The sequence below is a fragment of the Corvus cornix genome, chromosome 2, assembly GCF_000738735.6.
Source record: "Corvus cornix cornix isolate S_Up_H32 chromosome 2, ASM73873v5, whole genome shotgun sequence".
Classification (NCBI taxonomy): Eukaryota; Metazoa; Chordata; class Aves; order Passeriformes; family Corvidae; genus Corvus; species Corvus cornix.
Genome location: NC_046333.1, coordinates 24,412,697 through 24,556,875, shown reverse-complemented (window position 1 = coordinate 24,556,875; position 144,179 = coordinate 24,412,697). Strand labels below are relative to the sequence as shown.

At 39.9% G+C, this 144,179-nt stretch overlaps 2 protein-coding genes and 2 long non-coding RNA genes across 13 annotated transcripts in view; 2 read left to right on the top strand and 2 right to left on the bottom strand.

The window, feature by feature from the left end:
* Nucleotides 1–23,589, bottom strand: part of LOC104689256 (solute carrier family 12 member 7) — a 69,014-nt gene extending 45,425 nt beyond the window's left edge. For 2 of the 3 annotated variants that reach the window (XM_039548317.1, XM_039548318.1), the window contains exons 1-6: nucleotides 23,333–23,589; nucleotides 10,929–11,023; nucleotides 8,358–8,480; nucleotides 4,190–4,336; nucleotides 3,404–3,458; nucleotides 327–457 (exon numbers count right to left, since the gene is read on the bottom strand). In XM_039548317.1, the coding sequence (XP_039404251.1) occupies nucleotides 327–457; nucleotides 3,404–3,458; nucleotides 4,190–4,336; nucleotides 8,358–8,480; nucleotides 10,929–11,023; nucleotides 23,333–23,438 (657 nt within the window). In that variant the 5' untranslated portion in view covers nucleotides 23,439–23,589. Of the gene's footprint in view, nucleotides 1–326; nucleotides 458–3,403; nucleotides 3,459–4,189; nucleotides 4,337–8,357; nucleotides 8,481–10,928; nucleotides 11,024–18,873; nucleotides 18,987–23,332 lie in introns of those variants that run through there. The other variant, XM_039548319.1, reaches the window with a different exon arrangement.
* Nucleotides 19,049–25,118, top strand: LOC109144538. The gene is made up of 2 exons (XR_005601384.1): nucleotides 19,049–19,225; nucleotides 22,632–25,118. It is a non-coding gene; the product is annotated as an uncharacterized LOC109144538 (long non-coding RNA).
* Nucleotides 25,119–45,200: 20,082 nt separating this feature from the next.
* On the bottom strand, nucleotides 45,201–132,192 carry NFX1 (nuclear transcription factor, X-box binding 1). Of its 8 annotated transcripts, XM_010398615.4 has the most exons (24): nucleotides 132,086–132,192; nucleotides 121,499–122,548; nucleotides 117,532–117,693; nucleotides 95,299–95,376; nucleotides 92,977–93,082; nucleotides 89,436–89,507; nucleotides 87,599–87,738; nucleotides 86,546–86,645; nucleotides 86,190–86,407; nucleotides 85,330–85,427; nucleotides 83,916–83,946; nucleotides 82,682–82,764; nucleotides 82,033–82,141; nucleotides 76,730–76,849; nucleotides 75,953–76,032; nucleotides 75,388–75,618; nucleotides 75,031–75,104; nucleotides 72,344–72,445; nucleotides 70,053–70,094; nucleotides 69,573–69,671; nucleotides 64,530–64,596; nucleotides 57,515–57,660; nucleotides 50,536–50,637; nucleotides 45,201–49,039 (listed from the first exon to the last, which is right to left on the bottom strand). In XM_010398615.4, exons 1-24 carry the CDS (start codon nucleotides 132,108–132,110, stop codon nucleotides 48,964–48,966), a joined length of 3,411 nt encoding a protein of 1,136 aa, XP_010396917.2. In that variant the 5' UTR covers nucleotides 132,111–132,192; the 3' UTR covers nucleotides 45,201–48,963. The 8 variants fall into 8 exon arrangements, 7 of the variants coding, with proteins under 7 accessions (XP_010396917.2, XP_019141182.2, XP_019141183.2 ...); XM_019285637.3 differs by lacking the exon at nucleotides 50,536–50,637; XR_002045332.3 differs by lacking the exon at nucleotides 57,515–57,660 and having other exon boundaries at nucleotides 48,951–49,039.
* Nucleotides 48,963–57,535, top strand: LOC120411891. The gene is made up of 2 exons (XR_005604463.1): nucleotides 48,963–49,924; nucleotides 50,370–57,535. It is a non-coding gene; the product is annotated as an uncharacterized LOC120411891 (long non-coding RNA).
* Nucleotides 132,193–144,179: the final 11,987 nt, after the last annotated feature.

The following is a 144,179-nucleotide window of genomic DNA, read 5'->3' as shown; positions in this document are numbered from 1 at the left end:
GCAGCAGTGAGTTACCCCAGTAATGCTTGCCTGATCTAGGCTTGCAGACTCTCATTTGGAAAAAGAAGATTTATGCTTGGTTCCTAAATTAAGTAGAATAAATATACATCAAATAGCCTTTAATTTATTTTTGTATTACTGATAAGAATTTAACTTTCTCAAATAGTCACAAGTAGAGTAAGAATAAATATCAACATCCTGAAAATGTACTATCAAAACATTAACAATCACCAGACTAGAATGCATTTTAGACCATTTAGAACATTCATCAGCAATATTCCAAAACAGCTCAAATACATTTAGTCTTAAGAGAAACTAGTACTTACCAATAAAATTTCAATGGTACCAAGAATGTACATTGCTCCTGCAAAGGTTGTGCCCAAGTAGAAACAAAGTCCCACTGCACCACCAAACTCTGGCCCTAAAGATCTTGAAATCATGTAGTAAGAGCCTCCAGCTGTGAATTTAACAAAAAAAAAAAACAACAACACACAAAACACTTCCAGGCCTTCAGATTAAGGATGGCAATAAAGAACAAAAATCTGAATAATTCAATCAACATAATCACGATAACCACTGCATGTGCCTCCATTGACATGCTCATGCCAAGACTGTAGTCAATGTCTATACTAACTAGGCAGTTAGAATGTATGTTTCAAAATTAATATCCCCACGTGTGTTTTCTATGGAACAGAAAATGAAGACCAAAGAAAGAAAAAGAAAAATTCCACAAGCTAAACAAAAACAAATTAGAAAAGGATATACAGGTATAAATAGATGTGAATGAATTTTTAGCTTCTAACCTCAAGCTATTCCCCATCAAACACTAAATTTCCAAAATAATTGCTTTATGAGACAAGGACAAAATAGAATATTTTCTACTGATATACACTCTTTATTTCATCTGTATATGAAACCATTGCCACTTTCACTACAGATCACATTTTTTTAGTACTATTTAAAAGTGTTAGGTAGGGATTGCTTTTTCTTGTCCACTTATATGCTATTTACTTTGACCCTGAGTTTTTCAATTCTTCTCACTCTTACTTCCCATACATATGCATCATCTTTCTTTAAGCCATAAACTACATCACCACCAATACCCTACTTCCATTGCTCTATTTGCCTTTTAATAAGGCTCTAAGCGTCAAGAACTTCATCTCTTTTTTTAGAATGCCACCCAACTCCCTCGAGGCAAACTCTTCTCTCTGGTTCCCTCTCCATCTACTCTTAAATTCATATTTGTCCCACTTGTGACAACTGAGAAAGAAGGAGACAGAGAAAGGAAGGGTTTGATTTTAAATAAACATACATCAATGTGCAGTGTCTGAAGCTGTTTTTCATAGAATCATTAAGGTTGGAAAAGACCTCCAAGATCATTAAGTACTATCATTAACCTAACACTACCAGGTCCATCACTATACCCTGTCCCTAAGCACCACATCTACTTGTTTTTTGAACACTTCCAAGGATGGCAATTCCACTATTCGCCTGGGCAGCCTGTTCCACAGGCTTCAATGTTTTCAATATGAATGAATGAGAAATTAACAAAGATATTATGATGCATCACCAATTCTTTTGCTGAATATAATGCTGTTGCATATAAAGGCAAAAGAAAGGATCCTGCTGCTCAGGTCTCCTTTGCATCCTAGGTTCTTATCTGTGCTTTCAGCCTTCTCCATATATGCCAGCACAAGCATCATTTCTCTAAGAAACTGGCACCACCAACAAAACAATGAAAATTAAGACCTCTCTCGTGTAAGAACTGCAGGCTTCAAAGTCTGTGACAGATGTTAAACAAAACCTTTACAATGAACTTTAAAAATATGAGGGCGAAAAAGAGCAGAACATTTTAGTTATCTGCACACTGATTTGAATAAAATCAATAATTGATTGAATAACTCAACTTTATAATAAACTAGAAGTATTTAAAACAAAATTATCTATTGTATTTTTATTTAATATATGGTACTGTATCCATGAAATACAATTATAATACAATTATTCTATATCCTACACAAATTGTATCTTTTACTTTTGCCCAACAACTTCAGTAACAGCTCTGAAAACCCTTGTTAGAGTGAAAGCTCCTCTGGACTCAGGCCCAGAGGGAAGCCAAAGCACAGGGGTTGAATTAAAACCTTTGAATAAGCTGAGATACATGAAGTCACACTAAAGTGAAATAGAAATACAGATTTTTAACTTTTAGTAGAAATATATGCTAAGTGCCTTAAACATTAAAAAGCTGTAGCGGAGACCTTAAACATAGTTCTTGCTGCAGCAGTGTTACCTTTTCACAGAATTCTTTAGACAAAATATAGATAGAATTATACTGTTCACATTTTTTAGAATGTTCACATAAACAATAAGAACTGATAGAAACTGTATATGTAAATCTGTGTAATACCTATGTAACACTTGTGTAAGACTTACGGTTGTTAGAATTAGACCAGGATAGGTTAAGAAAAGAAAAACTAGAATCGTGTGTTAATCTTACTGGTCAATTAAAAAATATAATCCACACTTCTGTAACAAAAAAATATATGGAGCATATAGAGCATATAGAAGAAGAAGAAGCTGGTTTTACCTGCTGTTGCTGCTTGGCCTTATCATATAACCCCCTTCGAACTCTGCCTTCAAGAAAGCTATGAGACTATGAAATAAAGAACTTACCAGAACAGCAGCCTCCTCTGCTCTCTTACCCTGGTCCGAGAAGGAAGGGTACCCTGTCAAAAGCTCAACAACCCTTACTAAGCTGCAGAAGCTCTGCAAGTGAGGAACTATTTTAAGTTCATTAGGTAAACTGTTCAGAGTTCATACCCATGCCTGAACACGAGAACTATCATGTAAAGTGTTGAGAAACTGAAAAGGGTAAGAGCTTCAAGAGCTAACTGATTTTGCATCTAAAAATAAAATCCTCTTAATTTATGAAGCCGAATCAATTTATCGATCTATCCTGAAAATTTAAGGAGATGGGCAGAACCTAGAATGCTTATATAGAAAAATATTTCTACCATCAGACCAGTTACTACTCTTGCAGAAAACAAGATAACTAACTCCAGTGTTTAGATAGAATGTAGGCAAATTCAGGAGAGAAAAAAGTACTAGCCGTATTTGTAAAGAAATTTTGTGTGAAGACCAGTCTCCACTAATTCAAATTATAACATCTTATCTTTCATTAAAACAGGATCAAATGATTGATGACAAAGATGTGCTGCAGAATATAACCCCCAGAAGCACAGATAGAAGATTGCATCTCACATTAAAAAGTTATTTATAAAATCAATTAAAAGAAAATATGCATTTGACGCAAAATCATTACTTCTGATATTTGAGAATCTTGTCCCAGATTTAAACTTCCATCATTTGACAATTTGCCATTTAAGATAAAATTCTTCATTACCTGGAACTACACCATTTGTTGCTATAGCACTCATTGAAATTGCAGTTAGCATAGTCTGTGGAAAGATGAAATAGAGGAAATTTAAAATACAGAGTTCTGGAAGTTTTTTTTTAAAGACTGGGCAAAACAGTAATCAAATGAAACTAGATTTTTTTTTTTTTTAAACTAAGATGTTTAATTTGGGATATCCATGCAACTCAAGTACTCAACTTTTCAGCGGAAGATTTCGTTTACTTAGATATTTGACACAGTCTTTAAAAAGAACTGGAAGAGTACAAACCATTGAATACACTTAAAACAGTATTTTCATTATTCCAATTAAAAAGTAGCGAAAACTGATTGTAACATTGTTATGATGACATCTAGTAGTGGTCTCACATTCTAAAATATTACTTTATGGACCTAATGCTCTGGTTTGATTTGTAGTTTATTATTCAGTTTGTTCTGAAGTAGTAAAATGGAGAACGGTTCAGATCTCAAAGTAAATAATGAAACATTTGCTAAAGGCCAACTTAATAAAACTCATATAATACTTCAAACAAAAGCTTACTTTGATCAACTCAAAAGAATCTCCATACAGGTTAGACTGATATGTAACAGTCACTGCTTAAATATACAACCCATCTCTCTCAATTTAACCATATTGGTTAAATATCAGTACAATTTAACCAATATGATTAAATATGGTTACTTTACCCTGATACTGATATAGTAGAAGGTATCAGTACTCTTGCAACAGAGGATTTGGCCAAGAGTTTAAAAAAAAGTAAAATATGGTTAACTTACACAAGCACAACAGATGAACACAATGATGAAAGACTGAAGAACTCCAGCTGTTCCCACAATCCATGTTAAACGCAGGAAAAGGATGACTCCCAAGATGTTTTGCAAACAGGGAAGATACACACCAATAAAAGTGCCCATTTGTGGACCCTGGAAACAAAGTGAGAACATCAATTCCTTTGTACTAAAAAATTTAAACCCATAAGAACTTTATGGCACAAACCCTTATCACAAATGCTCCATGAACAAATGCCAAGTGAAACTGAATGGTAGCTTCAGAGTGTCCAGCTTCACAAATATTCACATGCTATTTATGCAGAAAAATTCCTGAAAAGAGAGAAAACTATTTGTGATAGTGAACTCTCTTGTTCCACAGGAATTAGGATGAAAACTTGATAGGGATAGGGCAGTCCTTTATCTGTTGATTATAACACTTTACAAACTTTCTTCTGAAATACCAGTTACAGGGTAAAGTTACATGTTGAAGATAAGCTACTGCCATAATCAAAATATCATCTATAGTCTGCAAAATTGCCACACAGCTGGCACAAGAAGTTATATTCAAAAGTATTTTCAATTTTTAAAAACGACAGACAAGGTATTAAGACAGAGCAAGAAGTAATGCAGTGTAGAAACAAAAATGCTGCTAGCAAGGATTTTCTTGCTATTTTCTAAGTCCATGAGAGATTTCTCTCTCTCACAGGAGAGGTAGCAGGGTATGTAAACAACCAAGCCACCTGCAACCTTGAAAAGTCTTGTTTATGGTATAGTAGGAAAATATTTTGACAATGGATGTTTTAGGATTTTAGCCAGTCACCCCAAGGGGTGGCTGATCCTTTGTCCAATTAGACAGACTATGAAGAAAAAAGTCTATAAAAGAGTTTGTAAAATAAATAAATAAATCAATCTTGCTGCACAATTCCTGCCTGCTGGATCTTCTCTCCTCCTCCTCCCTATGGCTGCGGGACACAGTGATATACCCTAGGGCCCAGGCCTGCGGTAATAATGCAGAGCTGACTACAATTTCTTTTTTCAAAAGTTGTAAAACCTGCCACAACATAGTATATGTGTACCTTTTATTTGCTAGTGATCATCATAGGTGAAGACACACACAAAAGAATTCAGGCTTCATCACTAAAGTTTTGGTCTTCAGCATTTATGAAGAGAAATCAGGCTTTGAAATACTCTAGTTAGAATCAACAGTTATACACAGTAGCTTTCCAGATACACAAGGTGGTCTTAAATCACAGCTAGGGCTGTGAAAAATGGCAATCAATTTAAATAAATAAGCAAGCATTGATGCTTTAGAAGTTATCAAAATTATTAAGAAAATACTAAGTTTCCAAGTACTTATAAGGAATCATAGAATGTCATTTGGACTATGTTTTTTTATTTTTAGCATCTTGGGCAATACCCATGTGCAACATCAACACTACTGTCTCAATCACACCATTAAAAATGCTGCTCTGACAGGCTGCTACTTAACTACCACAATTTCAGAAAAGAAATTAAGACACTATCTTGGTTTTGAAAGACAGGTGTCTGCTAAGGAAGGCAGAAGCCTCCCTTGAAGCGGCAGATGTAACCCCTTTCCCTCCGAGTTATTAGAATTTTGAAATCAAGGGCCTTTAGGCAAAGATGTGGGAAAATAGGAATAACAGTTCTTTACTATTATATATATAACCAGTCAAACAAAACAACAATAATTATGGCAGTAACAGCAAACAATCACAAACCCAGTCCCAGCCTTCTCGGCTGTCAGGCCCTTTCCCCTCGGGTGCAGTTCCGCTCGCAGCCGGCAGGGGCGCTGGCGGCTCCCGGTGAGCAGGGCAGGTGCGATGGTTCCCCCGCGGCTGCAGGGGGCGCTCCGGAGCGAGCTCGGGGAGCACGCGGCACCGGTGGTCTGGGATCCCGGGAAAGGATGGAACAAGGGCTTCACAAACCGCTGGACAGCTGGCCCCGGTGTCCGGCTGGACTCTCAGTAACAGCAGGCTGGAGCGGCAGGGACGAGCACAAATCCCAGAGGCCAGACGAGATGTATCCAAATGGGGAACCCCCCGGAGGTCAGTCAGGCAGGTCGACGGCTACAGCGTAGCGAAAGCTCAAAGCAGCCGCGGGGCAGGGCGGCCACAGCCCGGCCTCCAGCAGGGCAGGGAAAGCGGCTTTGGGATCCCGGCGTTGTTTCCAGCAGAAAAGAAAAACGGGCGAAGAAAAAGAACCAGCAGCTCCTTTCTCTGCAGCTTCTCTCTCCGAACGCCAAGAGCGAACTGACCCCACACCCAGGTGAAACAAAGGAGTACCCAGGCCCACCCCACCCCCAATGGGCAGCTCTTTTGTCTTTCTTAAGTACAGCCTGTTACAGCGGGGATTACTGCAACACGCATATATCAAACCAGGAGTCTCATGGAAAGCGAAGTATATATGGACAGATTCGTGGTAGATGTTTCAGAGATGTTTATTTCTCCAGCCGCATGGCTGGGGCTCAGCTCAGGAACTCCCCAGTCACAGGACCCGAGGGTCCTTGGCCACACCGGGGAACACAAACCAACCAATGGGAAATGAGGCTGACCAGGGGCAGGGAAACCCCATGTCTCCCCCCCAGGGCCCCTCTCCCAGGGCTCCATGGCAGGGGGAGGGACCCCAACAACAGCCATTTGTCCCCTAGCAACATGCATATGGGAAAAAATTCCTTTAACAGGAAAAAAACTAGGACTAAACTAAAACCCCAACAGACACGTACATAAAAATCGTGTTATCAAGCCACCACATGGCGCACAAACAAGATTAAGTGCAAGTGAGGACACAGTGTTTATTTGGATAGTCAGCTCCAGAGGGAGTAATATGGTGCTGCATTGAAAAAAACCTCTACACAGCAGCTGAATGGACAACAGGGATCACACTAAGGAAAGTGTGAGTAGATCAGTGTTAGTTTTCCCATGTCTGAAGTTTACCTTCAGATGAGATGAAACAAATATAGATCAAGCACAACTAGACAAACAGAAAGAAAGCACACTCATGAACAAATGCAGGATAAGCAAAAAGTTAAACAAACAGCTGGACTTTATTCCTGACTCTTGCCCACTGTCCTGGTACCAACTTCCACTCAAAATCTCCCTTCCAGTCAAATGAGTCGCCCTTCTTAGCTTATTTTCATCTCTGTCTCTTCTGCTCTGTGCTCATTTTCCTTTCACTCCTTCTCATGTGCTTCTCCTCTTTTCTTCATAGCTCAGCATATAAATTCAGTAGCAGCACCCCTTCTCCTACAAAAAGAGAGATGACTCCCAGCACTGTCCCTTTCCCAACCTCTACCTTAATTATCTTAGTTTCAGTCACCATGCAGCTCATCATCCCTCCTTGCCTACAAGTTCTTATACTCTATCAGGTCACATGTTTTGATCCAAGCTTTCTCCTTCCAAAACAGTCCTTGCTCTCAGAGGGATCAATCTAACATGCCACATACAGATTCCAACTGTTGCATACATTCCATTTCTACAGAGGCAGAGACACACACTTTGGGTATCCAGCAGACAGACAACCCTTGATGAATTCAGTTCACTTCTAGCAAGTGTGTTTAGCAATGTGTCAAACAGAATATATGCCTTCCCCTCCCCCAAGTATAGTATTTTTGATGTTTGCAACAAAATGTTTTCTTGGAACGCATCCACTAAGTTTTAAAAATACTTACTCTGACACACAAAACCAAGACAGTTACTCAAAAAAACTACTACCATGTTAAGAGATACAAATATGCTTATAGATTTAAGAGTGACCTGCTTCATCTCAAATTTGCCTTAACATAACTACCTAAAAACCTAGGCAGTTAAAATATATTAATAAACCTGCAAAAAGTCCTATTGTATGCTCACTAGAGGTAGGTAACAGGTACTGATGCTCAAACAAGTTCACAAGGAAGAAGAAACTGGGTATAATCCATATTTCAGATCCTAGATTAGCACATGTTTTTCCTAGGGGTTCTACAGCAAAGTCTTGCTAAAATATGCTAACAAGAACATCAAGTTAACACAAGTCCTTCTGCAAATGCTTCAGTTCTAAACATGGTATTACAAATCTTACTCCTGTTTTTAGGTATCCACATATTCTATTTTCAGGTTGAAAAATGCTCCTCTTTGTAGTTAGCTTTGTCTCGATAAATTATTAGAAGTCTAAATACCTTGACTTCCTTTCGTTTGCTGTCTTCATCTGCTTCATGTTCCACCACTCCTTGAGTCAGATTGGTGTAGTTTGCTAGTTTATTCAGAAGAGACGACACCATGGGGTTACTATCCATTTCTTCCTGTTGGATTTTGAAGAACACTGCATTTATTAAATAGATTTTTTTTAAAGTCATCATTTTATGATACTACTTCAAACACATACTCAGCAGGTCAGCCCTGATTCAGCCAAATAAAAAAATTAGCATGACAAAATACCACTCAGCTTTCAACCAACAGGAGAGTTCTATTCTTTCTAGAAGTTTAACACTACATGGCTGTGTTGCACTATTTCTTTCATATTTTTACACTATCTTACAATATGCAGCTCGAATATAAGGAAAACCTAGAGAAGGACCACTGTTAATTTTAAAAATATATTTTTATCACAATACAGTCTTTAGCAATTGTACTGGTAGGGCTGAGTCATTAGGGTGTTTTTCCAGCATCTTGCTTGTGTTTAAAGAGTGACTTCAAATGATTTCTCAAGCACCAAAATACTTAAGGATCTCTCTAAAGTCTACCACTGCAGGCTTACATATTTTATCTTACACCAGGCATACTACTTCCAAAGTGTTAATGTGTTGAAAATACCCACACATATGCATATCACGTTATTGCACATATGTAATACCACCTGACACAGAAGTCAGCCCATCTTTCTTTAGCCAATTATCTGCCACGAAACAAAAACATGCTAAAACAAATAACAAAATCCAGAAGAATATACAACACAAGAATCCCAAGAAAAATGGATCCAAGGGAATTCAATTAAATACACAAAAACTGAACACTGGAAAGAAGACGAGATCGGGTTTTTGGGGGAGGTCCAAGTGCTGGAGAGCTAGCCAGAGTAACGACACATACACCACTACGATTTGAGCATCGTTCTCTCCTTTATTGTTTACCTATACAAGCTTATATCTACTTTTGCAAAGATTCACACCCAGTCCCTCTAGACGGCCTCTAATCCGTGGGAGAGCGAACCAGTGTATTGCCAGGGGCTTTCAGGGCTGCCTGCAGCCAGGTGCTTTCCAGGGTTGCCTGCAGCCAGGGGCCAGTTCAGGGGTTTTTCTTCAGCAACCCTGGGTTGTCCAATCTTTCCAGGGGTATCATATGCCCCTGTTCCGCAACGAATCCCTCTACAATTGGGGTGACAAGCACAGACAAGAAGTATCTCTGCCTGGGAGATTAGGTAATGATAACAATCATAATAGTCAAACTTCTTTTTAACAATTTATACAACAACTCCAACATCTGAAAACATCAGAAAAACAAGATTGTAGGAAACTTACTCTGAAACATACATAGTATGAAAAAAGATTCACGACAACATCACCATTGGTGATGAAGTCACTAGAAGGCTTTCAACATGATACTGTTAACAGCACTGTCTATAACTTGAGATATGTAAAAGTAATGGTTTTATATCAGCTGAGGATTTAAGGTAGGTCATGATTCAAAATAACAGATTTGGGACAAAAAGCAGCTACGGCCAAGTTATCATCACTAAGGAAAACAGCAACTAATTTGAACCACATAAAGTTTTGGGAATGGCTTTATGGAATAGAGCCTGAAGGAGAGAAATTCAGTGACAAAACTTAAATATTGTTCCTGTCAAAAAATACTAAGATATTGCATACATGATAAAAAGACAATTAATTATGGACATTACTTTGATCCTTAGCACAATTTTCTCTAAGACAGCGAAAAATAGTACATATACATTTTTTGGTTCATGCACAAAATGAACTGAAAGATCATGTCCTCTGCGCAAAGACATTTGAAAGGAAGAAGAGAGAAGCATAAGAGAACAAGAAAATATTTACAAGAATGCAACAGCAAGGTGGCTAAACAATATTGGAAGGACCTTGCTTTTGTTAACAGCAAGCATCAGAGCCAGGCCAGTTGATGCTGCTAGAGCAGAACAACTAAGGTTTTTACTAGAAATACTACTTAATTGCAAAAGTGGCCCTTAAATGTACTAAATTAATATACTTTTTCACTAATTGATTATAATCATTCAGTCGATTATAGAGGTATGAAACGTCCATTATAAAGCAGATGTTTACATTAGAAATTGCTATGGTATGCTCTATACTATAATTGGACAGTACAACTAAGTCATGGCTTATAAGTTTGTTTTATAGCTTTGCTGCTTTACGAGAAATCTGTGATTCCCCTGTTGAACAAAATCTTTTGCTAATCCTTTAAAAACTGAATACTGCTTTCTTAAAACAAATAGATTTAACTTCCAGCAACTTCCTCTAACAATGTCTAGATTCTAGCCCAAAAAAATTAAATGCAAGAATTATTTTGTCTTATTATTTCTTCCCATTAATGCACACCAGTATTTACTGTTCTTGCCTATATATCATTCAAATCCACTGAAATGGAATGTTAGCAGGAACCAAACTATGAAAAAGTTATTAAAACTCATTTTCCCCCCACTAAATTTCAAGACAGAAAGCAAGCAGGTGCTTGCGCATCTCCATGAAAGGTAAAATATGTTTTTGGAGTATTTAACTCACCTCAAAGAGAGCCATATTCTTTCCTTCATACACATTTCCTCTGTCAAATTCTGCTCTGTTAATAAATGGACTACTTTCCCTGGCAGTCCCATCCCCTAGTGGAAAAGTAACAGAATTAAAAACAAGAGAAAGATAAAATGAAATGATACATTATACCATAAAAGGAATAGTCAGAAGACTCTGGTTTAAGAAATGGTTCTAAAAAACACCATAGGTGGCTGCAAAACCCACTCTTCATCTCAGACATGCAGATGTTAAACATTTAAGGAAATTAAGTTTATTTTAACAGTCTAATCTTTGTATAGCATTCTATCTCTTAACTCTTACTTATTATTCTCTAACACACACACTGATTTCTCCCCTACCCTTTCTAGTTTACCTAAAAACACTTGATAATTGCAATAAACTTCACATAAATGTTCTGGATATACACTAAAATAACCCCCCAGCCTGGCTTTTCATTACTTTACTAACTCCCTCAAAAAATCTCCAGTAGTTGAGGCAGGAATTTATGAAAAACAATGCAAAAGGAATTATTTTGTAAAGGTTGTGGGGACCCTTCCATGACATGTTTTACTTAATCTATTCCTTATTGAAATATAAACTTCGTTAACCTGTAGCTCTACTGATCTGCTCTGGCAGTCCTCTCAAAAAATACAGCATTACTTTCACTGCCTTCCAGCCCACAAACTACATAAACTATTACATGCTGATACTGTCACAATATTGGCATTTCCAAATAATCTCAAGTCCTTGCCTGTGCCACTTTGCCTGTCTGTCTTTTTGCTCTTATATTCACAAATAACAGCAATAGCACCTACCACAGTTTCTTCACTACAGAATTAAAGAACAATTGAAGAACAAGTTGTACTCTTTTTCCCTGTCTCCTCCCTCTGCCCCTACAGGACATTTCTCTCCACATGAAGTCCCAGAAGAAAGCTCTGGCAAACGTGTACACTAGTCTCAGCACAACATATTACCTTGGTTGTAAACCAGACAGAAATAGATCTCAGTCCCTCAAAAAGAAGAGGCACTGTGGATTTCCCACCACTGATTTCCTACCACTCTCTACAGTATCACTAACTTGTTGGTATCATGACATAGAAACCACATACTGTCATAAGAGACACAGAAGATAGCAATTGTCCATTAGGACTCTAAAATTAGTTCCCTAGTCCAGAGAAGAAATGGTGATGAATTCACCTGTACAATATACCTCCTTCTATCCATATCCTCCAACTTTCATTTTTCTGTTTCTCTACAGGTTATATTTAGTCTCCCACTGCTTCAAGTCCTACAGCCTGGTTAGGTGCCCCTCGTCCAACAACGGTTAATGCAAGGCCAGCAGAAGGAGCATTGTGAACGCAAAAGAATCTCCCTCATGAACTAGCACCTTGAAATTTTTCACAGTATATGGAACATGCTGGTTTAGCACAAGATTATCTGAGAAATTGACATTTATCCTTTAATGGGCTCCATTGTATTTAGAGAAAGGTTCAGTTAGCTTTTTTACAGACAACAAAAAGCAACTCCATCCTAAAACAAATACATCCTGATTCCTCTTTTCATTTTGCTAAAGCATGTCAGCACTAGGACTTCTTGCTTAAGACATTGCATTTCCTTTCCAAGATTTTTGGAACATTGTTTTTCTTTTATCTCCATTCCTTGAAATCACCCCATTGTTTTTGGTGAAGCTTTATAAACCATTCATTAAAAGGTCCATTCCCAAGTTAAAATAAAACTAAGGTTGTTCTATGTCAGTCTTGCTGAGGTCACACTTCTATCGACTTTCTCACCAACTGACAGCTGGTACCTGTAATGATTAACTAAATATTAGTATTCCTCTCAGGGTACTTCCAATCCCTTCAGAAAGGATAACTCTTCGAAAAGTGAGCAGGGAAATTTCAATTATTGTTTTGCACTCATACAGAATGTAGTGTCACTGGAGTTACTCCTTCAGTGGGTATCACCAGACTAATCAAAACACCAAAAGGGTAGCAAAAAAAATAACGTGAATCAGTATTCATAATTCTGACATTAAATACTATGGTTTTGTCTAACCAGTTCTGGACATAAAAATCAGTATCTCAGCACTACACAATATTTTAAATTGTAGGTAGAAGAACAGTGAAGCTGTCCTTTATATGTTCATATTTCTAAACAAAGAGTTACTTGGCTTTGCTCCAATAGGAAAAAGCTCAGAGCACAATATCTCTAAGAAACGTGTCTTGTTAAATGCACCTAACAGTCATCAAATGGAAAAATGCAGAACTTAGGATCTGAAGAATAGGAAACCTTTTTCAGTGTTTCCAACCAATATTCTGCCTATTTCAAAGCTTTCTAACAATAGTCTTCAAAACAGTCTGGTAGTGACAGACTGCAAAAAAGTCCTGTTTCTCTAATACAGCTCTCTTTTTGTATTTGTGGATATTTGGCACAGCATTTTGATAGGTATTGCTGATCATGTCAAATATTATTTTAGCTTCACTTGAAAAAGAATCAATGCTGAAAAAGTGACCACAAAAGCAAACTGAGAAGTACTCTGTCATCTGCAGTTTGTTGACTAATTCTACAATTGTCATAAAATCATTAGAATCACAGAATCATAAAAGCATTAAGGTTGGAAAAGAGCTCTACGATCAGGTTCAAATTTTGACTGAACACTACCATGCCAACATAACCACAGCACTAAGTGCCACATTCAGTCATTTCTTGAACACCCCCAGGGATGGTGGCTCTACCACCTCCCTGGGCAGTCCATTCCAATGTTTAACCACCTTTTCAGTACAAAAATTCTTCCTGATGTCCAACCTGAGCCTCCCTGGGTGCAGCTTGGGCCATTTCCTCTAGCCATATTGCTAGTTGCCTGGGAGAAGAGGCCAACCTCCACCTTGCTACAACTCCTTTCAGGTAGTTAGAGAGTGATACGGTATCCCCAGAGCCTCCTTTTCTTTATGCTGAACAAGCCCAGCTCCCTCAGCCACTTCTCATCAGACTTGTGCTCCAGACCCTTCACCAATTTCATTGCTCTTCTCTGGACACACTCTGCAACTCAACGTCTTTCTTGAAGAGAGGGGCCAAAAAGTGGACACAAAACTCAAGGTATGGCCTTAACAGTGCCAAGTACAGAGCAACAATCACTTCCCTAGTCCTGCTAGCCACACTATTTTCAATACAGGGCAGGATGCCATTGGCCTTCTTGTCCACCTGGGCACACTGCTGGCCCATATACATCCAGCTGCTGGTCCTGCACTCCAAGGTCCTATTTTGATGGGCCACTGTCAAGTAACTCTTCTCCCAGCCGGTAGAGTTGCATGGGGTTGTTGTGCATGACATGGTGCTTTGCCTTATTGAGCCTCATACGTGTGCTACAGTGGCTAACCTCCAGTTGTCTGGAACCTCCCCAGTTTATCAGGACTAACAATAATGATAGAGAATGGCTTAGCAAGCTCATCCGCCAGCTCACACAGTACACTCTGGTGGGTCCCATCCAGCCCCATAAACTTGTGAGTGTCTAAGTGGCTCAACAGATCACTGACTACTTTTTTCTAGATTACAGGGGGTCAGTTCTGCTCCCCGTCTCTCTCTACCAGCTCAGGGGGCTGGTTCTCGTGAGGAAAACCAATCTTTCTGTTGAAGACTGAGGCAAAGAAGGCACCTCAGACTTCCTCATCCTTGGTTACAATGTTTCCCTTCACATCCAATAAAGGATAGGTTTTCCTTGGTCCTCTTTGTTGTTAATATATTTATAAAAACACCTATGAACACCTTTGAGTTTTCATCACTGCTGTCAAAAAAAATCACCTTTATTTCAAATTTAAAAACACCACCTTTTGAAGTATGCTTATTGAATATGTTTAGATATTCAGTGAGCCTTATAAACATGTAAATCAAATTGACATGTATTATATCATTCAGGAGAAAGAACTAGTTTCAGGATCTCAACACACAGACAACATCCATGGTGAAGTTAACCAAACAAACTATCTCAATCTTTAGCTTGTCCCTTCTTCAAAAGAAGATTCAACAGAAGCGAAATTATTTGCTAGAAAACCAGAACTAACAGGATTAACACTTTTCACAAATGCTGTAAATCTTGCCCCTCATGCATCAGGTGGACAATAGAAAAAGCTATTTCAGTTACTGAGGTAACATGGAACACAAAAGGAATAAGTACTTCATTTCACTAGTAAGTCTCAAGCCATCTACAGTTTATCTTAACCTGATTCCCTTGAATTCTATGAGGAAGCTTTAAAACGGTCAAATCATAGAATAATTTAGGTTGGAAAAGAACCATTGAGTCAAACTACTCACCTAACACTGCCAAATTCACCACTAAACAATGTCCCTAAGCACCACACCTACACATATTTTAAACACCACCAGGGATGGTGACTCAGCCACTTCCTTGGGCAGCCTGTTCCAATGCCTGACAAAAAAATCACCTTTCCCTTAGGTTTCTTTGAAGTTCTGCATTTCTTCTGAAAACCAGTGTCTGCAACTAAAGCATTCCAAAAATCTATACTTCCTGTTGCTTGATTTCTGAAAGTAACTCAATTTATGAGGATTTATAGGCAAAAATCTTAAATCTAGACTAGTATCTAATTTTGGACCACAAGAAAGACAAAATAACAACAACAACAAAAAACTTCTTTGGGTTTGGTTATGGTATACTTCATCTGTCTTCTGGCACACAAAAAAAATTTGTTGGTTGATGTCATACTCCATGTCACCCAGTATAAGTCATCAAAGCCTAAGCTTTAAAAATTATGTTTCTACCCCATACCTGCTTTAAAAATTATTATTACTATTTTTAATCTGATACAGAATGTTCATATAACCTAGCACAACTCTGTGCTTATTGCTGGACCAGTAGACAAACTAAAGCCCTAACTAATGTACCTTTCCTAAAAGCCTGTGTGGTGTTTGCTGTGTTGATGGGACAAGCAAAAAGCCCTACTCTTGATTTCTACAGATACTCAAGCACTGTGGTGGGTAGTTATATCTGCATGGAAATTAGCTGCAACAATGACATTTTCTTTTGCAGACAAGACATACAGCTGCAGGAAGAGAAGGTAGGAGATCTGTCTCAAGGTAATAGTCAGTGTGTTCATGCAGATCATCACAATGTGCACACTCCCATACTCTCTAGTCCCCCAAACCCACACAAATTACCACAAACCATCCCAGAGCTGTGCTGGTCTTAAATTTGCTGACAATGTCATCCTTATTAACACTTCCACACACCAAACAAAACTTAGGTAAAAATTTTTGCGTATCACAATTCAGTGTTGGTCACAGAGGCAAAAGACAGCAATGTGTCCAAATTCATATTCTTCAGAAGTTTCAGAGTAGTGATCCTAAAAAACATCGACAGGTAGATTACTTTTAAGGTATGTTAATAGTTCAAAATTTCTAAGCTGATCCAAACTGGCACATTTTATATAGTGCAAAACAGAACTCAACAGTATAGGTTAAACATGCAGAAGCCACCTTTGCCAAAGAGGTGGCCCTCTCATTTGGGGGTTGGACTAGATGATCTCCAGGTGTCCATTCAAGCCCTAACAACTTTGCAATTCCCCTCTTATACTTACTACTCACCCATCTGCATCCCCATATCACACTGTTCCTCCCACGAATTGAACTATTTATTATAAATGCTTATGCTGTCACCAGAGACAATCAGCATAGGAATGAGCAATTCCTCGAAGAGAAACAACTTCCTTAGCATTCATGACAATAGCACTAAATTCCCACATCTGCTTCCTTCCCCACCCCTGAATCACAAGTAGTAGAGTGTGAAAAAAAAATGTTATAGGTGTCTTGCCATAGAGAAAGTGGCAGAGGAAGGCTAGAGGTAGACAAGGAAACGATCATTTAAGTGATCCTAAATTTCCTCTATGATGTCTGTTCAAGAGATTAAGGACAAAAATATTTGACTATCTAATCTGATTTCCCATCTTTCCGCAGGCTGCAGAATTTCATTTGAGCATTAAGCTCTATAACTCTGAAAAAAGAATAAGCGGTGTATCTCTTGATGTTTCCAGAACTGAAATAAGAATAAAAATCCTATTAATTTATATAAAGATTAAGGTTTTTTTAATACTGTAAAAATCTCAGATTGTTCTGTATTTCTATTTAAATTTGGCTCTTTCAAACTTCTAGCAATAACATCCTAGTAACAGCTTCCAAGTGTAACCACTCATAGTATTTTCTCTCTGTGAAGGTAACTATACTCATTCAAGCGATCTCAACCTTTCTATTGAAAAACCAAAAAAGTTAAGTTCCTAAAACTTTTTTCTAACTTTTAAATTATTTTTGTGGAAACATTCTGTACAGGTTTTAAGTGACACAAAACAAAAAAAATTCAAACTTTAAAAATCAAAAACAGCCTTCTAACACCAGTCTCAGTCAAAGCTATTTACAGAAGTATAATCGTCACCTCTCCACTCCAAGGATAAGGTTAGCCTTCTTTACCACAGCATTAAACCAAGCTCATGCTATTCTATTCCAGTCTGACCCCTAAATCCTTTCCAGATTCACTGCTTTCTCACTGTCCCACACTATGTCTGCCATCATTATTCATATTCAAGTATATGCTCCTAATGCTCCTATTTACTTTTGTATTCAAACACATTTTGTCCAAAAAAGCAAGCACCTTTTTCTCCTGACATGAGGTAAGAGTCTAACATCTATCTGAAAAACAAAAGTAGGTTGCTTTCTTATGATGAAAGAATACAGGTGTTGTTCAAAGGAGTGAGAATTATCTAAAACTTTTGAACCACATGACTTCAAATAAGATAGCTCAGCTATGACAATGTATAACTGTTCTCCAAACACGTACTTGTGGAAAACTAGAAATGCTTTGATTCCCACTAGAAATTGTTAATTTTATATGCTGTTATCTAAAGCAGAACTGCAGTTGGAGAATAATCCTTCACAGAAAAGTCCTAACTTTTCATCGTTTGCAAAGGGCAACTCTTAATCACAGTCCGTGTACTGGCTCTGGTTAACAACATACAGGTGAAACATAACAATTTAAAATAAAAACTACGGTAGCATTTTCATTCAGATAGTATTTGGTCACATTAAGAAGAAACCACTGCAAACTGAGAATATGAAAATAAGATTCTGCGCAAGAGACAGCAAACACTTAATGTTAATGTAACAAAACTTTTTAAGGTAAAAGTACATAAAGTTTAAAAGTCAGTAAAACTGATGTATATGAGTGTCACATCCAAGAAAGCTGCCTGTGGCAAAACCTTTAATTCCATCTTCTCTATCCTGTATATTTACATCCTGTATGTTCAAGTTTTTGATTGGCAGGCAACTGAAGAGAAGTCATAGAATCTTAAAAATTAAATGCCTTAACACTTCCAATCTAAATCCACATATTGAAGCACTCCTTAGAGCTCTAAAATATAGTCAAGTTTTTAAAAGCCACTACCTTGCTATAAATTCAAATATGGAAAAGGCATCAATAAACTTGTTTGAACATATCTTACCTCATTTTTTCTGCCACATGGGTTTAAGAATTCAGTGCAACCTAACTCAAAGTTTCACGTTATTGCGCTCTTTTTAGTAATTAAATGTCTAAATGTAAAATATATTTATTATATCACAAAATTCTTGCAGTATTTTTATTAATGATTAGCACAATTTATATGTTATCTTGATATGCAGAACAAAGTGTATTTAAGCCCCTTGTAAATAAACTCCTTTACATAATGGATAATTCTAATACTACATACATCACCTAAGTTATTAACATAACTAAATTTTAGCTTTTCTTTACTTAGGCTACTATTATAATCAAGCATAACTTCTAATGAAAACACTGCAAAAGCTCTTTATAAAGTCTTTATAATATGGCTGGAAGTATGGGAACCTGATATTTCAGTAAGAGAGATATTAGAACCACAGTATTGTCTTTAAAGAGACTCACTTAGATTTGGCCCGTTTTCTTCATAATGTTGTTCACTCATGGTTAAGGAAAATTAAGTCAGTTCCTCTGCTGATTCTTCACCCATCAAGAATTGAAACAGGAAACTGACAGTTCCTTCCTCTCAGCTTAGTGTAAGACCTCAAATCCTGTCTCTTACTAGCATTGGATTAATCCTGAAACTAGTCATGAAGGTTTCAGGCAGCATGAAGCATGCAGATGACACAAATTACATGATAGTCACAGAATTCTCTGAAGAGAATTAAGCTGAAGGATTTTTGTCAGCAATAAACACCCTCCTTAGTGAAATGGGAAGGATCAAGTCACTGAAATACCCCCACATCTTCATCTAATAGTAAGTACATTTAAAGTTTTATTTCTATCAAATAAATTCACTTTAAAATATCTCCACTAAACAGATCAGCAGAGATTAGCAACAAGTAGTATTAACCTATTCCAAAGGCCTATGTACTATTAAAAAACCCTCTTTTATGCACCAAGTACATATTAGTACTTAAGCAAGTTAGTTTTTAAACATTGATTTTATGTAGAAATAGTTGTCATTTATTCTACTTAAGGTGTAGCAGATAAACACTTTAAAATACAATCCTAGTAACTCTGTAAGCTCTTTTTAAAAATAAATATTTTTCAATTATAAAGGGTTCTCTTTAAGATTGGCAGCACAATTTGTTCATTCTCTTTCAAATTAAATGTCACTGTTTTCCAGTTTATGCATTCATTTATTACACATTCTATACCAGCCTTAAACAACTTCATACAAAGTGTTTCAATTCTGTTAAGTGGATGTTAGTAGTAGGACCAGACTAGTTCCTGTGATCAAATATTTGAATGACATCCAAAATCTGCCTTTCGCTGATCATAACATCTATGTTGCAAGCATGGTCAGCTGTGGAAAGGCTATAAAGGTTGAAGGGTTGACTGAAAATATACTAGACATCTCAGTGAGATTAACCTATCTTCCTCCATTGCACATATATATATACACACACACATACGTGTGTCGACTATTCCCTGGTTTTCCAATAAATAACATTTTACAGAAATTCACAGCATCCATGCCTCATTAGTTATATGATTACTTCTTCGTAGATGATCAGGTTTGTCATTGCTATTCCTTGTATTTGAGGGTCTTCAAATTTAAAAGATTTTGCAGGAGTTAGTTCTCACATTAGTTCCTAAATAAGAATCTGCTGTGGCAAGATAAATAATACTATGGGATGCTAAAAATACTAGTATGCCTTGAAACACCTGATACACACAGCTGCTAAGGAACAGAAAGCTGATCAACTTTACAAAGTTTTGACAGGTCTATCTAGACAGCCTCTACAAATATGTGTGAAGAAAACAAAATACCCAACAAAAATCAAACCCAGAATTTCTTATAAAACTTCATACATTGCTGCCTACAGACTCACATTTCCTTCTCTTCTTCAACCATTTACTGACTACCCTTTCTTTGTAGTATATTATAAACACATTAAAAGACACAGGCACATATGCTTTCTGCTACTTTGTGAATATTTGAGTCAGCAGGCTGCACCCTTAACTATGTTGTTCACTTGAAGTACTAGTTTCCATTCTGCCTCCTTATTCTTCTGAAGTACTACTGTGACTAGTGCTATAATCCCATAGCAATTCACAAATGTCTTCCACTCCTTCACATACATGAAAGTATCATATAATCAGAAAATACAAAGCTATGGAATTTCATATTATGAAGGAGTGCAGATCATAGAGTAAGAACATCCCAGGCTACTCCGTTACCACACAGATGATTATCAGGTAAGAATGTGTGAAAGGGGATAAATGCACAAAACTGTGCATTAATTGATAAGTGCTTTGCTAATAAGAATCAAAACTGTTGATCTAATGACAAGACAGCATACAGCTGATTCCCTCCAAAAAACAGCATTGAGTTTGATACGCCAGGTTTGTCAGGTTTTTGTGTGTTTGGTAGGTTGGGTTTTTTTTTTTTTTTAAAAAAAAGGTACTAGTGTAGTCAAGGAAGAACTACTTGTTTTTTAAGACAGACAATCCAATCAAAACCGATTAACATGCTAGATTTCTAAACAGCTGGAACAAAATAACATGCTGACCTATATAGGCTGAGTCAAATGGGAAATTCCCATTCTCCTCTTTTTTATTTTCCTCTTTGCTCTCAGCTTTACCCACCACTCACCTTGACACAACCCTAGCCACTCTCACTTTTTGCAGCCCTCATTTACCTCAACTCAAAAACATGGGAAGCATGATTTTTACCTCTGCAGCAGTTTAGTTTATTCACAGTTTAGCATGCTGAACCAGGCCAGTGAAACGTCTGATGGTGAAATGCAGGAAAAAGGAAGCAAACCCAATGACCCAGAGGAGGACAGGGAAAGAAATTATTTACTTCTTAGCCTTTTTCTCAAGGCTGGAGAAGTGAGAAGGGCAAATAACCCTTCTCTGAGCAGCAGGCTTTTAGATGGGCTTAACTACAGCAGCTTTTAGCTGTACTAGTATTTCAGAATTCTTTAGTTTTCAGAAGAATAACTCAAGAACAATTATTTGATTACACAGCATTAACCTAACAATTCCATACAATACCCAAAGCAACAGTAAGTAGAACATCTTTCACTTCCCAAAAGTCTCTGTCAAGTATAGCATTTAATCTCTTCCTGAAGTCAGAGCTCTTCGCCTATAATTTACATACAAATTAATGCCTTCCCTTTTCAGTGTTTTCCTCTCTACTTCCAATTTTACAGACACACGGGAAGAGTCATACATAAATTCATCCACTTGATTGATAAACCACTATGAAAACAGCAGTTCCACTCTTCCTCTCATCTTGCCAGGATTTAAAAGTGTTCCAAGCCTTTCAGATGCTTTATATATACATATAGTCTAACAAATCCTGTCTAACTATGCCTGTATGTATATTCAGTATTTTGAGATTCCATCTGAGTAAACACCATACACCATGCCTCTCTGACTAGCTCTTCTACCAAAAGAAAATTTGTCCAGATTAATGCTGTACTACAGTCATCCATCCAGTACAAGAAACAAACTGTTGCCACAGTTTATATTGTTTTTGTTTTTCTATTTCATTTAGTTTAGAAAAAGAAGAGGCAGTTATTAAAACACTCATCATTAAATATACTAAGAGAACGGCAACTATATGTAGTATATATCTTTTATGAGTAAGTAAGGTTTAAGAGGAGAAAGCTTTGGAAGAAAATGACCCAACTTTGTCAGCTTGGTGTTTTACTATATTAGCTTCCTAAAATAATGTAAACACATTTAGTTTATCAAGTATCTGTTTTTATCTCTTTACATTTACATCCCACATCACACGGTATTAGCCTTTTTTATCTGTCATCTGTACCACAAAAATAAGATGACATTAAGAACTGCCTTTTACAAACCCCCATCTATTCACCTGTGATCATCTAACAAAGTTAACCCCTCCCCCACACCTTTACAGAAGTATCCATTCTAACAGTGTCCAAATGTGCAAGATATGAACTAGCTCGCATAGCGCTAGCAGTGATTCACACACCATACTTGGTATTGCTGCTACAACACGCTTCAGAAAAAGGAAGTGTTAAGAGCCACAAGAATTACTGATTTCCCAGCAGAGTCTTGGCATCCAAGTGAAAAATCACTCATTTCCCCAGCAACGCTGGTAGAGAAATACTAGTGCCTGAGCAGACCCTTACTCAGGATGCCCGAGCTCCACCTCAGACTTGATTCTACTCCCCCAGGAGGCTTCAGGAGCGAGGCCTAGCAAGAAACAAGGCTCCGAACGCGACAGCATCTCGTAGCAAACACCTACTTAACCCTAGACACGGTCTCTGATGCAAAAGCACATGGCTGTACAAACACCTGGAGCAAGGCAGGTAAAACTGTACTCTTCTCTACAGTCTGAATCTTTCCTCCTAGCCCTCTCTTTAGTGAACTCCAACAGCAACTACCTTTTAAGAGAGCCTAATGGCTGGACTTGATGATCTGATCCTAAAGGTCTCTACGTCTTTTCCGTCTGTTAAACCGCCGTGGGCGGCGCTGCTCCCGCCCGCTCCCCGTCGCAGGCGGGAGGCTGACTGACCGTCCCACACCGCCCCCAGGCAGGCGCCGCGCCCGACCGCGGGGTGCTCCGCTCCCCCGGCCGGAGCCGCCCATGAGTACTTCCTCCTTTCGGCCAGCGGCGCTGGCTAAAGGAAACAAAGAGAAACAAGCTCTCAACCACCCCAGGCGCCAGACTTTTGCCCTCTCCCGAAGCACACTTCTCCACCTGGACAGGTAGCCCCGTCATCGCCCGCTGCAGAGAGGCGATGGGGCCCCTCCACAGGAGTCAGGGGCTCTCCGGCGGCCGGCCGGCCCGCCACATGCGGCAGACCCGCTCCTCCGCACACAAAGAGCCGACGCTCTTCAGGCGTTGACCCCCGGCGCTTCCCCACTCTCTCACCGGTGCCCCGGTCCCTCTCGTCGCCTTCATCTTCCTCCTCTCGCTGCTGCCCATCCCGCTCCCCGCCCTGCGCCTCCACCGGCACCACCGTGAAGCTCGTCGGCATGGTGCAGACGGCCCCAGACCCGCTGGCGCCTCCTCCTAGGGCAGCGGGCAGGGTGAGCCGGGCGCTGCCGCCTCCCTCACGTGAGAGCCATTTCCTCACGCAGCGGGGGGGCGGTGGCCGGCACCGCGCCACCTCCCCCTCAGCGCCTGACTGATGGCGCTGCGGCCGTAGCTCCGAAGGGAGGGGCTCGGGCAGGGGCCCGGGCCCTGGGGCATCCTCTCTTTCTCAAACCTTGCCTTACAGTTATCCTTACAGCGCTAAGACCACCAGGCTGCTGCTCCTCTGATCCCGCCAGACAGAAACTGCCTTCCAAAGGAAACTAGAGCCAGGCTGTAGGACCTTAATCCTCCGGATCACTGAACAGATGATAGCATCCAGAACGCCCAAGCAGGAGATTTATGATCACCTTTTGGACAAGTGGAGGAGAAAGTCCACTGCACACCTTTGGACTACCAGAAGATTAAGATGGCTCCCAGAAATCTGCTCTCCTGTGCAGCAGACATGGTTTGCAGTGGACAAGTCAAGGTCCTGTGATTCAGGCTGGAGTCACCATTTAAACTCTGACTGGAAGTGAAGCAGATTCAAAGAGTCAGTGGATGAGTAGTGTATCAAATTACATATTAATGATGTAGCACTAGTGATGAGATACAGCTCTTGTTTACCTCCAACTTCTATCTCAAAGGAAGTTGTAGCATCTCCACTCCAAAAGTAGAGAAAACAGATTTAGAAGGCAAGGGCATTTTTCTTGTCTCCTGCTCTCCTATCTTCTCAACCAAAGTGCTAGAATAAAGCAGAAATGCTATTCATGTCAGTCTGTATCTGTGTCTTTTGGAAGAGGACTCTGGTTGTTTTGTGGGTCCCATACTTCATTGGGATGGAAGATGTCTATGTAACACTACAGTCTGTCCCACAGCATAGAGGCCTTTAGAGAAGGGGGTGGGGAAAGTGATTCTGGCCACCAAAGGTGGCAGTGAGATGGCAGATGTGGAGATGGTGGGGCAGGAAGAAAAGGACAGGGAGAGATGCATGGTAACATTTTGATACTTGGTAAATGGGCTTCCCATTCAAACCATGGTGTCACTGCGGTAACGAGAATAGTGGCTTGCATGAAAAAGAAGTTTCTTCATCCTCCCTCACCCTTCTTCCAAGCTTAAGAAAGCAACTGGAATGGTTTCTTTGCTAATGATAGCAGATCTCCAATGTTAATGATGTTATCTGCAGAGTTAAGGATGTTTTGGGGCACTTTTAAAGTTCATTTTGTTATGGTACATACTATTATCAAAATTAATAGTGTGAAGGAATCAGATACAATGATAAATTAGAATAGTAAATGTAATTTTGAAATATATACACAAAATAATAATTTCTTCTTCAAAACAAGAACTGATTTTTGTCCAGGACAGAGCTAATTTTTTAATGGTGACTGTGAGGGAGCGGAGCATTGAACTATGTGTGCCTGTCTAGGTTGTTATTCTATCCCTTCACTGTCATCACTGGGGCAAAAACAAGGGATTCTTGTCTGGAGGGTCTGTCCACCACTAGTTTTCATTGTCCTAGGTTTAGTGAGCATATTTGCATGTAAATCACTCTTTCTTTGTACATTTTTGTTATTAGTATTGCTCCTGTTACTCTTCATTTTCTTATCTCCTTGCTGTTTCCAGTAAATTGCTCTTACCTCAACATGCAATCTCTGCCTTTTGTATCTCCCACCGAAGAGGGAGGGGAGCAGCTTGTGGTTTTCTTTCTAATGGGACTACTAAATTTGGAATACCATTCCTAAACCATGACAATAGCATTGTCTTGGTTTTGGACACAAAACTTCAGGAGGAAACACTCCAGAATAAGTGTCTCCTCCTAAGGGAAAAGGGCCTCTCTTTTTCCTCCACCAATAAGACAAGTGGGTCACAGCAAGCGAGAGTGGAAAAAAACCCAAACTGTTTATTAACACCAAACAAAACAAGGTAGAACAGGGAAAAAACCCTCAAAACACAACAAATTCCCAGAGAGGGAACAAACATGTGGGCTCGGACCAGCCGGGGGTACCCCGCGGGCCTGCTGGGGCCGCCCCCGCAGGCTCCCCGGACCGGCGAGGAGGGAAGGGAGGCAGTGAGGCAAGCGGAAGGAAAGGGAAAAAAGAACAAGAAAAAAACCCCAACAGAACGTTTCCCCAGCTAGCTCGAACACAAAGGAAAACAAAAAGCAGCACAGTGCTCCCGGCGCACTCCCTCCCGAGCCCTTGGGCCGAACCGTTCAACTGGCCCCTTGGTCCGTGGCTCTGGGCCCGTCCCCGGGTCCATCTTAAAGGCACAGCGGCCTTGGGCATTGAGCGGACGGTTAAGGAATAAAGCGGCTTCATAACGTCACCCCAGGACAAGCATGCAGTGTATTAAGTATGGGATCATACATGAGCATTGAGAAGAAAATTTTCAATAGCTGATCATTTTTAAAGGAACATCCACCTGGTGCCTTGACAAGTCTATTGAAGGAAACTCATGTACCGTAAAAATGAAAACTCTGTCATACTGCATGCACAAAAGGTTGAGTGGAGAGAAATAGGACTGCAGCCTTCATTTTACTCCAACCTGATACAATTATTTTTTTGTTTAAAATAGCTAAGAGCCAAAGAAAGAGTTTTGGGCTAAACCATTTTTTAATGATCAGAGGCAGCACTTCCTCTTCCAGCTCTCTTCTGTTTCCTCTGTCATAACCATGGAGAACCATCTGATGAAAAATAGGCACAGTTCAGTGGAGCAAATAGGGTAAATTCATATGGGCTTGTGGGTTGTCCCCCATTACAGGGACAACCTGTAAGGTGACAGCTGTGGGTTTTGAACCTCTATAAAAGTTATTGCACAATGAGGACCTTTGACTGGGAAAAGTAACTCACTTCTTACATTTATTTGTCATTTCCTTTGAAATAGCATGAGATAAGTAGTGTTGGGCTATATGCAAGATCTACCAACAGACTACTCTGATGGTATGCTTCTTGGAATAAGAAATAAAGAAGAGCAAAGTAGAATAAGATTAAGACATTATATAAATGTGTCTAAAAAGCACAATGATGAAATCATAACATTATGTGAGTGTTTTGTTAAAAAAAAAAAATTGGGAAAAGCTTTCAGTTTGTGACATTCCCTGAAAACACAGAGCTCTGCACCATCACCATCCTTCTCTTTGGAAAGATAAGAACGCAGCAGGACAGCACCAATTCAAACAGATATATCCAGATGGACCTTTAGAAGTCACTCCTCTTGTTGACAAAAAATGGATTTTGATGAATATTCTATAGTACCCCCCTAAAAATAAACTAAAAACTGGAACACATGAGGATCTGTGTAAAGAAACTAGTTCATATACCAAGAATAGTAAAAGGATAAAATTAATGCTAACAATAAGGTTGTGATTTAAAACAAGGTGTCTGTCTAACTAAGTTAATGATGTCTCTAAGACACCAATACCTTAAAAACTTGTACTATCTTTGATCTTATTAAGATATTAGAAGTAAATCACTAGAAAGAAAAGAAAATGCCTTCAATGTCACAGAAAAAAGTAAAGTTAGAAATAGCAAAGAAGGAAAGAAGAAGGTCTAACAGTCTGTGACTGACAAAAATCACTAATATTACACTTTTTCAAGTCATCAGGACTAATGCAGTTTATGCATGTGAAACTGAAAATAAACTAGCCACTGACTTCTTGGACTCAGGAATGTTGCATTTTTAGAAACCTCAAAATCTTTAGAAATCTTGAAAAACGGAAAATTCCAAGAAAGGGAATGACTGTCCTTGTTAATATTGAGTTATCAATACTTAAAAAGAAGAAAGAGTGGCTCAGGAAAGTTGAACTAACTGGCTTAATGATAATTTTGTTTTGAGGAAAGATTATCATGATCCGTATATTTTGGGGGACAAGATAATGTGTCTGAACAGTTAAAGTCCACATGAAAAATAGCCAAGGCATTTGGTTTGGTACCAATGGAAAATTGGTTGGAAATTTCTATGGAATTAACTGCATATACTTCCCATATATTTCAAAACTGCTTTCAGGAAGATCTCAAGCTGTTAGCAGAAGCAGAAAGAAAATAAAGCATAAGACAGGGAAGATTAGGATTTTCTCAGATGCTTTTTTCATCAGCCATTTAGATTTTCTAGTTAAGTCTGTGGGTCACAATGATTGCAGTAAGTAATGGCAGAAAACATTTGTAATCTGAATTGAAAAGATAAAGGCTTTATAATGCAGTCATAAATACATCTGAGGATCAGGACTACAAGGAAATTTCATCTTGGGAAGAAGTAATTCCAAAAAGGATACAGTGTAACCCAAATTGAGACTGACACCTTTTCAATTTGACCTTTGCCTGTTCTTCCTAACTGTTCAGGAATTTGTGTCTTTTATTGTGACTAAAATGCAAGCCATCCGCACTGTGCTTTTTATTTGCTGTCTAACAAGCATTTTTCAGAGTCCCGTGCACCATGCCAAGTGGTACTGTTCTGACTTAGTTTGTTACCTACTTGTGCCTCCTCAATGAGAGAAGAAGGGCATCATAACCTCCCATTACCTGATTCCTTACAGTCTCTTATTTCTGTCATCTAGAACACAAGTTCATCTTAGCACATTGCAACGGACTTTGTGAGAGCTAGAGAGTGTTAATTGCCCAAGTGTTCATGCCTAGAGCATTTCTGCAGAGATGCTGCAATGCCTTTTCATATCTATGGTGATCAAGACACCTGAAGCTAAGTATCAGATTGCATGTCTGTCTTGCATTCAGAGCACATGGAAATAGAATTCTATGAAAACCTGATTAAATTAGTCATTGCCAACACAGTCAATTCAAGTAGTGAACTGTTACTTTTTAGGCAGGTTGAACAAGACCATAGTGGTGTATTCACACTGTTTTGTGAATATGGAATACCCAGCAGCAGCTCCAGAAACGCTGGATAATCTCTCCATTATTAAAGAAATTGGTTCAGTCTTCCAGGGTTAGAGCATGCTGATAGAAGAACACAAACTGGTACGAAGGTAGAATGCTACTGAAAAATAACATCAAGCAGCATGGTTGACTCCTCATATAAATAATAAACACATTGATAAGAGGACACTCTGGAGGATCCTTTGCTGGGTTATTTAGGAAGTTGTATCTGCTACAGTATGAAGCATGTTAGGATACCATCACAAAACCACCCGTGTATATATAATTATTGAACAATATTTGCAAAACTAGTGGCAAGTATTTTTACTTATAAAAGGCTCGGAACACAACTGGATTCAACAACTATTTCTCCATTCAGCAGATATACAAATCTTTGCTAACCGAAGGCTGGGGAAACTAGGGGTGTCACATATATTTACAATGCCAGCATGTTTACTGAGTAATGATACACCACAGCAGGTGCTGATATCACAACACGGGTTTCTAACAAGATTGAGATTTGCTTTTAAATCCTTTACTGAGTCACTTTTCATTAAATGCACATACTTGATGGTACTTGAGTTGCTAACAGAGCAATGCTGTTGGCTCATGGGCAGGCTTTGCATGACAATTTTATCTTTCACAGTATATTCCTGTGGCTTCTGTAAAAAGAGTGAAACTCAAGAGTTGTATTGGTTTGCTAAAGCAAAAAAGGTCATGGCTGAACTTTGTAGAAATCTTCAGACTGAGTTGGGCCTGTCATAAGTTTACATGGTGATAGTTTATGGTGGTTTTTAGTCCATGAGGTTGGGCAGACCCCCAAGGTGCTGTGACAGATAGCTGCATTTCTTAAATTTGTGGCCTCAGTTGACTCTGTGAAAACCTGCATATTGTCTATTTTGTTGTAAAGATGAGATGGATAAACAACAAAGCAAAGAGGTGTATACATGGACCTTTCTGACACTGACACCTGGAATAGGCATTCTGCCTTTCTAGACACTAACTTACAGTGGTTGACAGAGGAAGTTTCCAAAGTGCAAGGTAGCAGGCAGACAAGCTGACAAACTCCCCAAAAGGTAACGGATAAAGGTTGTCCCAAGGACCGGTACCAAAAATCAATGATTAGAAGTTACAGAAAAAATAGATGCAAAGAAACCATATTATGTATTTTAACTCCAGGAATGCCATATGATGTTAATTGTCCAGCAGGATTTTTGAAAGGGCCACAGTAGGCAAATTTCTTTCGCAACTTCAGATTGATTTGTTCCAACCAGCAGAGCTGAATTTCCTCTATTTGAAGAGTGAACTTATGTGATTTAGTATCTTCATTTATGAAGAAACTTAGCAAAGAAAGCTATTGTTTCTATCCTTCTCCATCTCAGAGATATCTAAAACTTGTTCTCAAAGACCCTAAATGTACTAATAGGCCAAAGTTGCGCTGACCAGCCTCACCTGAGACACTTCTAACTTCACATTCTCTGTCCCTGGATCAAGGGACTCCCTTTAAATTCAGGCCTCGGCCTTCTGTCCCTATGTGATCTATGGCATAGATGTACTTGCCTTAAGTTCTATCACAGCTCTGCTTCACCATGAACTTTGTTATCCAGAGCCTGGCCTGCTTGTCTCACTTGGGCACTGTGGAACCAGTGGCTGGAGAATCTCCTATTGTACTAGCTTTTGTTATTGTGGTTTGGCTTCTCTCCCAAAGGGAGCAGACAGGCCTGAATGTTCCTTGATGTTCTTCTGAACGAGGTCCTGAATACCTTAGTCTACCCTTGAAGTTCGCCCGTAGTGTAAGAGCCTGCACTAAATGACCTCCAAAGGTTCTTCAAACACTTCTTTCTGATTTTGTAAAAATGCAACCACTATCCCACATCAACTAGGTACAACAGAATTTGCTTTTTAACAGAGCAGAAAAATAGAAGGAAACTAGAAAGCTTGGTAAAATATCTGTTGCCTCCAGTCTCTACTTCTGCTCTCTCTTGAGTACTTTTGCCTCACCGGGTCAGTATTGTGTGCTATGGGGACATCATGAAACCTAGGTTCTGTAGTCTGCCATGCAATACAGGAAACACTAACAGAATATTAATAAAAACCGGTTCCATCTTTCCTGGTGATAAAACAGAATGAGAGTCATCTCTCACTATGAAAAAGGCTAAGCCTGTGTTATGGTGCCTATAACAGCACTGCTTAGAACTCTGTGAGCCCTAATTTCTGTTCTTTCTTGTTGCATTGTTCAACATCACCTGCAGAATTAACTTTTCCATCCTTTCCCTCTCTGTCCACTTGACGTACTGTTTCACGTACTCCTTGAGCTCAGAGGTTATTGTGTGGAAAAGATGCCAAAACTGTGGAGATGCACCCTTAGAGTATGCATAGTCGATTTTTCTGACTTGCAGAGTCTGTGCCAGCTGGAGCAAGTTTTATTAGTTACAGAAGTGGTGAAATAAACCACTTTTATGGTGCAAACCTCTCTACAGGCTGAAGCAGGAAATAAATAAGTTTGCTTACGCCAGCATGACTTTCACATACACCTGTTCCTCTGTTGGTGAACCACGACTCTGAGGGAGGGAAAACATCATTAAAGTATTTAAAACAATTTTATCTCTTAAAGCTGTTCTCTGACAAAATGAATACCCTCTCCATCCTCTCAATGGCATCTGCTAGCAGACACAGTTGAGCTGACTTGCAACATAAACACTTTGGTTAATCATTGCCAAGACTAAAATGAATTGTGAAACTAGTTTCATAATTCCAAATAAGTGAGGAGAACATAGAATCATAATAGGAAAATGTAAAGAGTTCCTTAAAGAACAGTACTTTGTCAAATGAGTGGCAGGTATAAAAAACACTAAGATGATACAATAGAAGTTAATATTATTTTTGCTTTAATATGACTTTGCTTTAACTGTGTTTTATTATTCTGCTGAACAGAGAGTACTTGGCAGAAAAAACCCCTGCATAATCCAATTACATTGCTTTTCTTCCAAAGGGAAATTATGCTCAACTCAATGCTAGGAGCCCCTCTGCCCAGTGAGAGTCCTCATCACTGAGCAGCAACATGGTATGGATCCCTGATATTCACTCCTTGGGAGAGTGAGTTCTCTGCTGGACCGTATTACATTTTCAGTAGAAAGGGTGGGGAGTAGTTTCTTGCATGCTCATTAAGGATATTATTTTGGGACACAACAAATAGCACAGTTGAATCCCTTTAGGCAATAAATACTTAGAATCTTCCCAGAGTACTCCAAATAGCATGTTATTATGCTAAAACTAGGCGCTTCACCTTCTGTTTTTAATTAACTGACTAGTGACTGTTAAATGGCATATTCTTTAATACGTCTGCCGAATGAGGACCCTCAGAGGACATGGGCAAAATTAGGACCTTCTTTGCTTTGTCTGAAGTGAAGTGAGTCTACACAAACAAGCTGATTCTGACCAATTATTTCTCAATAAAGAGACCAAATATCTTTTTTATATCAGGGAAACTAGCCAACATAATGATCTTGCAAACCAACAGAAAACTGCTAATCTTTCTGTAAACAATAATAGCTACAGTTAAAGTTTCAAATTTGAATATTGACTAAAATTATGATACAGCTTGTCATGCTGAAATACTAACTAGCATAACTTTATTCTCTTTGTGGAACCGTGTTCAACTAAATAAGTGTAAAAACTCGTATCTATATTAGATTTACAGTTTATTAAAAATCATAATTTTCACAATATTTGGGAATACGTAATCTCTGTGCATTTTTTTTTTCAGTCAGTGCCTCAGCGTCTCCATACTGTTGTATACTATCACCCAGTGGAATACAGTTGGACAATATCTCTCAGAATAGCCTGAGGAAGTAAAGCATGCTTAAATAGCATCTTTCCAACTAAGAACCAAGGGAAATTTTCCACCCAGGTTTGAAGCAGAGAAGCAACTGGTGCTGAAATGGCATCTTTTGGTGACCAAAGAGCATAGGAACAAGCACCAGGCTTTAGAAGAGATTTAAAAAAAAATTTTACTGTAGTTCAGTGACACACACTATCGTGGTGGATCTCAGGAGAACAGGTTAGGTTGTGCCTGCTACGTGGACTTTGATCACACTTATCTAGAGACTGTGTGCTGCAAGCTAACTGACTAAGAAATGCTAATTGATTTTAGAAAAACTGTCTACATCTCTACAACAACTTCTTCTTGCAGCTTTTCTTTAGAGATAAGCTCTCAACATCAGCTAGTTCTGCCTTATAGGAATAAAGCTTATGCTGTAATGGAAAGGAAAGTCCTAATTTGAGTTGTAGCATCCTTAAAAACATTACACTTTGAGCTGTCTAAGTGGAAATTTGGAAAACTGTATGAAAAGGCTGTGGGCTGAGAAAAGCCTTGTAACTCTTCAGGAAATATGACCTGGTTTGAAGACAAGAAAATGGCTCCAGTCAAGGAAATTATGTGTAATTTTGAACTAGGATGTGCTAACTTTCATCACTCTGCTACATAAAAAACCCCATATATGTGGAGAGAAAAGATGTCCTAAGTTCTATAAAAGATGTCCTATACATTCTGTTGCCTGTAAGAATACATTTTTCCTTTAAATAGTAAGGGCTTAAATATATAAAATTACTGCTACTGTAGACTTATTTACCTGATATATAATATATATAATATATATATAATGTATATAATTTATAATTTATAAAGTGTGTGTATACTGTGTAAAGTGTGTATATACACACCCTGATATATGAATCTAGTTATAATTCTTGTAGGATTTGAATAAGGAGACTGTAATACCTCTTTAGTCAGAGATGATTGTTCATCTTGTCAAACCCAGGGAAACAGGTGACAGCAAGTCATATCAGAGAAAGGAGTAAAAAATTGCACAATTAGCTCAGAAACCACTGCAAGATCCCACTTTAAACACAAACACTGTGAAGAAGACATAGTCTTACAATGGGATAAAAGAGCATAGGTGAAATAAACTGTCCGCAAGAAAGATTACACAGAATTAGACTGGGAGGAACCAATTATCATAATTATATAGCACATATTTAGGCTTGAATGGACAGAAATGAGTGACTTTCTCTCTAGCTGAGAGACTGGCAAACCTGGAAAAGCCAGGAAATGGATGCAGCATTGAACCTAGTGAGGGCAGGGAAGAAACAGAGAAGAGTTGCAGGGTTACACCTATGCCTTTCCTCTGGTATTCCTGAAATGCGCAGATTCCACGATTCTTTTGGTGACACTGTTGCAAGACCACTGTCTACATATTTTACACTGTTCAATTAGTGTAATATTAGCAGTAATAATAGAAATCTAGGAGGGTAGTCCCCCTAATCTTAAAAACATACCCTAACCCCCTAACCTTAAAAACACTAGCAAGTTAGAACATGCAGGAGGACTATGCCCCAGTCTTAAAAGGCCGCCAAGAAATCCCCAAGCAAGCTCTGCCCCATGCAAAGAGGATACTCCTATGAGTCTGATCAGGAGACCCTGTGTACCCTGATGCAAGCTGCCAGGATGACCATGGCAGCTCCTGGGGCAGCAAGATACAGGCCACACTGCACACTAAAATGGAAAAACAGAACAAAAATGCCTACTTTGGGAATATGTATAGGTGGGGACCATGGGCACTTTGGTGCTGGCTAAGAAGTTTGCAAGTTTCTTAGCAGACTAGAAGCTGGGCTAGAGAGGGGCAGAGGCAGAGCAGACAGCATCCTACTGTGGTCCTGCTGCTAACTCCATTGCAAAAGTATCATTTGGAACATATATGCCACTTCTCTTCATACACTTTGTATCATCAAAACCATAGCACTTTCCTGCCCCTAGTTTCTTTTAACATGGGTGTGAAAGCACATGTCTTATGTGCTGCTTTAGCTGGGATAGACAACTTTTTTCAGTGTCTGGTATGGGACTATGTTTTAGATTTATGCTGAATTCAGTGATGATATTTTTGTTATTGCTAAGCAGTGCTTACACAGAGCCAAGACCTTTTCTGCTTTTCATACTGCCATGCTGGCAAGGAAGTTGGAAGTGCATGGGAAACTGGGAGGAGACACAGCCAGGACAGGTGACTCAAACTGACCAAAGGGATACTCCAGACCACATGGCATCATGATTTTTATATAAAGTAGGGGGAGAAGGAGGAGAGGGGGATGTTTAGAGTGATGATATTTGTCTTCCCAAGTAGCTATTATGCATCATGGGGCCCTGCTCTCCTGGAGATGGCTGAACATCTGCCTGCCCTTGGAAAGCAGTGAATTAATCCCTTGTTTTGTTTTGCTTGCGTACGTGGCTATTGCTTTCTCTATTAAACTGTCTTTATCTCAACCCATGAGTTTTCTAGCTTTTACCTGTCCCATTCTCTCCCTGATCCCACTGGTAGGGGAGTGAGTGAACAGCTGTGTGAGGCTTGGTTGCTGGCTGGGGTTGAACCATAACAGTCCTTTTGGGCACCCAATGTGGGGCAAAAAGGGTTCAAGATAATGACAGATTTGACTGGGATGTGCTAAATTGAATTCATAGCTATTAGTGCTGTTTAGCTAGTAATCAGCAGACTCCTGTGCTTGCCATCTGGCTCCCTTGCATGACTTTATATTAGTCTAGTGCTCATAGTGGTTGTTTTTTGCTTTTGCTGCTTGCTGTATTGCTGTACTGCTTGTCACCTCCCTGTACTCTGCCTGGGAACATTTTGATAACAGCCCTGGTGATGTGCCTGGGCTAGAAGATGGCCAGTGTGTTGCTGCTGTTTCTGTGCTGTGGTACTGGTCAAAATTCCAGTGTGAATTTGAGCTGAATGGACTATGGCATGAAATGATGGAGCAGAGACCCACCTGCAGCCCATGGAGGACCCTATGCTGGAGCAGGTGAATGCCTGAAGAAGGCTGTACCCCATGAGATGCTGTGATTGAAGCAGGTTTGCTGGCAAGACTTGTGACCTTATGAGGGGTCCCACTGGAGCAGTTAGCAAAGAACTGGAGCCCATGGAAAGGACCCACACTGGAGAAGTTCGAGGACTGTCTCCCATGGGTGTGGCCCCACACCGGAGCAGGGGCAGCAGAGAGTCCCTCACAGCCCATGATGGAGACCATGGTGAAGCAGCTGTCTCCTGCAGCCCATACACACTGTGATGTGGACTACACTAAAAGTGGACTCTGGCGGGAACCCTCTGTTGTTAGCCAGGCAGGGGACAAGGGAAGGAGTTAATTGCAATGTTAGACACTATAACCTGGCCCAAAAGGACTAGGGATGGAGATTGTAATGGATATACCTTTAAATTGTTGTAAACTATGTTTTGAATTGTGTGGTACAGGAATTAGTACAGTAGAAACCACCTGAGCCAATGGAGGAGAAGCCTTACAGGAAGCGTGACTTTACCTGAGCTGGCTTTGGTGCCCAGTAACAAGCAGCAAGAAATAGAGCCCAATGTAATGGACTAAATGAATTCAACAGACATTTTGAACACATTTTATAGACATTTTGCAGGGGTTGTCTATAGACTAAGGGAACAATATCTGTGTATTATATCAAAGAATGGGAAGGGGAAGGTGGTTAATGAGGTTGTATGGAATAGTGTGGGACCTGAATATGATGTAAATGGTTCTAAATAAGGGGTGGAAGTCCCATTTTTCTGCATACACTCTATGTCGTCAAAAACAGCACTTCCCTGCCCCTTGTTTCTTTTGACATGGGGATGAAGCACAGGTTTTGTTTAGATTACAGATCCATCCATGACATGTTTCACTTTTTTAGCCTTTTTATCTTTGATGTTTTCCACGCAAACTTTGCATTTCTCATGAAAAAATCATAGCCAAATTAACAGTTTGTTTTTTAATAGCCAGGGCCTTGTGTTTCTGCAAACATTCCTAGACATCAGTCTGCAGCTTGGGCAAGTTAGTTTCACATTCACATTAACTGCAGAGTCATGTGATAAGCAGAGCTGGCAATATGTCTTTATAGACAGTTACCACCGGTAATACAAATAGAGCACCAACATTTTCTGCTCTAAGTAAGTTTCTGATATCCCTAACCCTGTGATAATTTTGATCTTGTGAAAGGAGGAAGGAGGTCTTGGGATATCTATGGTGATTGTTTGGCTTAAAAATACCCCAACACTTTTCCCCCTGTGATATAACATGCAGAGGGTCTTCAGGCAAGGAGATCTCAATCAATATGACAATCCTATGCACAGATGACCCCAATCTGTGAGGCAGTTCTTTTGCACCCATTAACATATGTACATCTGATCCCTCACTTCTGTAAGTCCTGTGAGACTCTCAGCAAAACAAGATTATTGTTACCATTATTTAGCTCAATTAAACAGTACCTCTTTTTGTCTATGGTTAAAATGGCAGGTGAACTACAGTTCTGTGTCCTATACTTCCAACTGCTTTTACAGTGATGATAGCCAAGAGGAAAATCTGATCAAAACCACAACTCATTAACTCTGTAGGAGAGGTACTGATGCAGTCTAAAATTCTCTCTGCTTTCATATTGCTTAAATTAGTAGCGGAAGAATATGGAACATTGTACATGTTGACAGCTTCAAGATGAAGCTGAACATAATCACCATGTTTGAACAGCTGGCATGAGTGGTTAAAACATTTCATATAACTCCAATAATGATACCTAAATGACAGCCTAAATGTACAAATCTGTATTCTTCTACATATTGCCTAGCTCCATACACCTGGATGTATCATAAACATTGCTGCACATCCTCCATAGATGCCTCCTGCTCTACCTCCTCTGGTACATTTGGGTGTAAAAGTAACACTGAGCTTTTAAATACCCCATCAGAACTAGTGTGTGCTGTATGTGGCCTCTCCTGGTAGGCATAGTCATTGTGAATTTGTTCACAATGGGTATAGCCCCCTGTTCTATAAGACGAGCACAGTATCCAGGGTGTTCCTTCCAGGAACTCCTTTCCTGTAAGGACACATGTCCACTGCCCAGCAGACTCAGAAAAGCAGTTTACACTTGTGGGACTTGCAGTTGCCATTAACGCTCTCTTGAAAGATGCAGATTTTTTTAGCCTTAACTAATGAGCAAGTCTTTGTTGTAACAGAGTTATATATTTTGGTGGGCCAAAAGTATTTGCAACACCAGCATTTTTATGCCTTCTACCTTGCCTGCTAGTCCTCCACACCCAGTAACAACCATGGTCTTCAGCTCTGCAAAAACCCCACTATTTTTTTGGCATCCTTGGTTTTTCAGTCATAACCGTGGTCTCAATACCATGTGTCTGTAGTCTGCAACCCAGAGCCTTGGTTTTGCTGCTTCCACAGTAATTATGCTGTGATAATTAGTAATTATGGTCTAATAGTACAGTATTTATTTAATTCTTAGTCTTCTGTTTTTCATTTTAAACATAAAAAAAATCACAAGCTTCCAGCACAAGTATTATCAGTCCTACAAGTTGTCATCTCCCCCACAGCTGTGTGTAAAGGGTGCTTTCCCACAACCAACACTCTCAGAATGAAACTTGAAATTCAGTTCATGGCCCTGGCTCATGTGGTCTTTTATGAAAAGCCCTTCGGGCTCAGACTGCCCACTCATGTCTCATAAGGACTTCTGTAAAACATATAGCTCTCCTTCTGTGACAGTGGGGCTTTTTAGCCCCAAGATGACCACTGTTGTAGCATATACTACACATAGGGTTACTACCCATGGCAGCAAAATGAAAGAATTTAGTAGGATTGCTAATTGAGTGCAAATGTCATTCCAGTAATAAGAGTGAGGAATTCGTCCTGGGGTTCCCCTCCCTGTGTATTCAAACAATACTACTTGTCTTCTTTTCTGTTGCCCTGTAAATATCAGAAGTCCAGCCACAATTCTACTGTGCTGCACAACAAATAGAAAGTCATTAGGACAATCCACAACATGAGCAGTCTTTTGAATTTGTTAATACTAGCATTGGGCTCATCTGCATTGAAAACTGCACAAGCTGTTGAGCAACCACTGTGCCTGGCCTTAGAACTTAAATCTCAATAGATTAAAATCACATGGGGTTTATCAATAGTAGTCAAAATACTAAGTTACTTTCTTTTGTAAGCAATGTTCTATAACCACAGGGATGTATGAATGAAGATATTAAGTGAAAGGAACAGTATCTCACAGAGCATAACAGAGGATCCATCCTGTCATCTCTGGCTGCTCTAAAAGAATAGAAAAATTTATATCTACAGTGAGATGACAAGTGATAATCAACCAGAATTCACTGGTCTCCCTAATACTCATTGGTCTTAAGCATGAACAAAATTTTCCCACTAAATGACGATTTTTTTTCCCTGTTTCTTGATAGGTTGTAACTCCACGCTATTACCTGACACATTGTCCACCTTAAAACAGGAAGCCTTCTGGTACTTGACCCAAGAAGCACTTTGTGCTTCTCCTGGGCTAATCTGTCAGAACTCAGAGCCCAATGCAAAATGAACTTCTAAAATCCCCTGAATTGTCAGTGTATTGCATTCCCATCCACTCCTCTGTGATTTAGCTTACACTTTAAAGCAGGCCAGACTGTGGTTGAGTGTCCACCTTACATTTGGCAAGGGAGGGAGGTTTCACCAATAGTGCCTCATCAGAGTGTAACAAACATCATGTAAAGAGTCTGGAGGAACAGATCATCCCAATCTCTCCCCTCTCCCCACTGCCTACCATGCAAAACTTCTTCACCTTTGGTGCAATCATGAACTTCAAGCATAACTCACCTATATTTCTCCATTCATTGAAGTCATCAGTCATTAGCTCATGCTTGCCTAAATCTCTCATTCTTATTTCAAGCAATTGTGTCCCTCCATGTGCCACCAGAATGTCTGCCCACACTTGCCAAATGCCTAGGTCAGCTTAATCTGTTTTTGAAATGTATTGTTGGTGATTGTCTTGGCTGCAGTACGCTCAGGAATACTATTGCCTATGCATCCCCTTCCTCACTTTGTCCTGCTCTCTTCTCATCATCGTGAAACTATTTCTTCCCAGAAACAGAGCAAAGCCTGATTTTCTGTCCTTTTAGCAGAAAACACCAGAGCAACATTTCCTGCATTCCATGTCACTACCTTCTCTGAATACCTCGTGACCTCCTGGGCTGCAGGAATGACAATGCCTTTGTTCCTGAGAACATATGCTACCCTCCCTGCTTGCTTTCTCCCTTATCCAAAACTGCTTTTTCCTGGCCATCTTATACCCTTAGACCCATCTTGGGGAAGCCAAGCTCAACAGTACCATGCATATGATTCCAGAGCAGATTTCAGTGTCATTCATATACAGTTTACTACCTTCATATCTACAAGCATAAAGAAATCAATCATTACCATACCCTTCCAGTGTTCTCCATCTTTTTTGGTAATCTGTATGACAAAAGACTGCCAGGTATAATACAATCTTCCAGGAACTCTGAAATTAAAACCACCAGTCATGACCTGAGTCCATGTATTTTTCTCTCTCCTGCCCAATCTGTTTTCTTAAAACTACTCCTGGAACAGAGTCATATGGGCCCATACTCCCACTCTGCACCTGCAATGGCTGAACTTCCCACCTAGTAACAATCAGGGAGTCTAATACCTAGAGCAAGTAAAGAACATTACTAACATTACTGGTGGACTGAATTTGAACTGAACAACCAAAGAGGAATCACTAACTGATTAGAGCCAGTGCGCTATGGAATAATTCCAAAATTGCACTCTTCAGTTGTAACAGTAGTAGAAAAAAGGGAAAGTCTTAGCTCTAAATGTGCATAGTTGCAAAGTAGTTTTTATTGATAGTAATTTCTTTCATGTAATTATATTTTCAATTTATAGACCTGGATATTGTTTTGAAAAATATTTTACAGGGTAGCAGTTTTTAGTTTATATTAATGTGAAGAGGAACACATCTGTCACTACACTATTTTGCAAATCCTTTTGCTTCTGAAAACAAGCCTTTTTATAACTTCTTGATATAAGATGTCCAATTCAATAGAATAAACTGACCTTGCTTCAGTGAGTTTTTGATGCCAGAAACTGTTTGGCCATTAAAAGCATGTCCTCATTAAGGAATTAAATATCAGGTAACACTTAAATAATGCTTTATTAATTTCAGAATACCAAGAGCTCTCTCTTCAAGACAATGTGTTTATAAATTATTTCCATTTTATACATTCTTTGATGCAAAAGAAATGTTATGAAGCACTAAAATAATTTTTTCATTCACTTAGAATGAATAAATGTTAAAATTTGCTCTTAGTGTTATCCCCAAAATTAATATTTGAATTTAACTATAACATTCTGAATTTGCAAACATTGTAGTAACTGAAAAATTACAGCCTTATCAAAACAGAGTTACAACTTTGCATATACAGCTTATAAGGTCCTAGGAAAACACGAACATTTGATTTTCCTTCATTCACTCCTTTCTGTTCTACCAGAAGATATTTTACCCATAAATGTGTAAATACTACTGAATGGTAAACATTAGAAGAGTACAAAAGCTGTATCAGAATAAACAACAACAGAAGATTAGGAGATACCAAATTTGGAACAAAACAACCATCAAGGAGCTATTAGCATTGAACACTTCAGTGTGACTGCAGAATTACCTCTTTTATCAGTTAACAAATCATGACCTTTTTGAAAAAGACAAAAGGTAGCACAGATATTAGCATATTAATAGAATATAGCCAATAATTTCTGGAGACTGTATGCTACATTCGAAAAGGTGAATAAAAAGACTAAGATGATAAAGAGAATCAACAGCTTGTTTAAAAGGGAACTCAGGGAGATCAAGACAACCCAGCAAAGACATGGAGAGAACTTTATTAATGCATCTGTACACACACCTTTGGCAGCTAACACTGTATGTAGAAAAAGAACTGCTAAAGCTCAAGGAAAAAACTGAGTCAAAAGCATAGCTTGTTTAAGTTGGCCATGAATTTTAGGATCATATTTGTTGGAAGAGACTTCATGGAGGTGATGTAGTCCAATTTCCTGCTCCAAACATGTCCAGTTAAAGAAGGTTGTTCAGGATCTCATATAATTGAGTTCTTAATGTCTTCACAGAAGTCAATTCTGTAATATATCTGAGTAAACTCATCCTGTATTTTACCACCTTCCCTTTAAAAGTGTGTATCAACTCAAAATTTCTCATGTTTCAACTTCTATTTCCTCTCACCCTTTCACCATACACTCTGGCTCTCTCTTCTCCATACATCCCATTAGGTATTTATGGACATCAGTAAGATGTCAGTATTCTCCCTTCTGAGGCTGAACAAATCCAGCGCCTTCAACCTCTCCATTATGTCACATCATGTACTCCTGCCTCCTGACAAACTTGATGTTTGACTTGTTTCAGCCAAGGTCTTCCTTGTACTGGGGAGCCTGCAGCTGGACCCAGTGTTACACAAGTCATCTCACAAATGCTGAATAGAGAGCAGTGATTTCCTTCGACCTGCTGTGTTTGTGCTTAATAATCCAGGGCAGAGAATATGGCTGGTTTTGCCACAAGGGTGCACTGCACTTACTCACAGTTAGCTCACTGTCTATCAGGATCCCCAGGCACCCAGGTCTTCTTGCATAAAGCTGCTATGTAAGACAACCTGTCTATGCTCCAGCCTGTACAGTTGCATCAGGTTATTTCATTCCACGTGCATGGCCTTGTATACATTTAGGCTGAAGACTAAAATAATTTCCCATGGCCAGGACTTGAAAAAGCTAGGAAAACCATGGAATAAAAAATTAACTTCATATGAGGCTTTATAAATTCTTAGTAAGTACATTACTCAGTAAGTGACTGTCAGCTGACAGCCAAGACATACACTCCTTAAATGACTAATGAAGTTATCAAAAATACACCTTATATAAAAACTAATGAATTATTTAATTGATACTTCAATCCAATACCTGTTTAATCACTGCCGACTACAATAGAATATAATTAAAATTGCAGAAGACTTTGCTTGAAGCTGCTGAACTGTCTTTCCTAAGCAATCACACTTAACTAGAAACTTTGGCACCTATTTATTTGATGCCAACATACTGAATTTAAACATCAGCCTGAGTCAGTAGTTATTGCAGTGACTGAAGATATTAATTAACACTTCCTGAAACAGTGTTTCTTAATAAGAGGTATCTAACTTACTGGGTAACCAGTAAATTCTGAAAATTCCTTGAATTCCTTGTTAAAAAAAAAATGGGCTGTCTAGGTGCCTTAAATGGAGAGAATGTACTTTCCTGACTGTACTGTTTGATAGGTGACTATCCAACATCCAACAGTTTTCACCACAGCTTTTACTTCCTGGAACTTAGATATATAAGTAACTCTTGTCAAGATCCAGTTACTAAAGTTCTTAGAAATGCCTCCGCCCAAATAAAGGTGCCAATGCCAGTGACAATAGTATGGGTTTTATTTGATAGCAAATATGAGAGAGACAGAAAGAAAGAAATTGAAAATAGGTGGGGGGGACAGAAAGAGTGGCAGGGACAGAATAAGGAAAATATCACCACTCCGTGGATCCCAGTGATGTTCCGTTGATCCTCTCCAGCCGGTCTTCTTGGTGGTGAAGGTTCCCCCAAAAAGCATAGAATCCGATGGGTTTATATACGTTCAGGCTAGGTAGGAAAACCCAGGCACCTCCCTGGGAGGGGGAAGTTTGCCATCGTCTCTTACAACAGACTCTGGGTTTATTGCATCATGTGCAGTCCTGTGGTGCAAGGATTCAGGAATTACTCTGGTGGGGGCACTTCGGGGGATCTTTGATGGATTAAGGCACCCCCTCAGCTGCTGCTCACATGAATGTCCCGTGGATGTGGCCTTCCCAGGGTTGGGGGTTCCACAGCCAGTTTGTGTAAAGGAGGATGGTTTCACTGCCCCTGAGCAGAGGTTATGACACACCGAAACTTCCTCACCCCACCCCGTTTGGGGGGAAAATCTGTGCAAACTGGCTCCCAGCAAATGGGTCTGTGGACTACAGCATCCCCCACCCCAAAGCAAGCCAGAGATGATTCTTAGCACAGCTGCTGGGTTTGGCTCACATTCTTTTCCTTGTTTACTTGTTTGTTTCAGGTGATTGAAGAATGGGTTTTCCCTTTATCTAATCTCAGCAGTTTGACTTTCAGTCCGAAGTTCTAGTCAGGCATCCTTTGGGGAGGGGAGGGGGGTGGTCTTCTTTATACAGTTTTTGCTATAATGGGCAAAACTCTTTTATATCAATGTTTGAGGCATGAACTAGTTCAGTCTCTGATAACACTCCCTAGTAAAACATGTTGGCTTACTCTACCAAACACATTTTGAAAGACAGCCTTTTGACTAGCATATAAAAAGTGTTCTATTAAGATAAATTTTTCTCTATGCTGATGTTTTTAGTTTAGTTTCTTACATCTCCTTATAAATTAAGTCCTCTAGCTCTCTGAGTAGAATACATTTTCTACACTTTAAGGGAATAAATGTGAATGTAGCAAGACGATTGGATACTGGAGTAAGCACACATTAGATCCATTAGAAAATCGAACCATTTACTAGGGGATAGATTCTGAACATTCCACAGAAAGTGAAGTTGGGAAGGCCAAGCATAGCAGAACTTGACATAACAGCCACATTTTGCTCCTACTTCCTTTTACTGAAAAGAACTCCAAAGAAGGCAACAGTAGTTCATAATGGCACCTAAAATGTTAAGAGGATTGCCTGAAATACCAGAAAGGTGATATACTTTGATCTGTGCTCTTAAAAAGATTCTTTCAGGGGTAAAAATAATTTTCTGCTGTGGAGGAGACATGCATTTTCCATGGAAGCTTTAAATTAGACACCCTGACTTAAAAACATAATAAAAATACAGTGCTTGAAACAGCACCTCAATGGATAATACCAAGAGATTCCCAGGATCCTTCTGGGACCTTGCTTCTTGCAGGACAGTATCAACACGGTCTCTCCATCTGCTCAAGACACTGCACTACCTCCTTCAAAAATCTTGAGATGACAAAGACTAAGAAACCTGGTCTAAAGCTCAGGGAGCATCCAAAATACAGCCTCTCTATATATACCCTTTCTAATGGCTCTAATATTCTGGTTTATGGTTAAGTAACAAGTATATAGACATAAAAATTTGCACATCAACCATCTTAGGAATTCAGCATTTTAGTAAAGGATGAGGACAGCATTTGTTAAATATGATAGCTTCTGCTGGGAATTCACTATCTACAAAGGCTAAAATACTTGAAACCCAACATTTGAACAATAGTATCCATCTAAGCCTATTTCCAAACATGGAAAAGGGTTCAGAAAACAAAACTGATTGTCTCTTCCGCTGCCATTTGCACACACTGATAAGGAAGACTTATTTGGTCTCCCCCTAGTCCATGACAGACCTAACTGAAGTGCAAGTGTTTTTTTTCAGGCAAAGATTTCTAGGTAACACATTTTCCAATGCTTGTATACCCGCAACATGCCATCCTCATCTTCCAAAAATACATGAAATGGACGTCCAAACTTAGAGACAGTTGACATAGCAAGATAAAAGGTTTTCACCTGTCTTTCAAGATTCTTCAATCTCAGATCACTTTCTGAATTTCTATGAGCCATCTTGCACTTCATCTGAAATACCAGGTCAGGCTTTTGCTGAAAATGCATGACCAGGTTTAAAAGTTTCAGGAGCAGGCAGTTCAAATTATTTCAAACTTCTGATTTTCAGACTGCTTGTTCTTTGAATCTTCCCATCACTTACTGAACTGTGATGGCAAAATTTTTACATCATCTCTCCACCCCCCATTTATCATCCTGAATTTGTTGTATCTAAAGCCCACAGGGACTTTAAAGTTACATTAGTCCTCACTTCCCTTCCCCCCATCTGCCTTACAGTCACCGTTACAACTGAATGGTGAACAAACAACAATAAAGGGACCATAAGTTAAAATCATACATTTTATTGCCAAGTAGCATTTAGGCTGACATAATAAAGGGTTTTTCATATAACCAAAATGTACATTTCTATCCAGAATCATCTCTCCTGTAGTTCTGAATTCCGAGAAGGCAGCATACTCTCCATTTCCTGGGGAGTCCTCTTTACGTGCTTCATTCTCCACACAGCATTCATTTAAAAATCACTTCAGATCCAGGAAATCACACATTTTATATAAAAATTTGAGGGAAAAGTCTTCCCAAATGTCCATTTAAATTTTTACTCTTGTTTCTCTGTGATGTCTCAGTCTTCCAACCCTTGAACACCAAGATGAAGTTTGCAAACAATTCCAAAGCACTGAACTTTAAATTAAGATTTATTTTGGGTTTATAAAGAAAGTAATTTTACATCAGTAACTTGAAAAAATCAAGTTAAATATGAATTTTTCAACAAATAACAAGCGTTGTAGAAAAATTTTATTTTGCTCATTTCATTATGAAGCAGATACTGTAAAAACTGCCACAGAAACAGTGATATTGAAGTCTACTTATGCATCTTATACAATTTTAGGTTAAACCCAAATACTGAATATTCAGAGCACGTTAAATATGTTAAACTATACAGAAAGGCAACAGCACAGCCCAAATGCCAAACTACCTGCCTATTTTAAACACAGTTTTAAAAGCACTTCATGAAGTTGCATGGATTCCAACTGGTATCACATAACTTATTTCAGAAGATGCTTACTGAAAGGTAAATATATTTACAGGAAATTATTATTCTTAGGGCTGTGGAAAATTGCTAGCATATCAAAGCTGAAGTCATAGTTACAGTGATGTCAAAATTATTTTTGTCACTGACTTCACGGATGCAAAGATTTCTTTTACCTACTTATTTTTCTATTAGATAAAAGGTGTAAAGGCCAGCTCAGATTTAAAAAATAGCTATTTGAAAAGTATTTCCACGAAGCACACGTGCAATATGAAGCTAAGTTATCACATATATCAAAACTCCAGCCTTATGACTATACCATATGAAAGTCAAAGATTGCAGCAAAAGCAAACAAAAACAGAGAGACCAGCACCACTGTTAGCCTTACTGAATTCTTTCTTAAGGCTATGTAGCTGAGTTCCAGGGGAAAATTACTTTCATGGCAAACATATGGTATCATATTTTTAACCAAATTATTAAAATGCATTTAAAAAAAAGATTCAGTACTTACGAATTTCTTCGTAACTACAGGTATGCTCCAATAGCCATGATTTAGAGATGTGTAACATACAGATCTATAAAAATGTTTTAACATTCATGTGGTTAAGAGGCAAGTGATAAGAAGTAGGACTTCTCAGTATGAACAGATTCAGTAATAATTATTAATCTTAGCCTGAGAAACTGAGATTACCCCCATTTTCTTATTACAAGCAGTGGCAACTTGACTGCTGAAGTGCGTCACACCAAAGCTCTCATTTTTATGTTAATGCCATAATCTGATAAGAATTCCACTAAACAGAGCTGAAAATAATGCTATGAAAACCTTTTAGGTTTTAAATTTCAAATCAGAGGTGCAAATGTGATGGTTTTGGCTATATTCATGTGAAACTGTGAAAAGTTAGTAGGCTGCACCTTTATTCCATTTCTTATCAACTAAACCACTTTGGTTTTCTGTAATGTTAGGTCTACCTATAGTAAACCAACTGTGTGTGCTCCAGCATACAAGCACCTGACTCAGTTCACTGGACATGTGTTGCCAGCTCCTGTCTGGAACCTACCTTTGCAACGTAACTATGTACATTCTTCCTAGAGGTCTTACAAGCTTGAAATCAGTGCTATATTAACATAGCTCTGAGTTTCAAAACCAGAAATAGCCTTTTTTTGGCCACATTGAGTCAGCATTTGTCTGCAAGCACTGGTACAGATACAGTCCTCACAAGGAAGGGATTGAGGAAATACATTCCTGGAAAGGTGCTAAGTAACTTATTTCTTCAGCTGAGCTTAGCAGTACACCTTGTAGAATTAAACCATAATTTGCTTAAGAAATTAAGGGCAATGTAAGACATACTGATTTATTTTTCATTTCTGTTCACAAAGTCTTAGACAAAAAAGTAAAACAAATTAAAATCACTACATACAAATTAAAAGCCTGAACACTCTTGAAGGTACCTGTTTTACCTGAAACACTTCAAATGTTTAGTAACATTTAAGACTGCATCTTTTAAAATGTGAAATAATAAACTCCTATAAAAATATACAATAATAGCATGCATTTTATTTTCAAAACATTTGGGGGGACAGATATGGTCTGTGAGTTTTCTACTTGTTCCATGTTTCATGAGCTGCTCAATTGAAATGTAGCCATGGAATGCTTCATAGTTAAGGCTCAGGGTCATATGATAACTCTAAGTGAATCTAAGCATGAGTAAATGCCTTCCGTTTTTTGGCAATGAATCTCACACTACAACATAGTGAGCCCCTTTTTAGCATCAGCCTCTGATGCTGTACAGGGGACTCACCTCTAGTGCTACATTGTTGCAGCCTCAAGCAACAAGAACCAGAGTACCTCAGTGTCAGAGTTCCCAAAGCTATTAATACAAAAAACCTTCTCCTCAGGAGAACAGGTATTACTCAAATTCAGAGCTGTACCACCTCTTCTGATCAGACCTACAATCTCCTCTCCCAGAGAGCTACTCAGCTATCTTAAATCAAGATCTGGAAACAATTCACCATCATGAGACCACTCTGGTGTCTTTCAGTGTTTAAACTGCCCTCCCATTTTGCTAATGGTATTTCCCATAAAACAAAGATCTTCCATTGCCAAATAGTTCAGGCAGATGGTCTTATAACTGTTACAAGTATTATTCCAAATACATAACATACTTAAACCAAACTTCACGCATTTATCTTAAGCTTGCACAGTACAGAAAAAAAAAATAAACCGCAATAAAACCATGCACAGAACACCAAAATAATATGTAATGTCTGATTTTGTTCAAGGTCTTGAATAAAAACATAGTAGTAGTAGTAATCTCATGTTGTGGAGTTGGTTTTGTTGTTGTTTGCTTTGGGTTTTTTTCTTTGTTTTTGCTTGTTTTTCTTTTCTTTTTGTAACATACCAAATTTGAGATAAATTAGAGTAAGTCTCAATTCCCCACCTTCCCCAAATACTGGTTCTTCAGATTCCAAAGCAAGTCTCTGCTCTTAATAGGCATTTATGTATATATTCACACATAAATTTTATATTTCTTTCCATGTAGAAGTATAACTCAAATTCTCAAATTTACCACATTAAACCAAAAATGAATTAATAAAACATGAAAATACTTAAGAATATCCCAACCAGTGTTTTTATCATGTATTATTTCTAGTCCATTTTAACTTGCGTGATATATGTCAAAATAAATATTTGAGATTTATTGTTGTTCTTAATATTCCAAAAATATATTTGTTTACCACCAGTTCTCTTGCTTCAAAGTCATCAATGAAAATCTACATTATTCTGACAGCACATTAGATACAAAATTGCACCAAACCCAGATTTAAAAAGCTGTACCACTATTAGGTATTATGCAGTTACATAAACTGTTGAAATGCTTAACTTTTTAAACTAGCTTATCAATCTAACTTTAGATGTCAAATTATGAATATATTGAACAACTGATCATTTGACAGATAATCAAAAAGCACCTCACACAATAACTTAGCATTTTCACCTCTAAGCTTCTGTATCATAATCTATGTGATTCTGATTCATCTGAATGATTCACCATCAATCACTTCAGTCCTGGACATCAAAGTAGTCAATTACTGGCTCTTCCTTTAATGGTTTGGATAAACCACTGTTTCCACTACTCCTGAAATTATAAAAATATTAGATATTACTCACATGCATGTAAAACAAGATACAAAGTAAACTGAATCACAAACTCCTGTAATGTCTCAATGTGCACATACACACTGCATCGGTCAATAGCATGCACTTCTAAATTAAGTTTTAGTTGGAGTACCTTAATGCTCCAGAAAGCCTTTGTTAACTGAATTTTGACAAAAACATATGCTTGATTAAATTAATGTACATCGACATGTGTCTGAATCGACAGAATTTGTTTTGGGGTTTTACTAGAAAATGTAGTTTACCAGTAATATTTATTAAAAAAATGATACTGTACTGAAGATTAAATGTCCAAAATGCCCTCTTAAAAGAAACAGCAAAAGAAATACTGTTGAACTGAGCTGATGATAAATCCACTTGATTTCAAAAGCAAGAGTAACAAAAAAAATATGGTAATAGCAAATTCAAACACTAAAGATTTTTTTCAGTAAGACAGTATGAGATCTTTCACAAGGTTTTGTAGAATTAAGAACTTCTAAAGAAACTTTACTTCTAGAAATGAAAAATAAATGGCTAAAGTCCTTTATTTAATTTTGCTACATAACTCCTTGTCATTAATCAGGGTCACTGAAGACAGCAATCCCACAGAAGTGGAAATGAAGAGTAACAACCTGTTTAAAACTGACATTGAATTACACCTTAAGCAATCCTTTTGGAAATGTATTTTGCTCTAGATGCTTAGCTCTGAAACGATTTAAATTTTCTCAGAACAGCCTACTTTGTATTCCAGCAGCATCTACCAACAGTAGCTACTGCAACATTAAGCAGTCCCCTTCTGTAAAAGGTACTTGAACATGACTTCAGATGCTAATCTGGGAAAAACTTGGGAAGAAAACACTTTTGAAAGGTAAACCTGAAAAAATAATAAGCCATCCATTAAAAAAAAAAAAAAAATCATAACTATGAGATAACTACAGGTATGTGAAGCTGGCAGGTCATAAAATGTAAAGACTGTCCTTTTAGGACTATTGACCAAGATATCTTATATATCCCACCTTCAGTAATACTCACTATCTGATAAAAATGGTAGTTCACTTTTAATCAACTGTGTAGTCATATCCACACAAAAAAATACATTTAGTATCTGTCCAAATAAATAATTTTCTGCCAGTAAGACACTACTCTGGGTTAAAGGTAAAAAAAAAAAGGAATCCCCAAACCTCCAAAACAGCACTCTCTTCCCAATCATGTAATATTTATTAAAAAATAATTTTAAAACCCCATAATATTTGTTATACTACTACCCCTATAACACACAGTCAATCCTATGTTTTTGTATCACTTAATTTCAGGCTTGCTTCTGTGGAAAGAACATCTCAGTGCATGCTGCAAGCTCCAAAGCTGTGTGTGGGTTAAGAAAAAAGAAGAAACGATGTATAAAATTGAAGCTTAGGAACATGTTCCTTGGGGAACTCAGAACAAAACTGAAGAATATGGTTTTAAATCCAAATTCCTTACTTATCTGTTTGTTTGTAATGAGGAAGAGGAGGTGCAGGCCTGCTCTGCATTTCTTTATCTAGCACAGAAGTTAAGGTATTGCTTGGACAAACCGATTTCCCTCTAAAGAAATAAAAGAAAGGTTACTTAATTCAATAGGAAATCATATTCATTAAGAAGTTGGGAATGAGTAATATTTGTAAGTAGCAGTTTTGGTGTCAGAGTTCATACTTGCATTCTTAAATCATCTATTCAAATACTTAATTTTCCAACCATGGAGACCAACACTGCAAAAAATACATTTTCATTACAAAGAAGATATCCAGTATTCTAAATGTCTCTTCACTTCTGTCTATAAAAGATGCAGAAGCAGCTCACTAGATTTGAGCATTGGTACCCAAACTCCTTTTCTGCATGTCAGGTCCACAAATCCTTTCTACTATGAAGTGCATTAAATGATCAACTGTTAAAATACCAAAACCGGAATACTTATACTCAAGGGCAACATATCTGTTCTTTTAAAGAACAAGATATAAATCAGAAGGAACAACTTAATAGCTTAACTCAGCAGCATGAGAACACGGTTCACTGAATCTCTACAACATATTACCTAAAGTTTTGGAAGCACCTTCTCAAACTCTGGCAGTAAATCATGTTAAACTTGTTGATCACAGCACCCTGCTAAGCAGCACTCTCCCAAACAACAACTGCCTCTTCCTTGTAAGCAATTCCAGGTGAATCAGATCAGAAAAAAAACATTATGCATTAGAGTGGGGAAATTAAAAAATCAGCTTCTGTCCTCCACACTAATTACAATCTATTATGTGATTGCCACCACACAATGAAGCATCACACTTGTGCCTGTCCCATCTGAAGTGTAAGGGTCACCCCATGGCTATAGTCACAGGGCAGTATGTTCTCCAGTATAGGAGAACAGTGTACTTTAGCATGTATACTTATATGTTCTAAGCTTTGAATCACACTCAACTTCAGTTGGCAGTCTATGCCCAAAGGCTGCAATGGCTGGAGAAAGAGGAAGGATATATTAAAAAAAAAAAAAAAAAAGTCTGAAACAAACAACCCCCAACACCCAGGAAAAAAATGTCCTAGAAAGATTGTTCCAAAAAGGCATCTAACTAAAAAAACCAATCCAAATCATTACCAAACACACTGTATCTCTAATAGATTGTGGAGATGTCTTAAAATTTCCTCTAAATTCATGAGCTACTTTCAAGAACGAGTTTGTCCTATTTCACTTGGATGATTTAACTGCAAGACTGAAAGAGCTTTCCCATTAACAGTTTCTTTTTCATCTTATCTGGGAGCAGATAAGATGAATAAATTAAAATTCTTAAACCTCATCAAGGTCAATTTCTTACCCTTCCTGCACCTTCTTCTAAACCCATGCTACTGACATTTTCAGACCAAACTACTTCTTGTACACTAATCAAACTGCATTCCTGAATGGTTTTTATCGGGTATTAGCAAAAAGTTCTTCACTGAGAGAACTGCCAAGCATTGGAACAGGCTGCCCAGGGAAGTGGCTGTCACCATCCCTGGAGGTATTTAAAAGATGTGTAGATATGGTGTTTGGGGACTTGGTTTAAGGGCAGACTTGGTAGTACAATTGGACTCAATGATCTTAAGGGTCTTTTCCCAACCTACATGATTCTATGTCAAGTACTAAATAATATTTCCTCCTTAATTACTTTATTTATGCATTTCTAAATAAACTCCTCTAGATCACGAGATTCTCTGTGTTTGCTAATTAAATTTCTACTCAATGAATACCAACACATGCATCTTGTTTCTTTCAAAATTACACACTGAATAGCAGAAATGCTGCAAAGCAATGTGTTGTGCATTGTTATAATTCCAGAAATGTGCACATGTTGAGTTCCATGCTTTGTCACATTCTTGGTAATTCATACTTTCTCCCCATTTCCCTGAGAGCTTTAAGCAGTTGAAATCTCACAACAGTACACAGATGAACGCCAGTTCTATTTCAGAGCTTACAAAAATTATGTATTTGTCTTATTTCCATCATATTTATCTTTTTTATTTTATAATGTCTTGTTTCTATGAGTTTGTATTTAAGGGCAAATTTTTGTGATATTGTGGCAACACAGATGAAAAACTCCACAACACTTTCAAGGTAAGTCAAAAGTCCACTAAAATATTACGTGATGATCCCTGAGCTCCTTTCAGTATTGTTTTAAACTGAGTACTGACAGTCTATTCAAATGAACTACAAAATCTTACAAACATAGGTCACCAATTTAAAAAGCACCCCCATCTCCCCAACAGTGAAAGTTTTCATTATCTGGAAAAGAAGTTACTTGCCAATGACCGTAATTTTTTCAAGGTTATATTATGTTTACATGTACACTCTAACAACAAGTATATTACAGTCCTATCAGTTGAGAACAGCTAATTTTCCTCTCTTGTCTAAAATGGTTAAGAAGTCCTTTAGCTCTAAGCCTGCCATATAAAGCCAAATGCTCCCACTGCCATTTCACTTACATCTCAATGGTAGAGTTCTAACTGGAAAAAGACAACAGTGGTAGATGGGAGGGTATTCTGTTGTCCTCTTTCATTTTTATCAACTGTGATGCGCAAAAACATGGAAAGCAAATTGCCTGGAGGTAATTAAGCAAAAAAAAGAAAGGCTAGAAAGGCCTTCAACAACTAAAGTGTCTGTCCTTACTCTAGAACATCAGACTAAATCTTGCTTGTACAGTAAAAAAAGAAGAAAATAAATGAGAGCTCTGAAATGTCAGAAACACAACACTTCGAAGAATACATGTGCACTGATTTCTACTAATTAGCTAAAAAAAAAGAAATCTTACTGAAAAAAGAGAATGGTCCTGCATTTCAAGAATGTAAATCAGCAGTTCTGCTCTAAAGTTAAATGTTCCCAGGATGTAGAGGGTTAATCTAGCATACCTTTAAAAATTAGGAGGGATCAAAGCCTTGTGAACAATTAGAGATGATCCTGGAACAAAATCTACTTTGGTTACATCAAGGCCTAGACCTGTTATAGCTTTGAGAAAATTTAGCATTCCTCAAAAAAAAGCAGAAGAGATAAACAGCAAATTGGTATGTCATGAAACCACAGGAGATTTAGAGACAAAAATCTATAAACTTACATTCCAGCAAAATGAACACCACTTTCTGTATACCTTGGTGGCACACTGATTGGTTAAAGAGGAAAAAAAGAGATGAAACAGCCCACATTTAGTCCATGTGGAAAAACCCCAAACAATTGAATTCAACTAAAGAGATGTACAATGGGGGGAAAAAAAAAACTTTGATTAATTAATTACTGGAAATAAGAAAGAAAGCAGACCCTACCTATCCAGCCATGGTTATCTATCATCAGTTGTAAAAGAACTGTTGATATGAACACAAAAAGCTCTGCAAGTATTTTGGACATTTTGATATGAAAGTTGCTATTCTTCGTTTCATTAACTTAGTCTCAAAGTAAGGAAAAAAAAAGCCAAGTGCCTGCCTCAAGCAAAAAAGTTGAGATGACACATTTTTAACAGCAGTACAGGGAGAAGCTTGAACATAAATTATCTGCTGATTTTAAGGCAGTGCTAGTGCTGACAGGATGGCCTGTTGTATAAAACCGGAATGTGGAAATCATGACTCAATTTATCTTCTTCAAGACTGCAAGCTCAATTTTTGTAACTATAGGATGGGTCAGCATTGATCTGTTTTGGTATGAAATACTACAAAATTCCTTGTCCACTACTCTGTCCAGACTAATTCCATGTAGTCTTGCAATAATGTGCCATCATATTTCAGACAGAGCAGATTTTTGTGAAAAATGTCTCCAAAAACTGATAACAGTTGAGGTGGAATAATGAAGCAAATGGCTCTTAAATAATCCCCATATTGTTTAAACTTCATATAGTCTATGCCTAAGCTTTCCAGAAGCAACATACACTATTCTCAGGGCAAACAATGTCAATGTTTAAGAAAAAAACAATAAGAAAAAGATGCAGCTTTTTTTCTGAAGCAGGACTGCTGTTAAAACCACCTTGGCTGGTGACCTTATAGCATTATTTGTACTTAAATTGCTTTAACATTCTTAGAAGTTGCAGATGTCGAGAGGCATTGCCTTACAATAGGCCTTCGTGATTGCAAAAGGGGGTACAGAGAAAGTTAGCTTTTGCCTCATGGCAGAAGATGAAATTCTTAGACAGTGAAGGGTGGAAAAAAAGCTCTTAAATAAACAAGAGTACCTTCATGTAGTCATCATAATTTCTGTCAAATTGAATCTGAATTTATTTTAGATACCAGAAAGGCTGCAGAGATAGTTAAGTAAAATGAATTTGTACCTAGAGTTCAAGTACTGAAACATGCCCAGAAAAACTTAAAGAAGTCAAAGGATAATGTTATTTCCCCAGAACATATACTTTCCTCTCAACCCTGCCACTGGGATGTGCAGTTTTTTCTTTCTGCGATGCAACTATAATGATAAGGGTGTTCCATGTGGTTACAGGGGTTTTAATTTCTTTAGGTCTTTGATCCTGCTGATCTTGTATAACCTACATCTATGTAACCATTTCTGAGCCATTTCCAGACTGACCTCATCGAAAGGAAATAAAACCCTGGGTAAAAAAAAAAAAAAACAAAGGACATGTCAATGAGACTGTGGCAGCATGTGGCTTTCTCACTGAGAACCATGCAGGACCTTGTCACCTTCTTGAGAAGTCCCCTTGTTAATGAGGAGAAACTGACCCTAATGTTCTTCCTGGAAGTAACAGGAAGAGGATGGGTCTTACAGGGATGACTGCCCTCAAAATCACTTCCAGGATGTCTCAAGTCCATACAAGCTGCTTACACAGTGGTCACTACATAAAAACAAGCAGACACCCCTTTAACAGGCTCTGGAATCCAGAGTTATTTAGAGAAGGAGAAAAGTTTTACTCATCTGAGTAAAAAACTTCAAAAAACCATTGACAGGTTCAGCGAAACACAAGTGTCTACTTGGAAAGGAAGCTTTACTCTTTTCATCATAACAGTCTGGACATTATCCATTACCTCTGAACATAGTTCAGAAAGAATCTGGTACTGCAACTGTTGAAAAGATGGTGACTGCAAAGATGACCAACAGGTAAGCACAGAGAAAAGCACTTACAAGGATTCACTACGGGTCTTACACTTCAAATGACACCAGAACTGTAATTCAGATCAAGGTTAACAGTCAAAACTGGGAATGATCTCTGTGGTTATATATGGGTAATGCCGTACATGAGTGACTCTAATGCAGCTAATATGATCAACTTTTACTGATGGTGATGGAGGCAGAGGCTGAGAGCAAAGCAGGTTTATGAAGTGTGCCCCTAGATCTCTGGAAGAGGACGAAGCCTGGTTGAAAGAAGCTTTCTTAGCAATGGGACTTTCTCACTCTTCTAACCTACCTGTAATAGCGATGCTACCATTTGAATGAGACAATGGTGGAGTGTGAAGAGAAGGAATGGTCTTCTTGTCTGAATGATTTTCATTTATTTATACATGGAGGAGCCCATGATAGAAATCCGAAGGCATTGCTGAGACAGAATGAAACAAAACCATTTTGACTTTCTGGTGATTACAAGCTCTGGGAGTTGAAGAAGCCATTGTGAAATACACAAAAATATCATTCTGCAACTTGAGCTATTCCTCATCTGAGGCTACAATGTTTTTTATATCTTGAAGAAGTGGCAGATAAAAAGAAAATTAAAAGAAGTTCTGGATGAATCCATTAATTTAAGAAATATTGGTGTGCGCTGAAGAATAGTCTCAGTACACCACTCAAGTGTCTTTTAAGAGCGGCAGTGATGAAAAAGAAGCATGTGCATTCTGCACAGTATGCTATTCCCTGAAGAACACAAGGAGCAAGAGTAGAAGCAAGTGTGCAATCTCTCCTAAAACCATAGAGGAAGGCCTCCCATTCTCAAGTTGCAGGACTTGCCTTTGCTTTTGAAGCATAATCATCTGCCCTGCTCCTTTTATTCTCTTCACTAATTTCTCATCCTGCCCCCTAATTTCTTTCTTTTTTTTTAAAATAAGCTTTTTCAAATATGAACACTTTGTTCATCTTCCTTTACTTGAAACAAAAAGTATCATAAGTTGTAAGATCAAAGTAATGTTCCATCTCTCTTGGAAGAAATCAAGATTGTAGCTAAGCTACCAACTGATGAACAAGTTAAGGAGTAGCTCATGGCACTCTAATAGCATGGAAGATGACAGATTTCTTACAACTGCAGTCAATATTTACAGTTTAAAACAATTGGTTGTCAAATAATCACAATTTGACAGCACAAAACTAAATATGCTGCTGAGTAAGGAGCACGGTCAATGAAGCCCTGATACCTGAAGCCTTCCCATACTATGTCTCTAGTGCAGTCAGCTTGCTTTTCCCCTAGCTATATTCCCTTCATTTTCTTCTCTACTATAACTGCCTTTTCTGAGTGTTCTCCAAAAATTTTCATTTTTGCTACGAAATCTCTTCAATTTGCAGTAATTCCAGCTCCCTCTTTGTCCATTAACTGAAGAGGGAGTATACACTGTGACAGCTTCAGATAGATGGAGAAATATGTTACAATAACCATATTTTTTCAAAGGTAGTGTAAATTTAAAGTATGATTTCTCAAACCAGTAATTAGTTTTCATAAAATTTTATTATGTATTTTATTTCTGATACCTCTATCAAATTTAGCTGATGACAAAAAGTTACTGCTATGATGAACGGAAAACAATCTTGCAAAATATTTTCTTAGCTTTTTTTATTTCTAATTGTGTTTTCTTCTCTGAAGATTTACTTAAGTAGTGGAAATGAACCCATGAAACTATCAATTCAAAAACTGCTTTAAAAAAAAATTTCTACTGGAAATTGCTGCATTTTGCAAATTGCATTGTAAATAAACTCATTCTGCTAAGTGATAAAAAACCATCCAATTATTTAAACTATACTGTAAAGATTTGAAAACAACAATAAATTACATACTTCACTGCAGTGATAACAACATTGCGCTTTGGTTCGTTGTCATAGCTCACACTTTCAATGCCATAAACCTGAGCTAATTCATGGATGATTCTGCGGTGATCTCTGTTCATTGGTGGGTAACAATGACTCTTCTTTGTATGCTTGCCCTGAATTCAACAGAAGAGGTTAAGAAAGAAGAAAAAAAAAAGGTGAAGTTTTCCTTTAGAGGAGCCAAGGGGAAGAAAACAGCAAAAAAAAGTGTTTCTACCTCTAAAATTTTGCTGCTATGACAAAATCAATACCACAAATTGCTAAGACCTCAGTATTGACAGAAAGCTCATCTGAAAATATTAATTTAATTTCCCAAACTTAAATTGTATGTTCTCTATTGTGTCCAGCACCTCAAAGTATACACACATCCACATAGGGATATCTTTTAAGTTGGAAATACAAATCCTGATTACATTCATTCTATTTAGATCCCAAAAAACAAAACAAAATTATTTTTATCTGAATTTGTATCTTTCAAAATGATCTGCCAAGTTCACATCAGATCTAATTTTATTTTGCAGACTGGCTTCACAATGTACATATTGCAGATAGCTACAAAGATGTCAAATTTATCAATCACTTCCCTCTACCAAAGAAGCTATTTATCTGCAAGTTCCTCATGTAATGGCATCAGTAGATTCTTTATTCAATAAAACCCCAAAGTTCTAGTTTTAATCAGTTAACGAGACTGGTAATGTTGATTCAACACTGATTATTAAATCAACAGTAAAAGAACAAACAAAAAATCAAGGCCCTATGAGCCCATATCCTTAATGGGTTGGATCAATTTTTGACAACAAATGCATATAAGGATGAGTCACTCAGTGCTTTGGTCTGCTTTCACAGATTCAGGACACTGCTTCAGATTTTGCCTTCATTATCACCAGTGAAGTCTTCTAGGTTTCTGGGTCAACAGAAAAGATTCAAAGGGAAAAACTAACTACCTGTAGTAGAATAAGTTCGAGTCAGGGACTTCTGGAGAAATCCCAACCTACAGAACTTCCTAGGACTGTAAGGCAGTGCATTTAAGGTCACTGAGAGACCAGGATGATATCCCACTTCTCCATCACCTCTGAAAGATTGTAAGAATGGGGTAGGAACCCAATGACTAGAGAAAGGTAATTGTTGCAACTATATACAAACAAACAAAAAGAACCCAAGAACTATTGGCTGATTAGCTAAAATTCAAATCTGTTTTTAGGTACATGGAGGAGAAAAATACCTGGGAACAATCAGTGTGGATCTACAAAAGGTCAGCCACCAAAATTAATGTAAAAACCACATGTCACCAGAGGTACGTTGCAGCTATCCTGAAAATAGTGCGTTAGTATCTATCTCCTCCTAGATTATAAAATTGCTAAGTTACAAATAGAAACTGGACCAGAAACTGTGGTCAACCATTTCTGGAAGTCTTCAGGATAATCACATGCTGACAGAATATTATCTTTTCTTTGCAATTAACAGTAATAAACCTCCCAGCTATTACAACACTTCCAGCATAGACAAAAGAATTTGAAGAACTCTACAGATTCTGTACCTATTTATGATGACTAGTATGCTTGGTTTAAAAAAGCGGTGATGGTTCCATGCTCTGAAAAACATCACAATTCTTGTCCCTATGAAGGCAGAGCTGGATATACATGTTCTCTGTCTTTTCTGCTTACATATATCAACCATGAAAACTCTGCTGTGCTAGACAGAGTATATATTGATTAGTGTAGGCCAGAGATGTTTATGAGGCAAGGAAAGTCATATACAACAGAGAGAGTTGAATCATGTTAATGTTAAAACTTTTAAGTATCAAAATCCTTTTTATTACTCATTTCTCCAGTTAAACTGAAGTGGGCATCTCCAAAGGGACAATGCAAAAAAATAAAAAAGTAGATGTAAAATGAGTAAGCCTAAGTAACAGTAATCAGTATCAAAGACATAGTACTGATGCAGGCAGAGCTACATGAATGCTTGATAGATTAGCATGCAAAATACTTTTAATACAAGTAAAGTTTCACATCTAGAAACAAAGAAAACAAGACACATATTTAGTCAGAGAGTATTTAGGAATCATAATAAACAACCAAACACAGAGTCAAGCATAAAGAGGACTTGAGGATTATGGCAGAAGAACAACTAAAACCAGTCTCTGCATAACGCCATGTCACACATATTAATTCAAACTTTAGCTACATAAACCTGTGGGTTGCAAGATGAAACACGACTCTCACAAGAGAGAAAAGAAAGCATCTGAGACTTCAACAGAAATAGAAAGAAAAGTTATGCAAGAAAAACTGAGTACAAGTGCAAATTAACTTTATAGTGCATGGGAAATATTCCCTTTTACACCATACATACCACAATTTTGAAGGAAAGGAGAGTCGGAGCATGGCCTCCACACATGCTGTCACTTCTAGCTTCAGGACAGGCTAGGAGGACACATGGAACTACAGGCTGGTCAGCTTCACCTCAATCCCTGGGAAACCTCCTCCCTTTTGAAATCTAACTTGATTTTGGGGAGCTTTCTGGGAGCTTCTCATACCTTTATGGAATAGCAATTCCCTACAGCCTGATGGGTAGGATGGTACAGAACTGATCCTTGAGATACTGAACCATCATGTGACCCTACATGGTTCATCCTAATCATGATAAAAGCTGGGTACACTGGGTAATTCTCCCCTTAGGTCAGACAAGGAAATGACTGAGATGTGGTTTCTTTTCATATTTTCCTTCTCTTCTCCAATGCAGATGCTCCTTAACAGACACCATTTCTCTGCTTTGTACAATCACTATTCAACAAATGGTTTGCACTGGGAAGTAAAGCACTGGAGATGTTCTTGAGCTCTCTGGTATTCTTGTTCTGGCATGTTTGATGTCACTAATCGCAAATGTAAGACCTGTGGTTGCCTCTTTTTAAAAGTAATTACATATCTTGGTTTGATATTAGTATAAGCATATATTTGGTATATGCAATTATATATAGAAAGACATATGTGTACATACTTGTATATATAAGTATGTATGATAAAGGTAATGTATAAAGGAATATGCAAAATAGGATAACCACAGGTAACACAACACTAGGCGAATTATTCTTCGGTAAAACAAACAGATAACAAACAATTATTCTACGCACCTGCTTCCAAGTGTCTGAGGTTGGAGGGACCTGAGTATAATTAGCATAATCTGCACCCCAATGAACAAGAAATTGAGCACAGGGGCAAGAGACAAATGAACTAGGAACTCCTGTTAATACTGAAACAGGAAATACACAGGAGACTGAAGCAGTGTCAGGCCACTTGAAATGAACATAAATAAGTTGTAAGAGTAAGTAGAAATGAGACAACGAAGGCCAAGGCCCATCTGGAATTACATCTGGCCAAGGATGTCACAGACAGAAAGAAAGGCTTCAAATACATCAATAACAAAAGGAAAAGTAAGGATAATGTGGGCCTATTACCAAACAGAGGGGGGAACCTAGTAAGAGAGGACACAGAGAAGATGGAGTATGTGAACATCTTTGCATCAGTCTCACTGACAAACCCTCAAGAATCTCTGACTCAGGAAACCAGGGTAAAAGAATGTTGGAAGGAAGTTTCTGTTGGTCTAGGACTGGGGTTAGAGAACACCTAGGCAAACTTGATATCTGAAGTCCATGGGCTCTGATGGGATGCATCCCTGAGTGCTGAGAGAGCTGGTGGACATTACAGCGAGGCTCCTTACAATCATCTTTGAAAGGTCATGGCGGTTAGGAGAGGTGCACAAAAACTTAAAGCAAACATCACCCCAGTCTTTCTTAAAGGGCAAGAAGGACTCTGAGGAACTACGGGCCAGCCAGTCTGTCATGGTTTGACACTGGCTAAATGCCAGGTACCCATGAAAGTCACTCACTTACCCTCCCCTGCTACAGCTGGGTAGAGGAGTGAAAATTTAACAAAGGCTCATGAGCTGAGATAAGGACTGGGAGAAAGCACTCCAAGGGCAAACCAGGCTCGACTTAGAAAGTCAATTTATTACTAACAAAATCAGAGCAGGATAATGAGAAGGCTTTTTTCCCCAACCGCTCCCTCCTTCCCACTGACAGCATAGGGAGTAGGGGTTTTGGTCAGTTCATCACCCAAGCTCTTCTTCCACTTGGCTCAGGAAGAGAAGTCATTCACCTGTGAGACTGTGGAGTCCCTTCCCACAGGAGACAGTTCTCCACGAACTCCGCATGGTCCCAATCTCACAAGCAGCGGTCCTCCCAAAACTGCTGCAATGTGAATTCCTCCCACAGGCAAACAGTCCTCCCAAAACTGAGGCGTTGGTCACTCTTCCACAGGTTGCAGTCCTCCAAGGACAGGCTGCTCCACCTTGGATGCAGGGGCCCCCTCTCTCCACCAGGTCTCCCACAGGACCACAGCCTCTTCCAGGCATCCACCTGCTCTGGTGTGGGCACCTCCCCCATGGGCTGTGGATGGATCTCTGCATCCCCTATGGAACTCCATGGGCTGCAGGGCTGCCTACTTCATCATGGTCATCACCATGGCCTGTAGAGGAATCTCAGCTCTGGTGCCTGGATCCTGCCCCTCCTTCTCCACTGACCTTGGTGTCCCCATGTTGTTTCCCTCACATACTCTCACCTCCTCCTCTTCTCCAGCTGGAATTAAAACAGCGCCACCACCTTTGTTTTGATTTCTTCTTAAATATGTTATCACAGAGGCATTAGTATCATTTCCAATTGGTCCAGCTTTGGCCAGTGGCATGTCCCTCTTCAGAGCCATCAGGGACTGGCTCTGCCAGACATGGTGGAAGATTCTTGCAGCTTCTCACAGAAGCCACCTCTGTGGCCCCCCCACCACCAAAAACCAGGCGTTGCAAAACCAATGCACAGTCTCACAGTCTCTGGAGAGGTGATGGGGAATGGTTCACCCTCAAGGTCATCGTGGGATGACAAGAAGGTGATCAGGATTAGTCAGTATGGATTCACCAAAGGAAAATCATGCTTAACCAATCTAACTGTATGATAAAACAACTGTCTATCCCCTGGCTAGATAAGGCAAGAGCACTGAATATTGTCTACCTGGCTTTTAGGAAGATTTTTGACACTGTGTCCTGTGACATCCTCATAGTTTAACTCAGGAAGTGCCATGTGGATGAGTGGACAGTGAGATGTTTTGAGAACTGTCTGAACAGCAGATCTCAGAGGGTTGTGATCAGTGGCAGAGAGTCGAGTTGGAGGCCTGTAACTAGCGGTGTTGCCCAGTGATCAGTACTGGCTCTAATATTGTTCTAACTTACACATCAGTGACTTGGATAAAAGGGCAGATGCCTCCCCAGCAAATTCACTGACGACCCAAAGCTGTGAGGCGTGGCCAACATCCCAGAGCAGTGCGCAGCCCTTCAGAAGGATCTCAACAGGCTGGAGGGATGGACAGAGAGTTTTCAGAAATTCTTTAAGGGCAAGTACAGAGACCTGCACTCAGGGAGGAAGAACCTCATGCACCAGTATAGGCTGGTGGAAAGCAGATCTTCAGACAAGGATCTGGAGATGCTGATAGGCAGCAAGCTGTCCATGAGACAGCATTGTGCCCTTGTGGCACAAAGCCAATGACATGGTGCACTAGGAAGAGTGTGATCAGGAGCTCATGAGAGGTGATCCTGCCCCTCTACTCAGCCCTCATGAGGCCTTACCTGGAATGCTGGAATGTCCAGTACCGGGCTCCTCAGTACAAGAGAGAAATGGAGGTCCTGAAGCAAGTCCAGCAGAGGGCTACAAAGATGATAGGGGACTGGACCATCTCATGAGGATAGGCTGAGAGAGTTGGGCCTATTGTACCTCAAGATGAGATGACAGATAAGATTCTATTTATTATTAGGTTTTTTTGTCAATAAGTATCTGAAGATGGAGTGTCAGGAGGATGGAGCCAGGCTCTTAATAGTGCCAACCAACGGGAAAAGAGGCATCAGGCAGAAACTGATGCACAGGAAGTTCCACATGAATATGAGAAAGAACTTCTTTACTGTGCAGGTGACTGAGCACTGAAACAGATTGTCCAGAGAGGTTGTGGAGTCTCCCTCACTGGAGATACTACAGAACTGTCTGGATGCAATCCCATGCAATATGCTCTAGGATGACCCTTCTTGAGCTGGGAGGTTGGACTGGGTGACCCAACTGGGTCCCTTCCAACTTTACCTGTTCTTTAGTAACTAGACACAGATTGACTTATTTTCAGTCTTTCATTCTAATGATGAAAACAACGGGCAAGAACACTAGACAGATGGACAATCACCAACATTGTTTAAGAAACATCCTCCATAATTTTTTTAAGGAATAAAGTTAAATAACTGTCCTTAGGGCCTAGGGGGATCAAAATTATGCTTTCTACAGTAGATTAGGTCCTTCTTGAGCTAAAGGCAACTGAGAATAGTATAGTTTACATGGTCCTTTGAACCACATATACTGGGTCTTTCATGGAGCAGCAGCAAGCTAACCTGAAGGTGGTATCACTGAAAAACATATGATTATGTCTGTGGTATCAGCCTCTCTAAGTATACTGGAGTCTCTCAAACACTGTGACTGAATCCAGGTTTTTTTATAGAAGGAGGACAACCTCATACACTGGCAAATATAGGAAGGTATAAAAAAATTCGTGAGCAAGTTCCACTGCAGGGATAAGAAGTACCCAGGCTTTCCTCCTCAAAATCTGAATGTTTAAACATCATCTTTGACAATATTTTATTAATGGAGAACCAAAAATTGATGATCATCCATTGGTGCATTAACGCCCAGCACTGCTTTAATCCTTAAGCAAGGTTTGGCACCAAAGTGATCCTGAACTACTAGGTCTCCTAAAAATTTTGTTCTTTTTACAATTAAACTGTGCATTATATTAGAGCGCAAACAGATCTGGTGTCAACTCATAACTATGAGTATTAATAAAGTTCAGTAATATCAAACTCCCCCCAAACGAAACCAATTCTAAGAATCTATACAGAGTATCTGAATACTGACCTTATTCACAGCTTCCACAAGCATTCTCATTTCCTTCTCAATGTCACTGACAAATTTTATATCCTTCCTGCAAAAACAGCATTCTAGGTGAACAGGGCAAGAGAGCGTACAAAGATATAGTATCTTCATATTTTGTAGTATTTTTCAACAAGAACAAAAGTAAAGAACACAACTGACGGAAGCAGAAGCTTCATTCACATTAAAAGACTGTTAGAATGTCATCACTATTACAAAAATAATTATTTCCCCTTCAATAACTGGAACCCAGAATAAAATGCTGTGACATGGCTCTACTGTCTGACAATCCAATTCTACATTTTCAAATGAATAATGTAGATGTTAAAGTTGCCATTTTGGTGTTTTTAAGTTACTTGTCATTAATTTACTTAATTACAATATATGATGAGACACAAAAATGGGAACAGGGTAAACAGAGTGGAGCTCTTTTCCAAGACAGAGGAAAAGTTCACTGATTTTGGTCTTCAGCTTGCCTAGCACAACAAACTATTAAGAATGCATGAAGCAGCATAAGGCTACTTGCAAGCAAACAAAACATTCTTGATGTGAGATACTAAGAATTTGTTTGAAGTATTTTTTTGTAACTAGCTTCATCACAGTACTTCAAGTCTTTCACTTATGGGCAAACTTTGTGCTCTGTTCTTAAATAAGCAGGTAAACCAGCTTTAAAAGGAAGGCTGCTATTTTTTAGGCTACCATCCCCATGGGGAAAAAAGGCTACCTGAAGATTTCATATCTCAAAGCTGGTAAGTAGTAAATAATTCTTCAAAAACCAGGCACTATTCCATATCAACACAGTACCACTTTGTGAATGATGTCAGAATTTAGCCAGTCAAGAAGTGCCTGCCAAAGCAAGCACAACTATCTCTGGCAGATGACCTACCAAAGTTCTGGATGCTGAAGTGAATGTATCATCAAAAGACCAAGGGGTCTCAAACAAATGTGCAAAACAACAACATTGAATAGCTCAGCTACCAACATCACTTGATCAGATAAAATGGACTTAGCCCATCACTGGTAAACCTTCAAGGTCTAGCAACAGTACATGGACACTGCATGTAGCTATGAGAATTCCTGGGTCTTCAGTAGAGTTTAACACTGGGAGAATTGGAAAAAGGACATGAACTGGTAGAGCTAAAAAGAAAGGGGCCTCCAGACACCTACAGTGTGAAATACAGAGTCAGCTCATGTAGTATGAGGCTTTGGAAAGAATATTGCAGAAATAATTTCAAGTTCAAAAAAACCCCAATCCACAAACAAAAAAAACCCCAATCCAACAACAAAAAACCCAACCAAAACCACCAACACCTTCAGGATTTAGAGGGTTAGAAAGCATGAACTACACAGAATACCAACCATGAACACCCAAATTTCAAGGTGAAGTGATCATGGCAGTTAAGAAAAAAATGTATCAACTACCCAGTGAGAGGGTCCACAAGGATCTGATGTATAATATTTAAAAGCGTACTAAGGAACCAGCTAACACACTGAGGGATACATAAAAATAAAAAAGCCCCTCAGGAGCCTATAAAACCACAGATATTCATAGTGCATACAGTGGGGTCTTGCACAGCCAGTGACAAAACAAGAACATTATTTTCTGTGTAGCTCCAGGTGGGTAGATACATCAGATATTCTCTCTTACTCTAGTAGTCTTAATTCATCAAATAACAGCCTCAACATCATCCATGTCCAGTTGGACACTGATACTTGTGCCAGTCTATTCCCCAACTTCATGTCAACAGATCAACCTGAGCATTTGTTTACTCTATGTGTATATATTTCTGGAGCTTCTTAAAAGGTCAGTGCTGAGGTGTCCAGCCAGTGGATCTGTACCCCCTGATCTGTGCTCAGTTGGTAGTCATCTCCATACTACAAGATGGATACCCCTTGGCAGCAGAGTATCTCCTCATGTAAAGCTATATGGTGGAGAGACTTCTTTTGACTCCTTATCAGATCCTGACAAACACATCAGCAAGATCAGCATGCATCAGCACTTCCATGCTATTCCTGGTGCCCCCTTCTCCTGTCACTGTCCTACAAAGGAGACATATTATCTTGGCATGCTTACACTCGCTCATCTTCCTCCTGTTACCTGGAGTTGCACTGCATTTTGGGAGCTTCAGGGTTCTGTCATTAAAGACTACACCTCAAAATCCTCAGGAGTTCTTACAGCTTTCTCAAGTTTTCTTCATTTTTACGTATGCATTTCTTTCAGCTCTTGACAATATATCAGCTACACAGACCAATTAATTGCCTAAAGAAGATAACATGGCATTCTAGTAATGACTTTGGCAGCTGCTGCCTTCTTGAGGCAGTGACTCTGAATGCACAGGGAGGCAACTGTTGAGTTTTTCAATCATTCTAAGATCCTGTATGTAACTTATGCTCTGCAGAAAGCCACAAGCCCTGAACTCCTGCATTAGTGGAATGATGCACTCAAGCAAGAATAAATTAATCTGTCAGAAATTATTCAGAATGTTGAACCATCTGAAAACCATACTGTAACAGATACTGATGCCATGATGATTTTTTCCTTTTTTTATATATACCTTTTATATACCCTTTTACATAGCTTTTACGTATCCCCAGTGCTTTTAGCATGCATACTTGTTGTAGAGGAATTCCTTGTGGAACGGGTACATATGATACCCCAGGAGAGCTTGGGCACCCCAGGGCTGTTGCAGAAGGGGCCTCAGGCTTGCAAGGCACCTGCTAGCCGGCAGCCTTGAACAGCCTTGGGAAAAGGTATACACTGGTCAGCTCCCCCACTGCTTAGAGGCTTTCTCATGGGAAAGGGGCGTGAACTTTGAAAAGTATAACTTGGTGTAAGTAAACATAAAACGGGAGTATGATGCTCAAATCGTATCAGCGTTCATGTCGTGACTCTGGCTGGTTCCCCTGCACCCGGGACAAACCCCCCCTCCCCCCCCCACTAAAACTTGTAATTCCTTAAGTCTGATAACAGCTTAGACCCAATATTCCATTAAGCCAGGAGACCAAACATCCTGGAGGCCTTGCAGTTGGAGGCCAGAAAGCCCTATGCCATCCTGAGAAACCAAGGTCTTCCCTAGAACATCCTGTAAACTAAGATAGGTCCATCCGGGGGGGATTCCTCAGGATGGGGGGTTCATTTGAGCCTCTCACTGGGTAATCTTTGATAGATCAGCTAATTTGCAAGGCCTATAAATTGTATACGCAATCTATCATGTGTGTGCATTTTGGCGTGTTCCACCTGGACGAAGTGGTGCACCTTAACGATCCTTAAATAAATACCGAAGTTAAAAACCCCTTTTCCCTTAAACCATGTTTGGTTCTTAATTTTAAGACCAGGGTAAGGCAACAACACAATTTCTGGATCCTGCCATCATAATGGAAAGACAAATCTTCTGCTAGACTACTGAGATAAAAGATCATCAGGAGTAGTCAAGGAAGTAAATTCATAAAGCCATAGATTCACAAATTGCAGACTGCTGCTCCTGTGAAGAGTTACTATACATTACTATAAGGAGAAACTCATTTATCTTTAAAACTAGATAAATGAAATCCAGTAATTCAATGCACAAAGTAATTGACTTGAGGACTAACAAAAACTTCTGCTTTAGCTATGAATCAGTAAGAATAGCACTGGTGTATTAGTTTATTGTAAATTACCAGTGTAAAGTGGCTACAAAGGAAACACAATTAAAATCACTGCAAGAATGAGGAGGAGTGTGGAAGCATTAAGGCTACTTTTTAAGGTCTCTGTTTGACCATCGGCAATATAGTGCATAACCATGGTCAGTTCTGTTCATGAAAGATGAACACTGCACTATGGGTAGTGGCTGGCAGAAAGACAAGATAGAATTGTAATCCAAAAAACCACAGTAGACTACACACACAATGCAAAATTTTCACTTATTGTACTGAAAATGTGTGCGGTGTTTTCTGAAAAAGGTAAAGGAAAACATACTCTATACACAACTAAGATAATAGTCCTTATAAAATAGCACTTCTAAGCGCAAATACTAATAAAAAAACCAGAAAACATTCAGCTCCTATTTTACAGTAGCCTCATCAGTTGGAAGCAAAGAAGATGTAACTTTTAAATTCTGAGTGGTTGCTTATGTAAAATTTTCACTTATCTCAACATATCAACAAATTAAATAAAGGATTTTCAAGCAGCAAACATCCTTACAAAACCATGATATTTATGCAGCATTAGAGTACTGGAGCAAGAACAAAACATATTAAGCTGTTCTAAAAAACTTAGACCTGGTAAAAACCAACATCATGCCTACAAACTCATACAGGAGTAAAAACTCTTAGATGACATATAATCTAAACATCTTTTTAAAAATTTGTCTGATCCCTCCCTGTCATTCCAGATTGCGAAGTATTTATTGATGTGATGATTTTGGTATTACCTTGATTTCACATTGTCTCATTTTAGGGTGCCTCAGTCTAGCAATGCTCTATGCAGTCACACTGGCATAGGCTTTGCTCTGCATCCAATGTTTTATTAATTCCATTTCTTTATTTTTAAAATAAAAGCAGTAAGGCAAAAAAGTAAATGAGACTGGTGGAAAGAACAGCAGTCTATGAGAGCATATTTCATTATTTTGCCATCATTTTTGGCTTTGTTTTGAAATATTTATAAGGAGCACTGAGGTGAAAGCTGATTCTGTGTAAAAGCAGTAGAGATGTGAGAAGTACAGGTACTGATTCAAAGTTAGAATGGTGTAAAATGATGTTCCCATTCTAAATCTGGTCCTTTTCTGGTTACAGAAAAAAGCAATCTGTCAGGCACTTTTTACTTTTCATTATATATACTTTATATACTTTATATATACTTTTCATTATATTATACTTTTCGTTTACATACCATTTTGGAGGTCTTCAGAAGTGCACATCAATTCCTTTGCCTCCTTGGCCATCTACTGCCAAGGCAGTTATTTTTAGAAGAGTAAATAGAACTGTTCTGCATTTCCCATCTTGCTCTCAACACTGTTGACTTATGACACCTGCCATCATTAGAACACATACCTTGCATCTTCTTTTAAAAGGTCACTGTACTTTGGTCCAGAAGAACGGATATTAAAAGGATCAGAATTATCATCTATTTCAAGAGCTTCAGCAAGGCGCCTAAATTTGATGGTAGGAGGAAAAAACCCCAAAATATAAACAAAAACATAAGCAAACAACAAAAAAAACCCCCAACCCCATATAAATCCCAACCTTCCATACATGTCATCAAAGAATAAAGTTACAGGTTACTAATACAAATAAATAGCTTGCAAAAGATATGGTCTGCACATTTCAAACTACTCATTTAGAACTAGAATATTCTAGCAAGATTTCTGATCACTCAATATAGATCTTCGTAACAGGAATCATCTCCACACTTATCTGTTCTCTAGGTCATGCAGAAAATAATTTCTTATCCACATGGCATTAACTTTCCAAATCTAGACTACTTCCGTTAAAAAAAAAAAATTAAAAAAAGCAAGCAAGTTAATTGCCCACCTGTTCCTCTGAAGAGCTAAGCATTCCTCATCGCACTGCAACCTGAATTGTGAAAGAAAAATACAATTGGAATCACTGCTGCTACTCATACTTTTCAAGGTGTAGCTTGCTGGTGTCATATTATCAAGTCTAAAGAAGTAACAAGAGTGTGTGCGAATAGTTTATTGTATTAGAACAAATAGTAGAGCTAAAAATAAAGAAGCAACAAAGATCTTTGAGCAGCCAATCCCTTCTCCTGGTCTTGAACAGGAATAGCAATTACCAAAGTCGTACAGGAACTGAGGAAAAAAGCTTCTGAACTAGATGTTTATTGGCAAATTTTATCATTTGAGAGAAGAATGAAGTTGATAGGAGCACTGAAGGGATGCTAGGAGGACTGGGAATCAGCAATGGAAGATGTCACTTACTCGTATGAATCAGAAAAAATTAACAGTCAGGGAAAAGAGGAAAGTTAGACATATATATGGAGGATTGTGATGAACCATAAACATCAGTATTTCCACTGAATTCCTAATTTCTAGCGTCAGCAGAGTTATGAATTTCAGTTTTCTGTCTTGTCTTTGAAAGGTATTTCATAATTTTATTTTGAGGGATTAAAATGTTGAGAAGAATCAGGAGTTCCCCAGAATTTCAGTGGCAGTTACAAACTTCTTCGCGTTAGACTGCTTAAGTTAATTAATTCTCTTTATAATAGTTACTTACATTAAAAAAAAGAAATTCTACAGGGGAAACAGGTTCAAACTGGTTTATTCAGTGGCATGTATTATCTTTGGAGACAAATAGTTCCAAGATCCAGAACTTCTGATGACTTTCTTGAAGGAGACAGAAGAAAATGAACATACTTGCACTCTTAAGATCGACCTGGTACTGTTTAAAGTCATTTGCTTGAAGAATTATTTTCTCCTCCTCTAAAAGAGGAACGTAGCCAATTTAGAGAAGCTACTCTAGGTCTGATCAAATTTGTCACAAGAAAAATCCCAAGCCCTAATAAGAAATCTAAGCTAAAGTATAAAATGTCTACAGACAGGACAAGAGAGTGAAACAAAAAGAAAATCCCTGCAGCTTGCAGAAAACATTCTTTTATTGTAAATGAATGAAGTAGATTTGTACACTACTTTGAAAACACAGGAGTTTGACAATAAACTAGAAATTTTAGACTAAACATTCTATGTACCACTGTCTCTTTTCCCCCTGCCCCAGTATTCGGTAGACAAAAAGAGAGAAGGCAGAATACTTCCTCTGACAGTCCTTGAATAAAGGCTACCTACCACAGTTTAGATATCATATTAGGAAAGACTTGTACAAAGAAAAGTCATCTCCACTAATTTCAACTGTTCAAAGAAAGGACAGTGTCTGTCCACACAGAAAGGGATGTGTTAGTGACTACAACACAGTAGCAAAATTTCTTGAAGTATGCTGGCACTAGCTTTTGATACAGAAGTCATGAAGCAACTATATGGGAAATGTCACTATTTTGACTTTACACAATATAAAGGAACATCAGATTTTAACATAAGTAATAGACATACTCTGAAATAATAAAATTCAATATAAAAAAGAAGACATGGTAATAGAAATAAACTAAAACCAGAGATCAGGAACTCTAAGGGCAAAGATTTCAGTAAGTTTTCTGACAGAAGGATGTTGGAGAAAATTGACAAGTCCATAAAGAAATGACACCAAAAGTAAAAGGACAAGCTTATTTCAATCCTGAGGAACATCACAAAAAGAAAATCACCTATCTTATGCCACAAAATTAAAATCAGGTTTGTGGTGCCAACCAGGATCAGAACACCAAAGCAGCAATCAAACTGAAATGCAAACGTAAAAAATTCTAAAAAGGGTAATACAAAAATATTGTAAATAGTAAGATGATGACTAGGAGAAAATATAGCATATCAATAATCCAGAAAGGAACACTTGATGGTGAAACAGAAGATAATAGCTATTGTCCTGTCTAGAACTGAAAAAAAATCCAGAGGAACTCCAACAAGTTGGCTGAGTAGAAAAAAACTCTGAAACCACAGTTGTATTGTTCCACACTTAATTATAATAACAACCAGACAATGAGAGAGAACTCATCCTACATGAAAGCAAAACCACAAACCACCACGGAACTGCAAAATACTTTTTTAGCAGTTTTGCTGAAGTAGTCAGGCTGCATAGGAAGACTGTAAGTCTTCCTAGTACTACAGCTGACTTTTTTATCACCATATTATGTATTATGCATGTCACCTGTGCTTCAGGTACACACAAGGGCTTCAAATACTTTACTACATATATCTCCTTACCTGGCCTGCTTCATTTCTTTTTTCGTAATAAGCCTACTGATTTCCACTGAATCCCCAAGCTGTAGATCTGTTAACTTAGTTGCTATAGATATAGCAGCTATTCTGAAAAAGAAGAGCATTAGACTTCATTTGAGGCAACACATAAACTTCTGAAAAGGTATATAAGGGTGCAGATTTAGAAGTAAGACAGACCGATCATTTTCTCATCAGATTACAGAATGGAACTCGAGTTCTACATCACTGAGTTTTAAGAGTCTAATCTAGTTATATAAATCAAGAGTTTATTCTCATCTCCCTCAGCTAAGAGTAACACTAACAAATGGACATGCTTCTTATGCAAGTTGAAATTATGCAAGCCAAATACTTTTTCTCCTCACTTGCTTAATATACAAACTACAGCTGACAAAACAGCTTTAACTATCCTTTTATCTTATTCTTCCTTAACTCTGTGCAACTAAAATCTGTAAAGTGAATTTATAAAGTACTTAGAAATTTGCTTACAAAATACAGTTAACACAATCCACAAGGAAAGGACAAAATGCCTACTGAGATCATTACTATTTTCTTCATAAAGATTCTTCCTAATTCCCTTCAATAACAAGTCTTTCCGGTCTCCTTTGCTTGCTAAGATTTGTGTAACTAAAACACACAGGAATTTTTCAGGGAAATATCCCACAAACTCCTAAAAATGAAATATTGTATCCTCTTGAACTATCTTTTTCTGTTACATGCAGATAAAACGATACGTTTTGTTCTATATGTTTATCTCTGTATGTTTTGCATCACATTCAAAGAACCTACCACCTATCAGGAAGAAGACTAATCATATTACATAAAACAAAGAAATCACTGAGAGGCACCATCATATTTATCAGGTGATGCCAAAGTCTAGGTAATGGGACATGAGATGATAGCACATCATCATTTGCACCATATGTACAGATATGGCAGTAGATAAAGCACATATATTTCCTGTTCCCTTGGGCATTCTTTCTCCAACATTCACTGACAAAGCCCAAAGCTGTTTCATCATTTCTCTAACCTTTCTGAGAAAACCTGGATACTTGATTAATTTGCTGACCTTTATTTTGTTGCTTTTTTTAAATATGGTTTTTGTTGCTGTTGTTTTGGTGTGGTGATAGGTAGGAAAAAAAGCCAAACTTATATCCACAAAATCAGAATATCTTAATCTTTCAGGTACCTGAACTGCTGGAGTTTTCAAACTTAGCTGGCACTAAATGCTGGTTCTGTTACTATCACAAGGCAAGAGTAATTTGTCTGCACATATGAACACATTTTAACTGATACAAACACTTGGTTTAAACAGAACAGTTTCTTTCCCTTCCTCTTGATTTGGGCTCTGATTAGAGAAATAAATATGTATGTATTCACCTTACGCGTGCAAGAACACTCATTGGCTTCAAAGAACCATTTTCCTTGAATGAATATTATTGCAGTGCCTGAGCTATAAAACAGCAGAGAAGTAACAGCCTTCAAAAATCTGGACTTGTAACTGGAGTATTCAAAAATCTGGACTATGTTATCTTTTGAACTTATAATTAATGACAAGCATTTCTCAATTGAAACTGGTATTTCAGAGTTGAGTCAGTCTTCTGATTTGCATTCACAGTGATGAAAATATCAAAATACCAAACTTCTGTGCATGTATCTTGCATTCATCTTAGTATTGACTACAGCTGTTCATAATTGTTTCTAATTAGCACATTTTTCTCCTTGTTTTCATTAGGTAATATTAAGTACCTAAGCTAAGCTATCTTCTGTCAGAACTTGAATACGGACAGCATACAGCAGAAACAAAACAGCATACCCTAAGTTGGACTAGGATAAAAAAAAAGGCCCACAGATACCAGTTCCAAATAAAACCATCATTAAGTAGCTTTCTTTGAACAGCTGGAAGAATCTCTGACTTTTGTTAGTCACCTCACAACTAGGATACAAAGCAGAACTCTCCAGATTAACTTTTTTCACTCCCTTTCAATCATAGTCACAGAATAAGATTTTTTTAAATGATTATTATTACTGTTTTGTTATATTAATTTCAGAAGTTCCAAAGCCCCACTTTTCTTCTTTTCCTTGTCCATTCCTTGCTCTCTTGCATATGAGAAAGAGAAGTAAGTCTAGAAATAGGGTCTGGAGACTATTGCAATAGAGTTGGGTAGGGCTCAGTTTGCATATTAAACCCCAAGATTTAGATGCCAAAGCTCTCCTGCCTAAATTTATCTATTTCAGAATTACTTTAAATCACTCCTTAGCATCCACCATCTCTACTGACTAGGTTCCAACACACATGATTGGAAACTCAGAGAGCAAGTCACACATGGACTGCAATCAAATACATTCAGGAGCCTGCATCTGGACTTGACAAATTCATCTGTACCTAATTGCTCAGTGTGAGTAGAATAGAGGCCCACATACAGGAGAGTCAAGCTTTGACACACCACCATAGTTAGATTAACAACAGAAAAAAGAGAAATGTGTTCTAATGCAGCATGGCTGGTATGAAAGCTCAAGGAAGTACCAAAAAACCCCCCAAAACCACCGTATGTCAAAGTACGAAAAACATGAAAAAGCTTGTGAACTAAATATATTTAGTCAAGTCTGCAATTTAATCAAACTGCGAAGCAGTAAGTCCAGTAAGGAATTGAAAAAATTATTACTGTACCAACCTTTGATATGTATTGGATGCTTCTGAGCAAATCATACTCTCCTTTCTTCTTCCACATTCACATTGAAGATCAACCTGCCATATTGCACAAGTGAACAGCTTTTTAAAAGTTTTGTCTTTTTATGGCCATGGAGGGGTGTGAAGGATATAAATTTATTAATTTTAAAAGTCCCATTTTAGTGGAATAATGGCTAACTAAAACTGATGAATAGTTTTATTTTTAAAAAATCCGTATTTTAAGTTTACAGAAAAAATGTCATGCTATCAATATACAAACATGTCACAACTGTTACTGGCTGATAATTAAACCATACAATTCACCTGTGACTTTGCAGTGAATTTTCTTTGGGTATCTAACCTTTGCACAGCAGGATATTGACGGGCAGGGTGAAGAAGGATGACATGGAGCCATACATGGATGATTACAATATAGCCTTGGAATAATACATGGCTGTTTACACTCTTCATCTATAAGACATTCTCCTTTATGACAGATTCGTTTACATTTGTGCATTCCACATTTTAACATTTGATTGCAGCGAAGTCCACAGGAAATGTCAGTGAGATGACAAGGAATATTACTTCGTAGCTGAAAGAGGAAAGGAAAAAGATGACAACTAACAGTAAAAATTATCAATGGAAGTCTCAAAGTGCTTTTACTGTTCACACCTTCATTTGGCACTGCCCACATAAGCATCTTAATACTAAAAGGTCTTAGGTCAAAGAATGAGTTTTGCTTTATACTATAGCCCAATACAGCAGTTGGTTTGAATGCATTTGGAATAAAAGATTTACTTCTCCAATTTAATCACATTAAACTCCAACTCCAGTAAAATATTCCATTCCAAAGAAGCCACAAAAATCTAAGCCTACAGTCCTAAAAAACTGTTTAGTATTCAAAAATATTAATTCTCCAGACTTACTTCATGCTTGCCCATACACCATTTCTGAGTGAGATAGGTACAGGGGGGACATTTCTCCTCACTGTGACATGAATGGTACACTGCAGTCACAGAAATATAAAAGTCGTAACAGTTTTATTAGCATACTTCAGTTGAATGCCTTAAAGGAGACAGTAAAGACTATTAAACATGAGTTTACATTTCAAAACTACACAATTTATGGGAAGGATGATGCTTCACACAAGAATAATATATTCTTAAAAAATTATGATGCCAAGTGTTTAGGTGAATATTCTCTATAATTTCTAAATTAAATAGCACGTAATTTTCTAACTTGTGAGTAGGGTTATACACTCAGGCAAAATTTGTCAGAAACTGTTGGACCCACGCTATTTATTTTGTGATCAGCCAGTGTAATTCCAAGGAACATAGAAACTAACTGTTCACTAGTTTATCCTACTGTTTCAATAGAGCACTTGATCTTTGGAATACAGCATTTAATGTGTTGTGACTATTAATAACAGTAAGAAAAAACGCCAGTGCTTTTTACCAGTGAGAAGTACCACTAGTAGTACTCATTGCAAGTTTTTAGCTGGTTGGCTTTTTAGTGTAGACCCTTGGAAATCTATTTTCAAATAGACATATGCATACTTTTCTACATTTTGATTAGAAGAACCCCAAATTAAAATAAAAAGAACAAAAACAACCACACAACAAAACCAACCAACCAAAAAACCCGAACAAACAACAATAACAAAACGCCAAAAAACCCACTCAAAATGCAATGGCTTAACTCACCTGGATGATCACAGTCATGTGGCCTGGTGCATGTCTTTTTACACTCTGGTGGCTGAGTGCCACAGGGAACAGGGGGGTAAATCACAGATTCACCACAATAACAAGTTAACTCATCAAAACCTGAAAAAAAAAGTCAAATATATCCTAGTGGCTGCATGTATTTGCATGCTTCCTCTATGAGAAATCTTTACACAACATGCAAATGTTTTACTTCAGCTTTGTTTTTTTTATATTAAGCACTAATATTTGAAATTAGTGAATTTATTAGCTTTCATGGCTCCTACAAGAAAACTAGACTCTGATGACTTCATTAGGAATTATGCTTTGCTTTTAGAGTGGTTCTTTCACATCAACATTTTGAACCAGAGCCAGCAAAATGCTCATACCAAGTTGAAAGCTTTGCTGTTCTACCTTTGATTTAAAAAAGGAGAGGTTGAATTCCCTTCCAGAAGGCCCATCACTGAAATTTTGTGTTCCAAACTTCCCGACATCACTTTTTCAGACCAGTGTTTAGATTCTGTCATTTTGCCAAGCCCTGAATATAGTACCATAAAGATTCCAAAGAAAATTATCAAAAGACAGCAAGTCTTTTTTATGGTATTTAGTATAACATGGATCCTCATAAGCATCTTAGGAACCTGTCCAAATACTTCAAATCCAACTTTGTATGTTTTGGAAGTTCTGTCTTAGGCAGTACCCATTTTATTCTGAGTGCTTTTTTTATCTTCTGTGTTTGGGAAACAAGTTTTAAACTCTTAAAAGATCCAAATCTCAGTGATAAACAAAGTAATAGAACTACTGACATACACCACCCCAATGAAAACTGCACAAAAAATAATATAATTCACTGCTTTTTTTCAGACTATAAAGAAACTGGCAGACTGATTGCAATGCAAACTACAGTTCGAACAGATAAATGTTTAGAAAAACAGAACACTAAGAAAACATTTGACATCGTATAGAAAGAGATCTGAGAACAAAAAGAGAATATGATTGGTCTATAAAAGAATAAAGAGGTAGTGGATCAGGGAGAACAACAGCAAATGGTGGAGGAGGTAAGAGAATAAAGGGGCAACAAAAATACAAACCAACAATTCTAACCTGAAGGGAAGATGAGTGTTAAGGAAACTTCTGAATTCATCAAGTTCTCTAACTCAGGAATCACCGGATTCTTCCTTCCTCGTCTACCAAAGCAAAACCTGTTGAACTCTAAACACCCAAATGTTCCTACTGTCCCACTTCTACAGATATTGATGGCTGCTAGATCAATATGCAGGTCCAGGCTAGAGCAAGACTCAACACACATTCCAGAGAGACGAGACACACAATAAATACATGGCAATAAGATGACCAGATAACAGAGTAACACAAAGCCAGCTGAGTAACAACATTCATGTAAAGAGGAATACCAATAGCTAAGTCCTCTTCTTTCTCTTAAGCTCATCAGGACAGAAGCTTATTAGTGAAGACACACACACACACAAGACACACACACACACCCACACACGTATACACAATTCACTCCAAATTCACACGCGCACCACATTCACGAATCTGAAATACTAGCAAAGGCTCTGTCTAATATCCATGCCTGGACAGACTCCTTTCCCAGTCACTGGCTGAAAACCTTGGGTATTTCCAGAGGCAGATCTCCTCCTACTAGCTATTTAATCCAGCTTTGAAGCAAGCTTGTTAGAAAACTGCGCGCAAACTCTCATCTTTCCATCTGCTGGCACCCAGATCAAGGGGTCCCTATAATTTACGATCCCATTCTCCAGCTGCTCACACATAGGATACATCAACCTGGTCTCTCAGTTGCTAGCATAAAGACTATGGGCTCTCATGATATGCAGCCAAGCTTCCAGCTGCTGGCACTCAAGAACTCTAACACACTGAACAGAGAATGGGACTACGTGGAAAGATATTAAAACTTAACTATGACAGGATAGACAGTGGACACGAAGTGCACAGATCTCTATCACAAAAGTTGACCAACAGCTTCATTTGTCCAAATGGCGTCTTTTTATTTTTTATCTTCACTCGTTTGTCCATGCATCCACCTTGATTCCTCCCAAATAACCTAACAAAGTATTTTTTTCCCCATTAAAGTCACTTGAACTGGCTGGATGCCCTGCACTCACCAAAGCTGCTCTATCACTCCTTTCCACAGACAGAGGAAAGAAAATATAACGAACAGTTCATGACTTGAGTTAAGGACCAGGAGAGGTCACTCATCAAATATAATCACAGGCAAAACAGACTCAACTTGGGGATACTAACTGAATTTATTTCTAATAAAATCAGGGCAGGATTTTGAGAAGTAAAATAAATCTTAAAAACACCTTTCCCCCACCCTTCCCTCTTTCCCAGGTTCTACCTCCTGCCCACCAGCAGCGCAGGGGTCAGGGAATGGGGCAGTTGATCACACATTGTTCTGGCATTTGATCAGACATTCCTGTTGCTGCTCAGGGAGAAGAGTCCTTCCCTGCTCCAAAGCTGGGTCCTCCCATGGGGAGCTCTCCATTAATTTCTCCAACATGAGTCAGTCCCACATGCAACAGTTCTCCACAAACTGCTCCAGTGTGGGTCACTGTTCCATAGGGTGCTGTCCTTCAGGCAAAGCCTGCTCCAATGCGGTCCCCCCAGAGAGTCACAGGTTCTATCAGGGAACCTGCTCTAGTGCAAGGTCCTCTCTCCACAGGTCTGCAGGTCCCTCCCAGGAGCCTGCTCCAGCACAGGACTCCCACCAGTTCACAGCCTCTTTCAGGCATCCACCTGCTCCAGCATGGGGTTCCTCTGTAGGCTGCAGGTAGATCTCTGTATCCCTGTTGACCTCCATGGGGTGCAGGGGCACAGCTGCTTCACCATGGTCTTCCCCAATAGTTGCTATGCTTCAGTACTTGAGCACCTTCTCCCCCTCCTTTTTCATTGATCTTAAGTGTCTGCATAGTTGCCTCCTCTTCTCTCCGGCTGCAATTATATCTGTTCAATAACCTTTCTTACTGTTTAAATATGTTATCACGTATTTAAGATGTTACTGTCATTCCTTATTGGCTTGGCCTTGGCCAGTGGTGGATTCATCTTGGAACCAGCCGGCATTGACTCTGCTGTATATAGGGGAAGCTTCTAGCAGCTTCTCACAGAAGCCAATCCTGCAGTCCCTTGCTTCCAAAACCTGGATGCAAACCCACTACACCCACTGGTCCCAAGTTCAGCTACATCTGTACCCAAATCTGCTATTTCTGCTATCATTAGTGTGGTTATACCAGCATCACACAACTACCAGAGTTCTGTTGGCCTTGAGAAATTCCGCCCCCTAAAAGATTCCCTGTACCTCCCATCTCCAATTACTTGTGAAGCTCAGACATCTCTCACCCTTATGGGTGAGGAATAGATGTGAAATTTCCTATTCGAAACTTTTTTCAGCTTTTCAATGTTTTTGCTGTGTTCAGAAACTTCTCAAGTCTGGTTATTTTTTATGATCTGTTTCATCAGTTAAATCTCAGGCCAGATCCTACTCATTTGCCCATGTATTTTGAAGTACAGCAGTTAGTAAAAAGAATTGCAATTTTTGTCTAAGGAGACTAAATTACAACAAATTCCAGCAAATAAGAATGCTAGGGAGAACAAAATGTTATGGGTTAGAAGGAAGAAGCAGAAAGCAAAAGTAGAAAAGATTCAGAATGTCCATGGACTTTCTGTGGAAAGGAAGCATGGGAAAGAGTAGGGCTTTATTGTCCCTCACTACAGGTCTTGAAACAACCTATAATACTCTATGCTTCAAAGCTACAAATCTTCCTTAGTCCAACAAGACGAAAGACCAGGCACCAAGGTCTCTGGAAGACCTGAATGTTAGACAGCCACACTAGTTGCTTTATATTGATGAGAAGTTATAGGTGAAGAATATTATAATGAGAAGTCCCTTACTTGCACTAATCAGGATAATGGGGACAGAGTGCAGAAACGTCTGATCCAAAGGGCAGCAATACAGTATCTGAAAACTTTTTTTTTTAAATGCACTGTCTCTAATGCTGACATTTTTTATTTTCCCCAAGAGATGTATTCCTGTCTTGAAGTAGATGGGGTATGCATAAAGAGACCCTGGCACAGAAAGGGACCACACTTATCAGCACTGAGGAAATACACTGGAAAAGTAAAGTACCTGGGAAGCACACAGAGGTGTAGATGCACTCCAGTATTATATCTTGATGTCAGTCCTCACCATTCCTAGCAAAAACAGTAGTGGAGATGAAAGCAGGGGCAAGAAATCCAATCTAATGAGTAGGGAAATGACTTACAGCTGACCATGCCATGGCATTTGATACCATGGCTAATATAAGCCAACTGCAAAGTGCTGGCTAGACAGCTGAATCAGAGTCAAGAATGGCCTTCTGAGTGCTGAGAAGGACTCACATCAACTACAGGGTCAGAATCATATAGAATCCTACAATGCATGCATCTGAAATCTCAACTAGCAGCATCCAGAGAAAGCGAGACATCTTTAAAGACACTGCTTAATTGATTTATCTCTGGACAGATTCAGAATTGGAAACTTCATGGACACAGAGATTTAAGCTAAACTACCATAATAATCTAGTTCCTGAAGTAGGTAGCTGCTTTTTCTGTATTCAGAAAAATTTCAGCAGGGAACATTAACCACTAGATTGTATCACATTCAACAATGGAGGCAATCCTTAGGTCTCCTTTAATCTGAGAGTGAAATACAATCCTCAAAAATATTGCAGCAATGTGGAGAATTTTAATTACCTTAATTATTAAACCCATGGAATTCAGTGAAGAAAAACAACTGCTCAGAAAAATCTCTGCATTCTGACTCAACTAGACCAGAAGTTACTACCAGGACCCCTGAGACATTAAGATGACTATTTTGCTTTGTAAAGAGAAATGTTCGGACAGACAAATATTTATTTTTCTAATGAGAGGTACAGTCAACATGCACATCATACTCATAGGCTATTAAGACAGACTACAATGCTGTTTCAAGTACAGTGAGCTTAAGAGGCTCCAGCACCTTCTCTTTTCCAGGATGTTTCCATGAAAAGTTGGTCTCCATAAAGTGGAGGTCTTTGACTATATCCATGTGCATACAATATAGGAGAGACACATGTACTACTGCAGCTAAGACACTTTGAGCTGTAAACAGTATCCTTACAATCTACACCACCTTGTCTTTCTCCTTTTCACCAATGTGAAATAGATCACATTAACTGGTCAGAGTCAGACAGAGATATAAATGTATTTCTATAATAAATAACAATTAAGTACTTTTGCACATAACTCACTTGTTTGCCAGCATGTTTGACAACTGCCCCGATGGCAGGGTTCTTCACATCTATGAAGCCCACAGTTGAGTTTACGACCACAAACCAAAGAACACTTATGTTCTGTGTCCTAAGAGAAGGCAAAAAAAGAAAAAGCAGAATTGAACTATAAACGCTATTGGTTATTTTTTTCTCTTTGAGGTCACAATCTACTTCTAATAATAGACTGACAAAACTGTATAGTGCAAACAACAGCTTAGGCCAGATCTATACAGTTTTTCCATCACTGTATGGATACACAATTTTTAAAGCAGATTCTGTTAAGACTTCTGTTACAGACACAGCTACATAGTTTATGCTTCTTCTGTTAAGTAATATGCTTTCCCTCTCCATTCTCCCTGGAATCACTGCATTGACAAAAAGCACCTTTACACTGATTGAACTGCATTTAGGCTGAAACGCAGTTTTACATTTATAATGACAACTACAAAACAAAACTTGCAAAATAAATGCACACACACAAACTTTTTGAGCATGACCAATACTGCAAATAGAGAATGAAGATGCACAAAAATGGAAAGATACAAAAGAAAAAAAGACCGTTAACATCACAACCAAAATCAAACACACATCACATCAAACAATTTTAAAAAACCACATGTACACTTACCACACAGCAAACTTCATTACACTTGTGTCGTCCACATGATCTTTTCTTGTTGCACCGCTTGTCACACATGAATGTAATAGCAGCTATTAAAAACATAAAAAAAAAAGCGTCCCAAAAGTCCTAACTTTTAGGTCTTTGCTTATGCTCAGAACAAAAGCTGCAATCACAGTATTACGCTAAGGCTGTTGCAGGGCATGGTCTAGGAGAGACTAACACAGGGTAAGCCAGCAAGCAAACTTAAATTACTTGTTTGCCCTCACTAATTCCCCATGTGGGCACTTGCCTTTCTTTAAAGAAACCCTTGTTCAAAAGGATTTTGGAAAGCAGAATACATGAAGCAAGTTTATTTTCACACAATAGAACAAAGAAAACAGGATATTCTGATACACTGGAGTACCACAAACATCCAATTTAAGACTGCTTGAACTGGTGGGGCAGTAAAAGTCAGCTAAAAACAACTATTGCTGTATGCTCATAAAACTACTGCTAACAAAGAACATCCTTATTACCATACACAGCTAACAAAAGGAATCACTTCTGGACTCCATTAAGAGCAAAGTCTTCATAGACAAAAGCTCAAATTAGGAAATATGCATATTACTTCCTTATATATCTTGTAAATAAACACCTCAGTATGATAGGGGTCAATCAAGTAAAGGTTTCACTGAGGGGAATTTTGAGATGTTACATCCAGAATACCAAGAAGCATCAAACGGGAACTCTGCCAAGGTCAGATGCAATGACCAGCTGCAAAGATCAGCACCATACAATGTGAAGCAGAATCAAAGCTTGTATTTCCCCAGAAACACAGGCAAGAGCAGATTAAAACCATTACACTGAATCTGAGCTGTGCAAGTTGACCAAAGTTATATAGGATGATGGGGGGAGCAGGAGGGGGAGGACAACCTTTTGAATATGGCAGGTGGCATAAGAAACTGTTCAAAATAAAACAGACATTGTCTGAAATCTTTCAGATCAAATATGAAGAAGTCTTTCCTTACACAGAAGATGAATGAAAACTAAAGATGTTTATTTCAAACCTTTTCCCAAACATAGCAGCATGACCAGCACCATGAATGAGCAGCAGAAATAACCAATTTGGCATGGAAGTATGGATAAAAGATGCAGTACAGATCAGCTGTTTGCCAACTTTGTCAATCAAACCCCAAATTACTACGAGCTGTGTATAGTTTTAAAAACAGTTTTACATTATATATGTATCATAACCTTGTACCTTTATTTCTGAGAAGAGCACATGGGATTTCCTAGGAAGCAAACAGGGAGCCATTAGATTAAAATAGATGAAACAACTGAAACATACTTATCTAGAAAACACTTGGTCACATGAAAGAAGCATACTCAGTTTCCATGTGTATAACACATCTGTATTCAAAAGTGAAATAAAAACTGGAAAAAAATATCCTCAAATCTTTTAACACAACCTTTGTTCCTCAAAGATTCAATAAAAATTTTTTAAAAATGTAGTTTTGTATTCTCCACTGTAAACTGTCACTGTAAACGGAGAGAATCAGGCTTGTCCCAAGAAACCAGAAATTTGCATAATGGAAACCAATAGAGCTTTCCCAGAGGATACTGACAAGAGTGCATAAATTTGCGCTTTGACCAACTGTCAAAATTGCAAGTCTGACAGAAGAATGGAAGAAAAGAATAAAGAAGAAGCCAAATGTTATGCTATACAAAGTTATACCTAAAGACCTCAATATGAAAATAAAATGTGATGGATGAAAATAATATTATTGACATTTTAACCCTTCACCACACCTTTATATTCTAAGCTGACATTTCTGACTATCACATTTTTCATGACTGATTTAAGTTATCGGTGTAGTTCACTCTTTTTTAAGAAGCATCTTTCAGGTGTGTGAGAAACTTCATGAACTAAACCCAAAACCTCACTACTTTATTTCAGGACTCAAAATGCAATGTAAAGCCTTCTACCCCATAACTACTTTCAGCAAACTTGTAGGAGAAAACTGTTCCAACTTCTAGTAAACTCTCAGTCATTTCTATGCACCTACAGACTCATACACTCAGAAGCCATCTCTACTTGCAGATGATATATAACAGGTCAGAAAAATATAACTGTGATAGTAGCCAAAAATTTCAAAGCTATGATTACAGAAAGTAGCATAGTTCAAAAATATAATAATTACTAAATAACAATAGCTGATATAATATAAAAATATAATAATTACTAAATAACAAAACATTATATAAATGTACAAAGAATGGAAATCAGTAACAACATAGTCTCTATGAAAACTTCTACAGGAGTCTACAAGCTATTGCTATGAAGTTTTCATTAGGCTGCCTTTCTTCTCTCAGTTTACTCTTGGCAAACTACCATTCCTTGTGCTATATAAATACTCCAGAGTAATACAGGATTTTGCAGACCATTTACACTAATAGAACTCAGTGCAAGCTCTGCCATAGTACTTTTAAAATTGCTTTCATAGTAAATAGCATGTTACCACTTCACAGTATAATCTAGTTACCATCAATCAGTTAGTATACAATGTGGCTCTTGCAACTGAGGAGCACAGCACTTCTTATGCTTCTTCAGCTCCTTTTTCTCCACAGCTTTAAAAAGCAGTAAGGATTACCTGTTTCCATGGTTACACACTCACCTTTTTTTTGAAGCCACACCTACAATAAATGTTTGATGTGTGAGAACATGGTCTACAGTCTCCTTCATGGCAAAGGCTTTCACATGTATGAATGAACTCTAGCAAAATGAAAATACAAATATTAAGAATAAAAAAAGTCTATGACCTGGAACTTCATATTTATCAGGAACATCACTGGTCAAAGATACTAAGCTTATGTGCAGTTTTATTTCCCGATTTTTATTCCTCATTTCATTATTATGAACAAACAGCCAGACTGCACAACCTGCAGTGGTTTTTACACTCATTTTGGTTAAAACTCAAAATAGCTAATAAAATATTTATTTCTTGAAATTAAACATTTAAAGACCATGGTTTTTTGTTTTGTTTTTAAAACTATTGATATTGAAGGGTTAATCTAAGAACAAGGACTGTGCCTGTGTACTTTTAACAAAAGGAACAGGGTGGGCAGGATCTGCTTACCGAGCAGGGACAGAAGGAAGATAAAGGGACTTTGGAGGCAGGGGGGAGGGGGGGGGAGGGTAGTACATTTGGCTTAGGAATGCAACCACAGCCAAAATAAGACCATAAAAAGCCTGAGCCAGGAGGAGGGTTTTATGGTAATGAGCAATTATAATATGTACGAGATTTCTGCAAATTGTGATGCAGATGTATGTAATTAAGGTATGTAAGAAACGCACTTGCAGAGAATCAGAATGCACGCTAGGTGGAGCTATCCCCCCGCATCTGGCGCCGCAATAAAGACTGCCTGCTTCTCAATGCTACGTTGATGTAAAGGAGTTCTATTCACCTGACTTCCGGTGAATTTCAGTGACACTATGAGATACTTCAAATACTCTGATACAGAAATTTCTAATTACCATAGCTACCACAGGAAAGAGGTTTGCCACATGTTTTTCCGCATGATGGGATAGGATCTGTGCAAATTTTACGTTCAACACATCCTAGTTCGAGTAACTTGCTGAGAGGAGTCTGACCACAGGGACAACGATATACAACTTGTGGAAGTCGTGGACAGAGCTGGCAAGGCTGAGGATGGCATACTTGCTTACAGTTGTGCCTCCCACAATTTAATTTTCTGGAAAAAAATGTAGAAGAAACAAAAGAGAAAACAAGAAAAAAATTAAAAGGGGAATTATCCCAAGAGTACTACAATAAATCATTGTGAATAGAACGACCTTTTTCTTTTTAAAAGCGTAAGTTATAGTGACCTTACTTGCCACATATATTCTGACATGAGAAACTCCCAAAACCGTCAGAGAATTCTTCCTTTGATCCACACAATACTTCTTTAAAGTTGCTTCCACAGTAACACACTGAAAGAAAGCAATATCCCATAGAAAACAACACAAGAGAGTATCAGTGACAAAACACCTCCAGCAAATATAAAAAGATAAAAAGTGAAAAGTTTTAAAGTCAATTTTTAGAAGAATAAAGAAGTTGCTCCTCTTTAGATTTACTTTATCAATGAAGGGTTTTTGTCCTACGTAAGTTGGAATTCCAGCATTTCTTTTGATAAAGCAGTACTATGTGCACAAAAAGTTTATTTATTAAAGCAGTATATATAAGTTAATTATTACCTTAAAAGTTGAGAAAATTAACTTGCCGTTTTCTGTATAAACTGTTCTATAAAATTATTTATATACTGGCATACATAGTTAATTTAATTTCCATTCAAGATCAAATTTAGAAAATTTTAACAGAAATCAAGAGAAGCTTGCTGTAATGTGTTTTCCTACACCTTTTTCTATTCTTCTTCCATGTACTGTCTAATTAATTCTTATAATTATAGTAGGATCAGTGTAGTATACTATGATCAGTAGGATCAGAGGACAATTCAGGTAAGAAAGGATTAGTTAGTCCAAGCCCTTACCTAAAAGCAATGAGATCAGACCACATTACTCAGTGTTTTATTCAGTTGGGTCTTGAAAACCCCCAAGAAAAGATGTTTTCCTTACAGCTAGTTACAAGGAATTTAAGCCCACTGTCTTTCATCCTTCACATATGCACAGCCTATCTCTGCCTTCTTAAACTACCTATTAGCTACTGAAATGCCACTACTCAGCCTTCTCAAGCTAATGAAGTCCAGTATCACCAGCCTGTCCTAATAAGGCACATGCTCCAACAGCCTAATCATCATGGCAGGATTCCAACGATAGATTTTGGTTGTGTTAAGTAAAAACTGGCACTTGCCTCTTGGTACTGGTTTTTTTCACCCTCTTGTTTTAATTGTATAGCGTGGATACCCGTAAAGCATTTCAGTACTTACCTTGTTGTACTGTTAACTGGCAAGGTGAACATTTTCCTGCATGGCACACTTGAGTACAGCTGTGCTTTCCACAGTTTAAAGTATTTCCACATACATTAGAACAATGAATTTTTGTTGATTGGCCACAGCGAACTGAATGACTGCAGAGAAATGACACCATAGCCTGTCAGCTACCTTGACATCTACACAGTATTTAATAAAAAGGGAAATACATTTTCAGTAAAATGCCAAAGTCTTCAAAAGGCACCATAATTTATTAATGAAAGTCTTCAGGAAATAACACTAGTTTTTCCCTTGCTTCCCCTCTTCCACCTCACTAAAGTAAAACACCTATCACAGCAGTTAGTCTACAGAATTTTTCCTGGGGTGAAAATAGGGGAAAACAACCCAAGGTGACACTAAAACTTGGAACCTGATGTATAAACTCATGTATGCATTGTCAGAGAAGCAGATATTTCTAATCCAGACATCTTTCTGAAGACTTAAACAACCCTAAATCCATTGAGCACAATGAAGATAGGGATATGGGCCTTAACAGTGGGTCAGTAGTCTATGAAAATAACTGAGTTTTTAATTAAATTGTCAAAAAATGGGACAAAATCAATTCTCCTATTTTTTCAACTCTGGATGGCTCATACAATGGCTGTAAAAGGTCTATTTGAAATAGTAATTTTAAAACATCCTAACATCAGTGATGCCATGCCATATACCCTGGATGCTTATACAGTACATATGAAATAATGCTATTTTGAAGCAAGTTTTAAGTATCAAGTGTAGTATCACAAAAACCAGTAATCTGGTGAAGTAGGTAACATCTGGAAAAAATAACAAAACGAAGTTTTGCATCTATTAAACTTTTAAATGAAAGAAGGAGTCAGAAAAACAACAACAAAACAAACAAAACCCAAACAAAAAAACAACCCCCCAAAACAATAAAGAGGTGATATTACTACGGAAGATATAATTCAGTAATATACAACCAATCCGTTTTTCTGCTGAAGACAAAGTGCTTTTACCTACAAATACTGCCACAGAAATTGCAGTACCTTCTTCTGAAAAATTGTGTACTACTACATTCAAACTGACAAATAATTGTGAAAGTCTGAAAAATCTTTTTTCCAGAGCAAGAATGCTAACACTGAAATTGGTTTATGTTTGTTTTGGTTCTGTAAACAAGCTTAGGCAAACAATTTATTACACAGAATCAGTTCTAGGTAAATAGAAAAAGGGATTCTAAAGATTCAGGCCAACTGATTATAAGAGATCACACATAGTATAGGTAGTACCCCATATTGCTATTGGCAATGACACTATATGCACCAAACATGCAAGGAAGAGACAGCCTTCAAGTCTGGAATACACTACAGACTTCTCTGTACAGTTTCTGAGAAAAGCATGTGTTATTTTTGAAATTATTTCTGGAATTAAGTAATTCAAGACCTCATTCTACTCAGACAGAAAAGATGTGAACCTTTTTCTAGTACTTTTTCTGAGTCTTCTAGCAAATAAAATGAATAAATAGTAGTACAGGATTTAAAAATCGAACCAGTTCACAGACTGCTCAGACAATTCAGCTACATGTATCATAAACTGACAAGTCTTTGTTTGTTATTTTGACTTTCTTTCTTGATAAATTGAAAGTAACTGCATTTTTTCAAAATATAGAATTCTCCAAATTATTTTAACCACAAATAAAAGTTAATGCTCAGATTGAACTTTGTTCAGCATATTTTGAATAAACTGCAAGAAAGAAAAAAATTAATATATAAAATTTTAAACTGTTCTTTTGTTTGTTTATAATAACTAAAATTTGTTTGCATAGTGGAAGCACTCTCACCTTGTTTGTCCACATTCACAAGTTTTTGTCACAAAGGCTGGGCACGAAGGGCAAGGTCCTGGGTGGCACAGACTTAAAAGTAAGTCAAAAAAGCAAAGTTAAATTTAGCTTTATTACACTCCCAGAGACACAATCCAGCATAACCCAACCCTAAGTGCATTATCAGAACATTATACAGGACTCCTACACTCACTCCTGCAGGGTATGAAAGCAGTCTTAACACAAGAAAAAATTATTTGACTATGACAGTTGTATCAGTCTCAAAGATCACTAATGTTGAAGGAAAAACTGTACTCCTGCTGCTGTCAAATTAACTGTACTATTAACAAATCAACTATGCTACTGACACATTTGATATTTTGCATTTCACCATTTCACCAGCAAACATGCATCAACTCAACTGTGCTCATCATTGATAATAACCAAAACAATCATCTTATGTCCAAACTATTAATGTGTTTATTTCCTTGGTGATCTTAAACACATTAAAGATAAAACCTTCTCTGTTAATTTCTTCCTTTGAGCTGGTGGTTTTATCTTTGAACTCAGCACTTCTAGTGCCACCAGTAAGAGGTGTTGCTCCTCTTCCTGTAAGGTAACACATGGGAGACACAGCAAGTCTGCCTCCATTTTTTTCCTTACCATCAAGAGAAGTTTCCTGTGAGTGTCATCAATTCCAGTCCATTACATGATTACCAGATCTTACCTCCTACTTCAAGAAACACGAGATATTCCCTATCTGCATGTAAGACCTTAGTTGGGTACAGACAAGCCCAGGTTTGTGAAATTATACTTAACTATTTTGTCTGCACTCTTGCTCAGCCAGCTCCCAGTTCCTTTCATTTGTAAAAACAGCAGCTCTCATTTGGAGCAATTATTATTGGCCAGGACTGACCAGCATAGACATCCTAGCCAAAGAAAAAGAAAAAACCCAGAAACACCAGAAAAGCCCATAAACACAGACTACCCAGTTACATGGTAACTACTAAATTCCTCAAGGACAGTAACTACAAGTACTGATTAGTACACCAGTTACAACAGTCATACGCTATATAGTTGAGTCATGCCTCAGTTCGTCAACAGTGGTCTGTCTTCCTTTCTTCCTCTACTGCTCCTCCCAGCTGACAATAAGGCCTAATCTATCACTCAACCTATGCCAGCTCTAACAGTAAAGCCAAGCAATTGCACAATAAATGAATTCAAAACAATGAAAAACCCCCCATCACATAAAGCAAATCCAAAAAACAAATTACCAAAACCACTACAACCCTCCATCTTTTGATAGGTCAGTTTTATGACACAGTGAAGAGCTGGAAAAGCACCAGAGCAGGCACAAAGAAATGGAGGGAAAAAAGCAGAACTGGATGTGTACACAGGAAAGCAGGAAGAAAGCAAAACTACGGAATTAATTAAAACTGTATTGTGGAACTTCAGACAATGAGAATTAACATGCTTTCTGCAACATACAAGATAACCAATCTTACAAGAAAACCTCTTGTAAAAGGACTGCACTATATATTTCACTATCTTGACTTTAATTCTCACGGATCCATGCAGGATTCTAAAGGCTGGATGCCAACTTCTAAACCTAGCAATCAGATTAAAGTAGATATAAATTCAAAATACTATGATCTAGGTCATAATTTGGAAAAGTGAGAAGGCCCACCATCTTCAGATGTTTTGTCATGTTAAGTTTTTTACCTGGTCTATTATTTCGCTCAACACTCTCATATTCAAGCAATGTTAAGGTTTCTTCCATAACCCCATTCCTGGCACACTTTCTGATGATACTGTATCACACAACAGCAATTTATACTGATCACAAATATTTTAAAGTTGTAAATAACGGTAATAGTAGACTAGAGTCTTATAGCAAGATGCCTTTTGTTAGACCAGCATCACACAATTAATTTTCAGACTTCTCAAAGTTTTGACAATGTGTGTTTCTGAGACAGTTTTCTGACCTCTTGTTAATATGAACAGAAAAATTGTAGTAATGCAAAAACTAATGCTTTGAAATCAAACTTCTGACTTTAGAACTAAGTATTCTCTACGCATCCCTATCTATACACGTGCTAAAATCTCTGGTACAATTTAGTTTAGGCAGAAGCTACAGTATGGCTACAGTTCTAGGATATACTTGATCCATACTGAAATTCAAATTTCATTCAGCACAGAGACACACACAGAAGTTTGCAGTCAGGAAGTTCTCAAAGTGGTTAAGAAGTCTGCTTATTTCTGATTGGGCAAAAAATATGTCCATGAACATATGCCTCCCAAGATGAAGGCCTGCAGCTGGTCTCCAAGAGAATCAGAGTTCTGTTCAGGGTATCAGCTACATCAAGTATAGTCTGAAAAGTTGATCTGATCTAGCATCATTCTATAAATTAAGAAAACACCTATGACACTTATATGAAATATAATACAAATCTTTGTGCATAAATACATAATACATAAATATAAATCAGATCTAGTATAGAAAAGAAATCTAATACAACATTTTCATGTATGGGAAAGAAGTATTAAAGAATTATTCTGACATTCAGTAAAATGTTACAATATATTTGAAATTATTAAATAAAAAGTTCAGAGTAAAGTTCTAGTAAAGTTCCGAGCTTTAGCAAATCTTGGAATAAGTGCCAGATGACAATATATTTGTTGGAATGACTGAAGTTTTTGACTGTGTACCAAGAACAGAAACAACTGCTTCTATTAAAAATTTCCAAAACCAGAAACATGAACAGATATTAAGGACCAACTTCTATACATGGAAACTGAAGCTATGTAACAAAATATAAGTTACGTTTCTGACTAGCAAGCATATTTATACATTGAAAAAGATGATATAATGGTGTTAATCTTAGCAATGCTACTACACTACTAAAAAAAATCTAATGTAAAACATCCAAAATTGGAAACAGAGGTGCTCTCCTTTGCCTCTCTTCACTGAATTATACCAATAAATGTTAGCAAAACAAATCTGAATTATATATACTGATTAAAATCTCCATGAGGGATTCTGGATAAACTATCTGATGGTCTCAACAAATAAAGAAATGCAAATACCCTTTTACCCTCAATAGTTTACAAGCGAAAAAAAAGAAAAAGAAACAAAGGAAAGAAGTCGTCTTTCAGTTTAACCAAGTACCACTGATCTCAAATTAAGATACTCACACATTATTACATGAATAGCAGCACCTAAAACATCTGGTGGACCATTGAACTTGTTCAGAGTTACTTTCAGACACTATTATTTCTCTACTTCAGTGAAAATTCTTGAAACCCAGTCAGACAGCTGGTTCAGTTCCTAAAATATGACAGAAATATTGCTACAACTCCTGCAGACCTCCTGTTCATGCTCTCATATGAACTCACTTTACACATACAAACACAAATAGCCTCCATTTCCTTCAACTCAACTATAAACCTCTATAGGTTCTAAATCTCTAAGCATATCCTGGAGTCAAAAAAATAAGCAAATACAGTCTTTAGAAATTTTCTCTAAATCGTTTCAATGCTTATATGATAGACATTTACTTACATGTTACAAAGATGCGGGCAGTCCAAACACTGCCTCTTCTTTCCACAAAGTTCCCCACAGCTATGTGGGATTTCATTTCTGTTCCATTCAGGATTATGCACCTTACCTAAACCACGTCAAAGACAAAAAGATATTTATTGAGTACCTGACTGCATTTGTGAAAAATATCATACCAAAGAGAAAAAGTGGTATTTTAAATACTGGCAAGTAGTCTTCTTTGACAAAAAAAGTTACACAAATGTTTACATTTTTCTGTACTGATATATACTCAACTTCTTTAAAAGAATGTACCATTGGAAGACCAAGCTCCAGAAGAGTCTTTCCTTCTGTACTCTCAATCAGCAGACATGCAGGTAGCTGATACTTTACATTAAATTAAACTGATAAAATACATGAAAACTAAAAGCCCCCTATAGTTGGTCAGGCTGCACAGTACCTAAGAAAACTGAAGGGTGAAACTCCCTTGCTGTCTCAACGCAGCAGAGAGAAAAAAAAAGGAGAAAGTAAAAAGATACGACTTCCAGAAAGTAAGATCTACCTGGTATGGTAATGGGGAATAGGGAATTAAATGAGTGGGCAAATTATGAAAGTCACTTCTATAAAAAGAAGCAGACTCTACACTAATCTAAATATTAAAAGTTGATGAACTTTCATGAATGAAGCAGAAGTCTTAAACAAGAGGTATGTTAGCTTCAAGTATTCTGTATTTCAGATAAGTACTAAACCATATTCTAACTAATCTGAGATGCTACCATCAAATCTCACAGCTCTAAGTGCATGAGATGATCATCAGGGTTAAGGTTAGCTGCCATCATTAACACTCTCTTGGCAAGCGAGGAATTAAATTAACAGTCAAGCAACTGAGCCAGTGTTACAAATTTGAGTTGTGACAATCAAAAGCAGCAAGAAAATACATTTTTGGTGACATAATTACATAATTTTAACTCCTCAATATACCTATGTATATTCTACAAGTATTAAGTTAGGAAAATATGAATAAATGCTACAGATCGCATTTATTCACCTGAGTTTCAATTAAACTAATTGAATACCCAGGAAAGTCCCAAAAATCAGAAGCTTCAGAAGAAAAATAAGCTCAGAATTTCCTCATGAAAGTGTGAAAAAAAAATCACACTTAACCAAATTCAGTACATAATTAGCACCTTGCATCAAATATAAGATAGCTTTGCATAAGCAACTGATGATGTCCAAATTAAGTATCATTAATGTAAAATTATCTACAGAAGATTAAACTCTTATGTTACTCCATGGTGCTCCGCAAGTAATAATTCCGCAGACAATTTAAGGTTCTTACCATAGATCTCCTAAACCATGAAACGGTCTTTAGGCTCAGGAGAATTTCTTTCTGTTTAACAGAGAGATGTCTTGTCTTAAAAAGTCTAATTTTCATTTGGTCTAATTTACATTCATGGTCAGTTCATTCTAACGGAATTATTATCCCTGTACTCATAAGATTTCACAACTGTCATACAAAAACTCTGCCTTAACTGCATTGCACTGTTTCTAACTGATTCACTGACACATTTAGGTAAAATGATAAAACTCTCCTATTTTAGCAAATCTATCTCTTTTATGGCAAGTTTACTGACAAAGTTTCTGTCTCAACTTCAGAACATTCTATTTTCTAGAAAATGAGGTGAAAGTTTCCAGTGACTCTGATTTAAACAATACAGATTACAGAAGTGTAGATTCCAAACAAAACTTATTGACACCTATGCAATTAAGTAAAATAATTAATATCTCCTTTTTGTTTTATATTTATGGCTTGGTGAATGCTGTACTCATGCCATTTACCTTTTTTATTAAACACTTATCTACATAGAAGTCTGAAAAGCCTGAATATTATTTCCTATTTAAGCTCTATGTGTCCCTGAACAACATAAATCACAAAATTGCTGTATCAATTTAAAGGTTTAGGCAGCTGTATCCTTAAGTTGTATATTACTTTGGTGTATCTTGCCACAAAGAAAAGACATAACACATGCAGGTTATTCCATTCCTTCTACAGAAAGAAAGCTTTCAAGATACCAGCCAAAATCTATCATTATTTCATAAAAGTCACTATTTTTACATAATGATATGAAAATATTACCATGTGGGACTTAGTATTTCTTTCTTTTTATTTTTCAAGTGGCATATGTGTGATTCTCTGTGCAGCCACCTTCCAGTGTCAATAGAATTTTAAAAAAATGGAGTTCCAGGTATGTAAGCAAACAAGCACCAATATTGAAATTCATATTAACAAAATAGAATCATAGTGACAAAACTGTTTTTCTTTGCAAAAGCAAGTGAGAAACTCACCACAGAAACAAGTGTAAGTTTTAGGAACTTGCACAGAAGCATTCTGACAAGCTGGACATCTCCAACCGCTATTGCCATCTGTAGATAAAAAAAATATTAAAAAGACTTGAAATAAATAAAAGACCTAATCTGCAAGCCTAGAATAAATTCTTCTGCTCTGTTTCTTACCACAGCTGCAAATAAATTAAGTTTTCTACTTACTCAGAGGCAGTGAAAAAACAGGTTAATAAAAATACATTTTATACAGTATCAACATCAACACAGCCATGGTATTTCATTTGAAAAGGCTCCAACTTTTTATTGAAGCAAAGCCAAATGTTAAAATTCCAATTTTCTATTATCATATGCCCTGTTATAAGACATACAGCTAGAGTATAGACAGTCTGCACCATATCTAAACTGAGAAAAAAGTGTTAAGAGAGGGAAATTGGTGAGGAAAACATAATTACCTCACACAAAAGCACCACCTGTACTTTCCTTTTCACTATCCTCTCCTGAGTTTATGTGTTTTGTAGAAGACCAATTTAGTGTTGCCTCACATCCAGAATAAACCAGTGTTATATAAACCAGAATAATCTAATTTATTTATTTAAAGTTGATAATACCTAGATATCAGGACATTATTCTTCAAGTTGTTATTTTATTATATAGTAGTTCTCTTGTTTCTGTGTTTCAGGAGGGTCCTGGTTAGCAGTAAAGGAAGAACAGTAAAGTGTAAGAAAAGTGACATTAATGAACATTTTTCCCCAATTCAGTACACATCTTGCTATTAAGAGTATGAGTCTGAGAGCACTACTGAACACAAAAGGGGTCATAGAGAAGAGATATATATTTTTATATTGATATATAGATATTAAAAAAAAAAACCTGATTAACACTTTCTCTCAATCAATTCAGTGCTGGTAAATTAATAAAACTGTGATTTTAGAACTATTCTTCACTATTAAGAAATCTGACCAAGATTCATGATAATTTCATGTTATGAAAGCAGAAGGGATTGCAAACAGGAAACTATACCTATGACAAGACAATTGCAGTGCAATGACAGGCACACCTCAGTTCACCTTCAATTGGGTTGAACACTTCTTATGTTAACCATCATAATGCACAATTAAAATTATTTTCACAAACTGAAATGACCCAAATTACAGACTGTCTTGACAGTTTAGAAATGCAAACCTAATGCATGTCTATTCTTTTCAGTATTTAATGCCTATTCATACCCCTGTGTTGGTTTAACAGCCTGGTTTTTGGTGGGGGCAGAAGCTGCTTGAAGCTTCTACTATGTCCAGCACAGAGCCAATTGCTGAAGGCTCTGACAATGGGCAAGTTGCTAGCCCAATTAGAGAAGTTGGCAACGGCTCTCTGACGACATATTTAAGAAAGAAAAAAACCCCCAAAAACGCAGGAAGCTCTTCTTCTTCCTCCCCTCCAAAGGGTGGAGAAGCGGCTGCCGGGGCCCTTCCCGGTACGGCGGTTGGGGCCGCGTCACCGGGGGGTCATCCCGGCAACACGAGCAGCCATGCAGCCAAGACCATGTGGCCAGGATCAGTGCCAGGAGCACCCATGTGGCCAGGGGCGGGGTCGCGGCCAAAACTGCACGGCCAGGGCGGCACGGCCGCTGCCATCTCAGCATAGCTTGCAATGAACTTTACTTGCTTAGCCACTTGTAACCAGCCATGCTGTGGACAGAAGAGCAGGGGCAGCAGCAACTTTTCATTTTTTGGTGCCCCCCACGAGGAGAGGTGCTGAGTGGAGCTGGTGGCCAGCATGGCCCGCGTGGTGCCGGCGGGGACCATGTGGCCAGCAGCAAGGGGCATGGCAAGCAGTTCCCCGATACGAAGCCCAGACAGGATCAACCTTTCAGCGTTGTAGAACTCTGTAAAAACTTTTCAATTGACAGAACTTGAGAATGGACGCCAATTCTCTCCCGAGTCAGAGAAAAGGCAAAGGTGAGGAGAACAACATGGGGACACTAAGGTCAGTGCAAAAGAAGGAGGGAGAAGTGCTTCAGGCGTTGGAACTGAGATTCTTCTGCAAGCCGTGGTGAGGACTATGATACAACAAATTGCTTCCCTGTAATTCATGAAGTGCATGGGGGGATGCAGAGATCCACTTGCAGCCCATGAGGAACAGTGCCCGCGCTGGAGCACGTGGATGCTGAAAAGCTGTAATCTAGTGAGGAACTCGAAGAGAGAGAGAAGACCCTTTCTTCCAGAGACAGAGAGAGCCCTTGCTTCCGAACTAGAACAGCTTCTCCTTAAAAGACTAAACCCCATGAACTAAAACGACTCATGATGTTCAGTTTTGGGACGGCTGCACCATTCAATGGAGGGACTCATGTTACAGCAGGTCGGGCAGGGCTGCTATTCCTGAAAATTAAGACCATGCTAGAAAATTTGCAGAGAACTGTCTCCCGTGGGAAGGATCCCATGGCACAGCAGAAGAAAGAAACTCTTTTCCCTAAGCATACTGAGGACAGATTTCTAGGAAGTGAACAACTGACCAAAAACCTCAAGTTTTGTCTCCTTGCGCAGTCAGAGGGAAAGAGGGAGGGGCTGGGAAGAAAGTAAGTGTTCTAAAGGTTTATTTTAGCTCTCATTACCTTTTTTACTTTTAATTTGGTTAATAATAAATCTTCTTTATACTGTTTAAGTTGTGAACCAGTTTTGCCTTAGAGTGTTTTTCCCCTAATCCTTACCTCAGCCATGAGGCCTTCATTTTTTCCCCTCCCCTGCTTAGCTATAGCAGAGGAAAATGAGTGAATAGCTTTTCATGGGTGCCTGGCTTCTAGTCAGTGTCAAACCCCAACAAGCCCTCTTTATCCCAGCTCATATTACTGTGCCACCAAGACTGCTGCAGAGATCTCTACTATTATGGGCTGAGCAGCTGTAGGACAGTGGCACAAGGCATATACTTCCCCATTTATGGTCAAGACCAATCTGTATTTCCTAAGACTTTTTTTGTTTTGACTGCTAGAAACTGAAGGATCTCAGAAGAAGCATCTCAGAGAGAAGTATTGAAAGCTACAGGCAAAAACTGGCAGCAGACGACTAAAAGGCGTATTTGCTGACAAAACTGGAAACACCTTATGTGGCTCCTCCTAAAGCCAGCATACTAAATACTACGGGATTCCTGGCGGGATTACAGTATAGTACAGTACATTATACTTAAGTACTGCATTAACAATTTCTTTCATTCTTATTCCATGTTATGTTTTCAAAAGCTGTGAAGATAAGTCTACCCTGAAAGCTTCAGGAGGCCAGCAGAAGACCTCTCCTATCAACAACTCCCCTGGAGCTGGATGCCTAGTCCTCTACAAGAAGCAGTTTCTCTAGAGTATAGTGAAGGTCCCCATAAAATAGGAACCTCCTGCAAGACACATTTTCTTCTTCATCATCACTGATTATCTTTGCTTTAATATATGTTCACCCCCAAGGGATAAGCATGGTCGCCTTCCTCCAAAATTAGAAGCAATAGATGTTTTATTCCAGGATTCAGGTGCAATTACAGTAGCATAGAATGATAGTAGAATGACGCCTGACATTTGTAAGAAGTGGTCCTGTAAGCACTCCTTACAAATCCTGATTACTAAAGAAAGTGAGAATGAGGATGATCCTACAGAAAGAACAATCCACTTTCATGAGTCTTCTCATGAACAGGAGTGAAGTAGGCAGAATTCCAAAGACACCAAAAGGACAGTCATCTAAGCAGAATCAACACACCTCATTACCTTTTACTAGAGATTGTTTTCGCAATTGCTATCCTCTCCTTCCTTCTTGGATAAAAAGATTCCTTACTTGAAACTATTTTTCAAAATTTTTGGTAATTTCTATTCTGACCACTGAAACTCAGACGTTTAGAAGTGCTGTTTTAGAGGCCAGCATTTGACTGGTACAGATCACTAGCCCACTTGGAAGTGGAGACCAAGGGCAGAATAGAAAGAGACAGTTGTAATAACTCAAATATCTCCAATCCTTCCAGTCAAAAGGGAAATACCAGTAAAACTATCTTCTCTACAAAGAAGGGACAAAATTACTTAAATTTTTGTTCTATCAATTTAAGGGCACAAGTTAAACACCACTTAACCACCAGTTTTTAAAAGAAGTAAAAAAAGGAAGGGGGCAAGCGACAACAATTTCCCCTTTATAAGCAAAGATCTTGTGTGCAGTGTAGGTATTTTTGTCAGATTGACCTTAGGTATGTGATACCTTAAGGTCACATTCCTTCAAGACATAGTTCAAAATTTTAGTAAAATGCTTTCTTCCTTATAAGAAAGAATCTTTCCACAAGATGGCAAAGTGATGCCCAGCATAGCTCCTCCTCCTGACCAGGACATCTTCAAGATACAATAAAAATCCATGCTCTAGTTCTGAGTGCTGCAGACAACCTACAATTGTAGAAATAATGATGGGAAAAATGTGTGTTAATGTCTTCACAAACGACTCGATCTCAAAGAATGGGTGTGGGGGTCTTCACTAATGATATAAGAAATGGGTATTAACTTCTTCACATGTGACTCAATCTGAAAGGACCAATCATGTTCTGGAAGAATGGGTGTGGGGATCATTACAAACACCAAGCCGCCCAAGTTTGTTGCAGAGCCAAACACAGCTTGAACTTCTGAATTTTGGGAAAAAACGCACAGGCTTAATAGACTTACGAATGTTAGCTTCTCCACCCAGGATGGGCTTACAGCTAGTTTTAATGGTCATACAATGCGTAATGGGAGTGCAGGGGAGGATACATGTTCAAGGGGGAATATTTAGTAGGCAGTTTGGGAGGTCTGTACCTTCCTAGTCCCTCAACCAAACGGGGAATGGAGGAGGGCAACATGCAGCTGGGAGTTTAAAAGGAGGCTGCATCCTCTAAAAACTCAAGAGATCCCATGGGGTATGGCCTAGTGGACTCTCTCCCTTCATTCGAATAAATTTGCAGGACTCCGTCTTTATGGACACTGGCTTTTCACAGCGTGATTTTCTGCACAGTAGGGAGTCAAGTGAAGCACCCACTGGCTCACTGCAGCTGTCCACTGTGAAGGGGCTTTGGTCCAGCTGAGAAACTCTCTGGTGCTGAGAGTATGACTGCTAGAGGGTCTCATGAATGGGAGGACTGGGACGGTTCCTTAACACACCACAAAGCAAGCAGACCAAGAAGAGAGCAATGCCTTATGACTCCCCAGAGATAATCAGGAGACTTCTTCACTTGCCTTGGCCAAACCAGCTGTCATTTTTCACATGACTCCAATGGGTTTTTGAAATGCACTTCGCCTTTGTTCTCGACAGAAGAGTGGTGGGAAGTTGGAAACAGACTGTGGCTGTCCACAATTGAGGGTGGAAAGGAAGGTAAAGAAGTAAAAGCGCTGGGATTAACGTGGAGAGCTGTGACTAATACTCTCACAGAAATGAAAGCAGAGAGGAAGGTGGCCACGGCAGCCATGGAAACCCTGGGGGGTGGCAGCTCCGGGAAGGAAAGAGGTGAGGGTCTCATGGAGCAGCAGCCAGAGGCCAGGGCAGAGTCCAGGGTTGCGCAATTCTTTGGGCTGACTGCGGGTTGACCGGTGAAGGGAACAACAGCACCCGTACGCTCACTGTGGGAGCTGCTGGACGCGACGGGGAAGGAAGTTACCCCTCAGAAGTCTGAGGGAGAAATGGTCGCAAAGGCGAAAGTTCAGGCTCCCGACTCTGGGGGCGGGGCGTAGACGAGCATACGGGAAGCGAGCGGTCCTATCTCCCGGCCAAAAACGGCAGCACGCCACCCCCCTCTGCTGGACAGCGGATCATTGTCTGACTGCGAAGCAGCCTCTGAGACTTTGTCACCCACAGAGCCAGACCCAGCCAGGGCTGCCGGGGGTCAGCCCCAAGAGGAAGAGAAGCACCAAGAGATGATGCATGAATTAATGAAGAAGCTCGCTGAATTGTCTACACGTCAGGACGCGCTGGAGTCTAAGGTCTGCGAAACCACACCATCAGCACTGTGGTGTCCCGTGGACCCACCGGTCAAGACAGCCACCAGAACTCCTCTGTTCCCGTCGGGACAACCGGGCGCAGTGCCTACAGCCTCTCCCTTCCCGCAAGAGGAGGTGCAGCCATCGCCTCCATCAGCCCCGACAGTGAGGACTGATCCATTGCGAAGGAGATGGAATGGAGATGTCCATAACGCAATTATTGAAGGAGATTATTGAAGGGCTAGCCTGCCCTGTACTGATACAGGGGGACACCGCAAGGTGGGAACTCCATGACTGGAAGATCTTGCAGCAAGCAAAGCAAACGGTCACCATGCACGGCTTACGGTCCGAAGCTACACGGAGCATCCTGCAGTTTATATTTACAGCAGATGTCCTGTGTCCGAATGATTGCATCAGCATCGCACAATTGTTGTTAACCCCTTCACAGTTCCTGCTCTGGGAGCAAATGTGGAAGTGGCTAGTACAAGAGGAAGCTAGTAAACACCAAGGTGATACACAAGACCCACTGTACGCGATCCAAGCTGACACGCTAACTGGGAGTGGGGCTTTTGGAGAGACGGTGATGCAACTGACCATGCCCATAATAATTCATCAGTTGTCACAGACTCTTGCCCACAAAGCCTCGTGGTCAGTACCCGAAAAGAAGAAGTCTCCTCCATACGCAGCAGTCCGACAGGGGCTGTCGGAGCCATATGGTCAGTTCATTGACCGTCTGTCAGCAGCCTTGAAGGACGCAACTGAGCTCTCTGAAGAGCTCCAAGAGCAAATGTTCCGGACCCTTGCCTTTGAAAATGCTAATAGGCAAACTAAGACAATTCTTGCCACACTGCCCCAGGGAGCAGGAGTAGACGAGATGCTCGTGCGTGCTAGCCATGCGGAGCAGTCGTCTCAAACAGCTGCCTTTACCGCAATGCTGCAGAATGTCCCGCAAAAACAGGGACAAGTCATCGCCGCAGCACTGACCGGAGGGGAGGAAAGAAAAAAGGGGGCAAAGGCCGCTGGCCCACCTCCTGGTCCCCAGACAGGCAGAGTAGCCTGTTTCTGATGCGGTGAAGAGGGGCACCTGAGGCGCACTTGCTGGAAAACAGTGTGGTGCCACAACTGCAATTCCAGCACCCATGCCACCATAGCATGCCACCGTGTGGGAAATGGCCAGTGCAGCACGGTGGGGCCATGCGTCAGGACACAAGTGAGCGCCCCAAAGATCCACGAGTCGAGTGCAACCCCGGTGGTTTCCTTCAACAGAACCAGCCAGCCACCCGAGGGAGCCTCGGCGTGGACGTGGCAACCTCAATAGAAGTCACGCTGACGGACCGCCAGGTCACCCTGATCCCAACCACAGCCAAGGCCCCCCCGTCATCAGACAGCCCTTGTTTGGGTGGCCTACTCGTGGGGCGGTCATCAACCAGCCGGCAGGGAGTAGTGGTGCTCCCTGGAGTTATCGACGCCGACTACACTGGTGAAATTAAGATCATGGCCTACGTGCTGCAACCACCCATGACTATCCCGCAGGGCAGTCGCATTGCCCAAATCGTCCCCATTCCCCTAATGACCAACGGGGGAACCAGCAACAACAGTGTCTGTGGAGACCACACTTTTGGGTCCTCTGGGTTCGACATGTTTTGGACAATGAACCTGACCCACAGATCTCAGCGGGAAGTGATCCTGTGAAGGGGGGCAGAGCCATCAAAATACAGCTCCTTTTCAACACAGGGGCCAACGTTACCATAATTAACCAGGCGATATGGCCACCTGGTTGGGGACTGGAAAAACCAGCAGCCACGCTGGTAGAGGTGGGGGGAACACAAATCCCCCAAGTAAGTGCAAACCCAATTACCCTAGAGTTTGAGGACAATCAAACCATTGTGCGTCGCCCCTATGTTATGAAGCTGCCTCAGACCCTGCAAGGCCTGATTGGACATGACATCCTTGTGCAGCTAGGCCTCGTGCTCACCACAGACCAGCATTTATGCTGACAGCCATTGCCGATCAGCCACCCATACGGGCTCTCACCTGGTTAACAGATGATCCTGTCTGGGTTGAGCAGTGGCCGGTAACGGACAAAAGGCTGAAGATAGTAGAACAGCTTGTTACAGAACAGCTAGCGGCAGGACACATCAAGCCTTTGGTTAGCCCATAGAACCCCCCCATCTTTGTGATCCCAAAGAAGTCAGGAAAATGGCGCCTCCTTCATGACCTTCGACAAGTGAATGCGTGCATTCAAACTATGGGGGCACTGCAACCTGGGCTACCGGCTCCTACAGTGATTCCAGCGGGATGGCAAATCACTGTAATTGACTTAAAAGACTGCTTTTTCACAATCCCACTGCATCCAAAGGACACAGAACATTTTGCCTTTACAGTGCCCACAAAGAATTGCAGTGAGCCTACTAAGCGCTACGAGTGGGTTGTCCTACCCCAGGGGATGAAAAATTCCCCCACGCTGTGTCAGCTATATGTTGACTGGGCACTATGTCCATTCGACGATGCTACGCAGAAGCACTCATCTACCAGTACATGGATGACATCCTGATAGCTACTGCTAAAGAGTTCCCAGATAAAGAGATGCAATGGGTCAGAGAGCAACTGCATGAGATGGATTAGAGATCACCTCCCAGAAGATCCAGCGGACTGCACCATGGAAGTATCTGGGCTGGCTCTTATCAGAATCGCAAATTAGGCCCCAAAAGATCGAGCTAAACACAGAAATCTCCACGCTCCATGATGCACAACGGCTGCTAGGAGATCTGCTAGGAGATCTGCAATGGGTCTGCGGAGTCGCGGGAATCACGAACGCCGACCTTGCCCCCTTCCTGCCATGGCTGCACAGGACGAACGCTGCGGAACCTCGAGAATGCTCCCTGGACCAAGCAGCAGCTCTTGCCAAGGTCGCAGATAAGCTGCAGCACGCATGGGTGTCACGCAGAGAAGAAGGAGTCCCACTTGCCATCCTCATCACTCTGATCAGCACAGCAGGTTCACATGCCATCATCCACCAATGGCAAAAGAAAAAGGGGGTGGACATCTGGATTCTCAAATGGATCTTCCCGCCGACTCAGCCACACTTCAGACTGCAGTCCAGGGTAGAGATGGTAGCGCTTTTAATCCGCAAGAGTCGCAACCGACTGGTGGAGTTGGACAGCAGGGAGGCAGAGGACATCAGTATACCGGTCTGGACAGGGGACCTGGAGTGGATGCTATGCCATGTGGAGGCACTGCAAGAAGCTCTGCTCGGATTCACCAGTGTGGTCCATAACAAGCGCCCACAGGGAAGGCTGGCACAGCTGCTGGGGTGCTATGAGTGGCTGGACCGCCCGCTGAATGTAGAACGACTGGTACTAGGGTGCACAGTGTTCATGGATGTGGGGAGGAAGACAAAGCAGGCCGCCTGTGTGTGGAAAGAGAACAACCACTGGACGACTCATGTCATAGCAGGAGAACCGGCCGACAGCCTGCAAAACACTTGAACTGCATGCCATGATATGGGCCTTACAACAGTGGTTGAAGGAACTGGTGAATGTAGTCAGCGATTCCCTGTATGTCGTTGGAGTAGCCCAACGGATTCATGATGCAGAAATCTGGCATACTAACAATGAACATTTGGGCAGACTGCTTATCACATTGAAGCATACCCTGTGACAACGGACACACCCCTACTGTATCCTGCACATTCAGAGCCACCAGTGGAACATCAGGTTGGGAGAGGGCAATGCCCGTGCAGACGAGGCGGTGACCTGTGCCCCCATAGTGCATCTCCCGCCTGCGAGCATTTTTGAGCAAGCCAGATGTAGCCATGATTTGTTCCACCAAAACGCAAAATCCCTGCAGAGACAGTTTAGGATCCTGCTGATAGAAGCGAAAGGCATAGTGCGGGCTTGTCCCCGCTGTAGCCATCACGGCCCGGGGTTGGGTGTGGGAGTTAACCCCAAGGGTTTGAAAATGGATGTCACTCACATCCCTGAGTTCAGCCTACAGCGCTATGTCCATGTAACAATTGACACTTTTTCACACTTCCTGTGGGCTACTGCTCAGACAGGAGAGAAGGCATTGCACGTGGAGTGGCATCTGCTCTCTTGCTTTGCAGTAATGGGGGTACCCAAAAAGATCAAAACAGACAATGGGCCAGTAAAACCAGGTTGCCTAGCCAGATTTATGCAGCAGTGGGGGGTAGAACATATCATGGGGATCCCACACTCACCCACCGGTCAGGCAGTGGTAGAGAGAGCCCATCATACACTAAAAGAATATCTGGGCCGACAGAAGGGGGAAGAGATGGAACCAAGTAAACAGCTAAGCAATGTGCTGTTTACATTGAACTTCCTCTCTCTGGCCAGGGATAGGGAGGAGCCTCCAGTGGCAATCCATCATCAGACGGTTTGTAAGGGAATCAAGAAAGCTCTTCCAGGAATAAGTGTTTTGTACCGTAACCCTCGAATGGGTGCGTGGGAAGGTCCCAGCCCAGTGCTATTTAATGGCCAAGGATATATGTGTGTTTCCTCCCCAGAGGGACCGCTGTGGGTGCCCAGCAAGTGGTGCCGTGCTACGCATGCAGGACCCCAAAGCGGGAAGGCACAGTCAGCGTCGGCTCCTGAGGAAAGTAATGCCACTACTACAACAGCTGGAACTCTGGGACCCCTGTCCCGAGAAGCCTTGGGAGAGGCTGCAGACGTGGCTGAGTGAGGGGGCTGAGAACTTGCCAGGTCCACCACTCTCTGTGTGGGGGAAATAGCGAGACCCTGTGACGAATGTAGCGGCTGCCCTGGGTGGTTGCTAGTGACTTGCGGTGGTTGTCAGCGGACCCTCTGGATACACAAGCTAACGTTAGAAAGCAGGTGGTAAACATGCCCACCTTGTGCGGACTGTGATCGAAGGCAGAACCAAGAAGGGGAGTTGCGTAAATTCTTGGGTATAGCACCAGACACAGAGGTAGAGTGGGGAATTGTTTTTGACTGTCTTGAGACAAGGGCATTGGTGGACATCTTCGATCGGCTGTCTGCCCATTTAGACTGAGTGAAGGCAGTACGGAGTGTGGCAGTGTTAGGGCGAGAGTGTAGCACACAGATTCATGTCCCATGGCAGCATGTGGTGGCCCCCAAATGCTGGGAAGCGACAAAGCAGTGCTGGGCCCGCAAACATTCTGAGAGGTTTGCTTCTCGTAAGCATCCTAACCGGGTCCCACACAATGTTGCCAACAATCCAAAAGAGACAAAACATGTGGGTCACCCTAGCTAATTTAACGGGGCAAGACTCTGTGTCTGAGCCTGGCCATGCCAGGGGACCCATTTCGCACCTGCTTAATTGGGGTCCCATATTTTAACCCGCAAGCCTTCCGAGGGATGCTAGACAACAGCTCACTGATAGGCAATGCCACAGGCAATGGCAATTGTTCAGGGCTGATCAGACTCAAGCCTGCGCAGCAGCGTGCCTGCTAGCAAGCTGCATTCTTGAAAAGCATCAATGTCACTATGGGGACACCAGAAGAGTTAGATCTACTGGGTTCCACAAACCAAACTGGGGATGGTTACATGACATTCGAGCTGCCCACTACCAGTCAATTAAATGTTAAATAGGCGCCTTTGGGCCACTGTTGACCCTCTTGCAGACTGGTTTCTGAGAAATTACGAGTCCGAAGCAATTTACTACCAAATCAACCTCATGGGTCAAGCCCCGAAACACCTCCCCAGTGGTACATTCTTAATATGTGAGGACCGCGCGTGGAATGGGGTTCCCGCCAGCCCACATGGGGACTGTGCTACTTAGGGAAACTCACCTTGTTCCATCCAAACCTGCATCAACTCTTAAATATCACCCACCGCACTGAAACCAGGGTGCGGCATTCAGTCCATGAGCTCAAATGTGAAAGGACTGAAGAGCCCGTCTTTTGGAGTCATAGTAGAATTTGGCTAGCATCTATGTTTTTATCTGGTGCTTCAACAGCTAGGGTGCACGCAACATTACACAAACTTACTTGCTGGGCGAGGGATGAACTAAACATAACTTCGCAGATTCTTGATGAGCTAAGTGCAGATGTTACTCCTGTTAGGCATGCAGTATTACAAAAGCAGGCAGCCACTGATTTTCTACTATTAGCCCACGGCCACGGCTGTGAAGATTTCCAAGGTATGTGCTGCATGAATTTTTCTGACCACTCTGTCTCAATTCACAAGCACCTCTCTGACCTCCAGAGGGGCCTGCACAACCTTCAGGAGACAGACGACCTGTCCTGGGTTGCAGTGTATTCTATTACCATCCTCATGAGCTGTTGAAATCAGGTGGGGCAGTGTTTCCTTGCCTCCTCCCCCCAGACTATCTTGCTGTTAATGGCCCATCATTGTCCTGCCGCATGACTCAGAGATAACTCCCTCCGGACTATCTTCTGTTAATGAGCCTAATCAACACTTGGCCTCATGACTCATCACCCCATTGTGAGATGCTCCACCCAGAGGGAGGAACCAAGCATCCCATTGTGGATATAATCTGAAACTCTGAACACCAGAGACAACCTCTTTTCCACTGGATTTCCAGAGGACAGGAGCTACACAGCCACCACTAGACTTTCTGAGGAAGAGCAGACACCTTTACTACAGGATCACTGCTTCAGAGGACTGCAGCCACCATTCTACCAGACTGCTACCACCACCCTGCCTAACAGGGACTCAGGTTGCATCTTGACTCTGTCAGTTTGAACCAGTGTTTTCTTTCAGTTTTTTTTTCCTTTTCTTTAATTTTCCATTAAATTGTTATTCTGACTTGGTGTCTCCCACTGGTTTGTTTTCAAAATAGTACACGACCCTACTGGAGATTGGCTTAAGGGTCTGGGTATCACCGGATGGCTGCGTACCTTGGTAGTAGAAGGCTGCTGATTGCTATTTGTAGTTATAATAGGCTTAACAGTATTTGGGTACATTTTTTCTTGCCTTAAAGTGGGGCTGCGAAAGATCATCGACCAGGCCTGGGTTGCCCAAAAAGAAAATGGGGGATGTGTAGAGGGATTCCTTGTGGAACAGGGGCATACGATACCACTGGAAAAATTGGACAACCCAGGGTTGCTGAGGAAAAACCCCTGAACTGGCCCCTGGCTGCAGGCAAGCCTGGAAAACACCTGGCTGCAGGTAAGCCTGGAAAGTCCTTGGCAAAGTTATACACTGGTTGGCTCCCCCGTGGATTAGGGGCCGTCTAGAGGGACTGGGCGTGAATCTTTGCAAAGTAGATATAAGCTTGTATAGTTAAACAATAAAGGGGAGAACGATGCTCAAATCGTATTGGTGCATGGGTCGTTACTCTGGCTAGCTCTTCACACTCGAGTCCCCAAACCCATTCTACCGAATCCGTCACTTCAACCCAGTGCACCCCTCCTCCCTCAGAATCTGGGCAGTGAGTCAAAGCCACTTCTCCCTCAAGGTCCGGCCAATGAGCCACAACAGATTCTTCCTCAAAACCAGGGAAACTAGACCCTCTGTTTCTTGTCAGTGGGCAAAGAAACGGAGCATAGGTATACCTGAGAATGCTCACTAAAAATAAAACAGGAGATATAACGATCACAGCTATTACAAGTCCTAAACGGGCACCTGTAACTTTTCTGATTGACACTGGGGCACAAATTTCTGCTCTGACAAAGAAAGATGCCCAGAGGTGTGGAATTGTTCCAACAAAGAACCGATATTGTGTTTTAAGTGCCTTGGGCACAACAGAATCTATGAATGTGGCCTTAGTCAAGCTCCCTTTGCCTGGAGAGGAAAACCAACTCTCTATCGATGGGGTGATTGGAGATATTCCAACCAATTTATTAGGGATGAATGCCCTTGCTAGGAGGCAGTGGGAGGACTCAGAGGGTCTTCTGTGCTCTTTTGGCACACCACATTTTAACATCAGACTGCTCCAAGCTGCAGCCTCCCTACCATTCAGCAAAGTAACTAATGTGAAACAATACCTCCTTCCCCTGGGTGCCAAAGAGGGTACCAAGCCAGTGATACAGGAGCTACGACAACAAGGAGTAACACTTAATACCCGTTCTCCTTTCAATTCTCCGGTGTGGCCAGTGCGAAATCCTAATGGGAAGTGGAGGCTGACAATAGATTTTCGTAGGCTAAATGCTAACACAGACCCTCTTACAGCAGCAGTCCCAAATCTAGCAGAATTAATAACATCGATTCAAGAAAAGGCTCATTCAATCATGGCAACTATAGATGTCAAAGACATGTTTTTTATGATATCTTTACAGCCAGAAGATATGGACCATTTTGCTTTCACATGGGAAGGACACAATACACTTTCACAAGGCTTCCCCAAGGGTACAAACATTCCCCCACCCTGGCTCATCACACTTTAGCCCAAGACTTAGAAAAAATACCCAAAACTGACAATGTAGCTGTTTATCAATACACTGATGATATCCTTGTGGGAGGAGATGAAATAGAAGAAGTGAGAGATACCCAACAGAATATAGTATCCCACTTGGAAAGCCTTGATTTGCAAATTCCCTCAGAAAAACCCAAAACCCTTCACATGAAGTGAAATTTTTGGGCATCTGGTGGAAAGGAGGTATGACATGTATCCCACCTGATACCCTAACCTCTTTAGATCAGATTAAAATGCCTGAATCCAAAAAAGATCTCCAACATGCTTTAGTGTTCTGGAAGAAACACATCCCAGATTTTCCATAATTGCCAGACCTCTTTATAACTTGTTGAGAAAAGGGATAAAATGGGAATGGACTGCTTCTCAGGAAGAAGCACTGCAATTGCTGCTTTTGAAGCAACAGCTCACCAAGCCCTGGGCCCTATTCATCCTACAGATGCTTTTCAGGTCTCCTCAGGGTTGTCAGTACACATATGGCAGCGGGGTCCTGAGGGTCCGACGAAGCCTGTTGGCTTTTACTCCCGTGGCTTTAAAGATGATGAAAAAAGGTACACTACCTGGGAGAAAGGATTGTTTGTGGTTAGCTTAGCTCTCCTAGAAGTGGAGAAGATTGCACAACAACAACCAATTGTTTTGAGAGGCCCTTTCAAAGTTATTAATCTCTACTGGGATCCCGCCACCTGATGGGGTGGCCCAGAGGGCCTCAGTAAGGAAGTGGTATGCTCAGATTGAACATTATTGTAGCATCTTCTCAATAACTGAAGGAGGTGCAAAAAATCTGGCAATCCAAGAAACTGAAAATTTGGGGAGCAGCCAGGACAAACCTGCCTCAGTCATTAAAGTAGCCTCTCCTTTTTCCCCCAAACAGTCAGCATTGGTTTACGGATGCTTTTGCCAAGTGACAAGGAAAGGTGTGGAAATAGAAGGCTGTAGCCCTCCACACTTCCTCAGGTGAACAAATTATCACAGAGGGGGGAAGGCAGTGCTGAAGTTGGTGAGCTGATAGCTGTTTGGAGTGTTTTCCAACGTGAGGCACAGAATACTCCTCTTGTCTGTATCTACACCAATTCCTATGCGGTGTTTAAGGGATGCACTGAGTGGCTTCCTTTTTGGCAGCAAAATGATTGGGAAGTTAACAGAATCCCAGTATGGCAAAAGTGGCAAGAAATTCTAAATACTGCAAATCAAGGGAATTTTGCCATGGAGTGGGTAGCCTCTCACCAGACAGATGGAAATCCAGCAGGAGAGTGGAACAATAAAGCTGATGAATTAGCAAGACTAAGTCCTGTGAAAAAAGATCAATTTACAGAGGACTGGGAGCACTTACTAGAATGGTTGCATGTAAAAAGACAACACACAGGTGCAAAAGATTTGTACAAAGAAGGCCTTGCTCGCGGTTGGTCTGTTACCAGAGAAATGTGTAAAACAGGCATATCAGCCTGTGAACAATGCCGCAGATGGCTAGAAAGACACCCTTTGGAAGATGACCCTCTGCATTTAAGAAAGGGTAAAGGCTTATGGGATGCTTGGCAGGTAGATTATATCAGCCCCTTTAAAAAGTCAGGAGGTAAACACTTTGCGCTGGTAAGAGTAGAGATAATAGCTGGGTTAGTCCAGGCCGATGCCTTTAAAAGAGCTACAGGAGATAATACTGTTAAAGCATTGCAGGGATGGTTTGGAACTTTCCCAAAACCACAAGAAATTCAATCTGATAATGGGTCCCACTTTACTGCCAAAGTTGTACAGGATTGGGTAAAAAGTGGACTTTTCACACCCCTTATTACCCTCAAGCTAACAGGATTGTAGAAAGGACCAATGGTCTTTTGAAATGACTTTTAAAACCACAGGAAGGAAACTGGGATGTTTGGCTATGGGAAGCTATGAAAGGTGTGAATGATAGATGGGGGGTAAATGGGTGTCCCAAAATCACTGCCTTTTGCCCAACAGCTCCAAGCATAATTCCCTCACTGACAGGTACCAAATGATCCTAAGAATCCTGCGCACTACCCTGGACAACCTGTTTTGGTAGACCTCCCTACTGTAGGAGAAGTACCACTAGTGCTAAAAAACCCTTTGAATAAATATGCATGGGTAGCCTCTGATGCCCTAGGGAGAGAGCATCGGATACATACATGCTGGATAATTCCATCAATCTAATTTTCTGCCTTTTGGTGGCAGACTCTGTTGTATTTACTTTTCACAGAAGAACTCCAAGGGATATGAAGACCACAAAAACCATGATAAAACTAGTAATAATTTTCTGCATCTGACCACAACACCATGGCCAAAAACCAGCTGAGTGGCCATGGTCTGAAGCTACCATTAGGTACACTAGTGCTCTAGGATCCTATCCCAGAGATCATTGCCCAAACCTAGCGACTGTAGTATTGCACGACTCTGAGGTATACCATCCAAGTGAATGGGGATGGGACTTGAAGGATTGGACTAGAATCCTAAAAGGAACAATAGGTGAAAAAATTAAGGTAGGATGCAGAAAAGTAGAAGGATCTCTTTACGAGAAAGCTTCCACCATTGCAATTGGCAGAAATTTTCTAAAACCAGATGGGAAAAGCGATTTGCACCCCAACACTATGGACAAACTCTGCCCTACAACAGAGCAGATGTGTGGATGCTAAAAGGCAGGAGCAGAGAAATTTTCCAGCTCTGTAGTTTGTGAAGTTTTTCCTTTCTCATGCTTTAGCTGAGAAACAGAGAAATCCAGCATCTCACAGCTTCTCTGTGAGAAGCTTTCGTTCTCATGAGAACGGGATGGATAACAGTTTGTAAGAATGTAAACCGTTTTTGCACTTGCAAGTTGTTGTGGAAACTGTAGAATTGTTTTCAGTCTTGTGAGAATAATATTTGGAAATGGGTGTCTTACTGCTCAGCCTATCACCTTGAGAGGTGGTGAGTGAATAAGCCAATCATGTAATTTCTTTATTGCGAACTACACTATAAAAGAGGAGAAATTCATTAAATGAGGTCTTAGCTCTGCTTTGGCCATATCATCTGACCTGCCTATGTCGCGATTTCGCCGTTCTCTGGGGGGATAACAGCGACAGTGGATGTGTGACAAGCAAACCCCCTTCACCCTATGTTGTTGTCAGAAGAATGTTGGTAACTACACCTTAGACCCCAGTACCAACAATGTGCAAATCACGAAGCTTTGCAAAAATGAACCAACTGACTGCGGGTATAATTTTACTCTAACCAAATCAACCTATGTAACATGCAATTGGCAAAATAACCAGACAGATCAGGCAAGTTTGAAAGGTTTAACTTATAAATTCAAAATAAACGCCGTAGCAAAGCCCATACTGAGCGCAGTAATCACATACCATGGTATAAGTACCCCCCTTGTGTTAGATGACAAGAATAAAGTTTTTCCACCCTTTATGGTAACCCGAGGTGACGATGTTACAATACGATGTGGATTAATTGCTGAATCTTTTACCGAACCTATACACAGTTATAGCATTGGACCTCATGGCCGTGTTTTGTTTTGTGAAATTCAAAATCAAGATTGTTGGCTAAACCTTAATTGCTGTACAATTTCCCCATAAAGTCACGTGTGGTAAAAACAATACAAAATACTGGGGGGAACTCAAAGTCGATGTTGCAATACCTACCACCCAACCACCGGTTATGCTAAACCCAAGAATTTTTGAAATTGGACCATATATAATTAGGAAATCAGGCCAACAACAAATATTGTTTAATCCGGCATGGTCCCTTAAACAAGCCAAATTGCTGATGCAAAACAATGTCTCAGAAATTCAGCCAGCTTGTTCACCTTTTCTGCAAACTTCCTTCAAGGGGTGGACAACCTGGTTGTGAAAGTGGAACCCTTCTAAGAAACGAACGCAAAGAGACATAAGCAGTGTTGTGGGAACAGGACTGGGAATTGTAAATAGTAGTGATTCAGAAGTACTAATGAATAAATTGGCTGCTACAACTAGAGATCTGACTAAATTACAACCACTGCAGTCATCCTTATTAGCCTTGGGAACTCATCAGTGGTTGTTATCAAACATATTACCAAATTGAGAAAAGGTAAATGTGAATGACCACAAATTGATAATTGACACGCTCCGTGCTACACAAAGCAACATTTCTTTGGCTCTCAGCTGCGTCCAGGCTCAATTGTGGATGCAGTCAGTTGCTGCCTCAATTATAAGAGAAGGCAAAGAAGGCACTTTTCCTACTGAAATTCGGAAAATAATCTGGGACGGTGCCACTGATTTTGAAAGAGAATTCCAATCCTGGTGGAATTTAGTGAATTTTACCTACAATCCCATCACAAACACAGCCACAGCCTTTGTACTAACCATACGTAATGCTTCAGTGCATTTGACAGTCCCTATCATTGCATTAGGGCTGAACCACAATGCAGCTATTCTCTACCCTTTCCAGCATAGAGAATGGGCCCGTCAAACTGGTAAGAAGTGGCAAACTGTTAATTTGGAAACTTGTATTGTCCGAGAACAACAAGGGTTTATCTGTGAAAGTAGTGCAATTAGACCTCAAGACATTTGTTTGGACACAGAACAAAATATCTGTCATTTTGAAATTCATCCTAACAAGATTCCTGAAACAGTGCTTGTGTATATAGGCAATGGATGTGCATGCTTAAGAACTGCATGCGATAAGGTATTTATAGAAAATTTAGTTGTAGATACTAAAACTCATTCAAATTTTTGTGTTTGTAACTTTACTAAAAGCACAGGATGTGATTTCTCTTATTTAGCCCCACTTACTTCTTATCATCTTTTACAGTCCAATTACACACTGATCCACCAATTATTGCCTACCCCCATTGGGATGAACCTTACTTTGGTAAAGTAATTGTTGCTTCACCAAGATTTAATTGAAATTTTGGAAAACATCAAGAAAAACGGACAGAAAATCTTGGCAACTGTTCATCACAATGTGAAAGAAATACATCGTGCTCTAGAAAGAGTGAAGAAAGATGCTGAACATGGGTGGTGGGATACTCTTTTTGGGTAGTCACCTACTGCTACAGGTGTCCCGAACAAATTGTGTAATCCCATCATTGTTCTCTTGATTTTAGTTTTGATTGGTTTTATCAGTAATCTTATACATCATGAATTGTAGAATGATGAAACGGTTAACACAATTGACATCTATAATAGATGTACACGATTTGGTCAATATCCCATCCACTGTGAACACCCCTAAGGTTATTGACACGAGACGAACTACACGAGTATTAAAATAAGATATGATTAAAAAATTACATGTGTATTTTAATTAAAAATTACTTATTCCTTCTTTTTCCTTTTCTTTTCCTTCTCTTTTCTTTTCTTATTTTTTCTACCCTTTTCTGGGATATGCTACCAACATTGATGAGTCCTGAAGACTTCGCAACAACACTACGAAATTGTGCTGATGGAGCTCTCTTGATGACAATCGTGAGTCACGGGGTGGTGTAAGAGATGGTCCGAAGATCCCTCATCTGCCTCACGATCATCGCCAAGGACAGACATTGAACACAGCAGTCCTGGCCTGGCTGAGGTGGGATGTCTGCCAAGTGTTGCCTGCAGGTGTGCCCACTGGGAACTGGTACGCATTCCTGAGGAAAATTAGTGCAGGTCACAATGGACTGCGCCATCCTTGCTGCCCAGGCGGGAAGGACTGCGCTCAAGCGGAAAGGAATGACCTGTCCTGTACACCTGTCTTGTACCTGTTTCCCAAAGCAACGGGCCCCAGAACAACAGCAGTAGATTTGCTCCACCTCTTGGCCAGTTGCCCCTCACTTCTGAAAAGGACTACAAAGGGACTTTCTAAAATAACTGAGACGAGATCTCCCCACAGAAAGAAGGTGAATCTATTGGCAGAAGACCACAAGGACTTTGTCTCATCTGTTGGTAGCTATTCCCACCCCCGTTCTTCCTCTCTACTCTTTTACTTTGTTTTCTTTATCTCTCCCTCTCTTTCTCTCCTCCATCGCATTACTGTGTTGTGGGCACTTAATAAAGGTGCACTGTTCTGATTAACACTGAAATCCCTTGTGTCCTTTTGCACTCTCAGATCCATAAACGAACCATCACAACCCTTGCTTGTATTAGCGGATTGTGACAGATGGGTAATTTGCTAAGTTGATGCTCAGTAAACTGCTTTATTTTGATTGAATGAGTTGCTTTAAATCTTGCCAATTTTATGATCTTATGAAGTTTTCCAAAAAAGTTTGGTTTTTAACCTCCTGAGAATGTTGTTGCACTTCTCCCGTGTGCCCACCTCAGGGTAAAGTAGTACCTCAAGCCCCTTAGAAATAAACTCGCCAAGTGAGAACTGGGGCTCACCACCAGCCCTACCCAGAAGTCTGACTATGCATCTTCTGCAAAAAGAACTTTGGAACCAAACCTTTCTGCAGGAGATTTAAAGTCTGTACAAGCTTCTGTCAAACATTTGGAAGTAGGTGACATTGTATTTCCTCAGTCTGCCCAGAGACTGAGAATGGCAAATGCTGAACAAGCAGGGTACAGAAAAAAATAAAGCCTACTTCAGGATAATCGTCTTCAGAGTGTGTCTACACCACACAACTGAACTGAGCAGTGGCTGCAATTCAGCCTTAGCTTACATCAGAGCACTCAAAGGGCATAATGTACTGGTTTAAGAATTTCAAAAAGTGGTATAATACAAGGAATCTGAAACAGTTTAAGCTGATGACAAAGGCTGAAGCTTTCTATCTTCTCCGAACTTCCTTTCATTGCATGGCATTAGGGATGGATTTCAGGAGTACTTTATCTGAGAAACAAACTAAGAAGTGGTTGAGTAAAAGCAGACAACTAACACATAAAGTATGTCTTCTGCTTGACTGCTCAGCAAAGCACAGATGAGAGATGAGACATTTCTTGGTGTGTAAAAACACAGCCACAGAGCTTTGCATCTTGAGGCAGTGATTTCATTGAATGATCTTATGTATCCAAATCTGGAAATTAGTTTCAGCTAGAACACTGGAAAGGATTGAGTTATGAGGATTATATACGGCATACACAACACCCCCCAAAAAAATTGATTTAAAACTTGTTTACAGCTTACTGCTTGTAGTGAACCATTTGCACCTTATGGCTAAATTCTGTCTTAAACAAGCTTGTTTAACTAAAAGAGAAACTTTGAACTAAAGGAGAAATCACTGTTAAGCAACAGATACTACAGATGCAGAGTAGTGGGGTTTTTAATGCCTATTTCCCTCCTGCACCACAAGCCATCACCATGCAGCCACAAAACTCTGAACTCAGAACCTTATTGCAGAAAATTTTTCCAGGCACGCCCAGACACATATGCTCAAGCCCCCTGTTGGACATTGCCTGACTTCTAGAACCTTCCAGAAAGAAGACTGTGCATACCCAGAACTCCTCCTGGAGCAGGTACTGGGGTGTTTACTAGAAGAATCAGGGTTATAAACCCCCTAATTTTTGATGCATATGCACACCCCCATCTCTGATGGACCCAGACCCCTCCTCATGAGCCATGAGTGGTGATAGATCTCTCTTTTCTTCTCTGTTTTTGTCTTTTCAATTTTCCTCTCTTAGGGTGATCACACACTTCAGAATGGCTACAATACCCCTTCTCGAACCATTAAGTGTTTTTCCATGTAAGGTTTCAAAGCAGCTCCAACAAAATTTGCTGTTTTATCAGTTATTTAGGGTTGCTTTGCTTTAATCCACCCCCAGGGGTCCCTTTAACAACACACTTTGTTGCCTTGCCTCAGAAATGGATCACATTGTTATCTTAAACAAGACTTCTAAATAGTTTTCACTGCATAAGAAACACATGAATTTGGATATTATATATATTTAAGAATATATAATATACATTATATATACAATACAGATGCATAATATAGAATATATATATAAAATAAAATTTGAGACAATACCAACCTTCAGCTTGTGAAGCTGGTGATCGCGCCCACTTCTTAATGCAATTCAGGTGGAATACATGGTAACAATTCTGACAGCTCCACACTGGGGCTACTATTCGGACCACCTCACAGCAAACCATGCACTCATACTTCTCTGTGGTCAGCTGTTCAATCAATGACCCTGCAAATAAAATATATTACCTGTGCATAAAAGAACAGCTAGCCGAGAAACAAAACTCAAATTAAATTCCAAGATTTTATTTAAATTATAACGGACCTTACTTTACCTCTGTGGCTATAAATAAGTTGCTAGTTTGCTCCTGGAAGATTCCAGTTTGATACTTGCTAGGCATTTCTTTAGCTTCAGAGCAGGAAGGAGTATGAGATTCCTATTAAAGTGGCAATGTAAATTCCACTTTGACAAATAGCAATTATTCTGATCTTATGAATTAATTAGTTAGTTAAATTAAATAGTTTTATGATTGGCAGAAGTTTGAGATTTTACTCACCACTTTATATGGGAAATTTATCTTTGCATACACTTTAATCAAAAAAGATGAAAGCTCTTAAATAGAGAAACCTCTCCCAAGATTACATTTAATTCCTATCCTTAAGTATTCCAAGGAGATGACACAACAAGTATTAACAGCGAAGGACCTGGATTATGGGAATAAGCCCTTTATAAAGTGAGTATTTTAGGAGCAGGATTACTGGGAATGACAGTCAAAAGTACAGGGTCTTTTGAGCCATATGAAAGAACGCAAAAAAGTACTTCGAAAATAAAGCAAGAACCCCACATTAAAGTCAGAACAGCCTGAAAACAGATGTGCAGCCATAAGAAAGGCACCACATAGCTTCATTTCTGTCAGATTAACTCTCATCCACCAAGGTAAGGCTACCAAATACACCTTAAAAATGTTCACAGATTTTAAAATATATTAACTACAAGTGTGAAGTGTAAAAATGTACCATTTTAAGATTACAATACAAATATCAGTACAAATTCCAGAGACTGAAATGTTATTATGGTTTATGGCTCAAATATTTTTATGAAGGACTTTTGCCTATTATAATAAAATTGTATAACAAAAACTGCATGGAAGACCATTGTACCCTGAATGGGGCCCCTGGGCTGAGGCCCTCAACTGTGAGTTAAACCACCTAACGGATAGAGATAAGAAAAGTGACACTACTGTTCAAAGCATCTGGGAAATGATGGATAAGACTGGAAGAGCATGCATCCATGGCAGGGATGTCCAGAAGCTTCAGGGTGGAGGTTATAGTCCCGGGTTTATCTGCTGCCAGGCTTGCACAGACCCTACACCAAAGGGGAGAGGAGGAGAGGTTTTGGATGTGTGGCATAGCCTCTAGTCAGAGGCAGCGAACACCCATCCTCTGTTGTGCAGACTTGCCCAGCTGCAGGGCCCAGTACCCCAGGAAAGCCACTTCTACAGGACACCCATGTGAGACACAGCAGAGGGGATGTCATGACCCATGAAAGGCCCCCCATCAAGGGGTCCCCAGACCCTGCACCAGAGAGCACTGCACATGATGCAACATGATGCAACAGATTCAGTTTTGCAGGGGACAATGCTAAACCTGCCCCCCTCAGGGGAGGCACCTGGGTGTTCCCACCTGGCCCATTATTAATCCATTGGGTTCTATACTTTTCAGCAGGGGACCCTGACCAACAAGAAGACCAGAGGGAGGGGAACAAGAAGACATCATTGGGACCCATGGAGGGGTGATATGTTTCTACTTAATCTGTCTCTATGACTCTCCCAGCCCTCCCCCCACCTTGTTCTATTTCTTTCTTTCTTTTCCTTTCTCTTTGCCTCTTTTACTATTCAATAAAATATATCAATTTTTTGGTATCAACATCTAACCTTGTTCATGTTTTAATCTCGTTTTTGGGAACATTCGAACCCAAGTCCATTCGGCTTTATTCCCAGAGAGTTCTCTTTGCTCCTCTGTGATTAGACTGGATCGCAACAACAGGGAAAGTTCAAATTCATAATGAAAGAAATACAAAATGAAAATGATAGAAAAAAATTACTGTCAATTCAAAATGTGCTTGTACCACGTGTGACTGCAAGCAAGCCCATGGCTGCCTGGAAACTTACAAGTGTTAACATTGTTTGCCCTCCTCAATACGATTTTCAAGTTTGTTTTCTAGCCCTCCTGCATCAAGCCTCACAACATTTAGAATTAACAGTAATTTCTACTTGTTATCCCATAATTATTATCTGTTGTAAAGGAAGATTCTCATGTAAAATATAATTATTTTCTCCAGAAGATTAAAGCTATACCATACTCAGAAACTGTAGCTGTCCCGGAAGTAGTTAAAAACCCACAATCCCAGTTCCCTGGAAACAGTGGCAGACAGTGCTGTCAAAAGAGCTTCCAAATAAGGCATGCAAAGACTACCATTTTGGAGGGGGAAGTTCCCTAAGTTCCCTGTGAAAGACTATTACGTATCTTCCTGCTTATTCCATGTGATGTTTTGCATTTAAAAATAATGCTGGGAAAAAGACTGAGGTATCTTCAATTTTATGATTCAAATAGAACCCAGGAGCATGACAGTTAATTTATTTAGGTTAGAGAGGATCAAGGAAGATCTTGATCGTCCTAAGAAAAGAAGGTTTCCAACTAGAGGCATCTTATGATTCATGATTACGCTATTACTTTCTCAGCTGTGAAAGAGGAGATGCTGAGAAACAAAGTCTTCAACAGATTTGATATCACAGTTAAGAAAACTGGAACTAGTCTACCCATCTCTATCACTGTGCTGCAGAAGATAAGGTTGAGATGCTTCGTAAAAAACCAAATAAATATAATTCTTGGTGTTTCTCCTTATTGCTTTTGAACACTTAAGCCTCTTAACACTTAAGTGCTTAAGCCTATGCAAAACAGGAAGAATAAGCTACCTAAGTTGTTGAAACAAAAGCCAGTATCATAGCACTGAAGAGATTCAGCTGATTTCCATTTAATATTTTCAGTCACTAATGGTATGAGTCAGCAGAAAATTCACTCAGCCAAAAATCATGGGTCTGATTTACATTGTCAACAGTACACATTTCTATTCTTAAACGTCCAAAACCAGTATCCAGATATTGCCTCTATTTCTAATTACCTGCTGAGAAGGTGATTCCTGATGATTTTTGTCTTTTTTCTTTTACATAATTCTCTGTATTCTTTATACACATATTTGGAGCTCTGTAGAGAGCTGAATGTAGACACATTTTCACCAAGGTTCAGTCCCATCTGAAGTGGGATAATTTAGCAGGGGCTTGAACTGGGGGGAGGAATTGTATCACCACTTGTGCTCCTAATTGGTGATTTTTGTCAATTATGCTAGTTTACTAAACTTATAAAACTGTATGCACCCCGGGGGGGGGGGAGGGGCTTTTGTGGACATTTTCCATATTTGCCCGTGGAGGCCTCCAATAAAGACCAGCTTTTATATTACCTCCTAATATTATCTTGAAAGTGTGTGTTGTTTCATTCAAAGGTTCTTTAAAGTATCAAAGGTGCAGAAAAAAGCACATAAAATTCAGTTATGAGTAGAATACTGTTTCCCTGTCTGGCATTTTCCTATTTCTACATAAAACATGAGAAGACTTATTCTGCAAAAATCAGTGTTAGCACTGTCCTTCTCAAGTCGCATTGTTCAGAACGCTCAGAATTTTACTCCCACAACATACATGTTTTAACATGGTACCCGACTACGTCATCATTTGTAGTTTGGTAGTGAAACAGAAAAACTTTTAAACAAAATCTGTCCTCCCCTAGTAAACTTACATAACATGTTCCCACTGAGAAATCATGCATTTACATTTAATTCTACCCTCTGAAACCAGTACCAATTTAATAGGAAATAATAAGCCTCTTCAGCTACTCAAGGCAGTAGCTGAAATGAAGACTGTTTAAATTATTCAAGATCGTATCTTTAATATAGGAGTCCAGGACAAGTCTACAAAACTTACCTGTATGAGTTTCTTTGTTTTTTGGTACATCACTTTGCTTTTTCCAGTACTGGGTCCAGCTGAAATGAAGTGAAGGTACTTGATCCCCCTTTAGCAGGAACTTTCTTCCATTGAACCTGAGAGACTCAGACAACTGATGTCTGATTTCACTGGTCAAGTTTTCATCATTTTTGTGAGCAGCGAGTTCTTTCTTCCTTTCATTTTTATCTTTTGGAGTATATGCAACAGAAGACTTCTTACCTACTTTTGTATTTTTACTACGGTGAGAATCATGTCTTTTCTGACACTCCTTTTCTACTGGAGGTTTATTCCATATAGGCTTCCGGGCGTATCTTTTGTTTACATTATTGTAGCCTTTTTGCTCATCCCCACTTCCAAAAGGTGCATCACAGAATGCCTTTCCAACAGATGATTCTGAAGAGTCAGACTGTGTCAAATCCAAAGACGGAGCATTTTCAAACAGCTCTACTTTCTGTTTAGAGCTCACTCTCTTTTCACGGTCATGTGCCTGCTTTCCCTTTTCCCTGAAACCTCTCCCAGACGTATGCATCAGATGTGTTTTCTTTGGCTTTGCCCCTCTGCTATCTGCATTAGGTACCTCCCTGTCACTCTCTGAGGAGAGAAAATCACTGTATCCTCTAGGAGGTGCTCTTCTACCAGGTACTACTGCAGCATCTGAAATTCCTGGACCTGCAGCAGCATCAGTAGTACTTTGCCTTATCTTATTTCTAGCACATGTGCTATCATTTCTCATTCTGTGCAATCTCTGGCTTTGCAAGCTGCGATTCTTCAAACTTTTACTCATACCAAAATATTGATGGAAGTCTTCAGAATTCCCATACTGACTTTCTGGATTACAAAAGCTATGATGCTTTGTGGAAGAGCGTTCATAATCTGTACCTCTTTCAGAAGACAGACTAGGAATTGGTATATTACTTCTATTCTGATTACTGCTAGGGTCTTTCCTATCTTTATTCACCCAGTTTACATCTGTAGGTTGTCTTTCTCCAGGAATGGAATCAGCAGTATCAGGACTGAAATTCAATGTACCTAAAAAATAAAAAAATTCATAAAACTTAAAATAGTAAATATTTCTTTTCGACCAAATTACCATGCATGCAAAGGTCCAGAAGTTCAATCAATCCCACACTTGACAGAACAACTGCAAACAAGTGTTCAGAAACTAGAACTGAATCATACAGTGCTTTGTAGAAGTCATCTTTACGGAAGGACTGTGATGACCCACAGCTAAGAATACAAAAATAAAAGGTGAAGAAAAACTTTTGAAGCAGTACAAGAAACGGAAGTGTGATAATCAGTGTTTAATATCTGAAGTTTTTCCTAGCATGTTTACATACATACAAGAACCTGAATAAAAGGGGTCCTTTATATACGTCTATATCTGAGATTTTAGTATTATACAAAACTTTGAATATAAATTAAAAGTAGCAGTAGTAAATACTTGCCTCAACTCTGATTACACTGTTCTACATATAGACATATTAAATAATACAGGGACTGCCCAGGGCAGCGGTGCAGAATTATTTTTCTGAGGCCATCAACATGAACCATGCTTCTACATCAGAGGTCTTCTGTAATTTCTATGTCTCTAGACAAAAGAAAGAGAAATCCTGTGTTGCTCAGTTTCCTGTAAAATTGTGCCAGTAGTGCCTGCCTGCAACAGAAATTATTAGGTGAATATCAGGAATAGTTTAATTGGCTGTGGCAGATTGGTGAAGTCTTACGCAATAATGTAAAAAAGTAGTTTCTAAAATCTCATTGAAGTAGTGCCCATTTTACTGGTTGGGTAGGTTACCTCACATGGTAGGGCCGAGTGCAGTTTATTCCTGGTTCACAACAATTCAAAACAACAATCAAGCACTTAGGCCGTGACATAGGCTGTCCTGGGTTGCAGTGTATTCCATTACCATCCTCATGAGCTGTTGAAATCAGGTGGGGCAGTGTTTCCTTGCCTCCTCCCCCCAGACTATCTTGCTGTTAATGGCCCATCATTGTCCTGCCGCATGACTCAGAGATAACTCCCTCCGGACTATCTTCTGTTAATGAGCCTAATCAACACTTGGCCTCATGACTCATCACCCCATTGTGAGATGCTCCACCCAGAGGGAGGAACCAAGCATCCCATTGTGGATATAATCTGAAACTCTGAACACCAGAGACAACCTCTTTTCCACTGGATTTCCAGAGGACAGGAGCTACACAGCCACCACTAGACTTTCTGAGGAAGAGCAGACACCTTTACTACAGGATCACTGCTTCAGAGGACTGCAGCCACCATTCTACCAGACTGCTACCACCACCCTGCCTAACAGGGACTCAGGTTGTATCTTGACTCTGTCAGTTTGAACCAGTGTTTTCTTTTAGTTTTTTTCCCCTTTTCTTTAATTTCCATTAAATTGTTATTCTGACTTGGTGCCTCCCACTGGTTTGTTTTCAAACTAGTACATAGGCCAAGAGACTCTCCAAAAGACTAATGTTATCTAGGTCCCCAAACTACCAACTATTTTTTCAATAAAGATTGGAAATTAACATTTTCAAGGGAAGAAGAAACCAGAACATTTCAAGGCATTAACATACTTTTTTTCCCAGCGAATTAAATTTGCTTTCAAATGAAATACGTGTTTTTTAAACCTCTAGGAATGGTCATAGCTGCTATGTGAAAGTTGCTGGCCAAAGAAAAAAATACATGACTTTGTGGAAGTGAAGCTTTAACCTTAATAAAAATTAAGAATTTAAAATTACATTTAAGGATGTTTTAACCACATAACCTAATTCATACTTCAGCTTTTAAAGAGCAGTTGAAATCACTTTGGGGTTTTTTGTCTTTGCAAAAACTATATTATATATTATCTATATAATATACATAATTTACTATTATCTATATAGTATATAATTTACTATTATCTATATTTGCTATATCCATATATATTATTACAATGTTACATTACAAGATAGTATATATTATTAATACAGTATATTATATATTATGTGCTACTCTATACAGTATTATATGCTATAAATAAACTAGATACAAATGGCAAATACAAATAGTTTGTGTTTTTTTAAACTGAAATACTAACCTGATTTTGAGACAACAGAATGAGAAGACCAGATAGAAGTCTGGTCTTCAAAACAGCGCAAGACTGAGTTAAGAATCAATCTTAACTCAGGAGAAAAAGAAGTAGAGAGGCAGGTGCTGATCTCTTCTTCCCAGTACCAGGACATGTGGGAATGGTTCAAAGCTGTGTCCCCCAAGGAGGGGGGGCATAGGGGGGGTGGGGAGGTGTTCAGACTCAAGGTGAAGGAGGTATTTCTTTGCTGAGAGTGTGGTCACAACCTGGAACAGGCTTTTCAGACAGGTGGTCAATACCCCATGTCTGCCAGTGTCTAAGAGGCAATTGGACAACACTCTTAATATGCTTCAATTTGTGGTCAGGTCTGGATTCAATGACCATTGTAGGTCCCTTCCAGTTGAACTATTCTATCATTAGGACTGCAGACCCTAGTAAGTACCAACATGAGACTTATCCATACGAAAGAATCTGGACTGCAAACATTCTATTTTTTTCAGCATATGTATCCCTGTGCAAAGAACTGCAAATGTAAAGTTGTCCATTTTACTTTCTACAACACTTTCAGTTTTCCCAGCATTTTGCCAGTTTAGTTTCTATCACTAATAAAGAGCAGTACAATCATAAACCATGATTTTACATAACGTAAACAGCAGTCATTCAATACAGACTACTTAAGTTTCACGCATTTTGATTGGAAAACAGAATGCAATCCTATAATTACACGTAAACCTTATTTGAAACAACCCATTTTATTAGCTGTTTTAAGTTTTCTTTTGTATATTCTAAAACTTGAAGTCAGATGAACAGCTAAAATTTAGTAAAAACAGGTTTTGCAAAACTCACACAGCTTGCCTCTAAAAAGTATAGTCTATTTTTAAAGACCACTGTTTCTTTGGTTATAAGATGCGGTACATAAAATGAATGGATGAATTACAGTCAGATTGACCTTTGAATATGGCCTCCAAGAAGTGTAACCAGGATTTGAGATGTAACTGTGGAAGTAATATTTTGAAAGCATTTTCCAAATAATCTATTAAGTCTGAAGAAAAAAATGAAAAACCAGAACTTGGATATTTAAGAGCACCTCCAAAATATGAATAATTCAACAGGACTTTTTACATCAATAAGATTCCTATTCTTGCTGTCAGCTTCTACATGATGAAGAAAATTCCAGAGTGGTAAATTTTACTAACTGATCTGTCTCCCAAGACAAGAAACTGCAAAATAAAAGTCCAAGTGTAATAATAAGGAGCTAACATTGGCTGAAATTTTCTCTGACATGCTTACACAATCATATACAAAAATTCAAAGTAAAAGGGATCCTCCAAAGCTAAATTCCAGCCCGTATTTCTATTAAAAAAACATAGAAAACCATAGTACCTTCAGATACAACTTCTACATTGTCTCACCTCTGTGTCTGAGAACATCATGAAACGGACCCTTCTAGAAGTTATGCTAAGGCACATGGAGGACAAGGAGGTGATGTGGGACAGCCAGCACAGCTTCACCAAGGACAAGTCCCACCCGACCAACCTAGCGGCTTTCTATGATGGAGTGACTACGTAAGTGGACAAGGGAAAGGCTGCAGATATTATTTACCTGGACTTCAGTAAAGACTTTGACATGGTCACCCTCAACATCCTGCTCTCTAAATCAGAGAGCTGGGTGGACTATTAGGCGGGTAAGAAATTGGTTGAAAAGTCACATCCAAAGAGTAGTGGCCAAAGGCTCAGAGTCCTGATAGACATCAGTGACAAGTGGTGTCCCTCAGGGGTCTGTATTGCAAACACTGTTATTTAATATCTTCATTAATTATACAGTCAAAGGGATACATTGTACCCTCAGCAAATTTGCAAATGCCACCAAGATGAGTGACGCAATTTACACCCCTGAAGGACTGGATGCCAAAATATGTACTAGTTTGAAAAACAAACCAGTGGGAGGCACCAAGTTGGAATAACAATTTAATGGAAATTAAAGAAAAGGAAAAAAAAAAACAAACTAAAAGAAAACACTGGTTCAAACTGACAGAGTCAAGATACAACCTGAGTCCCTGTTAGGCAGGGTGGTGGTAGCAGTCTGGTAGAATGGTGGCTGCAGTCCTCTGAAGCAGTGATCCTGTAGAAAAAGGGTCTGCTCTTCCTCAGAAGGTCCAGTGGTGGCTGTGTAGCTCCTGTCCTCTGGAAATCCAGTGGAAAAGAGGTTGTCTCTGGTGTTCAGAGTTTCAGATTATATCCACAATGGGATGCTTGGTTCCTCCCTCTGGGTGGAGCATCTCACAATGGGGTGATGAGTCATGAGGCCAAGTGTTGATTAGGCTCATTAACAGAAGATAGTCCGGAGGGAGTTATCTCTGAGTCATGCGGCAGGACAATGATGGGCCATTAACAGCAAGATAGTCTGGGGGGAGGAGGCAAGGAAACACTGCCCCACCTGATTTCAACAGCTCATGAGGATGGTAATGGAATACACTGCAACCCAGGACACATCCCAAGCGACTTGGACAAGCTTGAGAAGTGGGCCCACAGGAATCTCATGAGGTTCAACATGACAAAAGTGCAAAGTGCTGCACCTGGGTCAGGGCAATCCCCAGTTATCAGTAAAGGCTGGGGAATGAACAGATCAAGAGCAGCCCTGCTGAGAAGGACTTGGGGGTGCTGGTGAATGAGAGGCTGGACATGACCTGCCAACATGTGTTCACAGCCCAACTGTATCCTGGGCTGCATTAAAAGTAGTAAGGCCAGCAGGTCAAATGAGTTGATTCATCCCCTCTACTCTGCTCTGAGTACTGCACACCTGGAGTGCTGCATCCAGCTATGAGGTCCCCAGCACATGAAGGACACTGACCTGTTGAAGCGAGTCTGGAGAAGGCCACCAAGATAGATGGAAGGATGGAGCATATCACCTGTGAGGAAAGGCTAAGAGATTTGGATTTGTTCAACCTGGAGCAGAGACTCCAAAGTGACCTAACTGTGACTTTTTTTATGAATACATTTAGGGATGACATTTGAAGGTGCCACTTAAAAGACATTATGCCCAAGTGACTTATTTTAGAACAGTTTCACAGTTTCAGGAAGCTACATTCAATTAGATTTTTATTAGATTAAATAATGTACTTTAATTAGTGTGAAGTTCATAATTAAAAACAAATATAAGAGAGAAAAAAATATCTTGACAAAGTCAATCAGAAAAAATATAACACAGTCCATAGAATAGCCCCTTAGGTATCAGAGTTAGTACTTCTTTATTCTTAAATTAATTCAGCTTTATCTCCCAGACAGGAAGAACTGATTTCCTTCTGAAGTTTCATATCAATAAAAAACTGGAAGGAAACAAACAACACTGATTATTACCAACCTTTCTGAATGGACTTCAGATATCTTTTAACTGACTGCTTTTAATGAGATATCCATAAATCCAGGCACAAATAGTGTCTTGAGTACTGCTTGGACTGTGTGCAAAAGTAGTGTCTTGAATACTGTGTATTTGGCTCCACAATGAAAGAAGGATATAAAAATATCAGGTGTCCAGAGGAGAGCAACAAAGATGGTGAAAGGACTGAAGGATAATGAGGAGCAGCTGAAAATACAAGCTTTGTTGAGCTTGGAGGAGAATGAAGGGTGACCTTCTTGCTGCCTACAGTTTTCTCATGAGAGGAGGTGGAGAGGGAGTTGCTGATTTCTTCCCCCCAGTGGCCAGTGATAGGACACGATGGAATGGCTTACAGCTTGGTCACAGAGAAGTCAGATTGGATTGTATCAGGAAAACCTTCAATTAAAGGGTGGTCAAGTACTGGAAAAAGCTTTAAAGGGAAGTGGTCATGACCCCAAGCTTTTCAGTATTCAAGAAGTGTTTTAATAATGTGCTTATATATCTGATTTAACTTTTAGATTCCCCTGTGTGATGTCAAGCATTTGACCCAATGACTCTTGTGAGTCCCTTTCAACTCAGAATAGCCTATGAATAGATGTTCTATTTATATACTATCTCTCACTATAAGACAAAGCTAATTTCAGGATGGATATCTTCAGTTTTAAAGCAATTCAAATAACCTGTTCTTTCACCTAAAGATAGATGACAGTAGAATGTGCACACACCCATCTCTTTGTGTCAGCATTACATATATCGAGACAAGAGATGATTCAGTCAGCTGTACACAAAGTGCAATTACATGGAAGACACTCCTTGCAGGTCTTAAAATGCCTGTATTAAACAGTACAACAAGAAGAACAACCCAAAAAAACAGAAGAAAAAAACCCACAAAGAAACAAAAACAAACCAAAAAGGAATGGTGCATTATGGAAATCTGAGGCTTTCTGCAAAGCACTGGAAGCTTTAAACCAGACTACCAAGTTTGTATTTTTTGTCTTCTCTGATCACTTTATACATCACCTACAGCATTTTATCATTTTCAAAATGACACAGATTTACAAAATGTTGGAATTTCTTCCTAAACAGGAGTTACATTGTTTCAGGCTTAAGGACTCAAGCAGTGCAACCCATTTCCAGGTGAAACAATCTGCATACCCAAAACTCATTGTTAATTTCAACTGTATTAGTTCACCTAATAAAAGATAAGCGCCCTTCCTACAACTCTTGCCAGAAATTTAAATTAGAGAATAACATGCAAAATCAGCATTACCACAGAATCACAGAATGGCTCATTTTGAGACTTCTAGAGATCATCTAGTTCAAAAATCCTGCCCAAAAAGGGTCAGTTGCCCATAACTGTGTCCAGCTGCGTTTTGAGTATCTCCAAGGACAAAGAGGCCATGACCTCTCTGAGCAACCTGTTCTGGTGTATTACCATTCTCACAGTAAGAAGGCTTTTCCTTGTGTTCAGCTGGAACGTACCTGTAGCCACTTGTCCTTTAATTTAATACCACTAAGAAGACTCTGGTTCAGTATTTTTTATTCCCACCCTTTCGTATTTGTACACAGCACTAAAATCACTCTGAGACTTCTTACGACTAAACAGTTCCAGCTCCCTCTACCTCTCCTCATGTGAGGGATGCTACAACTCCTTTATTGTCTTTGTGGCCCTTTCCTGGACTCGGTCCAGTATGTACATGTCTTTCTTGTATGCATGGAGCCCAGAACTGGACACAGTGCTCCAGGGGTGGCCTCATCTCACCTTTTCTGCAAAGCTATTTTCCAGCTAATTAGTCCCCTGTATATATTGGTGCACAGTGCTGTGTTATTGTCTTTTTATGCTATTGTCCAGTTTTATGTCCAATTCAGTGCATCCCTACTTTAAATGGAACATGAAGTTTTAATCATCCCATTTCAAGACGACATGGGAGAGAATCTGGAAGTAGGATTTTGTCATAAATAGTTACATCATCCTAACAAAAGGACCTACTACAGAATGGATTTTGCTTAAGAAAAACAAATATATTTTAAGTTTTCACTTTCCTCTTCCCCCTTACAGTGGGCTACTCAATACTTTATAGCAATTCCCTGATTATCTTCAGCTTAATGATACATTGCACCATGTATAACACGCAGCTGTCATTGTGATGGCAAAAAAACAAAACTACGTTCAACAGCAATTACAGCAACAGATGGGAAAAAATCCATTAAGAGCTATTAAATATAATACACGTGTCCCTTCTAGGTGCACAGGGATAGAAAGTAGAAAGATACATCAATGTGAACAATTATTATACAATTGTCTTGCTGCTTATATTTTTCCCCTTTTTCTTTTATAATCAGTTCCTGGGTCACAATAATTGTTCACTATTGACAAAATATCCTGGATGGGCAGCACATTTGCAGTGACCCAAAACTGCCACTCTTTGACCCCCCGTTCTACTCTGAGAGCAGAAACATCTTTCAATTTTAAGCTTTCAAAATCAGACACTTGCTCTGTCCATGAAGTTGCAGAGCAAAACCCAGCTTCTATTCTAATACTGCACAGGTACAATTCAAAACTTACCCATGAGATTTTTCTTGAAAGAACAGTAAGTGTTACCACAAAAATGAATGAACTCCAGAATTTAATGCCAAGTAACAATATCTGTGTTAAGTATTGTAAGGCAAGTGTAGAAATGCTGCCCCATCCAGACTAATCTTCTGCTTTACAGTAAAGCAATTTTTAGCCCAGTACACCTAAGACTCTTGATTCCAATACACATGTACTGTATAAAAGATTTCACAATCAGAGTTGACCTGCAGCCTGACAGCATGAAAGATAAACAGACAAGAAGAAATTTGACTGCACCAGCTTTACTGAAGCTATGTCTCAGGCCATTTCACTTCTGACAAGGCAGTTTGTGGACCCATTCTCATACCACCAAAAAATGAACTCTAACTTTTCCATCATGATAGCCAGGCTGCCAAGAACAGGGGATGCTATTAAGGACATTGGCTGTTGATATTCTTAATCTGAATTAACATCAGGAGGCTGCAAAAGTAGAGAATGATCCCTTCTTCTTTACCCAAAACACAAAAGTCCAGGATTCTCCCTGACAGAAATCCAACAACTCTATGAACAATGAAATTAGTTAGCTCATCAGTTGACCTCAATAATATGAAGACATTGATTACCAGAGAAGGTCTACCTATACTACAATAAAATTAAGAGGCCTGATGAAAAAACTTAAGTGTCATTAATTACTCTCAGCAACACTGTTATTTCTAGACACATACTCATGACATAATTACGTAAGTGTTCTTCTATTGTTAAGTACCCGGAATACAGGACAAATCATTAAACACAAGGCTGAAATACCGATCTTGAAAGGTTTCCTCCTCACTCCTCAGCAACAACAACCAATAACACTAAAGTTAACCTGAACCTGCATCATACAAGTAAGCAGGGCAAAACAAACAAAAGAAAAAGTGTTTTCTTGCATGTTGCTCTCAATCCCTGTCCAGGTCGTATACCTAAGATGCTCTCCATCCGTGAGCCCCTGCCTAGATCCCTCTGCAGGCAGCACCTGCTCTAAGCAGTAACCTCCTGCATGTCCAAGACTTCTAGTCAGAGATCCCTCTGAGACCCCTCAAAAAGCCACGGTTTTACAGTAGCTCGTGGGCCTGAGACGTTGTCATTGTCACTGCTCTGTGCAGGCAGCCTGAAACCTGGGTTTCAAGGGCATGGGTGGGCAGAGAGCAGTCAGATTTTCCAGTAACCAAGATATTGTTTATTTATTTTCTCTGGCGTTACCATTCGTTTGTCACATACCAGGAGCTCGCACGTTCCTCCTCGGGCAAAGTTCTTCCTAGCGGGCCCTGCGGCAGAGGCGAGCCCAGCCATTTTGAGCGCCATAGGCGCCGCCACGTCGCGGCGGGCGGGGGCCGGGCAGCCGCAACAGGTGTGCCGCAGCCCGCGCAACGACGAGCCAGCGTTCGGCGGCGACCACCACGGTGCGACTTTCTGCCTGCTCGTATCGCTGGGGAGTCATGACTGCGCCTCCCCTTCACTGCGCCCAGCCCATCCTGTAGCTCCCCGTCCTCAGTCCCCCTCCCCCAGCGCGGCAGCCACGCTCACCTGCGCCGGGCCGCGCCTCCGCCATGCCAGCACCAGCCACACTCCGCTGTCCGGCGTCCCAGCTGCCACGCACGCGCAAGACTCGCGCACGCGCCACCAATTGAGCCCGTCTCTCCGCACGCAGCCGCAGCGCAGCCGCGAGCGGGAGAGCGCAACCCAACAGGAGGCGGGAGGGGCGGAGCCGGGGGCGGGGGACAGCGAGGGCGCGGGTTCCTGAGCGCAGCCGGAGCGTTGGGTTGTGTGGCGCTGCGTCTCTAGTAGCGCTGCTTCTCCAGTCGCCGGAAGGAGCTGGACATCGGGAGCCTTGTTTGATGCTGTAAAGTTGGAAGAAAGAAAAGCTAACAGCGAGAAAGAAATGCTAGCTCTGCCAGTAAATTGACCTTTTTGGTAATCGGCTTGCCTCCAGCATTTCAGAGCCAGGCTGAGCGGGCCAAGAGCAGGAAGAGGGTGGGTACAGGACAGCTCGTCCTTCTGTCTCAATGTATAAAAGAGGTGCTTTCTCTAGGCACAGGATAGAAAGCAGGGTTGTGTCATCAGGCTATCTATTGCATCCTGCAAGCACTGCTTGAAGGAGGTGGCAGAGACATACAAAAAGCCCACACAAGAATTCCATACTACAGCTGGTACTGCAGAAAAATCTTATGCTCCAGCTACAAATACTCCTTAGAACTGCATGATTCGTCATACTGCGGGTTTCAGCACCAGTGTTTAACCATTTTATGATTCACACCTTCCTGCAGAGGTTTGTAGTGCCATGGTTACGGTACATCTGCTGAACAGCTCAGAGGCCTTACAGAGCTGGTGATCTTTACAGAGACTGCAGAGAAAGTTCATAATTCCGTAACATCAGCAACTCTGAAGAATGGCACCTCAGGAGCACTGCTGCACACAGCCTGTCTGCATTTTGACCTCCACACCCCACCCTCCTAGTGAAATTTCCACTTGCTTCATAGTGCTACTGTTCATAGTGGGCAAAGTTCATGGCTTTAAAGTCCTTGAAGAAGTGGGTTTATAGCAGAAACACCAGCTACTGAAATGCCTCCCAGACTCCTGCCATTGCTGCGAAGGAAGCTTGCAAACCAGCATGGCAACAGCCTTACGAAGATGGTACATGTTTTGCCATGCATTTTGAGTGTGTTTGAAGTGCTTTGCTGTATATGAACATGATGATTGTCTAAGGTTGCAAAGAAAGGTATGTGTCAGTGGCATCCTTTCAGAGATGATGTATGGTTTTCCTGCTGCTGTGAAGAAACTTGCTTTAGTCCTCTAGTTCCCACAGACTTCTCTGTCACTACTGTAAAGATGTGACCATAATATTCACATAGGACTACTACAAAATTTCAACACCACTTTTCATGAATACCACACCACTACCACTTCAGTATCCACACTCTTTTTTTTGTTATCACCAAGAAACCAGTCACTGCCTGGAAAGCACTAAGGAGATTTTCATGTATGTTCTGCAGCATAATTGCTAATGATCAGGTCTGTACAGGTTTTCCTTTGTTCTCCCTTTTCCCTTTTTATCTGAATAGTTCTGCTTTTTTTTTTTCCCCTTTCCTGTCTTAAATTTGCATTGGGTCAATTCCAACCACTCCCGATAACCTAACTTAATTGCCCAGCATTTCTCTACAGGCATGTGACTTTATTTTTCTTCTTTATTTTGGCCGAAACAGCCTTTTTATCTTTTCTCATAATTTCTTCTTTTCTGTTCGGGGATAGTGGAAGGGATCTCCCCACTGTATCCTACACCATCTCGTAAAACATCTATTTTGTTTCTACTTTGTCACGCTTGAATATTTATCTTCCCATCCTTTTGCTATTTATGACTCATTTCTTTGCTCAGTGGCTGCTTCTTTTCATCTGAACAATATGACTGTCAGGATGTAGCAGGGACAGACTGCTCCATGTGGAAGGTAGAGCTGGGAGCTAAGAGTCAGCAAATTCTATAATGCTTGAGCAAGAAGAGCAAAGCAGGTTCACCAACAGTCCAGGCAGCAGGCCAGGTTGCCATACAAGCCTGTAGTGACAGTGCAGCTCAAGACAAAAGTCAAGTCAGTGGGTAAAAATCAGAGAGCACAAGCATACGTGCAACATAGTTCAGGCAGAAAGAAAAAGAGCAGGTGTTCTAAAGCAGTGGGGGAAAGAACAAGGGGCAGGCACCCTTTGAAGTTGGTGTGAGCTCATCCAGACAAACATCCAGGGTGTGGGGGGAAGGGACATGGGAGAGATGTACTCAGGGCTCTTACAGTTGTCTCTCCTATATGCAGCAGGGATGACAGTAAATAGCCTTGCCTTCCAAGGGAGAGGGGGAGATGAGGCAGGAAAGCAGAAGGAAGGGAAATCCTAGACTAGGTCTGTTTCAGCATGCATGCCAAGGAGGACAAATCTCTAATAGAAACACATTCACTCCTGAACTGGCATCATGGTATAGTCATTTCTAAGAACCAGTCAGCCCATGGTGGGGTCAGTCACTGCTCAGGACATGCCTTGACATGAAGACAGCAAGGTTGTCATGATGTGGAGATTCTGGTGAGGAAGATGAAATGGACTACAGCCAATAAACTGCAAGTCTAGATGTTCAGCATGAGTCTCCTGCATACACACAATACCCTTTTGTGCAAAGTATTTCCTGGACTTCCTGATTTTTAAACAAGCTGGTCCTAGGTATTTCCAAATGCCATTGGGCTTACAATCCCTGCAGCCAGGAGCAGTAGTTTAATACAATACTGTGTACACTTCCAGAAGGCAAGCGAGGGGTTATAAGGTGCTGTAGGCACAGTCAATTGCAGCACACAGTGATGCTCTCACTCTTTTGTTCTTTCCTTCCTTACATAAAGCCCTTATGGACAAGGAAAAAAAAAAAAAAAGTCATCCACCAATATGTGCTTTCATTTAAAAAAAATGCCTGTTGCTGGGGTCAGCTTTTTAGAAGCATCCTTCCAAAAGCTAAATTTGGGCATAAAATTGAAAGTAGAATCCAAACTTGTGACAGATAAAAAGTAAACCGTACCATGAGACAGTTTAAAAGGATTTGAGGAACAACTTGCTTAAAGAATAAAATCTACTAATAAATCCCCTTTCAAACACTTCAGGCTCTGAAGGGGCTCAGACTGGCTGTCTGCCCGACAGACTGCAGCACCAGGAAAATTGAAAGAAATTTAAAAGAGCATACAAAGAAAATAACAGAAAATCTAAATTAATTCTTTACATCTGTGTTCACTACAGCAGAGACGGATGAGATTCCCAAGCCAGCTCTTTTTTTATGAGGGGACTCACTAGGGGTTATGTCTTGAAAGATTCCATATGTAACATATAGGTTATGGAACATAGAGGCAAAATTATTAATAACAAAGCACAAGTACCAGACAGTATATAAACAGCAATTCTAAAAGAATTCAAGAGTGAACTACAAACTGTCCTGAGAAACCTCTAGTATAAAACTGATTTGGTAGCAGAAGACGGGGTTGTATCAGATAGAGCTGACTCATGAAAGCTGATTTTAAAAGAATGCCATAAGATATCTTGAAAAGTACAGTCCTGATGTCCATAGCAGGCAATTTAGTGGAAACTGTAAAATAGATTAAAATTGGTGAGCATATGCATAAAGATGTTGTAATAGGGATGAGTCATAAGGACTTTTGTAAAGGGAAGAACTGCCTCACAATCCTACTGAAATATTAATTAATCCCTTATGGCTAAGGGAGATATATCCTGGAATACTGACCATGGATTTCTGGAAGGAATTTGGAGAGGTCAGTCATCAAAAGCTCTTAAAATTTACACTGCCAAGAAATAAATAATTGCAGGGGTAAATAACTGAATAAAAGGAAATAAGACAGTCAATAGTCCTTTTTCACAGGAAAAGGCGGTCATCAACAGAGTCTCACAAGGAAGTGTTTTGGAACCTGATCTGTGCAACATATTTCTCAAGGATCTGGAAATGGCAGTGTCAGAGTCTGCTGACAGTACAGTGTTATTTAGGGAAATATAGGCAATAGCAGACTGAGAAGAACTGTAAGCAGAAGAGTCTTTGAATACTGGGTACATGAGCAAAAAGATGGGATTTAGGGAAGCTCAGTGTAAAGCAGGGCATGTGGGAAGAAACCATCCTACCTTCACATTTAAAAGGAAGAGCCCTGAGCTGTTACAAGACAGGTAGTTGTATGAAAATGTCTTATCTATGCTCAGTAGTGTGGAAAAAAGCAAAATTATTAAACTTTGCTAAGAAAGGAGTAAAGAATAAGTAGAGATAACACCAAGACAGTGTATAAATTGATAAATATTATACACAAACCTGGGTCCTCATTCTCAGAGGACAAAGGAATGGGGAAAGGACTTTGAGAGGTGACATGGAATTAAAGATCATTTAGAGTCCTGGCCAGGAAGCAGTGGCAGAGAGTAAAATGTAAAAATAAAAGAAGTTGAACTGTGCTTAAACTACCAAACAAGTTTGAAGCTGAAAACCGTAATGGTAGGGTACTAATAACGTGGTACTAGTGACAGAATGGCCAGTCTGGTTTGAGAAATCTGAGTGTCAGTAAAAAGGCAGTAGTCTAGATGGGAGTCTCAGACATGGCTTTTCAGATGTTGAAATTCTGTGCCCACTTCTGATTTCTGAGGTGCATAGCGCAAGCTGATCCTGCCTTTGGTCCTGGTGTCCTAGGTTCTAACTGCATTTTTCCTGCTTATGGAAGACAAGTGCTGAAGTCCCCACATAGCCCTTTTACCCAGACAAAAATAGGTGGCCTACAGCAACTGTTCCTTTCTACACATTGCTGAGATACCAGACCAGTCCCACATGGCTCCCAAGAGCTTCCACCTTGGTTTGAAGCCTTCAGCAAGCACCACCTCTGCTGTGCAAGGAGAAAGAAATAAGCAGGTCCCCCCACAGGCCTCAGTAGGTGATGAAAGCTGTCTGGTTTGTGTTAAGAAAACTCCCCAGTCTTCTCATTTACGAGATTCTCTGGCAGTCACACTCCCAATGCCAGAGACCTTAACTCCTAGGACTGAAGCCCCTTCACAGCAAGTGGCTCCAGTGAGCTGAAGGTGGCCCCACATGATAGACCCCACTCACATGCTGTCAGACCAGGTTTCCTTCCCAGTTTGACCCCAGGTTTTCCATAACCGAGTCTCAGATGTCGAGTCCCAAAAAGCAATTTATTCAAGGCACAGTAATACAGAAATGTGTTATCCAAAAGCTTAGCATTTCACAGCCTCTTGTCTCAGGCTCCTGCCCAGAGCTCAATCTGCGTCTCAATTTGCAGCTTGCAAGCTGAGCTACCTGGACCAGATGTATTCCTCAACAGTTTGGAAAGCAGCAAATGAGGTAGAAATGTGCAGCACCCAGAGACAGCACGTTGTGTTACCAGGAACTGAGCATAGATCACCAGTCTGCAGGTACAGAGTATCATTTTAGTGTGGCATCCATAGGGAGATAAGGAAAGGGAGATGTGCATGGCATACTAGGAAGACATGCTGGCACATAGGACCAAAGGCCTTTATGCTAAAGGACTCCTGGCAACTGACTTCTGTTACGATCCAGTTACTAAAATTATTAGAGAGATGCCTCTGCTTGAATTAAGGTGCAAACGAGACCATATGCTGAAGTCAATAGTATGGATTTTATTTGACAGTGAATGTGAGGGAGAGAGAGAGAAAGAAATAGGAAAAGGGTGGGGGAGAGAAAGAGAGTGACAGAGAAGGCAGATTAAGTAGAAAATATCACCACTCCATGGATCCCAATGGTGTCCCATTGATCCTCTTCTTATGGTCTTCTTGGTGGCGAGGGTCCTGCAAAACTGAGTTCAATGGATTAATATACCTTTGGGCCAGGTGGGAATGCGCAGGTACCTCCCCTGGGAGTGGGGGGCAAGTTTGACACTGTCTCCTGCAACAGACTCTGTATCTGTTGCGTCAGTTTGCGTAACGTGCAGTCCTCTGGTGCAAGGCCTCAGGAATGAGTCTGGGGACCACTTTCGGGGTCTAATGGTTTATGACACCTCCTCAGCTCCCTCCCATATGAATGTCCCATGTGGGTGTGGACTTCCCAAGGTGTGGGGGAGTTTACAAATGAGCCAGTTTGTGTAAGGGAGGATGGGTGTTAACTCTCTGGCTAGAGGTTATGCCACACGCCCAGAACTCTCCTCCTCTCCCCTTGGTTGGGGTGGAGTGTATGCAAACCTGGCCTCAGGAAATGAGTCTGTGGGCTATGGCCTCCCCATCCAAAACCCAGCCAGAGCTGATTTTCAGGACAGCTGCTGGGTTTGTCTTTCTTTGTAGATACATTCTTCTCCCTCAGCTTTGTTCACTTCTGCCTAGACATGAGATAATTGGATAATAGTGTCACCTTTATCTTATCTTGCGTTCCCTTTAGATGGCTTAATTCACAGTCCAAAGTTCCAGTCAAGAAGAATATTCAGGGAGGGGTGGGCTTCGGTGGTGGCAGCTCCCTTATACAGTTTTGCCATAATGGACAAAAAGTCCTTCATAGCAACGTTTAAGCCATTAACCATAACATTTCAGTCTGTCACAACTTCTGATTTGCTTGCAGCAGGCAACCTATTTTGGGTGGAAAATTTAGCTATAAACTATAAAGCCTCAAAGTTTCTGAGCATCTGTAGTTCTGCCTGGAAAATCTAGATGAGTAGTATTATGTGCTGCTGAGATCCCCAGTATGGACACAAAGTATCTCCAGTGTCCATGCAAAATCCAACATATTGGGTGTACCATGTATATTTTTTTCAGAACTACACTTCCAACCAGCAGACAAGGCACTTGGTCCATTGCATCTGTCACATGTACAGCTGACAGGTAGTGGATCTAGCAAAGAGTAGTCACATCCCTGTGATTTCTAGTCAACTTTTCCTACTTTATGTAATTTCAAGGTAAAAAATACAAGAGGATTCTGCCAATGTTGTGTCACAGAATTTACTACAATGTTTGAACTTCTTTTCAAGAAAGATCTTAAAAGTTTAATAATGAAGGATTTTAAATAGATAGTTGTAACCAGTACTCTCTACTTCCTTTATCATGTAAACCAAGTAGAAGAATTCACTGCATGCAGTAAAACTATACAGGAGGACCATGCCAGATAATTTACCACTTGGATGTTCTCGCAATACTGAGAAGAGGCACTAAGAATGATACTTCAGAAATTACACATTAAAAAATCTTGGATGTCATGGTAACAGAATGAAGAACCAAAGCCCCTCTCAGAGTTATTTTCATAATCAAAAGAAAATGTACCTCTAAATTAGCAATGAGTGGCAACAGTGCTGCTTTCCAATATCTGACATATCAGAGAGAAAAAGAAAAGAAGACCTAAAAAAGTGGTATTGCAGAATTGAAGAAATATGCACAGAACACTCAGAAAATATGGTAAAGAAGGATAAAGTTTGAGAAGGGAGATAAAAATACGACATCTCATTTTTACCCTGAACTAGGTGTTGACTCACCCAGATTTCTACACAATGTCCATGCGACTATATGAAACAGAAGCTTTTTGTGTCCTGTAGTACACTTGTCTGGAAAAACTCCTATTTATTTCTTTTCAGCACTCTGAATACTATGCAGTGATAACCCAGTAGATGAGTTCAAATGGTGTGTCTGGGTTTGTCTTATACTAAAGGAAAAATCCAAAAGAGCAGGTGAAAATTGAACAGAAAAGCAAAAATTAGCATATTCTGTGTCAAATTCCTTTACTGACAATTTATGTAACAGAAACTCATAATTCTGCAGAGTGTGTGTGCGTGTGTGTATGTGTGTATCTGTATAAAGAGGGAGGGAGTAAGAGAGAGAGAGAGAAGTAAAATAGGAAAATGTTTGGTTATATCAGATAGCCAAAGTTAAATGACTCCACTATGACTAACCGCAAGTGACAGCTGGCAGCCCAGTTAAATAGGATTTCTTAAGGGTCAACACTGAGGCTGGCTCTGTTTAACATCATCACCAATGACCTGGAAAAGGGGACAGAAGGACCCTGAGCAAGTTGACATATGACATGAAACCGCAGGGAGCACATGATATGCAAAGGCATGCCTGTCATTCAAATTGACCTTGGAAAGCAGGAGGAATGGTCCACTAGGGGCCTTATAATATATACAGGGAGAGGCTGATCTAACTGCATTTATCCAGCCAAGAGAAGAGAAGACTAAATCTGATTGCTGTCATCAACTATCTAAGTTGGTTTATAGAGAAGAATGAGCCAAGCCATTCTCTGAGATGCACAAGAAGCAACAGACTCAAACTGAAACAACAGAAATTCTGACTGGAGACAATAAAAGATTCTTCACTCTTAGAACAGTTAAGCAGGTTGGTCAGTGTCCTGCATAACCCAAAATGTTGCTATATTCTATATCTATCTGTGCTGTGTCATCTGTCCAAAATTGTTACTGTCTCTGTAAGAGCTGGTGTCCAGAAACAGAACCACAGTGGTGTCTTAGTTTAGAGACAAATTTAGGAGAACACACTCTGGAATGAGTCATCTCCTCTAAAAGAGTCCAAAGAATCCCTTTCCACCAGTATTAAAGGAATGCGACAGAGGTGTCTTTACAAACAAACTGTGGGCCTGCTGGTTGATAAAGCCGGATACTGACAGGTGAAAGAAGCAATGGGAGGAGCCATAAATTCCATAGGAATTCCACTAATTGACACAGACTGTTGCTCACCCAAGGCCGTGCTAAATTCCAGGAATTAGAGAAAAAGAACAGAGACACAAAGAAAAAGAACAGGGTGGATGCACATTAGGAGGGGATCTGTATTAGGCAATTCAGGAAGTCTGTACCTCTCAAGTGCCTCAGCCAATGGGGAAAGAGAGAGGGAAATGCAGCTGGGAAATTAGGATAAAAAGGAGGCTGCATCTTCTAGCAATTTGAGAGACCCTATGGGAAATGCCCCCTTGTAGGTTTCGGGGTTCAGTCGGGAGAGTTGGGACGGACGGAGATCTCTATAGGCTGATCTTGGGACACAGGCGGTTTATTGCAAAGGGCGTGGGTATAGGGGCACTGCTCAGAGCTGCCAGACTCAGCTCGGAGCAGGCCCAAGAGAGCAAGAGAGTAAGCGGGTAAGAGAGAGAGAGAGAGAGAGCGAGTATGAGAGTGGAATGGAATGGAATAGAATGGAGTAGAATAGAATGGAATGGTGAAGTCCTGGTTACAATACAATAAATCATCTTCTGTACTGAATATTCTAATTGTCACTAACCAATCTAATACAAGATACAAATCCTATAGCATTTACATACAGCCTATTAGAGTTCTTATATTACCATAGAGTGTTACATCTTAACTTCTAAAAACTATTCTTTGGACCCCTTCTGCTGAGCTAGTAGGGTCTGCTCTGACCCTTGGACCTGCCTGCAAGCAGAGGGTATTGTTCAATCAAGAGGGGATTACCTTCAGTCGGCCATACCATTGTTTTCCAGTTGTTCAGTAACTAAGACTTGGTATTTCAAAAGTGGCTTTCATTTCGATGTTGCCTGTAGTTTTCATATTCCCAAAATCTTTTGTCAGGCAATCATATTTATAAGGCTTTCCTGTTTCATCTTCCCCAACACCCCCTGGCCTCTTCCTTTATTCAAATAAGGTTACAGGACTCCTCTGTCTCCTTTTTGGACATAAACCTCTGACATCGTGGATTAATTTTCCTGACAAATTGGGAATGAATACTGGTGGATGAAAGTGAAAAAACAAAAAACCAAACAGTTTATTAACAAACAATGCCCAGAAGGCATGGAAAATAAAGTAAATAAATGCTAGGTATTAAACTGTCAGACCTTACCCCTACTTCCCTCCACACCCCTCATACACACCAGAACAAAAACCCATAATGCCAGGGAAAAAATACTGGCTCACGCCACGTGGTAAAAGAGTGCGCTGGATTCTCTCTCAGGAGAAGAAACCTGTTTGGAGCTTCATGCTGTAGTTCGGGCAAACAGATGAAAATCTGGTGACTCTCTGGCATTGATCCACTCTCCACAGCAGATGAAGCAGGTGGGCTAGAGCCTCTCAGTGTGCATTCTCTCCCCGGCTTGGCTTTCCCAGGGTCTGGGGCCAAAAATGGAGCAGCCCCTCTCTCCCACCGATCCTAACCAACCCCTCTCCTGCAGGTCCCGTTTTCTCTGGTCTCGTACTAAACAAGCTGTCCAGTTCACCTTGAAAAGTTGCTGAAGGATTGTTGCTGCAGCTTCTCTGAGGGCTAGGAAGGAAAAAAACTTCTTGCCTGGGCTAACAAAACCCAAGCTAGCCAAGCAAAAAGCCCCAAAAAATCCAGACCACACCACACCCCCAGACACCTCAGTAGTGAGGCTTTGAAAAAGCCCGCCAACGAGCCTAAGGCTCCCCCTGTCTCCTGGACCTTAAAGTTACAGAAACCATTTTGCATAAAGCAGAGGATCAGGGAATAGACTATCATCATAAATCACCCCAAGACAAGAGGTCAGCAGATGCCAAGGTCTTCTTAAGGTCAGGGGCACTCAGGCAGAAGCTCTATGGCCTTCCTCTTTCATTCTTGCAGGGAAGCTGGAATGGTGCAAGGCAGAAGCCATTTTTGTCTCTCTCTGGGCTCCTGAGGAGGTTTGTGAAAAGCAAGTTAGTGGGAATTGGCTTTCGCAGAGTATTATGTGGATTGATATTAAATATTATAATGTCGGCTTTGGGAAATGTTAAGATAATAGCATGTGTTAAAATTGATTAATGTTGTTGCAGTAGCCTGGTTGTGAGGCTGGCTTTCACAAGGGTTGTGTGATTCGTGTGCTGTAATGTTAGTTTTTTGAGTTTGCATTGGATGAGCTGTTGCTAGACAAACTTCTAAGATGTGACCATAAAAGGAGAATGATTTCATCCAATGAAGACCCCGACAACCACAGCGATGGAACTGCACTGGTGCCAAAAGGAGTGTCGTGGGGTGAGACTACGTAAAACTGAAAGTAAATATGCATAAGGCTGATGCAATTTCAGGGGTATAAAAGGCAGAACCACCATTTTGTGGGCGAGCCTCTGGCATTTGGCCACGCTCCCAGCACTGTCCCCTTTTGCTTTGCTGATTTTTATAGTTCTCAATAAAATTTTTATAATTAATTTCCACTCAGGATCTGAGTCATTTATAACAGGTTGCTTCAGGCAGGTCTGCGAGTAGCAACTGGGCCGCCATTCTTTGGTGCTTGACGGGTCCGCTCCTTCCCCCTCCTCCCCTTTGGGACAGCAACCCATGACAGCAGCACTGACACCGGCTGAGTGCAGCAGGTGGCAGGAGGAGGCAGCGAGCAGCTGCACTGACCTCACACACAGTGCCACAGTCACCGAAAGGAAGCAGGGGAGCTGACACCATAGGGCCGGAGGCTGCAGGCAATGCCAGCACACCTCATCTGCCACTAGAACTGCTTCATATGCTCCTACCTTCCCGTTTTTTGTTCCGGGGGAAGGTTTACCTGAGTAGGGTTTGTACACCATGTTTGTCTCTCAGAGTGCATGGCTGTCTGCAGAGAGCACCATCTTGGGGGGAAGGTTTGTCCACCATTTCTACCTTTGTCTCTCAGACCACAAGGTTGTTTTTGGAGGGTGCCATCTGGGGGGCAGAGGTTTCTCTGCCATTTTCTTGTCCCTGGGGAGTCCATGGGATTCAGCAACTTTGTATCTAGTGATTATCACGGTTATTTTTGCCTGTTGCTGCTTCATTTTTTAAACTTATTTTTTCACTTATATCTTCTTACATTTGTCTCTCCTATCGGTGAAAAGGGGAGTAGTTAAAACTAAAAAGGGAGATACCTCACTTTGGAGTGTCTGCCCTTTAAATTGTCTTAAGACAGCCAGAGAGATGGTAGGATCTACACCCTTGAAGATGTAAAAAAATCACCTGGACAGATCCTTGTGCAACCTTATCTAACTTGTAGTTAAATTCACTTTGAGCAGGTTGGACTATGGACGTTCAGAGGTCCCTTGCTACTTTTTTTCCTATGGTGCTGTAATATTTAAAATACCAAAATTATAATATGCTTGTCTGCTACTATGCTTGTCTAAATAAAATAGCTGCTTCAAGTCTATCTTAAATGAGTTGCTTCCTTGCCATTATTGCATCCCAGAGTACTATGGATAGG

Coding starts and splice junctions, on each gene's coding strand:
- NFX1 (XM_010398615.4), bottom strand. CDS start 132,110: ATGGCGGAGGCGCGGCCCGGCGCAG. Junction 87,739..89,435: donor TGTGAATGTGGACAAACAAG/GTGAGAGTGCTT, acceptor ATTTCTCTGCAG/TCATTCAGTTCGCTGTGGCC. Junction 82,142..82,681: donor GTAATGAAGTTTGCTGTGTG/GTAAGTGTACAT, acceptor GCCTTCTCTTAG/GACACAGAACATAAGTGTTC.